This window comes from Haemaphysalis longicornis, unplaced genomic scaffold (assembly GCF_048455015.1).
Source record: "Haemaphysalis longicornis isolate Haplotype H1 unplaced genomic scaffold, Haemaphysalis longicornis Haplotype H1 scaffold_5, whole genome shotgun sequence".
NCBI classification, from domain to species: domain Eukaryota; kingdom Metazoa; phylum Arthropoda; class Arachnida; order Ixodida; family Ixodidae; genus Haemaphysalis; species Haemaphysalis longicornis.
Window position 1 is genome coordinate 124,707,902 of NW_027526385.1, and position 134,553 is coordinate 124,842,454.

Consider the following 134,553-nt stretch of genomic DNA (forward strand, 5'->3'; position numbering starts at 1 on the left):
AATTTACCCAGCGTTCCCCACGCGGAAGTGCCTGCTCGCCGTCGGCGGCGTCGGCGGTCCGGCTCTGTCTTCTGCTTTAGCGACAGTCGTTTTGGGCCTGTTCTCACTCAGCTTCGCCTCCATTGCGCGCTGCCTTCGCACGACTTAACCCGCACCCGACGGAATTGTCTGCACTTGTGTCGCGGTGTGGTGTAGCCCCAAGCTAGCACATCAGGATGGCTAGGTTCCGCTGTCTCACCCTTCGAAAGACGCCCCTCTCCGTTTTCTCTGTTCCGACTCACGGCCGGGCTACACCGGCGGCGTCCGCCGCTCTAGCCCGGCCGTGGCCGAGCTGCTGCTGCGTTAGGGACACCGCCCCTGCAACGGTAGAGCCACATGAGTGAATTCAAGTGTCATTGCATGAGCAATTGTTGCGGGTGTCGTTTAAACCTTTGCTCTCCAACCACCTTTACAGCATGGACGGCAGCCAATCTTTTCTTCTTCAGGTGTTTTATTTTTGTTCAACCTGCAGTGATAATCGCTGTCTGGTGGTTTTGCCGGGCCGACGTAGATCTCAATACATAGCTTATGAATATTTGTATGGGGAAGTGTAGAGAGAATCCTAAATTTACCAAAAATACAGATGTTTCAGGCTAATCTGGAAGCACATCAAGCTATCCTATCTGGAATTGGGGAATTCTAAGCTCGCGTATACACCACAACCAGAGCCAGGAATTCTTTTTGCGAGGGACTAGTACAAGTATAATGAAAGGTCAAAGAGATCCAAATTAAGAGTCGTGCTTTGGAGCAATTGATCACGGCTGTGACGAGTATACATTGTCAAATAGTTAATCTCAAATATCGAATATCCAAAATGTACGGGTAATCGTGTCGTTATTGGCGTTGCGGAAAGACCTAACAGATGGGCGTGTCTCTTGCGGAACAACATGATTACGGCAATCTTACATCAAAAATGGGAAGTCAAGTGCCTTACAGTCACTGTAATTTAGAGACTAGGAAAACCTCCCGTAATGCGACCTGGAATATTTTATTTTCAAGATCATACCAAAACGAAAGCTTTCTAGGGCCATGCAAACGAAATTGAAGGTAACGACGATACATATTCAAAATGAATATATAAATTCGCTCTAATAGAGCACAAAAAAACTGACGCTTTTTACTATGCAGCATTATTTCAAGCCCTTGATCTTATTTATACTCGTGATACCATCAAACCTCGTATTATGGTCTAATCGTCGTGCGGACCCTATTCAAATCACAACCTTTATAGGCTGCATTAAAGCGATACTCAATGCCGAATATAGGAACCGTATGGGGGCTCACTAATTCATGCATCAAAATAAATTTAAAACACCGAATTTAAGTACAATCTAAAGACCAAAAACCAACCCACGTGGTAGCGTGCACCGTTAATAACGAGAAGCTTTTGCTCTAGTTTTAACCGGAATACTTACGGTAGGCCAATGACGCCGCCTTGGAAGAACAACCCCGTACTAAACCCTAATTCAGCTGCGGGCGTTTCGTTTCCGGACCCACGATCTATAAGGATTACATTTGAAACTTTCGCGAAATCTGAATTATTGTGGAAATGGAGGGAGTTGGAGCTTCGCCCTTTTTTATATTTTCTGATATTTTTCTGATTATTTTTTCAAAATTTAGTTCGACCAATTATCTATACGTACGCTACTGTACCGAATAGATTTGAAACTGTTGCCAAATCTGCGGTATTGTAGAAACTGCCGGGCGTTACACGGTTCGCCATTTTTGTTTTCTTTATATTTTTCACATTTTTCTAGTTTTCTAAAATGGCGTTCGACCAATTGTCTACATTTACGCCATTATAAATATTACGGGTGGTACTTTTGAGACGTCTTCATTATTGTGGAAATTCAGGGTGTTACACGGTTCGCCCTTTTGGGTATTTCTTATAATTTTTTGTTGTTTTTTTTCAAAATGTCCTGCGACCACTTATCTCCATTTTAACGATTATAACGATTACAGGTGGAACTCCCGCGATATCTTCATTTTTGTGGAAAGGCACGGCGTTAGACGGTCCTGGCTGTGAGGCCACTCGGCAGAGAATGCGATGTATTGAAAATGAAACCCTAGATTTCCCGCAACGACCCGATACTATAAACCTTACCCGAAGGACTTTCGGTGGTTCTTCCACACTAGGCAGACGTGGTTCGCACTTCACAGGCATCCATAGGCGGATCTCGCCGCCCGGCCGTAGTGACCAGCCATACCTCCTTCTTCCGGGCGGGGAGGACAGCAAGATCCTCCTTCTGTCATGAAACGTCAGGGTATGGGAGCTGTGGCGACGGGCAGGTAAGAGTGGTGGGTGTTTTGGACTTAGCCTACACTCTGTTATCATGAGCTGGATGGTACCTGATTGTGTACACTCAAGGCAAGATTCTCCGCATTTCGTTGGTAACGCGTAGTCCAGTAGTCAGGGGTTTGGAAACGACTCTCTTTGGAGATGCGGGTATATTTTTTCTTGTTCCCCCTTGAGTTATGCGCATGGTTACGGGAACGTCCGCATGTGCTTCCTGTAAATGAACAACGGTTTTTTGTACTGTTCCATAGCCTCGGCTCGGTAGCTAAGTAGTACGGCCTGCTGGTGAGCCAATTGGTGACCGCAAAATAGACCCAAGTTCACACTTGTTCTATACGTAATTTCGCATGGTTTTACTTTGATCACAGGGAGTTCGAAGTAGGAAAGCCAACAAGAATGGAATCTTCTGTAAGCTTTCTGGTAATGTGGGATATTCTTAGGTGTGCCAGTTTTGGGGGCGGCCAGTGTAATCGCCACCTGCTTTGCCTCTTCAACTTTCTTCGCTTTAGCCAATGTTCAGGACAGTAGGTCCTGCGTGACTGTCACGGTTGCTGTTCACTGGTTTGGCTGCGTTCCTAGAGGCGTTTTTGAAGGCGACCCCTTGCTCTGTTTCCACTTGCCTCTTCATAATCTACGCTCTCTATTCCAGCCTGCCACCGCAGTGCATCAGGTTTATGTTCCTGGAGATTGGCTTGGTGTGAATGGCTTCTAGTCATTTATTTGCAAGCAGGTCTTTGTCTGCATATTCTGCCGCCTTCCGGCTGATTATCTGCGTAATGCTTTTGCTGGCATGTCCTTCCGATTGGCGTCGTGGCCCCGATAAGCGAGTATAAAGTGATATGTAAATCAATTTCGAAGAGGTTGCTTGTAGACGTGCTAACTGGAAACGCAATAGTTTGCTTAAGGGCTTTCTGGGATTATGACACCAAGTTTCCGTGTGTGCTCTTTGTTCAGAGGGAGGCAAGGTTTTACGTCCGTGATGGGAGCACGACAACGGTTTCGACAACCCTGAGTGTATCACATTTCTTCACTTCTGTGTTCCTAACGCCACCCGCTGGAGAATACGAAGGTTTTGTTCCGACGTACGAATTAGCTTCCTAACGAATTTTCATGCTCAGTTGTATTCCTGGACGAGTAAACCGAGAACTTTGGTGCTGAGGCTTAGCAGGATGTTTTCGCCCTCCCGGGTAACCTTCACATCCTGTTTCGTGTTTTGGCACGTGAGGCCGGACAACTACCAATGCCGACTTTTCTGGGGTCACCTGAGGTCATACCCGCTGGCATATTTTTCCACGACGTCTCTGGCTACCTGCAGTGTCTCCCCTAGGTGTAAAGTTAAAGTGGAACCCCAGAACTGGTCATCATTTTATTCTTGCAACTACGCCCTATCAGAGTTACGCATTCATTGGGATATATTCGCAGCTTTCATGAAGGTATTCGTACATAATGGCCTAGTTAGAATGTCAAAAATGTTTATTTTTCTTACACTATTTCTGAGGCGACCTAACTTAAGGAATGTTCATTAAGTCTACGGCTACACCCCAAGCTATGGTTTCTTATTCTTTTCGCCGACGTTCTTTGGCTGAATGAGCCACTTGCAATCGGCTGCTTGTTTGCTTGTTTTCGCCTGCAGCTATGATGGCGAGAGGAAGCATGCTGGGTTGATCACAAACCACCACATGGCGGGATGGTCTCCGCTGGTCTCCGTCATGGTACCAGGATTAACTTTCGCAAATTCGGTTCTGTGCATGAAGCCAGAGACCCAAGCGGGCCTGGAGGTAAATCAGAAAGCAGTAGGCAGATTGGCCCTAGGGGCCCACAGCAAAACTACAAATGATGCGGTGCAGAGGGATATGAGCTGGTCGTCTTTCGAGGTGAGTGAGGCGCAGAGCAAGATAAAGATTGATGAACGACTTCGTGACATGGAGTTCGAAAAATGGGCCGCGAGGGTGTTTAAGTGCCTATATATGAGAAGGGTGGACACGTGGTGGAGACGGAGGACCAGATAGCTGACCAAACGGTACGGAAATTCGGTAGGGGAAAGTGGGGTTTACACAACAGTTAAAAAGCAGGTGAAGGCAGCAGAGACGACGAAGTGGGCACAGAGAATGGAAGCGAAAGAAACCTTGGAGACTTATAGGGTAGAGAAACGGGAAATTAAGAACGAGGGATTCTATGGCGATACGAGAGGCAGTGCTTCGCTCTTCGAGGCACGGGCTGGGTGCCTGAGAACCCGGGCATACACGGGCAGCTACAGGCAGCAGGATGAAACATGTGCATGCCGCGGCAGTGATCGGGAAACTATAGACCATATTGTCAGGAGCTGCACCGAGATACGACCACCACGAAGTAAGGGGGAAAAGGCACTGGCGGAGACTTTGGGATTTGAGGCAAGGGGAAACCTACACTTCAAGGACATAGGTGACGAAGAGGCGACTGGAGTGGTGGTGCAAGAAAAGTAGGGAAGGGATGGGTACGCAGGCGGAGTAATCATACGGATAAGAATTTAGAACAGCGATGGGAGAAAAAAAACTGGGCTGGAGCGATGAGTTTAAAACAGGGAAGAGGGGGAGACAGGAGGGAGGAAGCAAGTCTATTAGGCTAGCTGGGAGTAGGGCAAGTATGCGTAATAAAACAGGCAACTCGGTTGCTGACAACCGACGCCCCGATTCAAAGGGAGAGCCACTAGTCATCAGCATCATCATAGCATTCTCCAACGCTTATGCGCCTGAAAAGCAAGGAAATACGCGTCCAAACTTGTTGAAACCTTCCCGCAGAGTTCAGGACATCCAGTCTGAAACGAAATGTTCGCCAGCAGCGAAACGTATGGTAGGTACGCTGGCTTCAAGATGTGAGTGAAGGCGGCAACGCGTGGCGGCCAGAAAAGGCGACAAGCGTTTCGAGATGTGCGCCCAGAAGATATGCGTGTAAAAGAAACACGACATACAGTGTCTTCTCAACCTAGTTTTTGCTATGACGCCGAGCAGGCATTTAAAACAGTGTATGTTTTATGTACAGCTGCAGTTCAGTCAAAGAGGCTAGTGCCTTCTTATTTAGTTCCTGTTTAGAATATTATTTTATGCTTACTAGCCATTACTGGGATTGCAGAAATGACCTGTAAATGCTTCTTATTTCAAAGATACAACTATCTTTAACGGCTTTACATATGTAAGGGTACGGGGCGTTTTTTTAAAGGAGTAGTGACGCTAAATATTTGTGTTCCGTTTTTTTTTTCCTGATATAGTTGCCTACGAGTCTACCAGTCCTGAAATGGACATTACATTGTCGAAAGCAGCATAAAAACTTACTTATTGCTCTGTTTATTAGTGCCAGTTTTGGTTTCGGTGAAGCGAACATCGAGAAAGCCGCCATGACGCGGAGGCGCATTTGGCGTTGTTGTTCTAGTCGCAGCACAGCCGATGCCGGTCTGGGTGTGCGCGCGCGCCACAGAACCGCCCGACCACCCGTAGTCGAAAATGACGTCTGTCCCAAAAACTGTGATGTGATGCAAAAGGCGGAAAAGCGCGCGCCAACAGCACCCCGGCTGCCTCGATACGTCACGGGAGCCCTGACGTCGGCCATTTGTGTCAAAATGCAGATGAAGTCATGAGCTTGCACGATGGCGCGGAAGAGCTTTCTCTTGCGAGCAAAGATTGAAATTGATTTAAAGTATGCTCTACTGAACGGTTACGGTTTAAACTTAGAGGGGGTATCTCCATGAACAAAGGAAGCTTTGTACATTGTTATCTGAGCTTTGAAATTCAGCGTCAGTACTCCTTCACATTCTGTAGATTTTACTTTTGCTATGGGGTCTATTTGTAAACTCTACCATTTTTCTAACGGAACTAACAAAGAGAATTTTGTCAACTAAAATACTTTTCTTGTAAGTTAATAGTAATATGAGCAGTCCAAAAACAGAGTGTCATGCATTTAAGTCGTCAAATACTTTGAACTCACAACATAAACCTGTAGTGAAAGATGCAGTAATTCAGAAACAACTCAGTATCCTTTTTGCTGCCCCGCAGGCGAAATGAAAAAGCAGGCAGTTGTATACCGTCGAAACTGTCAAATTTTGGCGTGATTTATTGATCTATCAAGAACGTTTTCCTTAATTGTAGTTAATAGTAACAAATAAGGCTACCACAAGAAAAATGGGTAACGCCTTGCTATGCTGTGGTATAACTCATCTGTAAGGACAAAAATGAATGTCTCTAAATGAACGTTAAGCGCACCGATCACACACACGGTGAACGCACTGCACGTACCCTACTTGAGCCTAGTATAGTTGTGACACAAAGTTTTTCGGAAAGACGACAAAAAGGCGACCGAGCAGGATGGGTGGTCACTCTCTGTGAATGTGTGAAAACAGTGCCTGCCGTTGCAGCGATGAGTCATAATTTAAGTTCAATAACTAACTCGCCGAAGTGCACATTTTATAAAAATCATTATGTATAGAGAGATTTTTACTACACTTATTGTAAATCTTACAATGCAACCGAAGCTCTCTTTGGATCGAAAAGTTCGTGAGCGATTGCATAAATGTAATAGCCTGCAGCTATGGCATCGTTCCTTTAAAAACAACTGCTTTATCAAAGAGAAAGTAATTACGACATTAGGCGACACGTTTGGAAACGAATGGGAAGTTTTCCGCAATCATTACATGCACTACGCACAAGTTGAATTCTAATTACAACGCATCAAAGCACCCATTAAATATATTCCAAATATCGAATTTTATTCCTTCAACAACAATGTCTTTCGAAGATTCATCACCAGATGAAGTTCCTTCGCATAGCCCTCCAATCCGCCCGAGCCTGGAGGACACTGGGCGCCGTTGTTGTGATTGGAGCACATGTGGTGGTAATGTTAGGTTTTTCTGGAAGGTCGTGAACAATGACCCGGCCTTCCTCAGGGGTCTTCAGTGGTGATATCTTGAGGACATACTCCACAAAAACATCGAAACCACTAATTCCTGAAAAATAGCATCGAAAACATTCTCAGCACCCAAGGAAGTATGAACGACACTTAGTGAAAACCCCCATGACACCTGTGTTCTCTGTATCCTAGCCGACGCCGAGATAATCTCCTTAATGGAGCATCGACGCACACTGATAAAAGTACGGTAAAAACACCAATATCGTTATGTAAATAGTACTAGGCTAAACAACGTGTGCATATAAACCTGCTACTCCCTGATCAGTTTATAGCTCCGTTAAGGTCCCTTAACTTCATACTGGTAGTGCCTGAGCAGGGCGAAAACTCATTAGGAACTGAAAAGAAAAAATTTTGCGCCGTAACCTCTAGCTTTAGTGCACACCCCTTATCCTCCAGAGACGATAGTCTTCGGCTGCCCTGCCACGTAGCACCTTCTCGTCTGTGCGATCCTACCCCTCGCGCTATTATACTCCCCTCTCGCTCCTCTCGTGATCAACTGAACGGGGGTGTGTTCAGTGAAGTTTAAGTTTTCCCACCTTCGCACTGCTGACCAGCAATCGATTCGGGCGCAGCGCATCCCTGCATTTACATTTTCATTCTTTTTTTGCCCCCATCAACCCGAGTAGGAGTTCTATTCTTTTTTGTATTTGCTCTTATCCGCAGAAGCTGCAGGCCGTCTACGCCATTTTTAACAGCATTGTCGTTTAGGCTTTAACTTGGTCCGCTCGCGTCCGCAAAATGAGTTCGCAAAATAAACCGAGCTCATGTGAGCGTGCGCCTCATGAAGAGCGCTCGACGTCGTTGCCTTTAGCACCCTCACTTACGGCGTTCAGGTCTATAGGTTAAGCTGCACTCATAATCAAGCCCTGCAAACCGTGCTCCGACCTACACTGCGCCCCTTCACTGGCTTGCCCCCATCACACCAATATCTCTCGGCTTCAAGCCACTGTGGCACTCCCTCGGATAGAAAATATTTAGGGGAACCAATCGGCCAAACTATTTTGAAAATATTCCTTACACACCTAGGTGTTTTACTCACCCCTTGGTATTAACGGCAATGCCATACACTACCAATGTTTCTACCCCTATCGAGAGAGGTGCTTTCAGAGCAGCGCTATCTTTAGGTAGCAGATCTAATGTTTGGGAGGGCAAATGGGAAATGATTTTTCGTCATACCGGGACCAAATCTGTACCTGTTCTTCTCCTAACAGGTTTAAACCAAGGTCTCGATTGTGTTGCAGCAATGTGCTCACACTGTGCTGCTACCTTCGGGCGATGTTGTAAGAGCCAGGGTGATGTAGCCCTGCCCCGTACATATTAGATGCCATTCTGGTCAAGCTAGACGCATTGGACTCCCAAAATATGAAGTTTCAGAACATAACCAGAGAAAAGTTGAGCGACACCGCGAGATAAATAGATGGTATCGCACAACGTGTGTCCCCACCCAACGTGCGTAGGGGTGTGTCAGCGTTTGTCAATGAGTGCCAGCGTGTGTCTTACAGGTCCTGTCAAATAATATGACGAAATAAATGCAAGCGTCCAACCATCTTCTGTTCTTCCTACATATACAACGCACTGTGGCCCTCCTTTCTGGCCATCTGGATAAGATCGAGAACAGGTAAAGAAGAGATATTTTATTCAGCGAAGTCACCCCGGAAGAAATAACTAAGCAAAATTCCCGAGTGCTTAGAAACTATCGATTCATTATATCTGGCGATAACGCTGCTGTGCTTTGCAATAGCCATACGCTGCGTGTACGGGGGCGGGAGGAAAGATTCGCTTTATTCTAAGCTCATCGTAGCGCCGTCACAATGTTTCACTTGTAGTAAAATTCCCCAAATGATGGCGGACTTTTGTTAACACGGTCAAGAATATTTTAATTGGGGAAGAAACACTCGCTTTCGCGGGACAGTTGCGCTTGTAGTCTGCTAAACACGTGGTTGACTGCTGTTAATATTTTGATAAAAGGAGTGGCAATTCATTTACGCCAAAATATTAAACACGATAGCCTTTCTTTGGCTACTTAAACACAGCAATTTAGATCTGTCGGTCTGTCTGTCTGTCTGTCTGTCTGTCTGTCTGTCTGTCTGTCTGTCTGTCTGTCTGTCTGTCTGTCTGTCTGTCTATGACGAGATTCAGCAAATCGGCCAAAGTGAAACTCAAGCTGCGCAATAGTCTTATATAGCCACAACCAAATCTAAACGTCTAAATCCGGTGTTAATGTTCATACTTGTCAACATTGTTGAACAAGAACAAGACATTAGCAAATATAAGGCAGCAAATCAATACGTAAGAGAGGTTTGCAATGTTTCTTGGTTAAAATATTTATGAATGCTTTGTTTTTGCGATAGCAAATAAAATGCTTCACCAACGGCAGAAAACCGTCGCCTGTTGTTGCCCACGCCACCTCCTGGCGGCATTTAAGAAATGAATGGGCAATAGCAACGAAAGGTTCCACTAGATAGGATACGCGTTCCACTTCGAACACTCGTGGATTAGGGCAATGCTGTTCAATAAACGTTGCAGTAGGGTGCCGCAATTCACGCGCGTCTCCATCGTACGACTGCACTGGAATTAAGACGGCCTGCTTAGAGCAGTGGAACACGGTAATTTCAAATTGACTTGAGCCAACCTCCAGCGTGTTACCGTGGGATGAACGAGACGGGAGAGGAACATCATGATAGGTGAACGGGAAAGACAAGAGAAGCATTTACTTGACAGGAGCAACAGTCGGCTGTCGTCTTTCGTCGACATTTGCAACCATATAAGCAGATGCGGTGCCATTTTTAAGGATAGAATGAATATGAGATGTATCGACGGGTAACATCATGGTGTTTGGACTTCTTTGGATTAGCGCCAGCCTGCGAAAACTCCCCCTGCCCCCTTACAAGAGAAGTATGTTGTAGTGACGTCATGGACAGGAACGGTCTGAGTGAATGAAATGAGTTCCTTTGAAGTGGCCTCAAAATCAGCCGAAGGTTTAACGTTGAAAGAGGTTTACTTTGGCGCTGAAAATGAAATGAAATGAAAAAAAACTTTCACCTTTTCGCTGTAGGCCCAATGTTCTGCGCGTTATTGGGGCGTAACGCAAGAACAAACGTCTAAACAGGCACAGGGCATGATGATTTCCTCCGGACGTTTTCTATTATTCACTTCAGTGCGTTCGGCTACCACGAACACAGTGTAGCGACAGACCAACTAAGAAAAAGAAATGGCCCTGCATGTGCTCACGTCGCTGGCTCATGTCGCCAGAAGACGATAGTATTCCGCCAGCCATGACGCAGAAACGCCTCCCATCTCTCCACATCCTCCCTCTCAGGCTCTACCCTGCCGTCTTGCTCCTCCCCCAATAAACACGCTAGAGGTTTTCTCAAGTCAATTCTATTTACCGCTCTCCAGTAGTAGTGCACCATCAATTGGAACCTTTCATTCCTGCAAGGATTCCTGGAATGTGGCCACGAGGTCTTGGTTTAGGCGCCAACGCCTTTGGTACATTTTTGGTCAAATCATTGATTTCGGCGACTATTTTTTATTTGCGAAAATGAAGCATTATATATTATTCATCAAAATAACTATGCGAACACCTATTAAGTATTAATGTTTTGCCTAGAATACCGGTCACGTTTCCTTTTTGGGGAACAAAACTGCCAAGTGTGAAGCATGTTTCAAGATTTAGTGGTTCGAATGTGTTTCGTCTATATAAACTTCTAGTTCAAGAATTCTTGTCCAGTTTTTTGGGTGTCTGAATGGACAGACAGACAGACAGACAGACAGACAGACAGACAGACAGACAGACAGACAGACAGACAGACAGACAGACAGACAGACAGACAGACAGACGGACGGGCAGACAGACAGACAGACAGACAGACGGGCAGACAGACATAAAGACTGACAGACAGGCAGACAGGCAGACGGATGGACGGACGGACGGACGGACGGACGGACGGACGGACGGACGGACGGACGGACGGATGGACGGATGGACGGATGGACGGACGGGCGGAGACAAACCAAACTGTTTGCCTTGCAGTCACCGAAGAAAGATTGTCGTACTTAAAAAGGGCGATGTGTCACCACCTTCCTGTCACCACCATGAATAGGAAAGTCGTACCAAAGACAGGCATGACGACGCTCAGCAGGGTGTATTGAAGAGATGTTGAGACTTCCCACACACCTTAGTCTCCTGTTAAAAACATTTGTGACGCATCGGGATACATCCCACGTATACCGACTGCGAGAACTTTAAATTTGACTCTGAAGCCGGTACTTGTGGGATAAAAGCGAGGCAATGCATATATAGTGACAAGATGGGCCAACTCCCGTGCACTCGCAAACATGTGTAAAAAAAAGGTTTTGTTTTACCACAAACTTGCGTTCACGTCGCTACCCTGCAAATTACATGCTGTTTTTTTCGTGCCAACAGTGTTGTTTAGCCAGCGCAGAATGGCTGGAAAAATTGTAACGACCCACTTCGTGGCTAATAGTATTTTCAATTGATGAATGAGTGAATTGGTCCAGATCTGGTTTTGCTATGCATTATGAGTGGAAATGTATTTCATGGTCGTTTCAGCGAAAGAGCGAAATTACAAAATTTGGCTCTTTAAGCTCCACCGAGCTACACTATTTAGGCCAAATTGTACCAAAATATCTACGCCCATGACTTTCAATAATATGTTCCCCTCGTAGGAAGCTGTTCTGCGGTGACCATGGGCTCTAAAACCTATACCATCAGATTTTATGCAGTCAGGGACTTATAGGCTACCGGTATAGCCCGATCGCCACGTAAATTGCGCGTATTTGTTATGCATGCAGACGAAAGATAAACAAGAAGAAAGGAAAATATTTGATCAGGCTCACCATCGTTGCGCTTGGTAACATTGGTGTCGAATTTAAATCCATCCCCTCCATTCGCGATGAAAGCGCTCGTGACTATACTGTAGTGCTTACATTCGTCGACGTCTTCGTACACTGGCACGGTGCAGTTAGCACAGAGGATTTTCAGCGAGGTGACTCGAGTGTTGTTCGGCAGGCTGTAGTTGTACACTACACGAATACCTGTAGATTCACGCAAGAGAGACAAAAGGGGAGATTGAGCAAACAGTTTATTTTTTCAATTGCTGAGCTTCTGTTTTCAGAAACCTGGTAGGGGCAAGAGAATTTCAACAAGAACAGTTACTTTAAGCTGAACGGTACTGTTGCCGCAATATTTCTTCGGAGCGAGCCATCAATTTTTTTAATGTAAACAGCAGTTAAAGGCAGAAGTTAGAAAAAAATTATTATTTGTTCAGAAGTCTTATATGATACACCAGGGCAATAAACATTCTGCAGACTTGCCCTCTGCACTTTACCGGAACCTGTTTTATCCTAAGAAAGCTCAACGCTTACTTTTGGGATGGAGGGAAGATATGAGCGCTCGGGCTTTTACTCCCGTGGTAATGTAATGATGTTTGCGATTACGCTTTGTATGTTATTTTATAGCGCCAAAGCTGTTTCAGCGCTTTATAGTTTATTGTACATAATTATTTCTTAAAGCTGGAGGACTTACAGAAAACGATAACGATAACTGTGCAGGTATGCGCCCTCATTAAATATTTCACGTTGACGGCCTTTACTGGTACCGTAAGGTAAATAGAAATTGTTTGCAGTTGACTTTTTCGCCTTAAAGAGAGACAAGGAATATCACGTACCCGATACTTGGAGAAACTTCCCGTTAAGGTCAGGATACCACGTAAAGTTGTCGATGCTGTATTCAAACATCTGTCTCAGTTGGTAACCGGTCAAAGTCATGATGACAAGATCGCTGTCATAAGGCATAGCACCCAACAAGTCCCCCCGTGTGACATTTTCTGGAATGCAATGAAAATTTCGTAACGGTCACGGCGGTACTTGTTCATTATTTAACACGATGATTGCTCTGTACATAGCCTTATCTAAGCTAACACAACAACTGTGTCACTCAAGGTCTTCTTTCTTCTTTTAAAATAGCTGTAATATATTTCAAATCTTCGAAAAGGCTCTGGTAGGTGGGGTTCCATTGATCAACGAAGAGTTCAGTTGTAGAGCGATTACCGCACGTAGTTTCGGTACGCCATCTTATAATTTTATTGTTGGATATAAGGGCTCTCTAACTTTTTATTGTACACCTTAAGCATAAAATAACATTTAAAAGCGGTTAAAATAACAAAAATGAAATGAAATAATCAACGTTAGGAATGATAGTGTTTTTGACTACCGACTGTGGTCAATAATTTAGTGCTGGCACAATTCTGTAGACCTTTCACAATATTCGTCGAAATAAGCTATAGCTACCAGTAAAGGCTAGGAGCACCGTAGTTACGAGTACACCGGCAACAGTGGCTGCCGGAAAGGCTGTACGAAAAAGGAGATTAACATGCGCTGTGCGGAAGGAGCTATGGTGTGCAACAGCTACTGAAGAGAGAATAGAAGAGCAATTTTAAGGCGGGTGAGCAAGGCATTCACGGATAATCGTTTTAATGTTCTGCAATAAACATGCCGAATTCAACTCGGCACATTGCCCCAGCAAAGTATTCCGGATTGCAGTAACGTTCTATTCCTGCGTTGGCTGAAGCAATGAAATATGCATTCAGCTTAATTTTGTGAGCCTCGATACAGGCAATCGAATGGTATAAAATACCTGCCACCCCATTGGCCTCGGAGCAAGTACTGGCCAGATCACTGCACTAACCCTGCAGCAGACTGCAAGGTGCAAGCGAAAATTGTGGTACTACGAAATATTGTGCATCACATGAAAAAAAATAGTCCGTATTCCCGTCTGTTGAGCTTGCCCCAGTCAAGTCTTTTTATTACCCAAAAAAGATTCTGCTGACATCTTTTTCTTGTACTTATTACGTCCCAACAGAACGCAGCGCCAAACCAAATTAGAACCAGTACAATGTTGTAAGTGATTTCAAACAATACCTTTCAATGCTTGAAATTTTTTTCAAGTACGCTGCCGCGTGATGGCCAATTTCGCAAATCAGAACAGAATTGAGGAACACAAAATTTCCTAGCCACAAACAAGCAGAATGTGGCGAAAACGAATCGTACCCACCCTCTTCGCGCAACAATACGCGGGGCAGCCGTGGTCCCGCTGTGAAACTTGACCCCACATCGCGAAATATAATAAAACTCCGACAGGCTGTCTGCGCACTGCAAAGCGATGTTCAACGTGAGCCAACAACACAGAAAGACGGTATTAGTAAAATCTTTATTATTCATAGCAGTGCCATACAGCGAACACCCCGGTAGTCCAGTGTTTCTTTCATTAGCCACCGCCGACACGGGCTCCGAAAAAATTCTTCGCGGAACGTTCAATCCTGAAGTAGGTCTGAACACCAAGAACTGCCATTCCTGCCTCGCTAAAATGTAGCTGCCACAGCTACCCTGAGAATATCTGGTATTGGTACAGTGAATAAACCAAATTTACTGTTTTTGTTTTGCGAAAACAAAAATGGCGCAGCTAGCAGCAGTGGTGCGAGGCTGGAGAAACAGCGAAACTGGGGTCGACCAAGTTTCTCCCTACACTCACACCCGCTCCAAGGGGAAAGGGAGCAACCGGACCCAAGCAGAGAAAAGCCGTTTTGGACTGCGCAATAACGGAAAGACCACCAAAATATGTGCGGTGTTTTATTCAGTAGTGACAGTAGTTAAACCTATCGCCGTCGTCTTCCGACGGCACAGCCACGTAGGACACATCCTTCTGAAGCCCGTCCTCGCCTCAGTAGACCTCCACTTCTTCGTCAGCTGGTCTGACGGCCGTCTCCACGGCCGGATTCTGAAGGGCCGGATTGTGGAGGGATTGTGAACGGCCCCATTGTGAAGGGATGGCTTGACAGATTCGTCATCATCGTCTTCAGCACGGCGGGCACGCGGCGCGCCAGTCGCTACACGACGACGACATCAAAGTTTTTCAGACAGACAGACAGACAGACAGACAGACGGGGGCGGAAGCTCCTTACGCGGGGCAAGCCCACGTGAAACAATGGATGACGCCGGGCGCTCAACACAAGGCGCATGCTCACGTGCACTCGATATTTTTTTACAAAGCCACTGTGCGAAGCTTGTGCCCTACGCCTCGCGCCGGAGACGCCGGGAGGTCGCCGTGAGACACGCGCTCACGTCAGCTCGGGGTGTTCCGTCTACACCGAACGGATAAGTTTCGGCATAAACAGCTCTGCCGTTAAAATATTGACGCCTAACTTTGGCATTTGCACAGCCCGCACAATTGCATTCATAGCCGCAAAGCACACCTCAATCGAAAAGGCCCATCTCAATAACCAGCCATGCGGAGTACTGTTCCGTACCTACTTTGGAAACTGATAGGTCACTCTGCCAAGTCATACTCATAACAGTACGAAACCATGGCCTTTCAATGGCTTCAGGCGATTACTCCCATTTAACTGAATCTTGCCCTAACGCCAGTTTTATTTGAATAATTTAAAGACAAATGAGTTTGAGCACTCCAATACTGCATTTAACATCCCCATAAAGCAAGGATTAACACATGGAGTTGTCCCAAGGTTAGCACAATAGGCGGTTCGCCGAAGAATTCGGCGTATGGTTTCCGCATACAACTTCTTAACTATCTCACCTCCTCAAAGAACAGTGAGGCGTCATTCTCTTCAACGGGACAACAGACATGACCTAACTTGCGCCACTGTAACCGTCACTCGCAATTGGACAATGTATACAGGACAACCTGCGGTAGAGATACCGCTTCTTTACGCAGCAGTACTGCGGCCACGAGAACTATCGCGCGCATGAAGTGGCGTGCCCGTCGGCAAGTTTTCCACGCACACGGAGTAGTGGGACTTCTCGTAATCATCGCTGCCCCAAGACAGACCTCCTGACCATTTCGCCCGTCATAGCGACATCGCTTCTGCAGCCATTCATTCAATTTCTAGAAACAAATAGACCACTTACACACCACTTTCATCAATGGACATTGTGATAGATACCTGTTGCACATATCTTATGAGTAAAAACTTCTAACACAAAGACCGGCTGATGACTCGAGGCCGGATTTTTAGGCCTTAAAAAGGAGCGTTTAGGCGCCGAAAATAGGCGGACAAAACAACGCTTGAAGACTCCAACGTTGTAAATACACTACAGATGCCTGAACGTTTTACACAAATGGAAATAATTCCAACGGAAGACGTGCGTGACCTGAATATACGACAGCGAAACGAAAAATGTTCTTGTTTACGACGGCGCACAGGCGCCAATAGCAGAATGTAGCCGTTCAATTGCGCCATAAAACCACTGCACTAATGGTAGTTCAATGGTCTAATGTAACAAGCAAACTGCTCACATTCTTGTTCAATTGCCACGATTAATTGCTCGAGCACCGCATATAGGGAAACAGGCTTAAAAAGACTACTTCAGGGCTGGCAATACTGATTAAAAATAGCGCGGCTTGATATCTACTGGACGCACATAATTACGACACGTCAAAAACAACGCGAATAATAAAATCTGGAGACGACGATTTATTAAGAAACTAACATGACCTTCTTGAGGACTGTTAAGTACAACTGTTGAGATACTTTACGAATTCCCCAGGAAAGGCGTCCCAACAGGGTGGAATGCACTTCCACACGTTTGAACAGAATTTTCGAAAATATTTAGTGGCAAACAATTTTGTTCATGTAGAAGCGTGTCTTAAAACCCGTCGACCGTGTGATATTTAAGGCGTAAGGGAAGGAAACTGCGCAATGATCTTTCACAGTTGGCTTTTCAGGGCACGAATGAGCCGCTAACGAAGGGAGGTTCGATTCTGAACCGTTAAGTTGAAAATCGAAGTGGATTTCCGTATGCTTCTTGAAACGAAAATGCGACTGCAGAGGTTTAAAGAAGTATACGTTTGGAGAGCACGCGGCACGTGGCCAACAAATCATTGTAAAAATAACGGAAACAATAGCAACTGCTACCATCTCCAGATTTCTGGATTTAAAATTGTGCCACTTGTCACTGACAATGAGCTTCCCATTCCAGTGATGCCAGCGTTTGATTTCCGTGAGTTCACTGAAATAGAGGACTTGCATTGAACCCAATGGAGTTCCGAACAGTCAATGTTGGCTGCCCGGTTAAAACAACATCTCAAACTGCACCCAAAAGCGATAGTGAGGCGTGAGACTGTTCATGTAGGCGCGGATTCTAAAAAAATTACACTATCTTCCAGTGGGGAACCCTTATGAGGATGCGAAGCATCGTGGCGGTTCCGTGTGGTTCCATTGTGTTGCCGTTATGTTGAGTGATCTGGTTTTTACTAGTGCCAGAGGGAATTCCGCGTCCGGGTCCACACCGGTGGCAAAGGCACGCAAGTGCTGTTGTGTTACGGTGAGTAGGCGGTGGTTCTCGAGGCGCCGAAACTCGTCCATCATGTTCTTGTCGATGTTGTCTCTGTGGTAGAATCGGTAGTCTCCGCCAGCTTTGGTGAGGTAAAGGTTGTTGACATTGGTGCACCGGCTGAGAGCAATGTACACGCCCTCCTCTTCGCAGCTTTGTCTTATCGTTCTTCTTCTTCTTCGGCGGTTCCCCTACGGGTAGATGACGACGGTAGTTGAACGCGAACCTATCTCGTGATGGATTCTTTGGTTGGCCAATCCCTAGGGGCATCCTGCCACAATCAGCATCAGAGGCGCTGCGGACGGGGCTGGTTGAGCTGCAAGGCGCGTGGCGCTTCCCGCCACAGCTTTCCCACGGGAAATTCAGCATCCCCCTCTAAAGTTTTCAGTTCGTCGTTTCCGTTGACGTTTAGCTTCGCGTGCCTTCGTTGTATCAGTAGCTTCTTGACGTAGTTTGAATGAGTCAAGGACATAAGGCGCGTTGGTAGCACTTGCTCCTGTCCCGGATTTGTAGCGTAGTGGGAAGAGCACCGCGTACCTCCCGTTGCGGTCAGAGAATCGTGGGATCGAAACTGGGCGCCGATAACTATTTCTTTGTTTTATAGTGCAGTATCGCGGAGCTGTGGGTGTAAGGAGGAGAGTTGCGCATTCGCAGTGAGCGTGTGGACGGCGCCGCCATCAACGACGGAGGACCAGACGAGCCTAAGAAATGCTCCGCATTTAAAAGTAGAAATCTAGAGGAATATAGAAAGGTTTAGGCACAAACTCTAAAAAATAGGCATTTATATGCACTCTCAAAACACCATATAAGCCCTTCTTAACATTAATATCTTAGCATAATTTGTCAAAGTGGCCCGATAACAGTGCAAGGAACAAAATATGCATTTTTTTAAAATACGGTATCCAGTAATGACTCATGGAGCAATTTACGACGGAAATCTGAAATATACGGCGGAATGTTGCTATATACAGCTTGTTAACTATCGCACCTACTCGAAAAACAGTGAGGCTCCATTCGATTGCAGAAGACAACATACATGACGTAACATTTTCCCTTGTAACCCTAACTCGTAGTTGGGCAACCTACAAGGCAACCTGTGGCAGCGACCACTATTCTGATGCCGTGACTGCCATCTCGAAACCGATCATTAATTGGTGTGCCTTTGGGCAAGTTCTTCATGCGCGCTGAGCACTGAGACCAGGGTAAGGGTGGTGACTATTGGAACAGCTTAACATACTTTGTTAGACAGAAATTTGTCCTCCTGAAGCTGCGGCGAAATAACAGAGGTCTGATATATATAGCTACCTGAATTAGACGCCATCTACTTATCCTATTCATACGGAGATATATACACTCCGTTCTAACTGTTTGGGCTTTTGATGGGTATTGTGCAGCCAAACCGACTGGAATTACAAGCAATTTAGTTATCCGATTCACCCGGAGATCTATACACTCTGTTCTAACTGGTAGGGCTTTTGATGGCTATTGTGCAACCAAACCGACTTTATGCACCTGCCAATGACATTACCTGGAAACAAATGGCAAAGGCACACGACCTCACTCAGCGACTACCTTGCATGAATAACCAATTGTAAGTGGCGAGATCGAATAACAGAATTCAGCGCCGTCAACTGAATTGGCATACCAGGAAGTGTCATCAGCTTAAGGTAACTTTTTGTTTGTTTTTTTGGCTGTGCGCCCGTATAATTAATGTAATGAAAACTCTCATCAATAACCGACTGCAGTAGTACCTTGAATAAGCTCAACTCAGCTTTTACAGATCCCAGTGTTGCTTTGTTTAGTACACATCATACTCCCCAGTACCAGATACGCACCATCATAAGGCTCCTCATTATACTTCTTTGAGGTCGCTAGTTACTGTTTTATATTGTGCCATTTAGCCAAAGATGCACTGCACCACGGTGCCTTCATAATAAATGTTACTAATAGTCTACCCATTTTGTCTCAGGCCACAGGATCTCTACCTTTGAGAATGATACCGCCCTAGCTAGTAGCTTGAGGACTGCCGCAGTGCCATTCTTGCACGAGTTTGTACAGCGGAGCCTCTGCTACAGCAAATACTGACTTAGTGAGACTTTGGTGCGAAATAGCTGGTTCACGTTCATGAAAATTCGTCGCCGTGCAAACAAAAGTTACACGGTGGAATATAAACACGTAGGATGCAAGAGGGCACGGTATGTCAGCACCCATTTGTGTCCTAGGTGTCCCTAATTCCCTGTCCCGTTTTTTTGGAGCCGTTAAGACTTTTCAGGAATACTGGTTCCTTCAAGCCGCATGACGTGAGGAATGTGTTGTAGTGGACGATAGCAGCGGACAATTATTCGCTTTGCATTTTAAGTATAAAACGCCGTACTGTTAGGTGCCCATGATTCTTTTCCACATAAACCACCAAAGCTCAAATATATCGCGCACATTGAGGGCGTTTTATACGTCACCTTTCGGCTTAATAGAGTCCCGCGCTATTCCTCCGTTCAGCACAGCACCGTTGACGATAGACCAACTTCCTTTGACAGGATTTTCCTTGTCGACATAGTAACTGAAAAACGAGTCGGCCATGAGGTTGACAGTGTTGCATTCCTTGTGACGGCAGAGTTTTTTATCAGCCTCCAACAAAACCTTTGTGGAGCCAACCACTTCTCCAACTGCAGCTATAACTATATCTTCGTAAGGCTTCAAGTTCTCCAGCATGTCTTTGTCTGTAAACAAATAAAATTTGTCAGAATTAAGAATTGCTCGGTAAATGCACAAACGAGACTTGAAAATGTTTTTTTCCAAGTAAGCAATATCGACTGATGAATAATTATTTGGTGTGCTTCGGGAAATGTCAGACCACAAATGTTAGATGGGCAGGCGCATATTTGCCAATTTTCACGCAATCACTGCCAACAAGATTATCTCGCTGCTGTTGGCAGTTGAAGGTGGGTAGCATATTTTCGGATTTAGGGTCATTGCAGCTGCATTTGGTTTGCTCAGAACTTCCTGGCTACCTCAGTAACATATAAGGTAGGGTATACTACACCCAAATCTGAATTTAGTGAAAGAAACTCCAGGATTTTCTACTGTCACAAATAAATACAAAACAATACTTACATAGCACAAGTTTTTTTTATATCAAAAATGTAACCAACCCCACCAATAATTATTACATGATCAAACGAATCACTGATCTTTTGGCGCACATTTTTTTTAAACAGACGTCACGCAATGGGATAAAATGGCCATTTTATAACAGTTCTTTCAGCGAAATAAAAGCAAGGTATTTTTTCGTATTATATATAATCCATTCCTCTTTCAAGGCTTCTAGTTTGGAGGGTACTTTGAAAAAAATATATGTAAATAGGTCCCTGTCCTCCTGCTATTGCCCCTCAGGGGCAACGTTCGCAAGTTTTTATGAATACCGAATCTGTTTTGCGAATCTAACTGCAGGCCTCACGGCTTTTAATACCGTTTTGCGCGGGTTTGGGGAACACACCGATGCTTGTAAATGCTGGACTACGAAAAGCCATAACTGTGGTTCGTGACTGTGTGTACATCTACACTCTTCCGGTGTCGGCGGACGATGCGCGCCTGCAGCAATGCATATGAAGCCGGTTCGCTGAAACTACAAGGCACCTGTCTGCCGAATTAGATGATAATTGCGCCACTTCGCTGAAGGGTTTTTTGCGTACACAAGTGTCACATTTCGAAACATAGCATGAAGGGCAAAGTTTTTCCGTAGTGCCTACGCTGGCTCCATGCCAATTTGTGTTATTTATGGTAAATCTTGCAGCGCAAATAGCGACTTAGGTGGGCGCCACTGGCCGAGGGAAGCTGCAAGAGAGGCCGCATGATATTTCCCGAATGAAGTTGTAGGAATTTTTTTTCGTGAAGTGTGTAGCTGTGCTTGCACCCCCTTGAAACCATGCCGCGCCATCTGCAGTGCCATCTACCACAGCACAGCGGAAATCGCCTGACTGGTAAAAGGGGGAATGGCGGTTCAACTGAACAATACAGAGGCGCAGTAATGATTCTACTTTGGCGGCAGTCATTACCCAGATAGAAGGGCCCAGCGGCTACCAGCATCCACGGAACACCCGCAGTAGTCCCACCAGCACGACATTCCGGCATGCTGTAAGATGACGGTTCTTGCGCAAGTGCTGTTTGCCATTGCTTTTCATGAAGTGCCCAGTGATGCGGCTGTCTTTCGCAACTTAAATAAAGCTACCTTCGCGAAGGTATTGCGGAGTAATGTTACCGGAGGGTTGTTACTCCAGCCCTAAATAGGCAACGCTGCCGACAATCTTCAAGGTGGTACAGTAAAAGCTTGTTAATTTGATCTCGACGTGGACCATAAAATTTTTAGAATTAAGCTGAGTTCGAATTACCTGGCAGGCGCTAGAATGAATGGAAATAGCGCCACACTGCGCGGGCACAACACAAAGAAGCAACCTATGGACTCGTTATCGCGAATTATGTGCTACTACACATTTATGTCAGGTTATTTCATAAATAAAGTTTCGTAAACAATAATGCCATGCGCCGAAGCACCGGCGCTGGTGGCGCGCCGCTTTCTGTAGAAGCGAAACAAGCTCTTGCAGGAGCGTAGCGCACGCACCACGCTGTTTTTTTTTTCTGTTTCGTTGTTTTGCATCTCCAGTAAATTTGGTTTCGTTTCGATTTACAACTCACTGTAATCACTCTGTGCCGACTTCTTCCGCGATGAACGGTTGAAACCCGGGGATCATTGTTCGAATTAACCGTTCTGGATACCGACGCGTTCGAATTATCGGGAGTTTTTCCCCATTTAATTACAGAGGGCCGTGTCGGGAGAAGTGCTTGACTTCCCATTAACAGGAACTTCAAATTAAGCGAGTTCGAATTAACCAGCTTTTACTGTAATGTTTGGGCGGGGAACTTTGTTACTTTCCACGCTCAACTGTTCACTTTGAGGTGAACCTTTCACTTTTCGCTTTAAACAGTCGGTGTGAGCCGAATTCTCATTTGACATTCCCGGTATAATTTTACACACTACAACTAGGCGAAAGCACGTAAATTCATACATTACGCGTTCAGGGGATCTCGAAAACGTACTATTGCACTTTATGGACAGTTCATAGCATAAATCAAAGGTAGAATTCTGTGCAGGTAAGTGTTAAAAATATTAGAGGAAGAAGAGGTAGATTGGCAGCTGCCTCCTACTATCACCGTCATTGTAATGATCCATCCGCCATTAAAGATTCGCTCACGTCCCGCGGTCCTCGCCTCGGTTCTTCAACAAAATGGTGCCGTGACCAGGATGAGAAGATCTACACAGTTGAAGAACGGAGTGGGCGGACCGCCATCAACGATGACGTGAGTGACACGGCTGCGAGGGAACTACGGCTCCTGACCATCGACCGCAAGCATCTGCGCAGAAAACCCAAGGAATTGAGGACGCACCAAACGTGTACCGGATACCACGCCCTCAACAACTTTTACCGATTCTTCGCGGACGCCTCGCGGACACTGAAAGTCAACGACAACGGCTTCGACCTTCCACCGACCGTGATCCTTCCTGACGACCACGTAGACATAAACGACGTCGAGAATGGACCTGGAAGCGCTTTGCCAAAGACGGAGCCTCGTCCGAAAGAAGGTAACCACACTGATTGACGACATCAAAACTGAGATGAGCGCCGAGTCACCATCAATCTGTAAGCTCATTTTCTTAAAGAAACGCCTACTCGAAACTCATGATATTCTAAAGAAGTTTGACAGCAGTATTGAAGAACTTGTTGATTTGGATCATTTAACAGAGGAATATGAAATCGCATTAGAATTCGAAGATTCCATCCTGTTAACCATATTTAGAATGAACAGATTGTTTCCCGAGTTGGAAAACCATTTCAACAATAACAATGCAACAATATCACTGAAAACACAGGATTGTATCTCCAACAACAATGACTCGGCAGTACAGAGCACTGACTCTCTCAACAGGAAGATTGATTTGTTGACAACCTTCAAAGAAGCTCATCAGGGGACACCAGTAACGCAACGGAGTGCTTCATTCAAACAAGGAATTAAGGCATCACCTGACGAGACATCTGCTTCTGATTCTGGTTCAGACAATTTCAGTCCTGAAAACGAACTTTTTCCAATTGGTCACCGGAGCAACGACAACGCAGTGGGTGCACCAGAAAAGGCTTCCGCTTCGTGTAGTCTGCATGAGGCGAAAAGAAGCACAATGCGCAACGGACAACCTCATGAAGACCTGCAAGCAGAAAGCGTTGACCGCAAACCCCCTATTATGAGCCGACACATCCACGCAGCCCCAGACTCATCCACCAAGCATTCAAATTTATGTCGACATCGCAGTAGCACTAGTACAGAATTTATTCTCTTTGCCGAGGCCAAAGTTGAGGATTTGATAGCCCCGACCCCAAAACGAAGACGGCGAAAACAGCGAAGCCGGAAGGACCTACGACAAGCATGTGCGCGTGTCCTAAATGAAGATCCACCGAAATGCATGATAACCTGCCGATTGATCCGAAAGTCAAGAAAGAAAGGACAAGCCTTACATAGAAAAATCGGTAAACACATCAAAATACCCAGCCTACACCTGAATTCTTTTAAGACACGACAGGCAACCCCACGCTCATGTCACACGAAGTTTGGACGGACACTACAATGTCGTTATCCAGGACGGAAGACGGTCCAGACGAGCAACCTATTCTGGTCGGATTCATCAATGCGCTGGTTCCACAGACGCTCCAAGCATCGTTGGAAGCATAAGTATAGAATACTCTGATGCGGCTAATACGGGCATGACATCGATCGGGGATTCACAATGGACCACTCACATGAACTTGGACTAAAAGGCTTTGCTGTTGTCTATTCCAAAGGCAGAAGCAATGGATGACTGCTGACAAGTGAACTTCAGGCGTTATGTCAAACTTCTTCCTACATTTATTCCGCGGCCGGGAGGATGTTAAAAATATTAGAGGAAGAAGAGGTAGATTGGCAGCTGCCTCCTACTATCACCGTCATTGTAATGATCCATCCGCCATTAAAGATTCGCTCACGTCCCGCGGTCCTCGCCTCGGTTCTTCAACAGTAAGTTCTAGTGTTGAAGTGCAGACTTTGATCAAAACACCGGCTTATAAGGCCACAAAAAGATGAATATGATAAAACTCACATGTTAGCACCGGCGAACTCGATTTGCGGGACCTCTGAACAATATAATATCTGTTTATGCCATGCACCTGTTTTACACTGTTTCCTACAAGCTACACACCTCCCCTCTATGACGTCGTAACATTAACTCGTCACCTTGGTACACGTTCACATTAGCGTGAAAAAGGAACGCCAACATGATCCAACTAACGAAAGTGCTTTTCCTACACCAGTGAAAGAGTACACGCACTGCCGCCTGAAATGCAATGTTTGCGAACTTCTTTACAAAGCACCAGACGACGGGCACTTTACGTGTTTTTTTGGTTTTCACTATTAGTACAGGAAGCTTTTTTCGGTGGTTAAAATCTTCTTGCGACCCTCACGAGGACCTATCATCTCCTTTTGTGTTCGTCTACTCAGCCAGCCTTTTTATATCGATAAATGACAGCTTATATGGATGAAACGGCTGTTCCTAGGAATTGCGGGATTTGTATATAGTGATGGTGATGGGAAGGGCTTGTGGCTCGTTTTAGCGGATAAAGTAATGTCAGTTCAACCAACCAACATCTCCCAACTCTGTACCTGAGCCCTCACGACCACTATGTGCGTCTTTTTTCATTCTTTGATGCTCGAAGTAGTCAAGGACGTCAACATTTCATAAACGACAGTACTACTGCTAGGGCACTAAATGCAATAGGCACTGCGGCCTACATGCTATTATCTTGTCGAAATGCGGCCCTCTGTCGGTACTGTATAAATTATTACAGATGAATTATTAAAAGATTCTTGTTAGGCAAAACTGTGGTCTCTATTTGTTCCGCTCGAAATTTCACTATTCAGTCGGCAATGTATGGGTCATATCAGCAAAATTTCTGTGTCAATTCACGTTGTTTTGCAAGATGCCATGTGATAGTACAGCGCAAAAAATGGCTGCAAATTAGCTCGGCTCGGTCCGGCTATGCAAGCTAAAGCAGCCGAAGCACAGTTTGTCGACCGAACAATATGGCTAGTCGAGCGTTCCGTTCTGAGACTAGTCAGTACCATCGTTTCGTCAGTTTCCAAAGTCTGAGTTGAAGTCGCAGGCAATGCGCCCATTCCCGCCTATAAAGCTAGGAGTCGTTTTTCTGCAGCCTTCTTCAGACGATTAGTTCGCCGAACTTCTCTTTTTTCACTTGTTAAACATGTCGCTTGGCGTTCTTGTACTCATGTTTCCGTTTTAACTGGTTAGCAAGCCGAGCGACATCTGCAGGATGGCCCAACACAGTAGGCGCCTGTCAGTGTAGCCACGGAAAACTTGATTTGTCATATATGGTAGCATATTGCAAGATACGACCTCAGCGAGCGTGCTTTTTTTTCTTTGTCATCGGCTTGGTACAGTAAACAAAAACAAAATAATGGCACATGCTCCAACAGAACATAATGATAAAAACTCCCCGCGCTACTAAGGGCGGTGCGTGTTAAAAGCGTTTCCGGTTACCTAATTCTTCCAATATGTTACCCTAGTCAGGTTGCTCGTCTTGCATTTTCATTGCATCTCTGATATAAGCAATGCTCTCACTAAAGTGTTCCCTTGCCGGTTGTGCATCCGGGTCTGCATGTCGCTCGGCGATACGAGGTTTCCAGAGTCTGTGCTCAAGGCCATAAGCATGTCAAGTGGCAAGCCTCCATCATTACGTATTGGAAGGAAACGGATTCCGTAAGGAGATGCCGGCAGTTCCTTCTTTAGTGTCCACTAGATATTGTCCCAGTATATAAGTAACACAGCGTCACAACACTTATTCCCGCTACAAATGTTCCTTTCCCTTGCAGCATTTCACAGGCTTTTGTTTAAATATTTCCAACAAGTATTTCTCCAAACTTGCGCAGTATAAGGAGCGAAGAACAAGTACAAATACCAGTAATGCCACATCAATCACATCCTTGTACAGTTTCTTAGGTACCAGAGCAAGGTATTCGTACAAAAACCTGGCCTTCACGAACTGAAAGGCCATAACGACATTCTTCAATTAGGCTCGCAAACCGGTTTGTGTAATTCATCTTAACCCAATTTAGAATAATCGAGCCGACAGTCACACGCTCGGGAACTGCAAACAGGAAAACTTGTGTTACATGGTCAAAGGCCTTAGCAGTATCTAACTGAAAAATAGCAACACGTCCTCGCAATGAATCAACAGTTTCTGAGAGACTCCGAAGTGAATGGAGATTTGTCGTGAATGAGCGACATCTTATGCCACATGTTTGGTGTTGACTAACAATAGACTGAATATAACACATTGTAAGCACTTCGCCAGAACTTTCCTAAATACCTTATAATCTACATTTGCCAGCGTAATTGGTCTATAAACATGGAGGGATAACAACTTTGTTTTATGGCCTGTTTCGGGGATAAGGATTACATGTGTTCTATATAAAGTTGGTGCAATGTATTTTTCTAATACGCGAGTCATGTAACGTTGTAAAGAGCCTCTGCATGTTCCCGTTTAAATGCTTTGTAAAAAGCAGTGCTGAGGCTATCAGGCCTAGGCGCGCTTCCTCAAATTGGCTCTTCTATGGCCTGCTCTATTTCGCTGAGAATGATAGGAGCCTCTCCGTTTGCATTAACTTACTCGTCCAGCCTCAGCAGGACTGGTAAAAACTGCTTTTTAAATCCGTCTTTATATGGCTGACGCTGGCCCAGATCCTGTCTATAGTGCTTTACAAATCCGAGTTCAATCTTTTGTTTCTCTCTAGGCAAAATCACTGCGACGTTCCTATTTCGCTTTCGGGTCGACTTTTTCGCCTACCTGACCTGCAGAATTCGTGTCGGGTTAGTTTTTGTCGGCTTTCCTTCGATGAAATGAACAGAAAATACTTCCAAATAACAGAAACGAGCGAGAGGGACTGAACATAAGGTTGAACAAACAGTTCTTCCAAAAGCAGCGTATGACCGTACATACTCTCCTCGCAAATTTGCTAGTCTTTTGAAGTCTTTCGTTCGAAGTCTTTCGTTTCCGCGTGGCGACACACTCGCGGCCGCACTCCAGCGAAGAAGGAAGTTTGTGCGGCGAACAGACTCCGCACACGAAGACGCTTCTTTTTCGTGGTGCACTTCGCAAGTTTCTTGCATGACCACTTTGCTCTTACACTGATTGTTACTGCAGCCAACAACAGCGCAATGACGCCCGAGCGATTAGCTTCTGTACATCACCAAGTCAAGGCACTGAAGGCAACCTGCCAAGAATTAAGAAAATAAACCATCTCTTTTGGATAGAAGGTCCGGCGTCCTGCTGGTACGGCGAAGCGTAGCCTCAGAGGCAGTCACCGCAAGGACAAAGCGCTTGTGGAGCGGCACAGTGCCTTAGCGGGTTGGGAACAGAATTTATCGGCAAAACTTACAGCTATTGGAAGCTTTGAACATTCTCCTTAAATCTCTGTTAAGCTTCGTTCTACTGACATACCGAAAAAAATGACACATATTTTCGGTGCCGCTTGGACATGTAATATTCACGCACAGTACCAAGCAGCCGAGTGTGACTCGGCGTCGTCTGCTCGCACTGCTGTCCCCTGAATTGCCCTCATACCACGCTTTTGCTATGTTGACGGTTGAAAAATGCGCCAGATAAGCTTACCAGCACTGCTTGTAATTGTAGTAATCACTAGCCGAGGCGTACGCAGTGAATGAACGCCCTCCGCGTTACCGCAGACGCAAAATTTCGGTGTGGTTTTCCCCCATTTCTGGAGCGTCATTGGCTCAGGTATATATCATAAAAGCAAATTCGCACCAAGAAAAGGGTCGGCTAAATTCGGGACTGCGCCCACTGCCCGCAGGCAGTGGAGGCTTACGGCAACAGCATGCCTAATATAACTCGGTAGCGCGTCAGTCTTAGTCTGCATGTGTTCTGCGCCCTCACTCGGAGAGCAATGATCGTTACAGCGCGGAAAGGGTGAATTTAGTATAGAAAACACTGGCGAAAAACAGAGGAATGAAATTCAGAAAAAAAAGCATTATTATCGGGGATTCGAACATACGGCTTGCTAAAACGACACACGTAGCGCTCCCAACCACTCGGCCACGAGACAGCACTCCTCGCGGTCGGGAAATATAAGGTATATAACGTATCGCCAGTTTACATTTGCATTTTGGTTTCGGCATTTCCAGCAGTTTAGATGACTATTTCTTGCATAGCGCTCGGGCAGTAGGTGTTCCCCAAATTCCCGCAATATCACCTGTCTACCGGCTGTGTTCCTTAGACGGAAAAGTGTTCGGAGATGTGTGTGATATTCATCATCACCATCAACATCAGTCTATCTACGCCCACTGCAGGGCAAAGGCCTCTCCCATAACTGTCGAATTATCCCGGTCCTGTGCTAACTGCCACCAATTTATCCCAGCAAACGTCATTATCTCATTAGCCCATATAACCTACTGCCGTCCCCTGCCACGCTTGCATCCTCTAGGAATCTACTCTGTTACCCTTAAGACCAATGGTTATATTTCCTTCGCATTACATGCCTTCCCACACCCATTTCTTCTTCTTCTTAATTTCTAGTACTAATATGTCATTAACACGCGCTTGTTCCCTGACTTACTCCGCTCTCTTCTTGTCCCTTAATGTTACACCTATCATCTTCCGTTCCAGTGCTCGCCTAGTCGTCCTCAAGTTAAGTCGAACCCTTTTAGTGAGCCCCCAAGTTTCTACCGTGGAGGTGATAACCGCTATAGATGCACTTGTCATACAATTTCTTCTTCAGGAACAATTGTAGGCTGCCATTCATTACCTTAGAATGCCTGCCAAACGCACTACACCCCATCCTTATCCCTCTAATTATCTATGCCTCGTGGTTGGGATCCGGGGTCACTACTTGGCCTAAATAGATATACTCTCTTACCACTTCCCCTGCCTCGCCACCTATCTCAAGCCGCTGTTCTCTTCCGAGGCTACTGGGCATTTTTTAGGTTTTCTGCACATTAATTTTCAGGACCACGGTTCTACTCTGCTTGTCCAGTTCTGTAAGCATGCTTTGTAATTCGTTCGCCGAGTTCCTTAGCAAGGCAACGCAATCAGCAGACCTGACGTTACTGAGGTATTCTCCATTAACCCTTACGCCCACCTGTGATAGTCAACATTAGAGTCAACCCAGCCGCAAAAAGTGCTTACCGAACCTTGGTTTTACGCTACGGAATAAACGTTTCGGTGCATTTTAATTTTTTATACTCATAATAACTTCGGGGATTCTTCTTCCCCTTGAAATTGGCCTAGAGGTTCCTACGAGCGTTGCAGTTAGCGAAGCGTCACATGTGTGCTCGTGCACCGCTTGTGTGGAGTGACCTCAACTTAGAGCTTGATACAGTGTAGAAACTAGCAAAGTAAAGAAAGGCACATTCTTCCATTCACAAACGTGTTGTGGCTTAGTTTCAACTGAGCGAGCGAATTGTGACGACTTGTCGGCGGCCGGTGGACTAAACGCTGGGCCGACTCACTCTGTCGGAGAGTCGGGGAGGCATGCAGTTGCGCAGTCAAGCGAAGCGACTTTTTTGTGACGTAATACGAAACGCAATATAAAATGGGAGATGATGCAGAGAGGAGTACCGCATTTCTGAATTAATTTTTCTAGTGCATAAAGTAGATTAAACGCAGCGAGAGTTGCCGAAACTCGGGCTGTAAACCCCAGACTACAATTTGCGCTCGTAATCTCGTAGTGTTAAGAAATCACTTGCGTGTCCCTTTAGCGAGTTAAAGCTGGAACGTGAGTGCGAGCGTGCAAAGCGCAAGGCCGAAACGAGTGACGTACGGGAACTTCGGCGAACTTAGCGTCGGGAGAATGATGCGAAAATATGACAGCCATGACATCTAGAGGCGGCAATGGACGCCTCATCTTCGGCTGCGACGACGACTTCTGAATCTCACAAAACGATGGCAGTAAGTGCTCGCAGTAAACATCTTTCGACGAGCCATATTGTTCGCGTGCAAACTGTAGTTGGGCTGCGTTCGCTTGAATAACCGGCCTTAGCTAGTTAAGCCGCCGCCATTTTTTTACCCATGTAGCACCTAGTATTCTTGCTCTAAACGCTGTGGTTTCAGGCTCTATACTCCGTCCACAACGACTTCCTGACTACACCACAGAACGCAAGGAGATAAATGTGACGCATATGCAGTAATGGGTGGCCAGTTATCACGCCATCCTTATTATCCATGTTCTGGCTGAGGCCAGAAACTCAAATGAAAAACATTATTCATTCACTGACTGGGCCAGGTACCGAGAGACTCGAGAGGGCCAACACCCATGAGATTCTGGTGCCTGGGCGAATAATGTAGAAACCACCATGTCAAATCACAATTTTACTGCGGCAAGACAGACACGAGCCCAGTTTACATTGGGCTGCAGAAAAATCGGAGCCGATTTCCTGAAACAGCGGAGCCGACTTCTGCACGCAGGCAACCACCTACCGCAGCGGTGGGGGTCACTCGCAATGTCCAGGGCCGTAGCATATACGCACTCTAAGCTCACCAGATAAGTTTGTTGTTTTAGAGATGCATATATCGGTGGGTTAACGTGCCCCGCGTGGCCCAGCGTATGAGCCTAAAATCGCGCGCTGGACAGCCGTCGGGGCGGTGGTGCCAGCTTTCCGCCCATCGAAGTACCTTCGCATGGAGGGAAGGTCGTCATCAACGGATATAGCCAGCCCGTAAACAGCTCCGGTATTAAAAGATAAAAAAATGCAAGACCAACAGAAAGCTCAGAACACGAATTCCTAAAATCGACAACCCCATCCAAGAATACTCCAATCAACTGCGTAATGAGGAATGGATGGAAAATTTCGGAAGCCTGCAGAGCGCGCTCAACATGAGTAATGCGGGCGAATTTTAAGAGCACTCTTCGCACCATACGCCAAGAAAACTATGAACAAGTGCAAACTACTCTCCATAATAATTATATATATAGAACCCGCTAAATTATAATACAAGACATCAAAACGCAAGCCGCACTACTTTGACTACATAAAACCAGGCAATGATGAAGTTAACAACAAATAAACTGTGGCGCAATTAAGGGGAGCTTTACGTCAATGCAAGGGCAACAGGGCCCCTGGCCTGGATACAATCACTACCGCTTACCTCGGAAACCTTGCATGGCAGGACCTGTACATGAGAAAGTAGACAAAAAGTCGGGAAGGTTCAGGCTGTCTGCGTTGTTTTACCAAACGATTGAAGAAAATATTGACCCAGCATTTTTCTGCCTCATGAGTTGAGGGCACCTCGTTCAAACTTTACTCAAGCAGAAGAAAGATAGAAGCGAAAGCCGAAAGCTAGCAGAACGATGATGAAGCAATATACTCCGCAAAGCCCTGGTAGCTCAGGCAGCATTATAGCGGGTCCTTAAGTCTCTTGTCCCTTACAACGTTCAGGAGGGCACGGAAAGCGCTTTTCCGAAGACAAGGGCGACAGCCCGGGAACAGCCTGAATGAAAGGATGCATGGCGGCAGTGGCAGTTTCTAGTACAATGGTGCAAGCGCGCAACGAAAAACCTGCCTATCCCAATAAAACGATAAAAACAAAGCTAGGGTGCCTATATAGAGTGGCCGGCAAACGAAGCCACCAGCAGTGACCCCACACGCGCTCTTAAGGTCTTTATAGCAAACCCGGCCAACACCGGGAGGAGGTAGCACCATATTTCACAGCATTATTACAATAACAACTACAATTACAATTAGGAATCCTGCGCCATTTCAATAAATGCGCAGTATTCCTTATTTGTGGCGTGTGGTCTAGGGATGTATGAATGGTGCACTATGGCTACACAGAACGTTACCTATAATACACGGCAAGAATTTGGTTGGAGTGTCAACCACGTCCCTAACGCCATGTAATTTGTTTTGAGTTAGATTCAAATAGACACAAGTCAAAAGTGTTTTCCGAAACTATTCTCCTGCCGTCGAATCTGGGGTATTCACAACGTTTGGGAATTCAGAATTGTTTGCAAATCGAGGTGGAATAAATACGACAGTCAACGAAAACACACGTTAATGCATAAAGTATTACGGTGGTAGAGCATCACTGTTTTAATCCTCACATCTCGCATTAGCACCAAGTAGAAGGACTTTCAGCTAGCAGCAAAGTGGTGTCATTTTCGGACACCGCACACGACTCAGGCATCGCCTGGCTGGTACGGTTGGATTGTTCCGAAATTAAAAATCGTTGACAAACAGCCCCGCCACAATGAATAGTACCATAGAAATGGAATATAGGTGCTCAGTGCAGTTTCGAGATTGTTTGATTTAATAGGTTGTGCCGAACTGGCTACAGCGTGCTCATTCGGACCCGGAGGTATCATCGGTATTATGTCTTCAGGCTTACGTTTGACAAGGACTTCACTTGGCGGACTATGCGAACATGATAGCCGAAGCCGGGGGCTTGAAGGGCCACAACAAAGACAATTAACTGAATCAGTTTCATTGAGAAGCAGTGAAGAAAAAAAGAGGCTTTTTTTAAGGCATACTATAAGTCCAGACACGTTCTGGCAGTCAGAAAACCCCAGCGTAAGAAGGGTATTCAACTATTATGGCCCAAGGAGGTTTTTCCGAGGCACATTTATGCGTCAGACGGAAAACAAGCGCTAAATAAAAAAACACAGGACGAGGAGTGGACGGGACAAGCGCTAACTTTCAACAAAATGTTTATTGCAGAAACAGCGCTTATAAATACGTCTGGCCAGCATGAAGAGAGGGGAAAAGAAAGGGAAGAAAATTTATGCGCCCTATTCCACCTGATGGCCTATTCGGTGCCAGAGCTGCTCCCTAAGCTGTTATAATAATACGCAGATGCCTGTGTCAACAGTGCCTGCGACGGTATTTTAAGCACTCCGTTATATCGACGCCTACTGGCGTTTTGTAAAAACATGCCGCGTCTACCACGACAATCAAAAATGCTTATCAAGGTAATCAGGGTCAAGAGGGAAAAGGGCCTAGCAAGGGAATCATAACTTTAGATAAAGTAAATCAAGGCAACCGAACCAAAATTCGAACAACATGAACTAACGAACACAAATCAATAGTTTCAAACACCAAAAAGTAACTTACACCATGAAAATGATTTAAAAGGTAAAAAAAAAACCGAGGCAACAGCCTGTCTCAATCCACCGCCATTGGCATCACGAAGCTAGGACGGGACCCCTACACAACAACAGACGGTTTAGGCGGTGCTAGCAGAGTCCTAAATACAGTAAAAGCTCGTTAATTCAGCCTTGAAAGGGACCAGAAAATTGTTTGAATTAAGCGGAGTTTGAAAAAGCGGGCAGGTGCTAGAATGAAGGGACATCGCGCCACACTGAGCGGGCAGAACATAAAGAAGCCACCTCTGGACTCGTTATCGCGAATCCGGTGCGACTACATGTTTGGTCCGCACGCCACGCGATCGAAGGCTCAGACCAGCGACCGCGGCACGAAGAGAATCTGCAGCGGAATGCGCTGGTGCACTATTATAGCGCTGGCGGCGCTGCGCCCGCTGCGGAAACGATATAAGCTTTCGCAGCAGCGTAGCGCACGCGCTACAGTGTTGCTTTTATGTTTGATTGTTTTTCATTTCTTGTAAATTTGGTTTGTTTTGAATTTGCAACACATTGTAACCAGCCTGGGAAGACTTCTGCAAGGAGCGACGGAAACCAGGCGATCCCGGTTCGAATTCGCCGTTCTAGATACCGACACGTTCGAATTATTGAGAGTTTTTCCTTATTGTAATATACAGGCTGTGCCGGGACGAGAGCGTCAGTTCGAATTAACTGTAAGTTCTAATGAACCGAGTTTGAATTAAAGAGCTTATACGTACTCAAATGTCGTCGGACGTCACTCTAGGCATGCTTGCACCGAGAGTTGCAGTGCCATAGAACGGCACTCTAGACACTGTGTATGTAAAAAGTGTTTATTGTAAAATAACACTCCTGAAGTATACCTGTTATTTCCACTATTCGTTTCCCCGGTTTTACATATGAGAGAAGTTTGATGAAGAACAAACTCTTCAATGTAAAATGAAACTTTCCTATACACTCCACAAGGTTAGCGAAACGTCTACTGGTTATCTTGAACATAGCCATAGCAGTACAGCACTTAGGCTCACCTTGAGAAATATTTTGATGAAGAAGAATCGGGTTCCCTGACCAATCGACTATTTCTCCTTTCTTGCGGTTGATTTTTAGCTCCAAATATCCGAGGTATTTTCCAAAGCGATAGTCTTGAACAACAAGGCATTTTGTGCCGTCTCCTCTATCTACAACTTTTGGGTATGTATCCTCAGCTACATCTCCAGCTGGGGGATTTCCTGAAAAGAAAAAAAAACAGGTGAAGAAAATATCCCGTAAATTGCAAGATAAAACAGGTGAATGTGTCACAAAAGGAGGTTAGAAACCATGGCTTTTTAAAAAAAAATATTCGTTTCTGCACACAAGAACACACGCAAGAAAATCATTAGAAGGTGGTCAGAACGAAGTGGCTGATGGAGTTAACGTTAAGAGGTTCGCAATGTCTTTGCTACAGTCGTTCTCGATAACTTCTCTACAAATGGGTAGTGTAAATTCAAGCGTTGACACCTGGCTTATTCACAATGTGCACAAGAAACTTTGTGACTTTCTTAGCATTATAAGCACATAAAGGAAAACAGTTTTTTTGCACCTAAACTGTGATTCATGTTGCACTTGCGTGATACAATGCGCGCCAGGATTGTCACAACACCTGCAAGTAGTTGTTGCTATAGTGTTATTTTTTATCATTTCACGGGGAAGAATTACAAAAAAAGGAAGCTCACGCACCACTTCACGGCAATGTGTCCAAGGCACGCACATAACAGCACTAAATGTTTTGTACGCTGCAAGTAGCCTGTCATCCTTTTTATTTTCGATAGCTATATTCAATCTCCTGATTCAGCCGCAAGAAACATTTCTCGTAAACGCTTATTACAAGGGATCTAAGTTCAACATTTTTGTGAACACAAGAGTATCTCGGCCGCAAAGAAACTACAGGCGGATGTGTTTTAAATGTTGGAGCCTTCCAACCAATAGACATTACTTTTAAGCTGTTTTTGATGTTCACAACCAAGCATCGGCGGCTTGAACGTGCTTTTTTGCGAAATGGAGTTGCTTCAAGGTTTTTCTATGGCCTGGATTTAGGCGTTCTGGACCGAAGGCCGTTCAGAATTTTGAGGGTGGGGGGGCAGAGAAGGGGAGGGGGGGCTGCGACGATCACAATCTCTTCATTGTGCAGTCGTTTCCGTTCTGGTAAACATTTTTGTTCACCTTGCAGGCGATAGTCTTCATTTTCGTTGGTAAAAACCGAGCCTATGTCATTTCTAATTTAAATAGGATTGCTAACGGTGGTTAAGAATGTCTGTTTTAGCATAAGCGTGTCCACATATTGGTTTTATCTAAGTAATGATAACCCGCGCGAATCATCCCAGCACCACTACCTGTTCAAAAACCTATAGATAAGTGTATTTTTTGCCTGCTTGCGTACTTTTTTGAAGAATTTTTTTCCCGCAGCTCAGGACCCATGTGCTGGATTTACCAAAAGAAGAGTCCGACATTTTACGACTAAAAATCTTGGGGGTTTGAAAAAAAATGCTTACCATATAAAACATCATCTCACGAAACTCCCCCGTAAAACTGCTGACACATAAATTACTTACGATTTAGGACTTAGGTAATTTATTTCTTTATTAAACGACTATTCCATATTCACACTTTCAATTGGCACCATTCAAGACAGCGATTCCAACAAGTTACTTTGCTGAGGTGTTGGCGCAGATATACCGAAGGGAAAACCATTTCATGATTATTTTAAGTAATTGAAAAAATCTCGCAGCCTATAATAATAAAGCGATGAAGATGCGCCCTGCAACACTTCTTTCAACTTTTAAAAAAATCCTAAATGCTTGCAGAACTTAATCGCCCAAACCACCTGGTACTCAGATTAGGGGGTCGCATAGTACCCCAGCCAAAAATCACTGCTTTATGCCCGTCAGATAACTTGTACACTCCCTCAAAATATTTTTCTCTCTTTCCCGGTCTTGGCGTTCTTCGGCGGCTTGAATTACGTCACTAAAACCATGTAGCGGCTGTTAGACGATTTTCCTTCTGTTGCAGCAATGAACGCTTTTCGATAGCACCTTTCAAAAAAGCCAAAATAAACAGAAATGGAAGGCGTATCTGGTGCGACGAGGAAATCACGCAGTGCCTTTCCGGTCGTGCGATAACTATAGCTTTTACAGTGATTTCAGACACGAAGGAAAGATTTAAAGCGCTGATTAAAAGTGTTGCAGGGCCTCTTTATATTTCCCATGTAATGTTTAAAAGGGAACGCCAAAGCGGCACCTCAATACTTCAGGTACCTTTCTACATATGGTTGTAAACTCAGCGAAACCTTGAAGAAGTCATTTACCTAAAAAGATTCGTATAGATAAGCCAACCGATGGTGCAAAATATGGGAAATGTGTCCCACTTCACTCACTTGTAGGGAGGAAACGTTTTCGAGACATAAAGCGAAAGATATCGTCATTTCACTGCAAAATATTCTCTTGTGACTCAAAGATATGCAGCGATCATCTTCAGCACCTAATCTGACCCGGGACACCGCATTACGTAGCACAAAAACTGTTAGTGCAGGCACGACTAAATACTGCTTGTGTATGTAGCAAGACGCTTTGACCGGGCATCGCGTCAAAATCTAGTAGGGAAGGCGCAAGTGATTCTTCGTTATAGTAACCTCCTAAAACTGTAAAAAAACTTGTTTATCTGGACCAACGTAATGCGAAAATTTAGAGGCCATTCTTCAAATTCCTCTAACGTTTTCCTGATTTGACTCATGTCACTGTTTGATTTATTTTCCTTATTTTCACGCATACATATTATACAACACGGGTACAACGCCTGTAACGCCTACTAAACTAAGAAAAAAATAATGCAGTTCTGACCAACACCCTTTCTCCTCAAATAATAAGAAAATACCTTAAAACATGCCGAATAACGCTCAAAGTATCCCGCAGCAGAATAAGCATGTGTCAAATTTGCACAACATAATTGTTAGCGCCCGTTCCCCCTGAAATGGTCTCTACAGTATCGTTTTAATGCTAATTTCAGATATCTCTATTTATCTTAATTACACAATATTACGAGATATCCCACGTCCCATGGCCGGAAAACTGTGAACCTAACTCAGAAGCGGCACTAAGAGATGCGGCAGGCTCATTTGTATACGAACCGCCCCCATGACTGCCTGGCAGAATTGTTTTGCTTTTCCTTGACTGTAGCAATTAGAATTCCGGAAAATATCTCCCATCAAAGGATTTGTTGTTTTTATAGGGAATTACTGTTCTATGCATAAAAAACACATGACTCCCATCCGACGGAAGCGAGAGAATGTGTTGTTGGAGCGAGGAGTGCGTGTATCGTGCGGTGGGAGAGGAAATGGAAGGAAGAGGATAATAAGCAAGGAGCGTATTCTTGTTCAGGGGCCTGAGTGTCTTCACATTGGTCGGTCTCAGCTAGATTAGTCGGGCTACACCACCCTTAACTACAAAACGGCAATTCTCGTAATTAGTCTTTCCCTAATTGAATGTGTGGTTTTTAGTATAGAATGTTAAGAATAATGCTTGTTAGGCCTTCTGGGTGATGTTTGGGAAAGCTTGGGCATGTCCGTAGTAGGCCATTGAGATCTTATTTGAGGTAAGAAAATGTAAAAGCAAACGCAATAACGTAGATATCGAGCGCAGTGCGGTGATTCCCCAAAGTACCTTTCAGACGTTCATCCCCACAAGCTTCGTAAGAATGGCTTTTTTGCCGCACGTCGCTGAACATCCGTCGACTCATTTTATTTAGCGCCCATAATCATACCACCGTTACAATGGCATGACCTCAGGCATTCTCTTCGGTCTGTGTTCTGGCCAAGAAGCCCACTCCCAGTCGCCGTCTCACTCGGGAAGTGCGCTCCTCATTCCCATGCGCAGACTCTCTTCCAATCCTGTACCATCACATTCTTTCCCGCATCTATCGCCGTCCCGGCCATCCTTTCGGTTTGCGGTATTCTTTCTACTCATCCATCCCTCATTATTATTGAGAATGCACCCCAGCATCTCTTGCGAAACTCCTCGATGCTCTGTCTGTCTCCCCGACCGCCACAAAACATACAGACTGCCAATCGAGCTCTCTGTGCACCTAGGCACCGAATTCAGAAGAATATTATCCAACACTACGTGCTCCCAGTTGAATGAAGACGATTACGACCTGTACTTGGAACCTTTGTTCTGTCTCTCTTCTGCGTATAGTAATCTCTCGTTAACTCCAAGTGATAAAGCCCGGGAAAAATTTTGAAATAAGCGGAGTTTATAGTTTCGCAAACTTCCGGAAATTAGTGGCCAGCTCAGTGAAATATAAGCCAGTGCTGGTGGCAAAACTTCTATTGCACAGCTGAGCTTTCGTAATCAAGGCCAAATGATTCGCAGAAAAAGCAACTTTTATTATTGCCAGAAAAATAACTTCGTGATTCTCGCCTGTTTTGCGTTCACATCTGTTCTTTGAAAGGCAATCTCGAGCTGCTCAATGAATCGCATCAATTGTTGGTCGATACCACTACGCCTTAACTTGTTAAGAAGCAGGTCCTAGATGTTTCTTGTTTCAGCTTTTGCTAGGCATTTCTCGCCGATCCTCAACGTCCGCGTGATCAGCTGCGTCGCCCACAGCTCTCTGAAAGATTATGACGTCGGAAAGCAGGGTAACGGTCACATCGGCCTCGTAGAGCGCGTACTCTGCGTAAATGTGCCGTTCACGACGGCGTTCCGCGCGTAGTGGCAGCTAAGCGTTCGAACGGACAACTTATTAGCTGCCGGTAGCGGACCTTGACTTGTGTCTTCTCTGCCAGCATTTTGAGATATCCGTGGTTCCCTGGAACCGTGGTTCCCTGAAACAATTTTACGAATGGGAGGAAAATACACGACGCCTGTGGGAGGTACATCACGGGGCGAAAAAAAAATTTCACAGAACATATATTTGGAAATATCCGACTTCAAGTTAAAGAAGGATTACGATATTTCTGTTCACACTGTGCTTTAACGTTTGGTCTATTACCACACCTTGGCCCATCACAACTGGTAATTGCTGTATCATGCGTAAAGGATCCTCTACTACTCCCATTGTTTCCGCTCACCTCTGCTGAAGGGAAAATTACGGTTGCCGAAGTCATCACGTGACAGTAGCTGCAGTTGAATAAATTGGAATAAATGCAATTTTCCTTCATTTTCCATCGGTTTTCTTCCCGAATTACATCTTGGGTCTTATTTAATCACACCTTGCGACCACGTTACATTTCTTGGCATTCACCTCGACCCGCACCTTACATTTAGTTCTCGCTTTCCCCATTTAAAGCAGAAAACATCTTTTGGGATTCGAGCTTTATTAAAGGCTCGGCGCTTTTTCCCTCATTTAGCCCTGTTGTCTTTATATTTTGCTTTTGTTCACAGTCATTTTCATTATGGTATTGTTTCATGGGGCAACACTTACTCCTCTCACGTTTCATCTGTTCAAGATATACGAAACCAATGTATTCGCATTATAACATTCAGTCCATGTCGTTCCTCCGCCTCGCGACTTCTACATCAGAATATTATACTATTAATTAATGAGCTGTTTCAATATAACTTAGGTATTCTTTTTTACAAATTATTGCTCTGTAACCTCTCTTATGATCTCTTTGATGTAAGTGTTTTACGTAGTAAAAGTGTAACCAGGTTTTCAAGTAATAACAATTTGTTACTACCACCTGTTCATACTAATTACGGTAAGAAAACTACCTGTTTTCCAGCTGTGAAATTTTGGAATAATTTGCCTACTGCTGTCAAATCATCCCCATCACTTGGTTTCTTTAAAAAAAACCTTAGAGGATTTCTTTTGCTGTAATTAGGATCTTGTGCTCTGTTTTATTCTTACGTTATACCAAAGGTTCTCATGTGCCTTTGCTTCCTTTGTGTCATTTACGAACTGATTTTTTTTACTTTTTATATACGATATCTACAATTATAGCTACCTTTCGAATGTATGTACATAAAATGCTAATTTCTTGTGTGTTTGATACTGCATATTGATTTCTTGGGCTCTTTTGCCCATTTGCTGCTTCTACACAATTCGTTTGATGTATTTGTAATCGAGGGTACCCTTTCAGTCAGTTGACTCTCGGACCCTCGTCTGCATACTAATATGTCTGTAATACTTTTTTGTAATACTTTTTTTGTAATACACTTTCTCTCTCTATCTCAAAAAAAAAGTGTATAGGAATTTGAGTCGACTAAACTCCCAGAGTACATTTTATGCCAACAAACAAATTTCTTCTATGAATAACTACTATAACTTTAATAAAGAATATTACTGAGCTGGCTTGACATGAAAACCACTTGGAGAGAATGCCAATAGGTATAGGGTCATTTACACCACGTGAAACTCTGCACTTATGCTTAACCCTTAGAGAATAATAACACAATACATTTGTTGCTGTAGTGACGTGTCACCGTGGGAATAGTGAGAAGTGTTCTTATTCTCACGTGGCTTTCTGGCTGGTGCTGATTTGCAATATTTTGTCATGCGCCCTCGCTCCGAGATACAATGTAGCAGTATTCAGTTTTTATTGTGGTGCTATGGCACCAAAGGATGGTTGATTTTCTTGCCGGGTGGTGTACTGGTGTTTCCTGGTTCCCAATTTGTAGCGTGAAGACCGATAAAGCCATAGATGATAAGGTACATTTATTAGCTGGCCATCATGATGGGTCTACGCATACGGCCAACGCCGCCTCTTCGAAATCGAAGGAATGTGAACAAGATACAATGTAACAAGCGATTGGAGGAAAAAGATGTGCAATGTTTTTCTTCTTGCTAGAGTCGTGGGACGTTTTTTAAAAGTTCTTTGCTAGGACGTGATGGGCAATTCTGTTTTCGTATTGCCGAAGCACTCTAAATTTTGTTTTCACAATAATTTGGAAGTTTTTGCTTACGCAGCCAACTTCACAGTATCTTTGCGACCCTGGTGAATTATAACTTCAGATTTCAGAAGTTCGACTATGCCGAGCTAGTTGAACTGTATGTCGTCCACACACTCGGACCAGGCTACTGTTAGTGGAAAATCTTTTAGCTTAATTTAGCAAATGGCCAAAATAGGTTTATTTACACTCACTCGTGCCGCGGTATTGCACAGTGTTTCACCATGTAAGACATAGCTATGACACGTAAAGAACAAATCACAGAACTGAAAACAAGAAAGCCACAAGGGAAAGCGTATTATATTTCTGTTACTTTTGCATGCTTCAAAAAATGCAAATGGCCCCTTTTTTATTCTAACCTGCGTAGAGTTTTTAGGTTTTTGAACCTATGAACAGGAGTGGAAGTTTTCCGACACACGACACAGGTATTTTGCCAAACACTGTGCCGTACTTTAACGCAACCCTTTTAAGGGAAGCACCAATATTTGTTAGTATTTATTAAAACCTCGTAAAACCTAAAATTACGTAAAGTCATTATTGTTCTCAGAAGAGCAAAGTCATCGTAGCTTACCTTTGTAAAGGAGGGTGTTGGTGTGACCCCCCACAATAAGGTCTAGATCTTTACATTCCTTCGCTAGCCGTAGGTCAACGTCGTAACCAACATGACTAACAAGAATAAATATCTTTACTCCCTCCGTCTGTAACCGTTTAGTTTCTTTGTTGATGCTTTGAGCTTCAGGTAATATCTTTACGCGACCTGTAATAAAAAAACCCGCATTTTCATTTTTGTGAGAAATTTATTTATTATTTTTACTGAGCCAATTTACAGAACTGCAATACTGTTGTCGCTAGAGGCAATAAAAGAACCTTAATTTACAGGCAGCAAGAATAGCTCACTATACAAAGCTGTGAGAAGGGTCTTGGCATGGTAACGATGGTCGGCGCATAAACTGGCCAGACCGAAGTGTGCGTGCGACGGCGAGGAAGAAGATCGAGTGAAAGAACGGAGCAAGGAAAACGAGGAAGCGAGACGGTGGTGGCACGGGAGAGATGCAAAAAAGAGGGAAAATAAATATTTTTATTTATCGAGCCGAGGCGGATGCGCAGGCCTCGCCCCATGGAAGGCATCCCTAGTGAGGGATGCCTTCACTTTAGCGGGCCGTCCGTGCTCGGGTAACCAGTTTAAGAAAAATATCCAAGCTTGGGCTGGCCAGGGAAGCCCTCCACTGCAAGAAGGTGGGGCTGGGAAGTGGGGGCAAGACTGGAGTTCTTTGGCACTCCCATATGATATAGTAGAGGGGGCCAGGCTGGGGACAGTAAGCGCAGAGGGAAGGTTGTTGGGTGGGGAAGATGAGGTAGAGGCGGATGGGATGTGGCTAGATATTCGTCTGGAGCCGCTTCCAAGTTGTAGCTTCCTCATTGGAGAGGCGCCAGTGTGGTGGTGGGAGGCTGCGGCGAGTTTGCTTGTAATGGAAGAGAATCTCTGTGTAGCCGCTCAGTGGGTGGGGTTGATGTCGAAGGGGTGGGCATCGGCAACCGCGGGCAATGACTTGGTGTAATAAATTGCGAGCCGCGGCATGAGCCGCTTCAATGCCGGGGAAGGCGGCGTGTCCAGGAGCCCAGAGGATGCGGATATCAGGGGTTGTCGAGCAGTTTTTGAGGAGTAGGGCTAATAATGACATGCGGCTGATCTGGTAGTTTCGGCGAGCTGTCTGCGACTCGGTTAGGAGAGCACCTGGTTCAGGGCGGGAAGTGGTGGACAGGGCAATGACAATTTCTTCATCGACGTCGATTGAGGTTGTGGTAGCAGTGGCGGCATTGATGCATTGGCCAGTATGTGTAACTACTCTGTCAACGTGGCTGCCGCTCCCAGGGTAGGGGTAGCATCTGTGTAGAGGCGTTGGGGTCATTCCCGTATCGCGCAGTAAGGGCTCGAGCACGAGGAGCCCGGATGCCAATGTAATGTTTTGCGTGCATGTTTCGAGAGATTGGGTGCGCCCCGATATAATCTCACAGGGCTAGAGGAATGCGTTGTTTTTGTTCCCTCGGGGGTATCGGACGGAGTCCTAATGCTGTAAGGACCTGTCGACCAGTGCTAGTCAATTGCAGGCGCCGTACTTGAGCTGAATGACGGGCGTCTTGCAGCTCTTCCCATGTGTTGTAAAATCCCAAAGCAAGCAGTTTTTGGGTCGCAGTGGCAGTGGGGAGGCCAAGCGCAGTTTTGTACGTTTGGTCAATCATGGTGTTGAGTCGAGCCTTTTCTGTTGTTTTGAGAGCGTGGTATGGGGTTCCATAGGTAATGCGGCTAATAAGCAGAAGTTGCGCTATCTGCAGGATATTTGCTCTTTATGGCCTCGACGGCGGTGTGAGATGCGTTGCACAAGGTGCATCAGTTGCGACAGGGTTCTATGGAGCAGGGAAATTGTGTGCAGTACAGAGCCCTCTTTGGGTATTGTGAGACCCAACACTCGTTGGTGCGAGACATTGGGGACTGCCTTGCACTGGTCATCTGAGGTTCAGGTATACCTCGAGCAGATTTGTGAGAAAACTGGGAGTGGAGCGTCCGCACAGCCGATTTTTCGGGTGCGCTTTGGAGGCCTCGTGTCGGGGGTTGTGAAAGGTAATGGTAATCGCTTGCTGCAAGGCGTCTTCCTGCTCTCCAATGGTGCCAGTAGGCATCCAGGCAGCAAGGTCATCCGCATATACCTCGAGCTTAATACGGGAACTGCAATTTCTATGGGAGGTCCTTCATGGCAATGTTGCATAACAGCGGCGAGACGACCGAGCCTTGCGGGGTACCTTTCGTTTAAATCAACAAAGTGGACTATCGAACATATGCAAGACCAATTGTCGCAGTACGGTCCGTTGAGACGGCCCTGGCTATTCATACATCCGCTCTCTACATCCAATGGATGTGAGTCTTTCAAGTATTGCTCAGTGTAAAACGTTATCGAAAGCACCCTTGATGTCCAGAGTGAGTATGCAGCGCTTGTGGGATGACGTGAGGCGATCAATGATGTCCGAAATAAGTTCGATAAAATATCATTAGCGGACAGATGGGGTCGCAAGCGAAACATGGTCATTGGGAACAAATTATTATCCTTGATGAGTGCTACCAAGCGCTTATGCACTAAATGTTCCTAGAGTTTCCCTGCACACGACGTTAGTGAGATGGGGCGAAGGTTTCTTCGGCCTTGCGATCCGCCTGCCGCCACAGTTGATGTATAGTACCTGCGTTCCATTGTTGGTCGAAGTACTCTAATAAAGCTCCCTGGGTGGCTGTATCGACATTGCCCACGTATTTCTTCTGGATGCGGTCTTTCCCCTGTGTGGTATTGCGGGTGAGCTCCCGCATGACGGCCTCAATTTCTGGAAGGGTGAAGGGTGCATCGAGGTCTGCGTTTGGGGGGGGGGGGGCTGTGTAAGGAGCATGGGGCAGGGATGAGTCCCCGTCTGATGGTGCCCATGGTTTCTTTAGCTCCTCTAGAAGTTCTTGTTCCGTGCCGAGATAGTTTTGTATGAGGCGGCGCAGTTGATGGGTTACTGCTGTTTTGGATTCGCCGTTGCCCATTAGGGATCTCAGGAGATGCCAAGTTTCTCGCGTGTGTAGTGTTCCTTGGAGCTGCGTACAAAATTGAGCCCAATTATGCTGGCTAAGGTGCTGGGCATAATCCGCAGCCTCCTTGGTCAACTTATCAATCCGCATCCAGAGACGCCGATCGCTCTGTCGACTTTTCCATCGCTTGATTAGGCCACTGCGAGCAGCTAAAGGATAATCGAGGTGAGCGTCTACCACCGGGATGTCAAGAGATAGCGGGCTATCTTTTGTGCACTTCCGTTCTGTGTCAAGGATGGTAGCTGACCTTTCTTCGATGTCATGAATACATTGGGCAGGGGTTTCAGGACGAAATTTTGTCCACTTTGTTAACCATGCAGTGCCAAGACCAGCTTTTGTAGCTTTTGCGCTACGAGATATTGTGTGAGGCAGCTGCAGGCTGATGATGTGGTGCTCCCTCCCTAGTGTGTCTTCGAGACATGTCCAAATTGGGTCTGTAACAGTATAAGTCATAGAAATGTCCGGCGAAGAGTCGCGAGTTACGCTGTTGCCAATACAGGTGATTGTGCCGGGAGAATTGCATAGGTGAAGGTTGTTTTCCCGTATGGCGTTGTAAACTTTCATGCCCTTCTTGCTGTATTTGGGGTAACCCAAGGTGGTGTGGTGGGCATTAAAATCTCCTACAATAACCAGTGCATGGTGTTTGGTGCGTTGCCGCACGATACGAATGAGTGGGAGTAACGTGGAAAACAGTTGAGAGGGCGGACTGTAGATTTTCACAACAAAAGTGCTTTTAAGCTGGGGAGTGCCCGGGAGGAGTTCCACGAACACAGTCTAATTCAGTGAGAAGGGTGTTAATTTTGGCAGGCTGGTGCGATTGCACTGATATGGCCGTTCGACAGGCAGAGCCGGAGACAAATGTGGAGTATCCTTGGAGGCGAGAGTTTTCTGTGTCCTTTTCTTGATGCGGAATGAGAGGCGGAGAGTTGGATGGAAATCTTGACTGAGTACTTGCTGCTTGTTGCGATATAATCTACACTTTAATTGGCAGAGAGAAACGTGCGACGGAGCGTGGAATTTACTGTGGGGGGTGTTCTGGGGACAAGTGCGCATTGTCAGATTCGTCCGTTGCAGTGTAGCTTGTGGATGGTGCTTGGTGCTTCCGCGGTATGCGGCGCCTCGGTTCTGGTGAGGCGGTGAGATCAGAGTGGCTTTAAAGGGTAGCCATGCGTTCCGAGAGGGCTTCGCTAAAATCACGGATGAGGCTTTCCAGGAGAGCGATGTCCCGTGATGTGAAGGGGTTTGGGGGTGGCGTAGGGTTACAAAAAGAAGGTGCTGCAGGTGGACGGGTAGTTTGGGGGGTGGATGTGGTTTTTCTGAGTAGTTCTTCCAAACGCTTTACAAGGTTGTGGGCGCGTTCTGCCTGGGCTGTCAACAGTTGACTTAGGTGGGTGTTTTCTTTTCGAAATGCGGTGATAATAGGTTGCCTGTCGAGGTCGGGCTGTGTAGAGGGGGGGGGGGGGGAGGGCGGGAGGGCAAAGGGAGAATATGAGTCAGTGGGGTTATGTGGTGGCTAGAAATATGGCTCCATGGCTTATTTTGAAGGAGGCGAAGCGGCGGCGACTCTGTTTGAGGCGGTGGGTGGGGGTTGGGCAGAGGTAGGCGGACTCACTCATGCGTCCACTCACCCTGGTATTCTGAGTCTCTCCTCCACTCGCGCCTCGAGTGGAGGAAATCCTTGAAACCGGCTTCCCCATGCATACGAATTGGGGAATCCTCCCCTTCAGCCGAGTGGAGGGAGCCAATGGAGTGGAGGAGGAGCTCAGGATACGGCCTTGAGACTCATTTGGACTCAAACTCACGCGTGAGTTTGAGTTTCAGTGAGCGCGACGGTATTGTGGCACCGTGAGTTTGAGCTTGACTGAGTTTGAGCACGACTGAGCCTGAGTGAGTTGTGAGTCTATTTTGAGTTTCCATCCATCTTGAGTTTGAGTAATTTTTCAATGTTGATTACATTTTGAGTTTTAAGTACATTTTGAGTTTCGGTACATTTTTATTTTGAGTAGATTTGGAGTTCTGAGTATATTTTAGGTTGAGTCCATTTTGAGTTTTGAGAACATTTTGAGTCCATTTTGAGTTCTGAGTACATAGCAGTTTTAAGCCCATTTCGAGTTCTGAGTACATATGATTATCCTAGGAGGCAGCTATCGTTTCCTGTTAAGTTTCATATGTCGCTTTGGGCTCGCAATTCAGGTTACCTGCGAGTACGGCAGCAGTTGGTAGGTAGGGGGATGGGTTCTGGTTTAGCGGCTGGGCGTGTGAACGATAATCGACTGGTGAAGTCATAAAAAAGGGTTATCTCACCTTTTTCTCTTGATGGATCATCTAAGAAGGTAGGAGATGGTGGTGGGAAAGCACACAGCGGCGCTTGCATGCTGGTAGTTCACCTGCTTCTGTTATCGGTTTGATTTGCTAGGTTCAAAAGGGAAGACGTGAGCACCGGGGGGAGAAGTTGGCGGCGGCTGTCCCCTCGGCTGTTTCAAATGAGTTGTCAAGTGAATTGACTGAGCGGTGGCCATTTACACTAAATAACGACCACATTATGAGATAGATTGTGTGAAAATTCAAACTAATGTCGCTAAGGCATGTAAGGTATCTAGTTAGAGGTCCTGATTAACGGAATCAGGCGAGGTATATTTAAAAATGCTTCCTGTGTATAGTTATCAGGCAGTCGTAATAAGTCATAAATTTGGTTAAAATTCAATATGATGCCACGAGGGCGAGTGGGGAATCATATTTAAAGTCTCGATGAGGGGAACCACGTGGGACAAAAATGTGTATTAGTTATATCACGACCTAGTCATGGGTAGTCATAGATTGGTTTAAAATTCAAATTCATAGCACCAGGGCGTGTGACGTATGAAGTTACAGGTCTCGAATAGGGGAATGACGTGGGACAAATGTAAAAAAGCTTCCTGATTATTATCACGACAGAGTCATAAAGGGTAATAAATTGGGTGAAAATTTAAAATCATGCCACTTAGGTGCGCGGGGAATCAAATTGAAGGTTGCGATGAGGGAAATCACATGGGGCAAAAATATGGTATGGTTATATCATGATAGCCATGGTTAGTCATTGTTTGGGTTAGCATTTAAATTGATGCCACTAAGATATGTTCAGTATCAAATTAATTGTCTCGATGCGGGGAATCACGTGAGACAAATAGAAAAATGCTTCCTCGTTATAGTCATGAGATGGTCATGGTGAGTCTTATATTGAGTTAAAATTCGAAGTGATCCCGCTGGGTCATGTAGGGTATCAAATTTACGATCTGGATGAGGGAAATCACGTGGGACAAGTAAAAAAAGGCGTCATGGTTCTAATAATGAGATAGTCATGGTGAGTCATAGACAGGGTTATAATTCAAGGTGAGGCCTCTAAAGCACGTGAGGTATCAAACTGAAGGTTTCCATTCGGGGAATCACGTGGGGCATATAAATAATGCGTCCTGCTAGCAGTTATGAGAGTCATGGTTAGCAAAATTTCATTAAAATTTCAAATGATCCTGGTAGGGTGTGCGGGGTATAAAATTAAGGTCTTGTTGAGGGGAATCACCTGGGACAAATAGAAAATGCTTTCTGGCTAAAGTTATGAGATAGTCATGGGGAGTCAGAGATTGAGTGAAAATTCAGTTACACCTCTAGGGCTTGTGGGGTACCATGTTAAAGGTCTCGCTGAGAGAAATCGCGTGGAATAAGTCGTCCTTATCACCGTGATATAGTCATGGCTGGTGACACATTGGGTTAAAATTCAAAGTGATGCCGATAGGGCATGTAGGGTATCAATATATTTGTCTCGGTAAAGGAAGGTGGATAAGATGCAACCATCGGAAATCATGGCACTGAATAATGATTATTAAGTAAAAAAGCCTTATTCAGTGCCCCATAGATATAATTGTGCTAGTTAATTGTTGGCGCGCCATCTTTAAAGCATTGTTGGTTCGACATGTTACAGCACTCAAAATCCGTCAACAAGCCTGCGTTCCTATGAAACAGCTTGGGAACTATTGGGCTGATATGCCTTCTACGCACGTTCTCAAGTAGAGTGGGTTGGCGCAATCAGCGAATGCCTCCGATCACGCACGCGATAGTGCAAATTTCCAAGGATGGCTTGCTGCTTTCGGTGCGCAAGAGTGTAGACATTTATTACGCACTCCCATTCATCATTCGGAGTTGTTTGTTAAACAAGGCCCTGAAATGCTCCTTGAACTGTGCAGGTCATAGACGTATATGCTCATAAAAGTAAAATATTTGCCGCCACATAACAGTATTTCCTGCTGACAAAGAGGGGTAACTTATTTGATACACGAAGATTTCACGGCCGTTTCCTTGTTTGGAAGAATTTTAGTGTGTCAGCGGCGTGTCGTAACCGCGAACAGCTATTTCCTGACATGACCGGGCGTTCTCCGCAAACGCGACACTTTTCTTTCGCTTTGGGTTTAACTTTTTCGCATACCCCAGCTGCATCTTAGGTGTCCGGATGGTTTTTGTCGGCTTCCCGTCGGTGAAATAAACAGAAAATACCTCCAGAAAATTGAAACATGCGATATGGATGAGTATGAGGGTGAGTAAACGGTGCCTCCGGAAGCAGCGTACCACAGTACGTATTCTGGCTAATTTGCTTCGTTCGAAGTATTCCCGATTCAGTACGACGACCAATGTGCGGCGGCACTCAAGGGGCGCAAAAAATTTCTGCAACAAATAGATTCCGCACATGCAGACACTCCTTTTGTCGTGGTGCACTTCGCACGTTTCTTGCTTGAGCACTTCCCCCTAACGCTGATTGTTGGGGCTGCGAACAATGGCGTAATCACGCCCGGACGCGTAGCTTCTGTACATTGCCAAGTAAAGGCAATGACGGCAACTTGTCTGCAATTAAGAAGATAAACATCAATTGGGGATGAAAAGGAGGGCAACCTGCTGACACGGCGAAACATGCAACTCCCGTCAGGAGAAAGCGCGTGTGGGGTGGCCCGCCGCCTTAGCGGGTTGGGGACGTTATTTATGGGCAAACCTGACAGCCCTAGGACGCTTTGAACGTTCGCCTTAAATCACTATTCAACTTTGCGCAGCACACACTGAATAAATAATATTTACCGACGTTTGAAGCCGCTGGGTGGTCTGATATCTACGCGCGGCCTGGAGCAACAGCGTGGGACTGCAACATCGTCAGCTTGCTCCGCAGTCACCAAGAAAGGCCCACCAGGTGGTGCCTCGACAGTTCGAAAATGGCTGACACGGCATAATTCTGGTATATGATAAATATAGAACCGCGGTACAGTGGGAAGAGGGTGACTGCGGATATTGACCCTTCCCGACACTTAAAAAAACTTTGCCCGATCTCCACCTCCATCTTGCGCCGGTGGGTGTTCAACAGATTTGCTTTCGTGGCTACACGGTTTTTTTTCCGACATTGCGATCCGCCGGCTGTCGACAAAGCCATGTTTTAAACGTGATCATGTAAAATGCCGCAAGAATGAATAATCCCTCTGAAGCACCAGATGAGAGTTTTCGAATATTGCAAGGGCCTTGGGTACTTGCTGAAGTAGGACGGTTATTATACAACACAGCTGTCTCCGAACAGCGGTCCAGGAACCAACGATGATGATGATCAGTCCAGAAGAAGACGAAGTGTTCCTCCAAGTGTTTGATGATGGGGATAATTTGGAAGTGAAGTAAATGAATTTTCACGCTTCGGAGTTTCGCCCTTACAATACTGCCGTCTTTCAAAGTGGAACTCGCCATTACTAAGTAGCATGTGTTTGCTTTAGCTGCACGCGAATCCCGACAGGGAAAACAATAACTGTACAGCCCCGATGAGCTTACGACACAACTTCGAATTTTTAATTATGAAGTGAGTGCACCTAATGATTGTACAATGCGGTCACTGCCCTGTTTAATTTTACCCATCAAACCTTTCCTTTTGACACCCCAATTCCTTTTGTGCTATGGCTCTAGCATCTGCGATGAATATGCGCAGTGTATCTACTCCCAACCAGTACTGATCAGCGGGATGCCCTTTTTATCTGCCCAGCGTTATTTTATTCATATAAACCTTTATTTGATACGCCACACACCATGGCGGCATTTGTTTGAATTTTAAAATAATTTATGGCTTACCATGACTATCCTATGAGGGTAACGAGGAAGGATCTTTTATTTTTCCCAAGTGATTTCCCTCGTCAAGTCCTCCAATTTAAAACCCAATATCCCACCGTGGCATCACTAATTTTTAACCCAATCAATTACTTTCCAGGACTTTGTCATGATTATGACCAGAAGGAATTTTTTTTTGTCTCACGTGATTTCCGTCATTGAGACCATCAATTTGACACCCCCCACGCCCTAGTGCACACCACTTTGAATGTTAACCATATTTATGACTCAGCTTGACTGCGTCACTATTATAACCAGGAAGCAATTTTTTGTCCCAGGTGAATCCCCTTACGGAGATGTTCAGTTCGATACTCCACATACATTAGGCATCCCAGTGAATTTTAAAAGATTGTATAACTCACCGTGACTGTGTAATGATTACGGCCAGGATGTATTTGTAGTTTGCCCAACGTTATTTCTCTAATCGAAACCTTTAATTTGAAACCCCAGTCGCCTACGGGTCATCATTATGAATTCCAACCCTTATTATGACTCACCATAACTAACACACGCTTATGACTACGAAGGATTTTTTGTTTGTCCCACGTGATTTCCCTCCTCGAGACCTTCAATTTGATACCCCACATCCACTAGCGGCACATCACTTTATTTTAACCCTATCTGTGGCTATCCTTGACTCCATCGGTACACGGTTCGCCATTTTCGGTATTTTTCTTTATTTCTTACTTTTTAGTTCTTTAATATGTCGTTAGATCAGTAATCTAAATTTACACTTTTATAATGATTACGGGTTGAACTTCCGTGAATTCTGCATATTTGTGTAAATGCAGGGCGTTACACGGTCCTGGCTTGGGGGGGGGGGGGATACTCGGCAAAGATTGCTACGCATTAAAAAAGCAAATGCATATATCCATCAACGCCTTGCGCTTCAGAGATTCGCGTAGAGAGTTCGCTTTGACACAAGGTGTTTTTTTTTCAGGATGCAGAGCAAGAATGCGGGGGACCGTAAACTAAACAGATTCGATATAAATTAACTGAGCTGCGAACACACGTCCTTCCGCCCAATGTTCCTTGTTTCTCCCACGGCCACAGCACACCGTCTAGTCTGGACCCCCTCTGTAAAGAGTTTGCTATCTAATATATACGTACAATTGCTCGCAAGCAGCGCTTATCATCATGGCCAGCAGGTATAGCTCTATTAACTCTGCAACGACAATTGTTTCCGACGTCACAGGAGTTACAGTATCATGTATCAAATGCAGGAGTTTGAGCTCACGAATTTGCACCTGTAATACTTTTACCACGCATAAATTTTGAAAATCTGAATGCTAATGAATTATGAGTCCATCTGAGCCCGAGTAAATTCTTATCACAAGGAAATTGTGAGTGCGGTCGAGTTCTGAATTCATTTTGAGTTTTCAGTCCATTTTGAGATCTGAGTCCATTTTAAGTTCTCAGTCCATTTTTAGTGCTGAGTACATTTTAAGTTTGAGTACATTCTGAGTTCTGAGTCTATTTTCAGTTTGAGTACATTGGGAGTTCTGAGAAAATTGTTAGTTTTAGTACATTTGAGTTTTGAATACATTTTGAGTTTGAGTACCTTTTGAGTTTTGAGTCCGAGCGAGTTCTGAGTTTCGCGCACTGTGAGTTTGAGTTCGAGTGAGCGCAGATATGCTGCTCAGCAATGAGTCTGAGTTTGAGCGAGTGGGGATGTGAAAATATATTTGTGAGTGAGTTTCAGTGAGCCGCCCCAATTTTTCCGAGGTACGGGATTGGATGATACGTGCGCTGGATGAGAGTTCGAGTTTCTTTCGACACTCCTTGCTTGCCGTTGGGTACTCCAGGCCACACAGATTGCATTTCGTAACGCATTGAAGATTGTCGCTCCTATCACGTTCGACACTGGGGACAGATGCACACGTCAGGGTTTGGGCATACGTCACAGCGGTGACCCACATCACCGCCGCAGATGGCACGGCACAGTATATATTAAAGACGATAGTCTTTCTTGGGCTACTCGAACCCAGAAATTTTGGTCTGTCTGTATGTCTGCATGTCTGTCTGTCTGTCCGTCTGTCTGTCTGTGACTCGATTCAGCCACCCGGCCAAAGTAAAACAATGCTTGCGCAATAGTCTTATATAGTCACAGCTAAATGTGCCCGTCTAATTCCGGTGTAATGTTCATACTTGTCAATATTGTTGAAGAACAACAAGACATTACGCATATATAAGACAACAAATTAATAGAGAAGTGATATTTCCAGCGTTCCTTTATAAAAAATCGCACATGTTTGATTTTGGCGAGATTAAATACTTCATCAATTGAAGAAAAAAATATCACTCCGCCGTCACCTGCTTTCGCCCGCGCCATATAGCTTCAGGCGGCATTTGAAAAAATGAAGTGGCAACAGTTACGAAAGGTTCCACTAGATGGATTCCACGTTCTGCTTGGAACGCACGTGGACTAGGGAAACGCGGTTCTATAAACGTGGAAGTAGGGCGCCTCGATTCACACGCGTCTTCGCCGTATGGCAGCGTTGGCATCGAGACACCCGGTTTGGAGCAGTGGAACGCGGGAAATTTAAAACGATTTAAGCAAACCTTTGCCGTTTTTACCTTAGGAGGAGCACGACGCAAGACGAACAACATGATAGGTGAGCGGGAAAGCAAAGGGAGGCATTTACTTGGCAAAACCCGATAAAGACTATCGTCGTTTGACGTCATTTGCAACAAAATGAGCAGATACGTGGCCAATTTTTTGGCGGTGTGGCCTATACCTGGTTTTTAAACCGTAAAGTTTGACAAGGGATGTGTGACCCTTCGAAGTTGAGTACTGCTGTCGTAGACGAGCCAAGCCCTCGGGCATGAGTGATTCTGTAATGTGGGGAGGCGATGACGTCAGGGAGCTGCAGGATAGTTGTGCCTGGGCCAAGGCCAGTGATTACACCACAAACAGTGCCAGGTAAAGGCTTCAAGTACGGAGCGAGCGCATAGAAAGACGGGCAGTGACCTGCCGGACGCGAAAGTTCTGGGAACCTCCGCTACGAGCCAGAGTTTCCTCCTTAATCACTACCCGTTGACGACGAGGCAACTTTCAGCCGTGAACGGCCCCAGAACACCCGAGCCGAATCCGACGCGTCGTGTATCGGCCGCAGCACCGGCATCAACAAGGGCACATCCCACCGTACAGAGTCAGCTCACCGACAGGTACACACACGTGAGTGCGAACTAGTTTGAGGGAAGACCTTTGTTTATGTTGGACATCTACTTTTCTGAGTAGATTGGTTTATTGTTCATTTGTGCAATTTTTTTATAAATCTGTGTTGTGAATAGCCTCTGTCCTTGTCCCATGTCACCCGCCTCGCTTCGTTTTCGCCAGTTAAACTAAACCTACGTCATCTGAACAAACAATCTGCTTCACACAATCATACTCGTAAAAAGAATGATCTCAATTGAACTTAATAAAACAACGCGAAAACAGGATTCACCAACTGGGTATTTTTTGTTTGCCTGTAATTTCTGGTGTCCCATGTTGTGGGCGCCTACTGAGGACGCTTATTCAAAGCCATGCCATAAATAGCAGTAGCAAGGGAAATTAAAAACGTTAAATTAACACAGCTGATCACGGTGGGTGCACACTTCCAGAACTTCAGCAGATGCACACGCCAGTTCTTCACGGCTCGCAATGTCTTCGTTTCGGTTCGAAAAATTTTATGACACTTGGAACCCTTTGGAAACTATTTACAAGAAAAATTCAAAAATAAATTCCTTGTGTGTCGCCAAGGGTCCAATGACAAAAAAATATATTGTTCAAAGCAAAGATGCTTAAGGCATAAAAATGAATCGGCGTCGCAGTATGCCAACAATACTTTTACCCTGTTCTAGTTTCGTGGCTGGTTTTAAAAAAGCAAGACGTTGTAACCTGCACTAATTAAAAAACTTAAGTGCGTCACAGTTGCACGACGGCCAAGAAGGCAGTCCATCACCTCACGGTTATTTGTATGAATCGTTTTCAAAAACGAGGAGTAGTTGCTACCCGTAGGTTATCCTGCTCGTAAAGATAAAACGCCGGAGCCGACTGCTTATATGAAAAAAAACCGATAAACCTAACTTCAAATGACGTGCTATTGATTTACTTGTTTTGTACAGCTCAACATTGAAAAACCTAAGCGGCATTAGGCACGCGGAACGCCTCGAGTACATGCTAATAGTTCTCCTCTGTTTGTGTGCTGCAATCAATTACGAATTCTTGAATGAAACATTCTACACACCAGGATGAGAACTCACAAGTCCCAAGTACACTTTTTTAGCAGCGCGAACCAAGTATTTATTCGTATATCCTCCGTAAATGTTCTCCAATGAAACAAAGGAGTTTACGGTTGCCGTTGAACTACCCATCCAGCACATGTTCTCTTAACGAAGAGTTTGGTGTGTCCTTTTTTTACAGTGTTTGTCTTGCCTTCCTGCCATCCGTGTTTGCGTGTTAGAAAGGTGCACGTGGTGGCCACAAAAAAGAACATGAGTTTGTCATCGCATCAAAATGCATTCAAGAATAAATACGCAGACCTTCTTATATGTTGTAACAACGCTGCGAATCTTTCTGGAAGGAACTGGTTTACAATTTTCTGGTTTACAATTCAGGTGAGAAAATTGCTTACCTGGTCTAGCGATAGTGGTCGTTTCTACGGTGACCACACCAAGCACTGCCACTTTTGTTCCTGCAATTTCGTAGACTTTGGACTTTGGTAGCATGATGCCCTCAAAGAGTGGTTCGTCTTCAGTGTCTAAATTTGTTCCAATCACGGTTACGTTACTTTCATTCATTTTGAGCAGGAAGGGTGCTAATCCGGCGGGCCCGTCGTCGAATTCATGATTTCCGAGGCACTGCAATAGACAACAACCCAGCGCATGCGGTCCACTTTAACGCAGAGTGCTCGTGCGGGGGCACGACACAATATCCGCATGATCACACCAATAAATTACATCACCAAAAAACGCTCCCGTTCATTTACTTATTAGGGGTATTCATTGCACAAATTTGCACATTTGCACAACTTTCTTGCAAAGAGTGGTGCAAATATTATGCCGTTTTCTTATAACCGCCTTTAATCAACGTAGAGGCGTAAGTGTCATTTTAAATACACACACCGCCACAGCCCTATGGAAATAGACACGATGTGTAAGCGCACCGAAATCCTGTTAAGAACAAGTATCTTCAACTTGTAACACCGCACTTGACGATTACGGTTTGGCAGCTTCTCACGATCATATCACGGCAGGATTGTATGGCCGTGTTACTAAATCATCCAACAGGCAAAGAACCGGGCTTTTTGTGTTATGGCAATTGGTGCGCAGGGTAAAACTGTTCGTAAGATTATCCTTATTGCCTAAAGGTCGTCTATAAGGTTTGCAAGGTAACGCAGCCGTACAACGCACTTTTACCGGGCAGGTAGGACTTTAAGGGGTAGGTATATTTCTTGTCACAGTTCGTAGAAGCACCAGTGGAAATCTTTTCCAGCAAAAAATAAATTTCGCTATTAGCTTGGCTGCTTCTAAAGATGCATATTTAATAATTTGAACTTTCCGAGCATGAAATTCGAACAATGCACACATGTACCACGACGACAGACGTGTAAGACACTGTAATTGACTCCCAGTTTGTGAACTCAGAAATGCTACGTAGATTTTAGTGAAATATTTTCAGCGAAGAGTGTCTGCGTAACCACAGTCTAGCGTTAACTGTTCACAAGCTGCTGTAAGTTCTTGCTTCCATCAATTATGGGGACAATTACTACGAATGTTTGCTTCTTCTACACTCGCTGTTAATACATCTGAAATGGTTGGTCATTTACCCCGGTTCGGTTTTGGCTGCTTTTGATATTAGCGAGCTGAAAAAGGTCCTGTCTTGGTGAGATTCCCACTTCACCTTTTCTGTGCGCACCCTGCACCCTGCACCGGTTCGCTTCGAACTGGGAAAAAAGCTCTACTGTTCGGTCGCAGTAGTCCGAAGGTGTGGATCGCGGTATTTGGTGCGAGCGACCTGGGTTTGAGCGTCAGCATGGCAAAGGTTTTTGAAAGACTCGTGAAGATCCGTGGCTTGTACATATCTGAGAACACAATATCGTCTCTAGTGGCGCGAACGCGTCTTCTGATTACCATCGTAATCTTGCTTTTCAGCTTGCCTAGTTCTCACTTTGTCTTTTGTTCCCTCGCATTCCTGTTGCTGCTTCTAGGTATCCTCCTCCTCCTTCAACAAATTTTTTGCTGTTTCTGCCTGCTCCGTCTCCTTCTCTAAGGCGTAATCACTTAACAAAGGGTGATTGCTTTCTTTTCTTTTGTGTACTTCTGCAACCATTTAAGCCCTGAATATTCCCTACTATCGTTATAGTGGTAAGTTTACACAACTTGGTAAGTTGTGTAAAATGGTGGAAAGAAGGTTGTCCGGCCATACGTCTGACAGATATTGCAACGTTAAGCATGCTTGTCCTTTTGTACCGTGCAACACAGGAATTGTGTACTCATTGACATTATCATGTGACAACGTATATATCGGCCAGTCAGGCAGGTGCATCAATGTTCGACTGGTGGAACACCGGAGGGCGCTCAAGAAAAAACCCTCACGCACATATCACTCGACATTGCGCGACCTACAAAGATAAGGCCCAGGCGCAATGCTGTCCACTTTTTGAAAACACCAGCGTGTTTTCGCGACCCGATCACCAATTGACACGGGAGGTAATTGAAGCTTTTTATATAAGAAAGCACGATGATAAATGTGTCAGCCATGCGTCGGTGGCACTTCATGAAAAGGAATTTCTGTTATTGTTAAATGCATTAACTTAGGTATTCTTCGGGTTGGTTGTTGACTGTGGACAGTGTAGTCTTGTGTTTTTGGAATCGTAATTCTGTGACCTATCAGACTGCACTTTCGGGGTTGACCTGGGAACGTGTTCTTTTTTTCTGAGTACATATTTGTGTTTACGCCTAATAAAGTCAGTTGCGAGTTAGCGCCATCGTGTGTGTCTTCTCTTCTGTGTCCCGTTTTATGCGCTACATACGATGAATCAAAACCAACTAGCCCAGCTGTCAATTTTACTGAAACAGCAATGAATCCGTGTAGGTGTACAAAGCATTCCAGCTTCCTGACAGAATTAATCACGGTGCTAAATGTCACAGAGGCATCGCGGAGCCAGCGCTAAGCAGCACACACCTGCAGTGGAAGTTAGCTAGATGCGACCTTGTGGCTGCACCTCCGGGAAGCTCCGCCTTTGAATAGCTGTTCCGTTGCTTTGGTCACAGGTCCGCACGAAAAGAGTGCAGGAAACAGTGACGGCTATTTTGGAGGTCCCAGGGAGTCGTCCGAGTTGCCAACGATCCCATAACGTGTGCGTCCGCGCGTGTTAGCAAAGACGCGCTTGCTCATTTATTGATCAAGTTCTTACGTAAGCGCATACGGCCAACAAAAAAGGTTCAGTTCTTTATGCGGGCGCAAGAATGTATCCAGCGCCCCCACAACACCTTATTATCAATAAACCATGGGTCTCTTTCAAATGCAAACAAAACACTCGCGATGTGCTTTAGCGATGTATGTTTCACCCGCAAACGGAGACTATTAATCGGCCCGTGGTTCACGACTCATGTTGGTACGGTACGGCTCGCTGCCCAACATTTTGCTCTATTGGCAGCAACCTTATTGTGTAGTTTGGCACTTTGCTCCGCCTCTCACCATTGCTCCCGTGGAGCATGCGGGCGATATTTGCATCCACGGATCACACCCGCCGGATTGCTCGTATGCGCACTACTGATTCTTAAGGTAAGTATAGAATTCTTTGCGACCACCACTAATAAAATGTGCAGTTGTATTGCCTCTTTCCGGTCTTCATTTTAAACCCTTTCTCCGCTTTCTTTATAGGCAAAATTTGGGTCTAAATTCACCGGTTCTTGTGGAGTAGAGCACGCACTTTCTGGTAAAATCAGTGAAACTTCGCTCGACCGCGCATTCACAGCTCGGACCAGGCTGATATATTGCACGTGCTTCATCTAAAGCCTTTCGACCGTACAACTGTATAATTGACCTGTAAAACGTGAAACCGATCATGTCGTAAAATTGAAAAGATAGCCAAGAAAAAAGTCGGCAAGATTGCGGCCCACCCTTCCTCTCTACATCAGCTTCACGACTCTCGGTAACACTTACTAACATATGCCGCTTATTGCCGAAACGCGAATACCTTCGTTCATTGTTAAAGTTAATGACATCAATGTTGGGGTCTTAACTGAAACTTAACCCCGCTATGACCTGCGCGGCAATCAAATTTTTCCAGATTGCAGCAACTACCACGTCTATCGCTGAAATCGTGTGGGATGACAGGGAGGCGGTGTGCTGATCGGCATTAAGAAATCACTTTCTTCATTTTCCATCCCTACAAACTCGTCCATTGAGACAGTCTGGACAGCATCCATGATTTCTACTAAATAATACTGATTGGTGCTTTTTAACGCCCAGCGGCGGCCGATCGGAAATTTTCGGACAAGCTTAGTCACAGTCTTGGAATGGCATTGCACAGTTTTCCTTCGAAATATGTATACCTTCTCGGTGATTTAACTTTCTTTAGATAGGCTGGCTCTCGGTGTATAGATCATGTCACTACTGTATAGATCATGTCATGTCATGTCTCGGTGTATAGATCTCGGTATAGATCATGTCACTACTCAAATGATTTTCTTAACCATACTTTGGACATCAATTTCTTCCAGGTTGTTTACGAGCCCACTGGAGAACCAAATACACTTGGTTTGATCTTTACCTCCACACGAGAAACAGTTGAAACATAATCTTGCCTAAATGTCTTCAGTGATAACAAATTACCCCTACTATCACTTCACACCCCTCTAGCTCACCCAGGTTCTGTTACAAAAAAAATTCATGATTTCAGCCAGGCCAATTGCGTGGAAATGAAATCACGTCTAGAACATTTTTTTCGTGAGAAACTTCAGCAAAATTTTTCTGACTGCCCAATCGAAAAAAAATTGGGTACTGTACAAGAACTATATGGCTAGTTTGATCGATCTCTACGTTCCTTTGGTAATGATCACAAACGACGAGATCAATCCCTTCTTTTCTCCATCCCTCCATAGTCTTCTAAACAGAAAAGAGCGCTTATATATGGAAATAAATTGCGGAAAAAATCACACGGCGTTTATACAATACAAAGAATTCCTTAAAAAATAAGGCCAGTGCAGTAAGCCATGCTAAAAATTCCCCCGCATTTCCCCGAGGGGGAGAATGTGAAAGTGCGAATGCACGGTTGTCGGCCCGCTTGCGGCGCTTGCGCTCGGCCCCCGCAGCCCACCGCCTCGCCGCCTTCTCTTCCATCTCTTCCATCGGGTTTGTAGTATCCCGTGTACACCACGCAGTTATCAAGCCGCTATAACGCCGCTGAGTCGCCAACGCACGCCGCTGACGACGTAGTTTGAATGCGTTAAAGATATAAGGCGCGTCACTAACGCTGATATCACGTCGCGTCCGTGGCTTGGTCGGTAGAGCGTCGCGCTGCGGCCGCAAAGTCCGCGGATCGAAACCTGGCGCCGGATGCTGTTTCTTTATAGAGGAGCACTGCGGACGCCGACGCCTCCGACGCCGGCGGTGGATGGTTTGGGGTCGCTTATAAAGTGCATTCGCACTTAAAAAAGTGTTACTCCAGTGACCTCCTCTGTCTCCTACAGCACCATCATAGAGAGGTTTGGCGGTCTGTTACGTCTGACCATGACTCACCCCGCATTACAACACAGAATGCTAACCAAGCGCCAGTGTCGTACGGTGAGTGTGCACCTACGTTTAATAATTTCGTTTTTTTTTTGTTTACCCTCGAAGACCATTCCCACGTACCCTTTGTACCTTAACTTGGCTGTCGCTTTTTTGAACCAATTATTACTACAGTTGATGGCATTTCACCATCTGTAAAGTTAGGATCTGGACATCTGCTGGTATAGATAAAACCAAGTCAAAAATACTGCTACACACTTCATTATTTTCCTGTGAGATATTATGCTACCTATTTAACCAATCGTTAGAGTCAGGGAAGCAACCGGCAGATTGGAAGATTTTTAAAGTGGTCCCTGTGTTGAAAAACGGAAACACTCACCCAATAACTATCGTCTAATAGCCCTCACATGTATTTGTTGCAAGATGCTTGGACATATCATTGCTTCTAATGTTCTCAGTCATCTAAAATACAGTAAATTTTTCTTCCGTAACCAGAAAGAATTCAGGAAACACTACTTTTGACGCAATTACTGGCCTTTACAACCGAATTACACTTTAGCATAGCCACCTGTCTCCAAAGTGGCTGCATTTAACTCGATTTTTCGAAAACCTTTAATGGCGTAGCCCAATATCGACTAATATCAAAATTATCAGTCCTTAAATAAGATTCACTATCATTAACTCGGATCCGTAACTTCCTTTCTCTCTGTCAACAATTCACATTGGTTAATGATTTTTCTTCCTCTCGTTGCCATGTAACTTCCCGTGTTTCTCAGAGTAGTGTTCCTGGGACTTCTTTTTTTTGTTTTTAATAATGAACTGCCACATATTATATCATCCAGAATGCGCTTATTTGCAGATGATTGTATCGCATCCCGCAGCATCACTGACTCTGCAGATCGCGTAGCTACCCAAAATGACCTGCACACTCTTTTCCATTGGTGTTCATGTCGGACCTATGTCCCTAAACCTTTCCAAATGAAACCTCGTATAATTCAGTTTCAAGCTAAGCAACCTACATATCTCCCAAGCTCCATCGCATAAATATCTGGGCGTGCATTTTACACAAACCTTTCCTGGTCCTAACACATTACCACAATTTATGCCAAAGCCTCCAGAACCCTGGGGTACTTACGTCGTAGTTTCAAACGCTGCCCGAAAAAAAAAATCCGTAAGCTTGCCTATCCAACATTCGTCCGTCCTGAACATGAGTTCACCTGTATGGTCACCTTACGATAAGGACCTAACTTCCATCATCGAAGCAATACAAAACCGTGCAGAAAGTTTTATGTATCAGAAATACAGCCCTCATCTTAGCGTAACTCAAATAACTCGAACCCTTATAAATACGTCGTTGACTTGCATTCGTTAGTTTACTTCCCAGTTATGTAATCGGCTCCTATCTATCACCACTTCGTCTCTAAGCTCCCGTACCCATGTCCAATAGGTTAAACAATCCGCGGTGTTTCAAACACATTTACGGCCACACCCAAGTATTTAATTTATCGGTACTGCGCACAGAGTTAACGTTATGGAATGATCTTCCCGACACAATTTTTTAAATGACTGATCATAGATAATTCTGCAACCAAGTGTACCAGAATTATTTATCATAAAAATAAAGATTTGTGTGTGTGCACATGTTTTGCCGCCTTTTTGACGTTAATAATGCCGTGCGCACTACGTAGCCCGCAGTGCACATGCTTTTGACACCATTTGCTTGTGTACCTGTCACTGCCGTGCGCACTACTTAGAGCGTAGTGCATATGCTTTTGACACCATTTGCTTGTGTACCTGTCACATTTCCACACCTTTGTACTAGACACCACTATTGCAACTACAGTACGCTTATTCCATTTTACCTCATCGGTTAGTTATACTGTATTACCACATAGTATTGTTTTATAGTATGTTGCTTTAGTTCCATCTATGTTTTTGCTTTCCGCACCCCCCTTACTCAGTGTTGCTACCGGAACCTGTAGGCAACGTGAATAAATAAATATGGTTATTTTCACGTTTTACGCCATACCTTACCAGTTCCTAATAAGGCCGACTCGCGATATTTCTGTTAGTGAAGTTTCTTTTCCTCTCTCTACCTTGCTCTCACAATCCCTCCCCCAACCGCAATCATGTCCTTCAGTTCATACAATTTCTAGTCCTCTTGTATTCCTCACCGCCACACTGTTTGCTAACCTTTCTATATACAAGCCCCAACCAATTCCGGCACGCTTTTCTTTCCTCTTTTTTTTCCCTTTCGCGCCCTCCATCCCACTGTCTCGGTTTACTTCCACACGTCCACCAAACTCTTCCTTCATTCTTTCCATCCTGTGGAGTCATTACAATCCCCAATTCTCCAATCCCTTGTTTCCTCTGCTTTCTCCCTCATTTCGTCCCCTACCAATGCCATTCTTTCTCACCCACTTCACGATTCCCTCCCGAGTTGTTTTTTTTTTTCATGTACGGCCGCCTACACGCTTTTCCTATTATATTTCCCCTCCTTCCTCAATAACCTCCCTTCTATCCCCTATTACCTTCTTTGTACTTCTATTACCTCCATTCCATATGATCTTTGGCGGCTCTTTAGATCCCTTTCTGTTCTTCTCATCCTCGTATTGACGCTTATTTGAACCAGTTACATGCCCACCCATTTTTAGTATGGCAGTAAACCGGTAGTGATCAGGCCAATCAGAAACATGACTGTCAATTTCGATGGCTGATATTGATGCAGACAAAACAAAGTTTTACAGTTGAGGGCTTGCAATAAAGGCTATCGTGTTGAAATGAAATGGAGACATTCTACAATCATCGTTGCGGCACATATGCTTCAAATTGTCGTAAATGGGTGTGTGACCACACGTGAATTGCAGAAATACATGCCCACGCCCACATATGTACAAACATCAATATACACATGAGATCTGAAGTAGATTTTCGCGACACTCTTATTTGTGAGAACGTAGTTAGAACCCATTATATTACTCAAATAGTGGTTGCTGTTTGGTTGTGAGCTTTATTATGAAGGGAAAAAAAGTTTTATTCCAGCGAAAAAGTTTTGGCGCAAGGTTAACTTCTCTGGTCTAGTTTGTTATAATTTAACGCAGTAACAAGCGGCTGTCTTTCTTTAAGTGTAGTATAAGTGGTACTGTTTAGGTTATCCGCAACGGTATTTCGTGGGTGGCAGGTTGAGGAAAATGCTTTATAGTTTGGTAAAATCTAATAAAATTATTGTCGAGCATTCCTATTTTCTGTAGACCTAAACTTTGTTGGCGCAAAACAGGTAGCTTGCGAAGCAATGGGGTTCTCAGGTGAATGGTAGCTAGAGTTTGTTTTTTTATTGTGTACAATTTTCTACTTTCCTAACGTTCAGCTCAGGCTGTGTGAGTTCTTCACCCCGAGAGACACCATATGATAAGTGGGAGTGGAGCAACGTAAGAAAAACTGTATTCGCAATTCTTCAAAATAAATATGACTCTTAATTTCATCCAATGCATTGTCACCTTAAGTTTAATTATCAAATATACCACCTGTAAACAGCGACTACATTCGACATTCCAGCACTAATAAAGGCTAGAAATAATGTTCCTACCCTCCCAACACCGCAATTATGACAGCGCAATTTGCAACCCATATGCAGGTAGTCAGGGTAGCTGTGCTATATAAAAAAGAGATAAGAACACTTTAGGCAATTATGGGCCAATATGTGTGCTTCCGTACTTTTTGAATTGCGCAGAGCAATTAAATCACGATGAAAAAACAGCGCAAAGACGACGAACTAGAAAAAGTAGGGAGGCAAGGCACGCGTTTCCTGTCTGCCTTCTTTTTTTAATTCGTCTTTGCGCTGTTTTTTCCATCATGAGCATACACCAACTAGGCCAATTGACAGTCCTTCTGCATTCGGTTTCATATCTTTCGTAATAAAAATTCCATTATATCTGAGTTTCATTACTGCTTCGCACAAAAAATCTCGATGAAGTAAGCGTTGCTTATCCGAAAAGAATACATATTAAAAATTTTAAAACTCAGATTCGAATCCGTGTATCTTCGTTGACTTTAGCAAAAACTTTAATAGCCTCAGTCACAGGGTTCTTTTCGCAAAATAATTACGCGGACAGTGCCTCGGCCTAATTAAATCATACCTCGGGGCGCGATCCCATTATGTGGTGATTAATCAATGTCATTCCCAACCTCTCAACCTTACAAATGGCATCCTTTAGGGTAGCAATATAGGGCCACCCCTTTTTAATATACGCATAAATGACGCTCCCAAAATCAGTCACCGTGCAAAATAGATATTATACGCGAATGACGCAAGCCTATTTTTCTCTTCCTATGACATACAACACTTGACTGACACAGCAAACCCTGTGCTTTCATTATTTACCAGATGGTCATTATCAAACCCGTTACAAATCTCTCGGTAAAAAAACTAAAGCAGTGCTTGTCCTGCCTAAAAGAAAGTGTTTATATAACCCTTCCTCTCTATACCTCGGCGGCAGTGTTATCAAATACGTAGACTCTTTCAAATGACTGGGTGTCAAGTTCAGTAGTACTATCCTTGGATGCCCCTGTTAGCCACATTTCTTCAACGCTTCCTAAGATTGTCGGAAATACTTCACCTAACCGGCGCATTCAACCGGTTTCTTTATTTTGTTTCTATTTAGCTATTGTTTTTTCGTCTAGGGCAACACCGCACTGACCAATGTTAAAATTTTACTAACTTCACAGAACAAGCTGCTGCTCTCAATTGTCAATGAATCGTATCATCATCATATTTCGCATGTGTATTTGCAATACAGTATTGAACCGGTCAACCGACTGTTTGACTACAGCTGTGCTTGTTTGCATAAAGAGTTAACCGCAAGGAATGACCTATTTTTTTCTTCAGTTGTCCCGCTCAGCTGTCGCCAGTCGTCATATTTTAGAAAACCTTACAATTTTGTGTTACCGAAGTGCCAAGCTGATTATGGCTTTCTTGTGTTAAATTATATTGTACCGAAGTTTCTGAATATTAAACTACATGATCAACTAAATACTCTGTCTATATATGCCATCCGCAAGATTTTCGTTCAGTATAATCTACACAACCATGATGCACGGTACGGTCCTATTCACCTATGCACCGCAAGTGCGCACGTGTTAGTACGTATCTTTTCAGAGCTTTTACCTTGTAAGCACTGCTGACTTGTAAGGGTGGAGAGGAGCTGTCAAGCAGTGCACAGTCGCTATTTTTTGTCTCTTCACCCTCAGTTTGTAAGTTCAAACAGACATAAATGGTTACGATGATGTTCTATTGTCGCTTTAATTTTCATTCATTTATAGCAACCCAAAATATGCCACCATTGCCTGGAGCACACTTAAATTTCCACTCTGTTCAATACATCAGAAACCAAGCATTATGCATAATTTTAAACAGTTCTGCTTACGATAGTTCAACGTTACTGCAAAGCAAGTTTCACCTAGTGTCAATGAACCATTTGTTTCATTAGAACGTTGCTGTGATGTTCTTTAAGTATTTGGCAGCCAACTTGTTTTGAATTTTTTGATAGTCAAGTCTGGTCAAACACCCTAACCACGGCGCCACCATGGCGGGGCACTCTCAGGACTCGACTGCACTCTGTAATACAAACTCCACAAGATTTCCCTTTCGATTAAATTTCGTTTTGCAATTATTCATACAAACGGCGGATAAAGGAGTGCTTTATTTTTTTTTAATTCCTATGTCTTTGCCTTTGCAGCTAAAATCCTGCTTCTCATTAATCAGCATGTAAAAAAGACTTTAAACATTTTTTACAGAAGTAGTATTTTCTTTTTTATTGTAACTTAGCACTGTTTAAAAGTGTCTTTCCAGGTGTCTCATCAATGGCTGTATTATCATTGACCCAGTTCTGGAGCTACTGTGTGAATTGTTATGTATTTTAAACTTACTAAGTTGATTATATGTGTGTTTGCGTGTTTGTAGTTGCTGTTTATATGTTCAAGCTTTGTACATATTGTATAATCTTGATATGATAATCATTAACTTCTAAAATTGCGGCAAATTTTTTGTGCTGTCTGCGTTATATGTGCATAAATTGTAATGGTCATCGAGGGTCCCGTGACGGTCACGGGACTTTCGGATCGTCGTCTGTAATTTTAATGAATTACCACTTTTCTTATACGGCCAAAAACACTTCTTTGGCTTCAAAAATGAAGCAAAAAATAACCATGAAATCATGGCCTCCTTTAATCTTGCCAGTGCTCAGGACTGTCTGTTGATTTATTGTACGTGAAGGCGCAAGTGCTTTCGGGAACAACCAGTTCTTGACAAATGTCTTTAGGCGAACACAGAATTAGAAAATCACAGTTGTTTTCTTGTTGAGAGGGGAGTAATTATCCATGGGTGCGATAAAACTATTAAACATCGTCTATCCCATGCATGGGTCGGAATGAATACGAACCGAAGCTTCTATCGTAGCATACCTTGGGAGATATTGACCTGCGGGAGGAATTTTTTGAACGTTATATTGCTTGGCGTAATTGCTGATTTCTCGAAACGGTCGGTAGTGGTGAGTGTATCGAGAGATTCTAGATGTAGCGACAGACTCAATATCCAAATCTTCCTGGCAATAATGATGCCAGCTCTTACCACAGAGTACCTCATAGACACATAAGCTGGGGCTCCCCCGGGAGGTTTGACGCCAGTGTGTTTCTGGCCTGCCCCACAGGATATGTACGGGCAGTACGGGCAGGATAGCCTCATCTGGCGCAATTTTCCCAAATGCACCCTCCCTGCATCCCCCCTAACTCAAGGCCGCAGCAATGCGTAGTGGCAAGCGTTATCTGGTATAACATGAAACACAGCGGCGCGTTTGGAAACTACGCAGCGTACAATATTTGAAATGCTGCCCTGCGGTGGCAGCTGAGGTACGAAATGGCGTGCGCTAGGGGCACCCTGCGACCCTTTTTTAACATTTTTTAAATATATAAATGCCTTGAGAACAGAGTGAAGAGGCACATGCAGTACTTGGTATAGTTGGAAAGAAATATTACTCCTCTATGCACATCAGAAAAAATAGAAACGTCCTCCAAACATTTTTCTCTCTTTTCCGGTCTTGGCATCATTCAAACACTCAAATTACGTCGTTACAGAAATGAAAAAATAAAAAAAACGGCCACAAAAGCAACGAAGAACCGGAAGGCGGGTGTGCTGCGATTAGCAAATCATGAAATATTGCTATATCCTGGCTATAACTATAGCTTCCATAATGCTTTCATACCCGAAGGAAAGAGAGAAAGCATTTAGCGGAAGTGTAGGAGAGTCCATTTAAGTCAGGATGCGTGCGTTGCGGCACACGCCGCCGCCAAGAACTGGCAGGAGCACCCGTAAAGCCGGGAGATGAGCCACAGGAATATTTGGCTTAATAAGGCTGCATTAATGTACTACACTCCGGCGTTTATCAGTGAATAACGCGTTGCCGTGCTGCGCACAAGGACATGATATCAATGCTGGCACCAGCGGCCGCTTTTTGGTGGATGTGCCATACCAAAGCGCCCTCGTGTGAAGATTTCGGCGCAAGATAGAAAGGGTCAGATGGTGTAAAATAGTTCCTTGTCCTCCACTGCGCCACACTCCGTACCAATGTTCTGGTTCAGCGCGTAAATCAATAAAAGTAGAAGGTAAATATGCCCATTCATAATTTTGGTGCTTTTCGATAAGTCGGAAAACACTCCCCTCAGGGGCAACTTTGCAGAAACCTATTAAAAAAAACAATACTTACGACAGAGTCATAGGACATATTGGCCATCACCGCGGAAACAATATTGTACTTGAGTATGGAATACCATAGGGTTCCCTGGTAGAAGTCACCGGCATTCAAGAACAAGGGGTTCACGGTGCGGTTTTTCAGCTCTTTGACCTGCGTCGGACAGGAATATAATTTGAGTTTATAAAGGCTTTTTCGGTTTCAATGTTACCCGTTTATAAACAAGAACTGCAGTCAAGCAGTACATTTGTTGTAAGAGCTTGCGCGGCAAAACACATTTTACACGTTTGAATGGTTCAACGTGCACACGCACACACACAAACATGTATATAAATATATATATATATATAAATAAATATATATATATATTTATATATATATATATATATATATATATATATATATATATATATATATATTTAGATATTTATATTTAAATATATATATGTATATATATATATATATATATAAAGCATCAGAAATAAGAACTGAGGGGCTCGGTGAATTGGCCGTCAAGAAAACCTCGGAAAGCAGAGGGGGAATGCGGTGGGTCATAGAGACATATGAAAAATTTTTTGAGTCAGAAAGAAAGTGGTTAAAAATTCCCGCCGGGTGGGATCCGGTATTCTGGAGGTCGTGGGTTCAGAACCCACCCGTCGGAAATTTTTTCACCACTTTCTTTCTGACTCAAAAAATTCTTCATCTGTTTCTATGACCCACCACAACTTCCCCTTTGCTTTCTGAGGTTTTCTTGACTGCCAATCCTTATTTTTTGTCTTATTTCACCGAGCCCCTCAGTTTCCATTTTCAGATTCGCTACATGCTTAGCGAGGGCCTCTGTTCTGGCAGGCTTGGTGCCAAAGTTAGCTTAAGAGGGTTCAACACTGGTCGTCGACCACTCTCAACACGTCGTAGACGCTCGAGTCACGTCCCGCGGGTTAAAATAAGATCCCCTTTAATCAGACCAGTTTTATGGAAGTCGGGGTTCGGATCCCACCCGGCGGGAATTTTTTCACCACTTTCTTTCTGACTCAAAAAATTCTTCATATGTTTCTATGACCCACCGCATTCCCCCTCTGCTTTCCGAGGTTTTATTGACTGCCAATCCTTACTCTGTATTAATTCACCGAGCCCCTCATTTCCCATTTCTTATTCGCTACATGCATAGCGAGGGCATCTGTTCTGGCAGTCTTGGTGCCAAAGGTAGCTTAGGAGGGTTTAACGCTGGTCGACCACTCTCTACATGTCGTATACACTCGATTCACGGCCCGGGGGTTAAAAAGAAGGTCCCCTTCACCCCGAGTAGTCCGAGTGGCGCTGGCTACCACTTCCAAGTGCAGGAAACAAAAATACCTTAACATAAATACCCTAGAAAGTGGTGGGGAAACAGCCCCGCCGGTAGCGTAGTGGTTATCGCACCAGACCGGTATTCTGGAGGTCGTGGGTTCGGATCCCACCCGGCAAGCATTTTTTCACCACTTTCTTTCTGACTCAAAAAATCCTTCATCTGTTTCTATGACCCACCGCATTCCCCCCTCTGCTTTCCGAGGTTTTCTTGACTGCCACTCCTTGCTCTGGGTGTATATATATATATATATATATATATATATATATATATATATATATATATATATATATATATATATATATATATATATATAAATATATATATATATATATATATATATATTTATATATATATATATATATATATATATATATATATATATATATATATATATATATATATATATATATATATATATACAGGGTGTCCCAGCTATCATGCACCAAGATTTAAAAAAAGAGTAAAGGCGTAACTCGAAAGAAACCAGGTGCATAATGTTTGCAGTATTGTGAAGAAGCGGAGAGTAATTTTTTCGTTAATGAGACTTAATTACTAATTGTAATTAATTATCTAACTCTAGAAATACTGTCCTAATCACTAAAGTGTCAATGGGGCACTTGTAGGTAACCACGAGGGGCATCTAACTGCGCTATTTTCAGCGACGAACTAATTGCGTACTCATTTATTCTGGCTGATAAAGGAAACCCGCGAAATATGAAAAATACCACGTGACGGCGCCTCCGCGCGCACCGTAAAGCAACGCCCTCAAACAGGCTGCCTCTGAGTTAGCCAGAATGAAATAGACAAAAGAAACAAAGAAGAAATCGCAACCGAATTTGTTCCTTATCTGCACACGCGTCCCGCGAATCTTGCTGCTGCTGCTCCTTCCATGCATGCTATTATCAAGGTGATGCGCTGTCTCTTCGGGCGGGTAACACGCGAAGCAGTTGCTTTCAATCAGTTTTGTTTGGGGACGCTGCTTTACAACGCGCGCGTAAGCGTCGTCACGTGGTATTTTTCATATTTCGCGGGTTTCCTTTATCAGTCAGAATAAATGAGTACGCAATTAGTTCGTCGCTGAAAATAGCGCAGTTAGATGCCCCTCGTGGTTACTTACAAGTGCCCCATTGACACTTTAGTGATTAGGATAGTATTTCTCGAGTTAGATAATTAATTACAATTAGTTAATTAAGTCTCATTAACGAAAAAATTACTCTCCGCTTGTTCACAGTACTGCAAACATTATGCACCTGGTTTCTTTCGAGTTACGCCTTTACTCTTTTTATAAATCTTGGTGCATGATAGCTGGGACACCCTGTATATACACACACACACACATACATATATATATATATATGTATGTGTGTGTGTGCATGCGTGTGTTTATTGTTGATTGATTGTAAGGGTTTAACGCGCCGACGCAATGCAGGCGATGAGGCGCGCCGTACTGGAGGGCTCCAAAATAGTTTTGATCCCCTGGGGATCTTTATCGTGCGCCGAAATCTCGTGTACACGGTCGTTTTTGCTTTTCGCCTCCATCAGAAAAGCGTTCGCCACGGAATCGAACCCGCGGCCTCGTGCTCAGCAGCAGAACGGCTTAGCCACTGAACCACCGCGGCGGGTATGTGTGCGTGCGTTCGTGCGTGCGTGTGTGTGCTAGTATGTCATAATCTTGAATGCGGCAGCATATTGGGCGAGTTGAAGTGGGCTCATCTTGGTCAGCGCTAACGAAAACGGGACAAGAAGAGTATGTATGACAGAAGCGCTGTCTAGCAACTGAACTTTTATTAGTTATAACACGAGTTATATAAGTAAAAAAGTGCGATTCGAAAACAAAGATATACACAAACACCACAAGCGGATAAAAAAAACTTGAGTCACGCAACCACGTGTCCTGTCTAGGACTTGTCTCAGTGTGGGTGTCATAATCACTTCGCCTCCGAAGGGTCCAGAGAAATGCGCACGCCAAGTTTCTAATGAGAGAGAGAGATAGAGAGATGGATGGATGGATGGATAGACCTTTCTATTGCTACTTTGGCTCTATTGCTTCTCTATGTAATAAAACCCTAATTTTCCCTGTGTGTAATAACGCTAACTTCCGAGAACTTGTTCCGACGCTGCATAGTGACACCGCACCCATCAAAACACAATGAATAACCGACAGAAAAATTATAAAATTTGCAATTGCGACACCTTTAAAAGCAGAATACGAATTTGTACCTAATGCCTACGTGCCACAAGTCAGTTGACGACGCTAATGGCTGATAAGGACAGAAACAGCTGGCAAGTAAAAGCGCAACCTTGTTTTGCGAGGTGCAATTATGCGCAGCGTCGACAACAGTCGATGGCGTAGTCAACCATATGTGCAATTAGAAAAAATATGCAGTAAAACACGGTGCTCCCACCATAATCTGGCTATGGTTGCCCGAGGGCGTTTCCATCAATTAGCATATGCCCCTGCAGAATTCGTCTTCTATTTTGGGATGCCAGTGGTGGTATTTGTCCTGATTCTTATGGAGGTGAAAAGTAAAAACACTTGTGTGTATGAGATTTCGGCGCGCGTCAAAGATCCCCAGGTGGTCAAAATTATTCCGGATCCCTCGAAATTGGCCCGCGCCTCATCGCCTGTGTTGCGTCGGCGCGTTAACCCCTACAATAAATCAGTATTTGTCCCTAGAGTTATCAGCTTGAACCTGTAGTATTTTACAAGCACAGCGAATGTATGGTTGACAAGTGCCTATTCGTAGCACTGAAAAATCTCGATTGAAAAGTGGTTCACAACCACAAGCCAACCCTTCTTCTAAGGTGGCGGAAGAAGCGGCTATTGCACTCGTAGCTAGCCCGGAAGCAAAAATTATTGTGTCTGACTCCAAGACGGCAATAAGAAACTTCCTGGCGGGACGAATATCCCTGCCAGCAGCCAAAATCCTTTCGACGTTTATTGGCGACAGATGGAGGCATGTCCGCCTTGTATGGACACCAGCACACTCATCCCTGCCGGGGCATGAACTGGCTCACGAGTCAGCCCGAGATTTCGGCAGCAAGGCTGACCTTGACGGAGACATCGGGCCTACGTTCCCGGGGACCAGAGACAGGCTGGTCACGTACTGGGAGATTGCGCACCACGACAGATTAAGCCGCCTCAAGTACCCTGCACAACACTCGTTCCTCAACAGATGGCAGTCGGTTAAGTGGAGACGACTAGAGTCCAACACCTTCCCTATCCTCGTTCTCTACAACCGATATTTCCCAGACAGATATTCCGACATACGCAAGTGATGGGCAGACAAAGCCACCCTACAACACATCATATGAGCATGCCCACAGAAACCTCACTCTCCTAATCGAGCATTAAACATCAGGACTCAACATCAATGCTAGGCCGCCTTGTTCAGCTTTCACCCGACTATCGTCCATCTGGCGGAAGGTGCCGCTAGGACCCAAGGGCTCATTGCCGCCATCTAACGGCGAAGGCCAGGTTACTTCCTCCCTGTCACCCCCTTCCTTATACCAGTTTGGCCTTAAATAAACTTCCTTTTCTGTCGCTCACTCTCACAAGCCCACGACACCAGCTTGAATTGATTGATTCAATCGTGAGGTGAATCGTGAGCAACGGTAGATGCTGACGGGTACAAACATTTGTAACAAAATATTTTCAACTAAAATGTTACTATAGTATACATATTATAACTAACACAAAAACACAGTACCGTTCCTTTTTATATTTACCAATTTATTAGTTCTTCAAAGCGCAGATTCTTGAAACATTTCAGGTTGCCGTGAATATTTGTGACAACGTAACACGAAGCTGTCGTGAAAAAGCGGCTGAAGGCGGGGACAAGTGATAGTGCAGAAACAACGCCCGACAGTAGAATATTAGCGGCGCCACAGATTTGTAGAAAGAATGCGCGTGATGTCGCCCCCATCCGCGTACTTTCGTGCGGGCGTGTGTGTGTGTGTCAGAGAGTGAGAGATAAAGAGCATTCGGGCGCCAATTTGGGCAGTCGTCATACCACGGAGGAAATAATAGCTTAGGAGATGCCCTGACGTCACGTTTTGCTAAGCCGCTCCACAATTTTAGGAGGCCTCCCTTTTTTGCTTGTATCTTCCTTGCGCGTCACCTCTCCCGCCTTCGATTGTTGCACTGTCGGCTGGTTTTTATCCGGCTGTGAGCCATTGGATATCGATTGGGACGCACTAGTACATGGGTCTCGATGTGCTGGCCTTCGCTGCCGTCGCTAAAATGTGGTTAGCAGTGAACGTAAAAAAAACACTCGACTTCTGCAACACTTTTCCCAATGCACCAGGGGCACATGAGTCTTTCCACAGGTTTCTTTCCTCCATATGTCGTACCAATTGTTGTTCTACGTGTCACCCTCCGACACGAAATATTGAATAACTGTCACCACAAAGCGGCTGCGCAGCGTGGCCGTTACGTCAAGGGCCGATTGAACGGCCTTGCACCACGGTGAGCGGGTGTTCATGAGTGTGTATGTCCACAGCCTCCGCGACCAGCAACCGTGCGAAGACAAGCGCCCACAGAGACCGTGGTGCGTGCGCCTGCATTAATCCGAGTAGCTCTTGTGGCCTTGGGAGAATCATTTCTTGTATTCCCGCTGTTGGAAAACAGGTGTATCCGCACTTGCGAGTGTGGGAAATATCGTCCTCCATTTTTCCGTAACTGTCAGATGCGATTTTTACACGGAGTTCACAATTGCCATTTTAGCCGGCAAAATGAGATTTCTACCCTTGTCGTGCGTACACTCCTGTTGAAATGGGCGAAAACATGGCTTATTTGGTGTCATGTTGCCGGTCCTGTTTTGTAAGGATATCACGCATACTTGTTGCTCTGCTGGATGTTTCCTCTGGAGTCTACAAATGAAGTCAAGAAAATTTCCTCAGCTGCCATGCTGTAGACAGGTGATTATAATAAGTTCCCCGGTGACATGTACTTTGTATCAACCTTGGTTACACAGCCATCAGGAAGCATCGATGAAAAAATTGCCCAATAAAGCAACTAAATTAGGAGATAATTATTAAATGAGAATCAGGTGTAAAGCCTTTGAGGCTCTTTTGAAGCGATGATATACTTTATCTGTCCGGTATTTTCCCGGTGAGGTAACGTCGGGCGTAGGCACTGCTGTATGTCTTAATAAAATGCATTGTTGGTCTGGCTGGTTTATGCAAAAAAAAGAGCAGTAAACATATGGAAAAATAAACTGTCCAGTTTACTTGTGTATATTTGTACACGCGCTTTGCGCTCTTTTTATTTTTAGGCACGCTGTATGTTCTGCAATGCGTACACATGTTCGATGGAGTCCCAGCGTATTGTTCTCAAAGCCGCGCAAATAAAAAGTCGTTTTTCTAGACACACGAACGTGTCTTGTGCTGACATGAGTTACTTCTGGTAAATAACAGAATAAACACATTTTTATTATTCACGTAAGTTCGGTTTTATCATAAAATATCTTAAAGTCAATCAAACTGCCTAGTTTATACCCGCGGGCGCCTGACCGCTTGTGTGCATTGGCGTTTCTCGGGAAATGCGGACTGCTTCTTACGAGCAGGGAGTACTGAGCATTGCAGACCCCTTTTCCCATTTTCCAGATGTTGTTTTGCCCCTGTGTTGCTGTCCATTTTTGCTTTGACGTACGAGAGCTGCCCTTTACGTAGGAATACCGCAAAATATTCATAAGTTCAAGAGAAGCAGGAAAGATCATCGTTGTCGTAGTCCACATATTTTTCCTTGTGAGAAAGCAGACTTTGCCGTTAAGCCCAACAGAAGGAATAGCCTTATGCGAGGTAAACCTGGACAGTACTTAGCTTTCCAAAGAAAAAGTATTTCCTTCGGGCACAGTGTACAAGTAGTTGTCCTCGCACACACACACGTCCGTCCACATGACTTCAAAGCGATTGCCCTAAAAAAATCAGAAGCTGCCTTCCCCAAGATGGGAATGTCGGTGGCCGTTCCTTCAGATTGTTGCCCACACAAAAAACTGGTACTTGTTGCGCAGTGTCTAGTTACATCACAACAATGCAAAACGACGAGTTTAAAATGTGCATTAAATGTCTCCGTCGTTGGGGAGGTCATTGTGGAGTTTCTCCATTAAGGCACCTGGGAGGAAACGGGCTGTTTTGTGCACGAAGCGAACCCCTGGAGGCAGCTTTGAACCTGTTTATTTTTTGAGTGGCTGGTTCTCTTGTGCCGCGTTATTTGGCAGCTGCTCTTTCGCGTTTTGGATCCCCAGGATAATGACGACCCGCTGGCTTTAACTCCTGCCCTGTTAAAGCTATGCTCTCCGTATTTTATAACATTGGAACACCATGCTGTTCTCATACGGTTGAGGAGACGACGGCCTTAGATGGCTAGTTTTGCGATGATTCGGCGTCGTTGTTTTCGGCATGGGGCCAAACCAACTTGCAATACGATTAGCGGAGATGTTCACCCAGCAACTCGGAAGTGCCATCTCATTTGCTACGAACGTGGGAATGCGTCCGCGCATGGCCCCAATAAATTCAGTGCGTCCTGCTATCATGACTGTAGTTTTTGCATCCGGGTGGAACACTCGTTTTCTCCATCATGCCGTACTTATTCACTGCGAGTGGTACTATTCACCGGCCTGTCGTTTCTACTGGCGGCGACGACGGATCAGCGGCTTTGTCGAATACGTTTTCCACACGTACCAGCTAAGCAGAGTATAATGTGGCCACGAGTGCATGTACAAGGAACCCTTAGCTCCCTGTTAGGTGTGTTACAACTTGATGTTAGGCTCAACGTCGCAATATCCGTTCTAATGTTGTCAACGGGTATCTGCGGCTTCACCTTCACGGAGTTTAATATTCCTTGGTTTGTCGTTTGAGTAGGCGTTTAGGTAACAAAACGTTGTCCTAACGTTGTCCTAAATACAGGTCTCACGATATATTCATTCAGGACAGGCAGGGATGATGGCAACTGGCTGGGATGATGGGAACTGCTGTAAGGACACATCACCAGAGTCGCAAATTTGAATTTGGCTATGACATCAAAAGAGGTACCATGTCATACCCATCTATCTTGTCGAGGAAGTTGGCCGATTAGAATGACAGTTACAGAGAGAAGCTCCTACTTGCTTCACTAAATCTTATCTGGCAGCGACGTCTACATGCCCACTCACAACCCTGTCATATCTGCTTCGGGAAACTGAACAGACGTGATTATCGATCCTATGGCCGGATCACCAATTTTATTTGGCTTCGGAGTCCACCTAGCCGCCCTAAATTGTAACACGCCCACTTGAATGAATTCGCAAATGACGGTATCAGCTATAACTTACGTAAAACATCCGCGTCCCGAGATTTACTTTTGATTTTAGATGCGACTGCATCTCATTCACTCGCCTTGTCCCTGCATCCGGTGTCGTCGGCGTTGTCGTCGTCGGCGTCCGCCCCTCCCCCATTCTCCTCGCCGCGTCCGCTGCGCTCTCCGCCGCTGACCCCCAATCCTCTCCGATAGCGAAGACTCTCTCGCGAGGGGCATTGAATTAGATTTGGTTAGATTGGCTTGGACTGGCTTGTCTTGTATTGGCTTGGATTGAATTGGATTGGATTTGGATTAGAATGGATTAAAGTGGATTGTGTTGGATTGTGTTGCATCATAGCCGCGGCAGACTCACTGGCGCCGGCGCGTCCCCTCACCGTTATGCGCGCTATGAAACGCGGTGCCCGCGCCGCTCCGCTCCATAGTTCTAGCGCCGTTCCTCCGCTTTCCAACGCTGCAACGTGAACCCCCTATGCGTCGCATCTACACAGGGGTTCCCACGAGGGGAGGTGGTACTTTTTTTTTGGTTTGCAATTTACTAGCTTGGATACACTGGCATGTTAAAAAGGCTATATGAAGTGATGTAAAAGGTGGTGTCTTGGGTATAACAGAAGTAAGATTGTAAGGACTATATATTGGTTGCTCATTGAGCAGTGTCACATGACGGCAGCATTAAAGAATACAATGACGGCCCACTTCAGGAGCAATTCTCCTTCGGTTGGCAAAGGGCCACATCGGTGTTTCCGTACCACAGAGTAAGCGGCAACAAATCGTCGCTTAATATTTTTGTTCATAAGTCAGTTGACTTTTATTTACAAAACAGGGCTGTCCCGCTAAATCGGCTGACTGGCCTTCATACCACCCCTACTTCTACTAACACATGTCGACAAGGAAGCAGGTTTAGACACACAAAAATGTCTCCTGTCAATTGGCCTGCCATCCTCAGGGTCACAGTCAGAAAATATTTGATTAGACAAGAGATAAGATACAAAATTTTTTCCTAAATTAAAAAACAAAATTGGCACACTCAGATATGATGCGAGTTTCAAAAAAAAATCCACGCACCTCCCCGAGGGGGATTGTGAGGATGCAGAAATGCATTGGGTGCACCGATGAGTGTGATGCGATTAATGGCGAAGAGAGAGGCGAGAGTGTGAGCGTAATCATTTATTTTTTTCTTTTCCCACACCCGTCATTTCCGCTTCGTTATAGAGAAGCGTTTTCGAGACCGCGTTGAACACCACCGCCAACTGCAGAGGATCGTTCACGTCAAAGTCGTTTGGAATCGTTTCGAACTCACCGTCAGCATCATCGACGTCGTCTTCCTGTGGTTCCTCTCGTTCGCCGCCGTCATCGAAGTGATCGAGCCGACTCCAATCGACCCGAACGTTGATGGCGCGATACAGCGGGGTGTGTTCCAGGTGCTTGAGCCAAGCCAGGATGTTGCCGCGCTTCACCAACCCGCGCTTGTACGTTGCCGGACTGATCAGCCTCCGCTTGATGTGAACGTCGAACGCAACGTCCTTGGGTACCATGCGAGGAAGGCACCGCACAACCTTCGATACGTCGATGGGCACGTTCACCGCCTGTCCCTTGATTCCAAACTGGCCGTTGCCTCGAGTCAGCCGCCTGATGCTCATGAAGGGTAGTCGAGGCGCGATGAGCCGCTCTTCGACCGGGTTCAGATCGAGAAGATGCGCCGGCCGATGAGGATAACGGTAGCCAAAACTCACGCAACCCTCCTCTTTGCAGCTTCGTCTTCTTCTCCTTCTTCTTCAGCGGTTCCCCTACGGGAAGATGACGATGGTGGTCGAACGCGTAGCTATCTCTTGATGGATTGTTTGGTTGGCCAATCCCTAGGAGCATCATGCCACAATCATCATCAGACGCGCTGCGCACGCCGGCCAAGGGACGCACGACAACCCCCGACTATAATGCATTTCTGCATAAAACTATCTTGCTAGCTATATACCCTATAGGTGTACGCATGTGGGAAATACCATCGTCGTGGTTCTCCGGAGCATGCATGACGACGAGGAAGACACCTCGATGCGACCGAGATGTTAAGCGCATAGCTCGCGCTCCGGCCTCGCCCCTCGTGCAGTACAACATCGAACGACCGGCCTCAGTGCCACGCAAATTCTCTTCCTCTGTTCCACGACGGGCTTCATTTCTCGATTACCGCCACGCCTTCGCTCAACACCCATATTGCATTGATGGCGCCCCAAAAGCTTCCTCAGCTATGATGTGCCAAAGGATGATAGCTACTACAGCATGAGCTTCATTTACGCAGCACGTATCTGATACTTCTGAAGCAAACGGCTTATAAATTTGCACTGTGAAGGCTATCTAAACTAGAGCATAACAGTTTGTCTCTCTCTTTATTCGAAGCGTTGCTGAACACGCACACCCTAACATTCTCGAGTTGCTCCAACCTCTATAGGAGAGGGAGCTGTATGCGACCGCGCTCGAATACTTTGAACGAAATTCCAACGTAAACTTTCCAAAAGCACGCAGAAAAAAGGCGAATTTCCACACACAACAACATATTTACGCTCTGAGGTCAGTACGTTGGACATACTTCCAAAATAAATACCAACTCTGACGCCAAGTGAAAATTCAGTTACAATAAAAATGTTGCAATGTTTTGTTGCAGCTAAAAGTCCCTTAGAAAATTTGCTCCTGCTTTTTAAAAAATTCTTCAAAGATTTTGCATTTTTGTTGTTGTTTTGATATGCATATAATAATCTTAATTACACTGTGCCTCGATCTCTGTCATCGCCTCAGTTGGAGATAGAGAAGGGAGTTGGACGATGCGGAGGGGTGGGGGGGGGGGGGGGGTGGAGCGAGCATCCCAATTAAACGTGGTCTTGTGCGGCGGCTTTTGGAACGTATACGAAAAAAGAGTCGAGAACCATCTTCCTGTGTACTGTAGATATTTCTGGATTGGTCTACTCCGGCAGCGTTTGTTACCTGACTTGATGAAGGATCAGAGCATGGGCCTGCGTTCTCTGGTATTGCACAGCAGGGCAGCTCCATACCAGATGGTTAAGGTCAGCGACTTGTTGGCTGTCAGGTTATCCACACTATTTGCAGATACCATCGCCGTGGTGTAGATGAAAGCGTGTCACGATGTGCGGCGTTACGGCAGTGTTCGTCCGAACTGGTCGGAGTGTGGCCGTTGCCCGCCGGTTTTAACCGGTTGGGATAGGGTCATCCTCTACGGGTAGACGAAGTCGAACCGCTGCGCGTCGCTCAGCACGTGCTTTGGCAATATCTTCCTAATAGTCACCTTCTCGGTATTTTTGGGCGCGACTGACCAATTGCGTGCGTTGATATTTTCCCGGCAGCTGCTAGACGCTCCTGACGAGAAGAGGGTACTAATTACAAATCTCTTGCCTAATTTTTCCCACTTTGCAACAGGCCTGTAACCATGTTCTGGAATCAATTTCGGTTTTCATGTACACTTTTGGAGTCCTACGCAGAAGGTTTACGAACTTATAAATAACAAATAGTCTTCATTAAAGTTTGCCTACTTTCCTTTGTCGGAATAGTGGCCTTTGCTACACAAAATATGGCAGGAAGAGGTTTCTGTCAGGCGAATCTGGACGAAAGTTTGCTTTAAAAAACAGCCGGAAACACTTCGTGGTATTAGGCTCATTCGCAATTGAACACGCATCTGTCCACATTCCTTCGCGGAGCGTTGGCCTCAAAAAGACAAAAACTGTGTACCATAAGCTATGGATGCGGCGGCTGTTGTTCAATCACTGCACTCACCAAAAATGGCTATTTCGAGTGCTGTGTAGTGTAACTATAATGTAAATGATGCGGTCTCTCCTAGAATAAAACATCCACGTTTAGGGACCCAGCGCGTGAAGTTTTTAAATAAAGATGGCTGTGCAGACAACGGCTTTCATTCATTGTCTCTCGCGTATTCAAAAACGTACCCCCTTTACTTCCTTTTGTGAAAATGTTACACTCACGCTTTGGTCCCATAAATTAGAGTAGGTAGCTTTTGAAGTGCTGCAATTAGCAAGAAACGCCAGAGTTTGAGACTCTGGCAGTGGTTTCAAAATAAAGCTAAGTGAACGACCAAAGCGACACCTTCTCGATTGTACTTCACGAATAACATCGATACGGAGTCGCCTGCGCATAGTTACGTCTACTTGACAGTCTACTTTTCTAACCAAGGTGGTCCAACTTCTCTGACGGCTGCCCTAAACAAGCCATCTTGTGATATCTATACCTTAGTTTAAATGAAGACTCACCCGGAAAGACCACCTGATCACCTGTTTTCTTGTTTGATTGATTTTTTGGCGCTGGGTTGGTTAATTGGCGCATTGCACGTGCACGGCGTTTTATAACCAGCCTGCATTTTTATCACGCTTAAGAACTTGCGCCTGTTAAAATGGCAAGTAATGCAGGGCCGTAAGGACATGGTGTAGGCTAGTAGGGTCGATCTAGTTGTAAGGCGCTGGTTAATTTCACAAGACGACTGTTATAAAGGTCATAATGATCATAAGGTCATAAGCTAATAATCACATCTTTAACCTACTTTTCCGCCTGGAGTGAGGTTCTCTCTTTTTTAACTGTCCCCGTTGCAATGTGGCTCCAGACCCCTAAATATGATTTGGTTCCCCTCAAGGTTTCCCCTCACTTCTTCTCCTTGGGAGTCTTCACCCGTGTAACCTGATTATTCGTAAAAGAACATAATGTTTTACTAGAGGGGCCACGAGTACCAACATGAACGGGCGTAATTACTTGTAAGCATTAATTACAGGCAACGTAAGCAGCTTTAAGAGTTCTCCTGGCAGTCCTACGCGCTTTTTAATCAGGATGCTTCGTTTTTAAGTTTCGGTGTTGTCGCAGCGTTCTTCAAGGCAATTGTTTTTGTAGGTGTTGCGTGTAAGCTGTACGACACAGTCATTATTTCGTAGGCTATAAATTAGCCCGATGTCTCGCCTATATACCCTGCAGAATGTGCGCTTGAGGGAACATAATCAACTTATTATAGCCATCTAATAAGAAACATTCAAGTTCCGAAGGCGGAGATTGCATGAACATGTATTGTGATCTAGTGTTACTTTACAGCAGAATTGCTGCGCGAGCCATGAGTGATCCAGGCGTTGTTACTTTCGGCCGAAAGTTCTTATTTAAAACTCGGTTTCATAAATTTTCGTTGCCATAGAAGGTCAGAATTAATGAATCGTCCTCATGAGAACTATTGCTTTTTGGTGCTGCCTGTGAGATAGTATTGGACAACTAGCGGTGATATTAGGTGATCACTGCTGCAATCCACTACGTGTTACGTCCACATGTCAACGGTAATATATTTTCTGATTATTCATCCGGGAAGCAGCATGTCTCACATTTGATATCTTGAATCACTTCGTAGGCGGCCTGTAAGGTCCACTTATGAGATCAGCGGCCAGGCGCCCGGGCCGCGCGTGAGAACCCGCCACTCTGTCTGGCGGCTCAGCACTGTTGACTCTACGCCGCAGCCGTCGCCAATTCGTCACGGTGCGCACGGGAGACGGAATGTCTGGCCCACCGAATACCACGGGGATAATCCCCCATTGAGAAAGCAGACGGCACCGCCGGATTCCGAGAACCGTCAACGTGACGCGCGGAGGTGGTGTAATTACCGGCGTCGAAGTGCGCGCCGCGCGAGGCACCATTGTTAACGCGCCCCTGGCGGCACAGTGCACTGTCGCCGCCTTTCGCTCTCACCCCGTGGGGTCGCGTGCACCTGCTCATCCGCAAGCGTGCCGTTGACCCAAAGATGGCGGCGCCTCATTGAATATTCCGTAGTGCGCTGAGTGACAGCTGCCTACATGAATTTGGGCACTCCCTTACGCGTTTTCGAACGCTACAGGGGCGTTCCCAAGAGAGTGCGATCTCGAGGTGTTATAAGGCCGAACTTGGTCGTAAGAAATCGTTCTTGTCTGAGCTGGGCAGTTCCCGGCGAGACAAGGAGTCTCGACCGTTAAAGCTAGGTTGGGATTTTTGAGCCCCCTAGGCTAGAGGTTAAGGTCGCGTCGGAAGTTTAGATTACAGCGCCGTACCGGGCAACTAGACGGATCTTGCCGCGAGACAGAGTCTGGGCCGTCGTTTCTCGAGCGGTTTGTGTACGTTCCGAGGGTAGGAGAGTTAGACGAAGTTGAGAAGCTCAAGTGATTTGTGCGTACTTGAAGCTAGGGTCTAGCTGAAGTTTGAAGTTTTTCTTTTCATTACTCATGTACCCAGTTTTCCTACTGTAAATAGCTGTATATAAACTCTTCGTTTCACTTAATGAACCCCAACGCCTCGAGTTCCTCAATTCGATCTCCGTCTCCACGCCTTCAACACCATCCCCCTGCCAGCCTCCTGCCAAATTAACCAGAGCCCGGCCGATTGGGTTCCTGATCGAGACCGGACTTTGGGGAAACGAACTACAACAATCTTTACTCGGCCCCTTTTCTCAACACGGAAATCAATTGGAGCGTAAACGAAGAAACGCCGGCTGCGAATATTTTTAGGCAAACAACGCCATATCTTGCATGTGAAAAGCTAAAACATTTTTGAAGCTCGAGATCTTTCCTCTAAAAGGAAAATAATTCATTCTTGAGTGTCCCTTTATGTCAAGGATTTACAAGTGACATGTGGGTGTAATGTTCACTTTCTTAACGACTTACGTTTATAAAAGCATCCGTAACGCACCTCACTTAACTCACAACCTGCCCTTACACACCCTATTTATGCATTACATTTTGTTTGAAACAAAAAGAAGCGCACTTATCATACGGTTATTAAGCAGCGTCCTACAAAGGCGCAGACAACTGCGGTAATCTCAGTGTTAAAAATTCGGGTAAACAGAAAGCAATTTCTCCTAACCATAGTAACATATTGAAGCTCAAGTGCTGACACTGTTTTCGGTAGCAATGGATGCCAAGTTCACTTTACATGACGGAGGCGAAACGCGAAAACGCCCGTATGTTCGAGATTTTGGGGAACGTTAAAGATCCCCAGGTGGTGAAGATTAATCCGGAGCCCTCAACTACGGCGTGCTTCATCGCCTGTGTTGCGTCGACCGTTAACTATTTCGTTAACGCGGGATATTGACCAATTTTGAGGGGTCTGACAAATTTTTTTTTCTGTGCTATACATATCGTTTAGGCACACATCGCAGTGATATAAAATGCAGATGATTCCACGCGCTTTCCAACTACACCAGTTTTAATGATGTTTTCATAAATAATCATTCAGGAAAAAATTAGGAATTCGAATTTTTGTCCAGGTCTCAACAAAAATAAAACAAATTGAAGTTGTTTATAATAAACAACCAGTAGTACAAAAAATTTGGAATTTACATTTTCTAGGTAAACATTTCAAAAATCCGTCCAAGAAAAAAAAATTCCGTTTCTCGCTATAATTTGTCAGATATGAAAGAAAATGTTAGCACGTGTTGTGACCGTGCCTTGTGGTGGAGCACAACCTCTACGTTTAGGTGTGCTATTTTGGATGGTTCTCTAGAACAAATCTGGTGGTTTGACATGACTAAAGACTCCAGTTAGTCTCACGTGATGTGAAAACACCTTGTCAATGATTATGAACAGAAAAATATTAAAGGCAAGCAAGGGATTAGAAAAAATTTGCATGGAGTTGAAAATCAAACTCGGTGCTGGGTGCTTGGGGACGTTCTTATGATCACTTATCAGTGAAAGCTTTCACGTGTGGTTTATTATCATGTTCTGACTCGCTATGGTAGCCCTGCTTGCAGGAATAAGGTGCGATGCGCTGGAGTCGTGCCCAGAAAGCTTTTACCAAGCCGCCGTTGTGCTACGAAGTATGTTAAACACTACGAGCCCACTATATTGCAGCGCCACCTAACAATTTCGAAAGGAAACAATTCCAAGCATGTTAAGAAGCGAAACGAGCCCTCCTGAAATAGCCTGGTAAGGAAACGAAACTGATTTGATTGATTGTAGGGTTTCACGCGTCGACGCAACGCAGGCGATGAGGCGCGCCGTAGTGGAGGGCTCCGGATTAATTTTGACCACCTGGGGATCTTTAACGTGCGCCGAAATCTCGTACACACGGGCGTTTTTGCTTTTCGCCTCCATCAGAAAAGCGGCCGCCACGGCCGGGAATCGAACCCGCGACCTCGTGCTCAGCAGCGCAACTCCTTAGCCACTGAGCCACCGCGGTGGGTAAGGAAACGAAACTTCCCCTGAAACATAGAGTTTCTTAGTAAGTATACTAGAGAGGAAACAGCGCCTTTTAAGCCATGTCGTCGGGCGGGTTCATGGAAAGACCCCCCTTTTGGGCTTGGACTTGGCATGGCAATTGGATTCTTAAGCTATTTTTGGGATTTGCTTTCTTCACTATGCATTAACACGTTTACCAGCTACAAGGAAGCCGAAATCCTCCGTGTTCAGTGGTAGCCGTGTTCAGTGAAACAACAAGCAGTGCGTCATCGCACCGGAAGTTGCTCATGCCGCAGTCGAAGGAGGCATGACTGAGCTGGTAATATGCCGCCGCGAAATTTTTAGCTGACGAAAAGAAGAAACAAAACGTACTTGGACGAAGACAAGATACGACCACGGGGATACGGTAGATACGGGCGCTTGTATGCGTCCTATCTTGTCATCGTGCACAACTGTTTAACGCCACGTTTTCTTTTTTCTGGTTAAACTAGTTGGCGGTCCGTGCACCGGTTTAACACTAAGTCAACTTTTTAATAGGAACGCTCAAAAAACTTGCCAAACTCTTCAAGCGACTTATTGTTTGCAATAATGGTAAAATAAAATCACAGTTTTTGATGAGTTTCCTCCCCAAATATTAACCTTGTTCGCAACTATAATCTTGGCCTGCGGAATAGCAGGCACAACCGTTCCGGCACAAATACGCTTTACTTCCTTTTTCTTTAGTTTTAAAACAGCCTGTTTTTATTTTTAACTGATATAATTGCACAGTATTCTTGTCGTTTTTGTGGCACTTTGTTTAAATTATCGGTCACTAAAATGTTTCAATCCAAGCCAATGATGAAACTAAGGCGAGCGAGATGTATAATATCGGTCCATGACGACACAGACGGCCTTGATGTGAGCCGCTTAGATGCTAGCGCCAGATTCCTCTCTGGTGTATATTGTTAAAAATTCTATGCGCCAAATAGCTGGTGGTGTTCAAGGCCCATTGGAAGTGTTTTCCTTGTCTGAACTGAAATCCGACCACTTGGTGTTATCTCTCGACTATCAGCTGACGCTGTTGGCGTGGGTAAAGTTGAAGCACGAGCGGCATGCTTGTTTCGAGGAACAGTAGCAGGTAAACGAGGCGCTGTGGCAAATCAGCTTGTAGTTTGGTAACTGCGTAGTAGCGCCAAATATGAATTTTGCAACGCAAAGACGAAACCGACACTGCCTGACACTGATGAAAATGCCAGGCACAGTTCCTAGACATGCGAGGGACAATCAGAAATAAGCTTTGGCAGAATAAAGCCACTCTTTTTCTGAACCAAATATCACTATAGAATAGCTGGCGTCATTTTCAAGTAATTTCCCCCTCTGAACGCTCTCGGTTTGCAAAGATGACAACTCTATTTGATACTTGACTAGCTAGGAGCTTTTTGCGAAACAAATTGTGGTAAGGGAGCCTAACAACCACCGGCATGCTTATTTTTCAAGTGCAGCAGCCTTACCACCTTCCTGAAAAACACGCGCTCTTCAGCACGCAGAAAGCGCCCTAAAAGTATGAATGTCACCGGAGCGGAAAACGTTTAAATGATTCTAAAAGTGCAGTGCCTAGGCTAACCTGTGGCTGCAGTAATTGTACGCGAAACGACTACAACATGTAGGAACAGGCAATATAAGTCATCGAACACCGGTAAAAGATTTGAACAGGCGTGGAAACGACAGAGTTAAACCCTAGACTATATCTAATTCTCCTTAAAAAGATGCAAAATATAATTTCCGTAAGCTTTTGGAGACGTTGCATGAACACAATTTCCTATTATCCGTTACTAACTGCCACTTGATGTTACAGTGTTTTCAAGGTCACCCTTGTTTGAAGCTTATGAAATTCAAAGCCCAGCCAGCACGTCTCGTTATGTTTAGTGTATAAATTAGATAAACAAATCGTGGAGGACTATAGTCATGGTGACCCTCAGCAAAAAGCAGTCGGCTCTCTGTGTGTATACAGTTCCTCATCTGAGTTATTACACACTGAGATCAACGACAGAAAATATGCCCGTACCGGTCTGGCCGGTTCTCTGGCCTCGGCATACTGGTCTTTATCCTCACTCTCAGAGTACCACCAAAATGATAACTGCAGTTGAAGTTCAGCAAACAAGATGCATCACAGCGAGCCGGCCTAGTTGGAAAATATTCGTAGTTGATACGTAGCTCACACAAATGAGTACACGAAAGCAAAACACGGAGAGCGCTTCTTATAACTGAGGATAATTCGACCTTTTGAGAGATAATTTAAAAGGACGCCCGTGCACGTATTTGGCCAAACACAGCGACGCGTGCGGATGTACACACTGTCATTTCCCTAAAACACTAATAAAACACCAAGAGAAACTGTAGAAGCTTTTCACATAGTAATCATTGTTACATAAGGAGATGTCACTACTGCGCTCGTTTGTATGAAGTACTGGGAGTGAACACGCGTTGATTTGGGCGGGGTTAATTGTTTTTGCACGTTTGTTGGCAGCGCTTTAGACTATAAAAGTGTTCTTTTGTTTATCTATCAATTATTAAAAACGCTTTTCTGTGTTTTCCCTTCATGTTCCCGTGTGTGTACGCTAAGAACCAAGGACAAACCAGAAGAAATTAGAAGTAAACCCACAAATATACGACATGCGCTTCCAAGGCATAGAGATAATGTGCACTACAAATTGTTTACAATTGACCACACGTTTTTACAGTGGACCTAGATGATAAAACATTCTTCAAATTGGACCTGGAACAGCAGAGGACTGGAAAGACACCAGCGCATAAAGCGCTCCCTGTCTCGTGTTCCCTCCATCCATAATCGCTCCAGCGTAAATGTGATTGATTGTGGGGTTTAACGCGCCGACGCAACGCAGGCGATGAGGGGCTCCGGATTAATTTTGACCACCTGGGGATCTTTATCGCGCGCCGAAATCTCGTACACACGGGCGTTTTTGCTTTTCGCCTCCATGAGAAAAGCGGCCGCCGCGGCCGGGAATCGAACCCGCGACCTCGTGCTCAGCAGGGCAACGCCTTAGCCACTGAGCCACCGCGGCGGGTCCAGCGTAAATGTGTAGAGCAAATTCAAATTATTTATCTTGGTGTTATACGAACCGCAGTATATTGCTATAAATCACCTTCAGCAGAAGGCAACCCTCTAAATAGGTGCAATATTTCTTAAGCAGTACTCTGAAGCACAAACTCAAAAAACAAAACAAAGGGGGTGTCAGTGATATATCTGGCCTGTTCGTAATCAAAGCGTGAATAAAAACCACACGCCAAAATGCCTGAGCTAATCAGAATGAACTGTAAGGATGTTGTCAATCTGCCTCTTGCCCCTTTGAAAAAAAAGTTGTCAAAAGGTCAATTTATTATAGACAGCGCGAACAGTTACATTTAACGCTAAACAAGCAAGGTGCGGCAATAATGAAGACCACTGTAATGTACACATTTTAAGTTTCCTGCAGAGTAAACAAGTCTAGCCAAGACGCAGCACATATCTATAATGCCGATTACACATAAGTTCGAAAGAGAAGTACCAAGGCCATCCGGTGGACGGATGGTTTTGAAGGTCATGGGGAAGGCAACAATTATCACTGTAGCGCATCAGGGACTTAAAAACTCGGTTCTTCTGGAAGTTTGGAGCTAACACCTTCAAGTACGCTATTTCGAAGAACCTCATCCTTTGTTGCATTTTTGTTCCGCTTTTACTGGTACTTACTTAACGCTGTGAAACCAGATAGCGGTAAACAAAAGGTAAGTTGCAAGTTTACTAAAGCTTTCCAAGTGGTCTTTGGTACCGCTTAACTGGCAGGATCGACGTGTCATAAACGTTCCCCTTTTTGCTTTCATTGATGCATACAATTTTTGATCATCGCCTCAGGGACTTAGCTGACTATGCTAAAATACATGACGGCGAAGTGCTCAGTTCCAATGCGACGATGCGCTTTATTACAATAGAGCAGCCAAAGAAAGAGCAGCGACGGGAAGCCAAGACCACAGCCAAGCGACAGAGAAGACAGACAGCGAAATCAGCTATAGTTGCCTACTCTGGAAATACATGCGGGCAGGAACGACCAGCCGTGAACCATGCTGGAGATAAATCGAAGCCCTGCGAAAGCGTTAAGCGGAAGCAGATCGCTAAGCAAATCATGTGAAGTAACAAAACAAACTTTTGAGAACACGGGGTAAAAGCAAAGAGCCGCGGGCATTGAAATACACATTGTTCCTTGAAAAATTAGCTACCTTATTAGGAAGTGTCTAGGTGTCCTTAGACGGTCCTTAGACCGGGGGTTAGTTGCACTAATTTCGAAGTAAACGAGCGGGGACGCAAAAGAGAGCGGTTTTCGCGACGCAAACGTGAGCCGCACCAAGCGACTACCAAGTTGCCAACATGTATGAAATTCATATTATGCAAGATTTTGTCTGCAGTTGCGAGTGCCGATACGTGTATCTCATAGCGATAATAAAGCCATTTTGACCATGATCACAAAGTGGCAATGGGTGACGCAACAAAGTCTTCACAAGTTTTTTTGACACGTCGACTACAGCTGTTCTCTTCATCCACCTCCTTCAGGAAAAAAGACAATACCTTTTTTGTCTTTATTGGCACTGGCGAACAGGGGCCAGGAGATTCTGGCCGCATACGGGTCCCGAAACAAGGGAACCGCCCCGTCCGGCATCTGAAGATACCGTGGTTTCGAGCTTAAAATAAAGTTTCTACTGCTACTACTACTTTCCTTCGAAATTCGACGAAATCAGCGTTTGTTCTGGTAGCGTTGCGTAATCCGCTGGCCCGAAGATCATTACAGCGTGGCGCGACGCGTTGAAGAAGCGTGATCTGTGACATTCTGATGACAATAAACGTTCACTCCTCGCATTATTTATGTGAATATTGCATCAAAATAAGTAATACCTCTTCGGAACTCGAAATTGCACCAAAACCCAAATTGCAATTTGGTGCTATATTACAAATGTAGAAATTCTGCTTGCATCTTTTCGAGCACCCGCTACAAAAAAGTTGTTTCATTTCCAAGAATTACAAAAAGTGTCTCTGTCGCTACACTTTGTTCAAACAGCCAAGCAGTGAAATCCCATGCCTTCAACACTATAGGCCATTGCACACTTATTTCGTTTAAAACAACCAGCGCAAAACTGTGCTTTAAAGACTATCCGCATCTAACACACAGCTATAAGGTGTGGTATGTACAAAAAGCATTAAATCTAAATAGGTACTCTCTTTATCTAAGGGCGCAAATAAAAACACATTGTTAGGCAAATTAAAAAAAACGCATTTTGTGCACGGTCACCTTTCATGAGAGGCTGGCCTATATGGCAACTTTTAAACTTAACCAGCACGCCATAAGCGTTACCCTCTGTCAGATAGATTGGTAAAATTTGGAATGCCAGGTTTGGTTTTTATATCAAGCGTAATGATCCATGGGCCTAAGAACGTCCCTGCGAGGTGAACAACAAGGCCAGGGATCAACATCCATGCGCCGTAGTGGCGCAGGTGATGAGGGCTGGAATCGCAGTGAAATCGTTACAAATGTTCTGAAATAATTATGTGGCAATAACTATGTTTTTAATTCAGTATAAAAGCGTGGATTAGTCTGCTTTGATTACAGAAACGCCTTTTTGGAAGGTTCAGGGCCACTTTTTCAACAATATAGTACGCAGGCAGCAGGGTATTATACATGAGCTGGAAATCATGACAAATCGGAGCAGTTCAAAGGCACGCTGCAATTACGTTTTGTACACTTCAAGCCCAAAGCGCCACGCTGAGACCATAAATGCAGGTGGATATTCCAGTTTGTGCCCTGCTATCACGCCATGAGGAAAATAAATGTTTCGTTCCGGTAGCTATTAATGAAGTTATCCTAAGAAATACATTCAAGAGAAGAATGGTTTGCATAGCATAGTTCTACAAATAATAGAAGCAATCCATTCGGAAGGGTTTTCGATGGCGCTGAGTCCGACAGCTGATCACGTACCTGTGCAGTTATCCTGGCCACGCCACCAAAACATTTATATTCCGCCAACGTCTTATTGCCACATTGACGGCCATGCTTGTCACTCTGAAGGATCCGGGAATGAATGTCATTTGTGTGAAGTATGGTTAAGTTGAAGGTCTCCTCATCACCTTGCTGTTCTGCTTTCAAAACAGTGAGAAGTCCAGGCAGGCAGAAGGCAGAAAATATGGTCAAGTTCAAAAATCTCATTTTGGATGTCTACGATGTGGTTCCAGCCAGCAGTGCTAAGCACACAACGAGGCTACATATACTCCAGTCCTTCGTTTTTCTTCAGTATATGTTCAGAATTCGAGTACAAAAGGGTAAATGTGCTAGCATTTGGACGTAGAACCTTACACTATCTATAAATAAAAATAGGGGCTAAACAACTGCTCATGAAGGCTTCATGACTATCACAAGATGAAAGGCCTCCTTCGAAACATGACCTCCCTGCAATTTCAAACGTCGTACATCAACTGCCGAGAGATGCAATGCTGATTTTCCCCCTAGTTTTTTTAAGTATTCCTGGTTTTTCCACACGACCGTGATATGTATGACGTATTTTGTATCAGTACGGTAGAAACACCGATACACTTAAATAACAAAGACTTACGGTAACAAAAGGTCATCTTTAACGTCACTCGGCCAAAGGCTTGCCTAGCGAATCAATAGAGGCGACCATTCTCACGAATTCTCCGGCTACTAAGCGAAAGAATGCTCCGTGGTCTGCCCACACATAAAATATCATCGTCCACTGAGTGCAGTGACCTAGCACGCAGACAGCTTGAGCAATTCCCTCTGTTTATCGCCAGGCATGCCTTCTTGCAATAAACTCAAATTCTTTCCATCTTTTGCAGTGGGTTGCTCTTTTGTGCTAAAGCGTCTGCAGCAACGTCGTTGTGTTTGGAGCCGGCAGTACTCTGAATCGGCGCCCTTGCTATTTCCGAGGCCTGTAGCTTTTACCAGACGACGGCCAAAGAAGCGCCACGTTTCAGCTCGCCGTTGATCATACCACATAGCCTTGCCGCGGGCACAGGCGGTGGCGGCTCCCTATAGGCCTCCGCCACTTGCCTTCCTAATCACATAGACGTAAAAAAAAGTTTGTTCTCTGTCTCTCTCCTCCCGGTCATTGCTACCAGACGACACGAACGATTCACAGCTGTCCTGACTGTTAACCATAGGAACATATCCCTGGATGTAAGCTGCGCATGTTCAGCGCTTTCGGAGAAGAAAAGTGTAAAAGCGTTAAATGTCAGTGAACGGTGCAAAGGATGGGGACGGCCAAAACCTTAGGGTGCGGTCCGCAGAGAAAACTGTGATTATTTAGCAATTTCCGTCTATATTCATCGTTTTGGTAAATTGCTATGAAGAAATGTTACATATTCAATAGATTCTGTAGATTTTCGGCGTTCGATGTACGCCTCGGGCCCTTAAAGATACACTGATGTGATCTTTAAACATTGTGCGATGTTTGGATTTACGTGGTCCAGGGTTGGACGGAAGTTCGTCTGGTCAGGTTGTGACTTCGTAGCAAAGTTTCGGTAACTGACGAAGTGATATGTGATATCATTGACGTTGAGGGTGTAAGGATCGGGTGCATTATGATCACGAATACTGTGGGTGGTACTGTGGGTGGTGTGGGGTGTGGGCAAAAATTAGGCATTTAACTTTGTTATTGACCTAAATATACTATGAAATCCGGTTTTTCTTGTGTAGAATAAAGTCTGGATTTCTTTGGTTATGCTTCGGCGACATTTTGTGCATTTAGGCAAATTCGCTTCCCAGGAAACACAATACAGATGGTCCTTCTCCCTGACGTCATCCTCATGACCCAATCGTGTGTCGTTTCCTTTGGCGTGATAGTGTCATAGCCAGGATTGACTTGGCTGCGCTCTTCGCCGATCAAAACCGCCGCCAAAACTACTTGCGAGAAAGGAACTGACGTGCTGTCGGCTTCTTTTGATTTCATCGGTGATGAAATCAAAACTGAGCGAGCACAAGAGGTGTGCTGTCAAGAATGTGGCTGAATTTTATTAGTTCGCGGAAGGGCTTCTCCTTAAGACGGTAACTGAAGCCCATATTTGTAAATGGCGGACGGTAGAGCGATGGTTTTTGGAATCACCATTTTTAACACCATTCTCCTCGGAAGCAGGTTTAGGAGAGCGCGCCCGTGAGCTTGCCTGTACAGGAAGAGGCACCAGCTACACGCGTGGTATTTTGTGCATATTCCCACCTTTTCGCGTGACGAAGAAGTGCAGTTCGCCTTAACGGATTGCAATTATGACACTATATATGATTGGTTAAAACATGCAACTGGATTTTATCGGAGCCGGGAGGCCGCTTATGGAAAGAATATAGTGCAATCCTTACAAATAGGTTTGATCAGCAGATATATAGTCTCTATTTACTACAGGGTCTGAAGTATTTGTGTTATTTTCTAGCTCTGCAAATAAAGTTTCTTGTGGAATCGAGGTAACAGTTTGGTTAAGTCCTACTTTGTCTGTAACCATGAGCTTATATCACAACGACATGAGGTTCTCTTCCTACAAATATTTTTACCCGTATGTCTCTGTAGCCTGCACAGAGCTTTTGAAGATCAACGACGTAACCAACGCAGGCCAAGGAGCCACGCGTCCCTAAACAGGTCTTTCAGGGCAGGTGTCTCCGATAGTATGTCTTCGCACCTGATAGCGTTTACGGTATCAATCTGCAATAAAAGTCAACTTCCAATGGTTGGTTTCCTAATATGTTTCATTGCCACAAGCAAGTAAAGCCTCTTAAAGTACAAATAGGTAAATGAACAAATGAAACTTTTAATTCTGGTATCCTCGGTACGATCCTTATTGAGAAAGGGTAGGTTGCTGACCAGACACTTGCATGTCGATGGGAGTTGACCATAATTCTTAATTTCTTTTTTGTATTTCTTTTTGATGGAGGTCTCGACGTTGCGCGCTAATTGCCTTTTGGCATTTTTTTAATTTTGAACGCCATATACGAACGCGTGCTGATAGTTTACTTGTGCTTCTGCGCGCCGCTACGGAACGCGTGAAACGCTGGGCAGGTAAGGGTTAGCGGTTGTGGATGCTCTTCGCGGACGTGATCCGTCGGCACAAGTGGGGGATGCCCTGCAGTTGCGCGATTCGTTAACCTACCCAAGTAACGTTTTCGCCTTCAAAAACAAGTGCAACTTTACAGCTCCCCCAAGTCTTTAGAAAGCGATTACTCTTGACAGGTCCAATGTACTAGGAAGTATTTTGCGCAGCTAGTATTGAGGGAAAAAGATTGATTTTTACGAGCTTCAAATTTAGTAGACTTCTCTACCATATCCCAAAGCCATGGGAATTAATCACGTGAAATGCACGGGCAATAAATTTTGACGAATAATTATAAAACAATATACAATTCTGAAGACGTTTTAAAGCCTCAATGTGAATGGCGATTGCTTTCTTTATGCGATATATACTCTCTTGCCTGTGCGAAACATATCCTTACTAAGTAGAACATTTTTTAAATTTGTATCTCGCACAAACAAGATCGTACTGCCTTATGGGAAACTTGTGAATAGCAACTTCAGCTTAGCCGACCAAGTAAAAAGTTCGAGATAACCACTATAAATGGTGGATTTGTAGAAGCTAGTGGGATGAGTCAAGTGGTCATGATGCAAAAATTTAAAGTTCATGTTTTACGTTCATTCATGTTAACATTCTTCATCGCTATTGTACCAGGTATGAAATTGGAAGGATGCAATGTGGGAGAAAATTTGTTCCAGAACCCCACTCATACACATAAGTGACAGCATAGGCTTTCACCAACTAGCATCAACGGCCTCCTTAAGGAAATGCTTCTATGGTATGAATATATATATATATATATATATATATATATATATATATATATATATATAGAGAGAGAGAGAGAGAGAGAGAGAAGAGAGAAAACAAGGGTTCGCAGTGCGGATGCTAAGAAAAGCAAAGAGGATAATACATTAGGCCATTTATTATCGGAGAAACAGAGGCAGATTTTTTGAAATAACGAAAGAAAGTGCAGAAAAAATGCCCGCCAGGTCGGATCCGAACCCACAACCGTCGTCCGCAGAACGCGAGCAGTTCATTACTAATCGGTATGTTCCGAGGCGGCTTCTATCTGGACTTTATCGCGAGGCTTTATATTTAGAACTTGCTTAGGGGTCGTTCAACTAGCGCCACCCTTGGACTACAGCGGGAGGCATAGAGCGTGTTTTCCCAGCGGCCGCCCCGAAAGACGTCGTCGGAAGTCGGGGATAGCTAGTGGCATTTCCGGACTGCTGCAGCCAGAACCCTTGTAATGCATTTTTGCAGAACAGAAAGATACAGTGAGGGATTCTGTAAGGACACATATCAAGTTTCTGGCATTATTTCCAGTGTATTTTGGCTCCTTTGAATGTGTTTTTATAGAGCCGAATTAAATGAATGTGTCATTTGCGTGGCAAAGGTGTAACGAAATGAATATAGAAGTCGAGAAAACATCTACCGTGTTCTGGACACGCGAATCGAACCGACATCTCCCTCATAACTTGTGCGGTGCACAACCACTTGTGCTATTCCGCGTCGGCCCCGCTGTGGACATTAGCACGGGCGTATACATTTAACACTTGAGCAGAGGCCGGTCAACTAGCGCCGCCCCTGGACCGCCGCGAGAGACGTAGAACGTGTTTATTTGCAGCTGCCACCAAGGAAGACGTTGTCGGAAGTCGCGGATGGCTATTTACATTTCCGGACTTCTGGACGAGCTCTCAAAATAACGAAAGTGCCCTTATTCTTCAGACGTACCAAGCAGGAGGGGTCGAGGACTCTATCTAACGAGCTCGTAACCTAAATCGCGAGGAAATTCCCAATGTAAGGAAACCAGGAATGAAGTGCACTATAGCAACCTTGTCCTCGTCCACTCATCTAAGCTGCTTAGACTTAATTATATCCTTTCGAGACATTTGAACATACTACAGCAAAGTTGCCGCCTGTCTTCTATCTTGTCCAAGCCCCCTCGCTCGCCCACCACCTTCCCCCTCGCTCACCCCCCCCCCCCCCCGAGTGGTTAATCGCCGTGAAAAAAACGTTAAAGGGACACTGAAGTGATTTGTAAACCATGCGGGATTACGAGCGCAAATTGTAGTCCGGAGTCCCTAGGCCCTGTTTCGACCACTCTGAGCGCGTGTACGCGAATTTATTTAGTAGAAAAATCAATTCGAAAATGCTGTCCTCCTCTCTTTACGCTCGCCTATTTTCTGTGGCGTTTTCGTGTGCCGTCAGCAGAAGAGGAGCTGGCAATTGGCTGCGCTACTGCACGGCTCGCCGACCTTCCGCGACCGAGTCAGTCGGCCCAGCGTTTAGTCCGCCGGCCGCCGACGGGTCGTCGCAATTCGCTCGATCAGTTGAAACTAAGCCACAACACGTTTGGGAATGGAAGAATGTGCCTTTCTTTACTTCGTTACTTTGTACAATGTATCTAGCTCCAAGTCAAGGTCGCTTCACACAAGCGCTGCACAAGCGCACATGCGACGCTTCGCTGACTGGTACGCCAGTAGGAAAATATAAGGCCTCTTGAAGGGGGAGAAGAGTCAGCGAAGTCAATATAGGTACTAAGGAAATAAAATCAACTGGTATTTTTATCGTACAGCGTAAAACTAGGGTGCGGGAAGCACTTTTTTGCGCTGGGCGAACAAGCACAGCGGTCAGCAGCACGACTACGGATCTGCGAACGCTTTTCCGTCTACGAAATGCAATTGCTAGACGTAAGCTATTGTGGACACTCGGGGGACGCTTACTGGACGAGCGCAATAGAACAAATAGTCACCGAAGCTGCTTGAAATACTAAAACTAAATAAAAGTGTAAACTGGTTATACATTATAGAGCTTATTTTTTCATCATCGGCATCAACCACCCGTAGCCTAGTTGTCTGGAGCGCTAGGTATGTCACCCGAATTGCTTTGCCAGTCACAAGTTCGCATCCCCGCGGGTACGTGCTTTTTTTTATAAGTTAACTTTTTCATTTTTCGCCGATGTTTTCTATACTGGGTTCACAATTTTTTGGGCCGCAACGTTCATTGCTCCATGAACTAGTCCACAGAACTCGCGCAGGCTGCACTGGCGCGCTAGCGAGTTCTCGTTGGCGTGCTGTTGCCATATGCACCGACTGCATGCAGGCAGTGGGCCCAGGCCAGAATCAACAGACCCTTGGACTGGTGCGAACACGCTTTTTACGATACAGGCATGAACGAGGCAAGCTCCAAATATGGGGGAAAAGCGCATGCATTTGAGCGTCTGCGGGGACACGGAGGGCGTTCATGCACTGCGTAGGGCTCAGCTAATGAATGCTACGATCCCAAGCCGTCCTGGGAGGCTTATCTTATGCATTTTACAGTCGACAACATGGCAGAAGCGCGGTAGTACGATATTACTGTGATATTGAGAATGCCCATCCAACGATGCCATCGGATGTCAAACATGTTGTTTTACAGAACCGAAACCGAAACCGAAACTTGTTTGATTGATAACCTTGGGCATCGTCCAATCACGGTGCCCCCTCCTCCCAACGTCACAGCTTAGTTGGTGCGGCCGCCGCAAACCGCGCATGGTAGTTTTTCTTCTTTCGCGCTTTGTAAAATAATTACCGATTACTCAACCGGATAAACGATGAAAAGTCTGCTAATTTGAGCCAGTCTACGCAGTGCAAGCAAAAACGGGAGCTTGCCAAATTCACTTCAGTGTCCCTTGAAAGACATGCTACTAAAGGCCAAGAAGAGTACGATTGAAAGCACTCAGCAGGTATGTGAGCCATCCCTCAGAGCGTGTTGCAAGGTCTGTGGACATATACAGCAACAAGCACGGAAAAATCGAGCTTCTGGGTCTCTGTATTCGAAATAAATAAACATCCAAATTGTGCCAGCCATAATGTCGTCTGCGTGCTTCACTGTGACATCTTTGGCATACAGTACATCGGAGAAGCAGAAACCGCCTTCCGGAAGCGCTTTAATAATCACCGTTCTCCCGCTAAAACACAGCCGAACTTGCCCCTATCAAGACACGCCAGCCTCGCGGGATATTCATCCGACAAAATAAAATTCGCTCTGCTAGAGACCGGTTTTCACACAAAACGGGACCGTTAAAAGAGAATCGTACTTATTCCTCAATTAAAAACGCTTATCGTGGTATCAACAAGAGCGCGGGCAGCATGTCGTGCCTCCTGGAGAGAATGGACGTCAATCGGCGACCGCACATGAATACACATTGGCTTCACTGCCCCACAGTATATAATGATTTGTTTCCTGGATCAACAACCCTTAGCTTGTACAACGGGCGCATACAGACGGACATTCTGTCCAAAAAGCACCAAAGGCATCGCACTATCTCGTGTAGCCGGTGGTTCGACGTAAGGTGCAATAAACACTGACCGTTTTGGGGCAATTGAGAAGAGAAAGAGGGGTCAACGAAGAACGGTAGTGCCAGTGTGGCCGTACCTCACAATACAATATCCTCAGGATACAATACAAAGTGAACATCACTGCCACGTTCAGTAGTAAATATCTCAAATGCAACGCAGACAACATTTTCCTCTGACGGGTGCCTGACAGACGACAATGTTTAATCGAGTTAAACACTTCCCTACCAGCCTTTTTTAGTTCCAAAACATCTCCAGTACCGCTCTTGATGTAAATTGAAAAATATATTAGTTCTTTTTGTTCCGTGTTCACCATGTTTTGTTACACGAACTACCACTTTTGGATAATCTTTTGGCATACCAATATGCAACACGAATGCCAGAAATAACCGGTTTTGCAATATCTTATTGAAACCTTGATTAGGCTCTAAGATTTCTTTCCGGGTTGTTTTCCTTAAAATTTGCTTGTGTCTTCGAATGCCTTATAAATATTTCATTTTCGCTTTGTTTATTGTGTAGTTCGAATATTTTCCCCCTCTCCTTGTGTTCTCGGCGTCTGTTCCCACTGACATGTTACATGGGCGAATTACGCATTGGGATGTTTACCGGACTTATGTAGCGCAAGCTACACTCGCCGAGGTTGAGCAGTTTCGCGTGGACCTTGAAGGGCCGTTGTGCGCAAACGCCAGGAGCAGTGGATTGGATTGGACCGTTGTCTTAACTCGACTAAAAATGAATTTGGACTGGATTAAATTGGATTGTATTGGAAATCTAATGCAACTGGAGCGCGGGTGTGTAGAGTATTGGTTCTGCACATTCGCCGGTCTGCGCATTCCGCGGCAGGCTCACTGGCACCGGTAGGTGCCCAGCTGTGCTCCTCCACTGCGGAGTAGCAAATTCTGACGCTGTGCCGGAGCCGCTTGATAGCCGTTTCACGTGGCTCCTGAGGAGCCGTGCTGCGCAATCGCGAAGAGCAGTGACTGGACTGGACTAGACCGGGCTGGGCTTTATTGGACTCGACTGCATTGGATTGGATTGGAAACAGTTTTACCAGCAGTAAGCATGATAATCAGCTAATACTGGACAACCGGTAAACCTAAGAATCACCAGCTGAACCTCAGCTCACGCTATGTATATCCTGGCATGGCCGAGCTAAGCCACTGCTAATTTTTTTTTCTTTGTGCCTCACTTCGGGAGGTTCTGGTATCTAGCCCATGTGGACACAAAATGATTTGTTTTCTTTTCTTAGGCAATATACCCAGTTTACTCATATTCTATACTGAATATACAACGCACCCCGTTAGCTCCCAATATCCTGAAGCCGTTACACCCATTCGATGAAGCTCACCTTTATGTTCAACATTTTGTGCAAGGGGGCTTTGGTTCTACAGTCAGTTTTTTGTATACGGTGAATAAATACCTCCATGGGCATTCAACCATTTGAAAATTTATTCCACCTTTCTTATGAAATTTTTTTCTCGAATATGTTAAAGGTAAATGCAAAAACACGTGCAGCTACTCGAACTGCGAGGAACTCCACGCTATAGTTCAACGACTTTGAAGGTATGTCGACTTCCTGGCTTTGAAAATCGGCTGTTACACTCAGCAAATCCAACCATATAGCGAGCACTACCAGACCGCTGGCTTCGCCGGACTTCACTCTTGCCATGGTGATATGGTTCTGATTTCTACGGCGCAGCTTATTTGGCTTGGCTTTCATGTATTTCAATGTCTGCAAACAAGAAGTCATGTATCCTTAAAGCGCGCGGATATCTATAGAAGGATGCCTTGTGAAAGATGCGTCCCGGAAAGTCTGCTATTAGCACCTATAAGCACACGTTTGTCACCAAAGTTACACGACGGTTGAATCATGATCTGGACCTCCGGCTTATCCTTTTGTCACATCAATATGCGTCCTGACCCTATCAGGCAACAATTATGCGTTATTTTCAAAGTCAGTGGAGTCTAAATTAGAGTCTCTGAGTGTCTGTTCAAAGGTTGGCCTTCGAACAACCATAAAAAAAATAAAATTTGCTTATGCCTACTTTATTCTTTGTCAGATCTATGTCCTGTGTAAAAGATTTGATCGTAATCAAGTTCAATATATTCATTTGCTCAATATTTTTTTTTATTTAGAGGTGGTGCAAGCGCGTTAAATAGCTTCACAGACAATATGTATCTAGTAGGTTATTAATAGCAAAGAATATACAAAGTCAACTCGTAGAAGTATCGCTTCCAGGATCGAACCTTCGTTCTTGGGATCAGCAGCTCCACGCAATAGCGACTGAGCCACACTGCACAGAGCAGTATTTCGTTTCATGTGTAGGTGACCGCCTCTGGGGGCTTTAAACAAGCCGAACTTGTCTGCTTTCTTTTCCTTGCGTTTCGTGCCACACGAGAGATGGAGGCGGGAAATATTTTTTGTTTATGTGCTTGGTGTACAACCCCTTTTCGCGACGCCATTTTTAGCCCTGGTGCAATCTCGAACTTTTTTGATGTTTTTGTGTTTGTTTCTTTTCGGCAGCCCAAATCTCTTTGTTTTCAATTTTAAAGCAAATGCTAGTTGGGTTTCTCCACTGTTTTCACGGAACTGCCACTGCTGCTGCTGGTAGTGTCTGGCCAGTTGCGCTACTGGCTACACTGCCCCGAGATGTTGTACGCCTTCTCGTATCTTGGCCGCCCTGACCCCTGGGCACCCTTTTAAATTTTGTACCTCGCAACATGGCGAACACGCTGCTTAGTTTTATCTTGCACCAGACCACACTCGTCCCCTCGCATTGCAGGCGCGCGGTTCCAGAAAAGACTCCAAGAGGGCGGCGGCGGGGGGGGGGGGGGGGGGGGGAGGGGAGGGATGATGCACGAGACGAGGCTAGGTGTACCCTTAGCGCTGGCAAGGAACTGGTTTCAAAGGACGTCCGGCAGTCTGCTGGGCGGAGGGCAGTTCATGGGCCTATTACGTTCTCTGTGCTTGAAGCTGGCGCCGTCTTCAACAAAGAGATGGATACGTTTAAAGGGTCCGATTACGCCTGATATTTCTCGATGCACCCGCCACTGCTCCCTTTTTGAAAATATAGCAACTACGCCAGGGAATATACCTGTCTAAAAAAATCCCAAAACAAGCAAATTTGTACCTTAAAGAATGCTCAAAGGTTAATTTAGGCCACTGCTTTTGCGTTATATCTGGGAGACGGTAGGAGTACACTAAGCAGTGCCGACGTCTACAAAGCTAACCCTTTTTCTCAGTGTTTTGAAAGGTTGTACCGATGTACGCTTTGATCTTTCTATTTGATATTAGAAAATGTATTTTGATCCAGAAAATTGAGAAGCTCGAAACGCGCAGGCGAAAATTTTGTTAAACACAATACTAGTGTAGGATCCTAGCCAACCAAAGCTACGAACTAGAAGTATAAAAATAGTTATATTGAAACAGTATCATGGGCGCAGATTCAATGAGATTGACAAAATTCTGAGGGCATATCAACGTAAACCTCTTATTGCATACTGTACAAAACAGTGCTATTAAAACATCTATATAGGGGTGTTTAAACGATCCCTAATAAAACGAAGGCAGTACGAGCTATTACGGAACATAGAAAATTTGGAAGGGGTGTGACATTCAGACATTAGAGAGTTTTAGCAGTCCGTCTGTTACGTTAGTTACGTTGCTACCGGGTTGGCCGGGACCCGTCTGCACCTGCGCGCGCGGAAGGGCAAGGAGAAAGGGCGGGGAGGCACAGACATGGCGAAGGCCGGTCCGCAGAACTAATCCCCTACCGCGATGAATGCACAAGTGCCCAGACGGCCCGGTCAACCGGGTATCTACGTACACGACTGAATGGACGGACGACGCGTCTGGACACTTGTGCATTCGTCGTGGCAGGGGGATTAGTTCCGCGGGCCGGCCTTCGCCATGTCCGTAAGGAACGGAACAGACGAATTGCTCAAACCCTCTAATGATAGCGGCAGACGACGACGGCGTGCACGGTAACGCGAAAGATCCGACGCGCATCCCACCCCACATCCCAGAAATGACCGCGCTTGGGAGACATACTCATGCTGACCCCCAGCCGCCGGCTGGACGCGTCGCGTAATCGCGCGAAACACGCAATGACCGTCCCGCCACCAGTTCCCCGAACCGGCACCCAGCTCTGCCTTCCCTCCACGCGCTGGCGGGGGGCATAAGAACGCCCGCACTCCCTTCGATCGCTCTCCCTCCACCCTCCGTTGTCGCAGACGCCGTAGGACGCAGCACCACTTTGATGCTGCGTCCTACCATGGCACCACCATGGCCCTGCAGCGTATTTGAACATCACCTTGCCCGGGAACGTGAGTCCCGACCTTCCTTGGCAACAGAGCAAGCACACCTCGTGCACCCCGGCAACAAAGCGAGCGAGAGAGAGAAAACGTTTATTGCCGCAAATGATAATTCGGGGGAGGGGTGGTCCGAGGGAGGAAGGTTTCCGGTGACTTTGGCAGCCCGGGCGACGATGGCACCTTGCACCACCGAATCCAAGCTGCCCAACGCCCTCGCCCAGTGCTCACGGTCTTGGTATGGGTTGAATGGGTTGTGGCGGCATTGCGCATAACACTACTTCCTGCTAGAAAGAAGCAACGTATTGGGTACACCACGGTTTCACTGCCGTTTGCTCGCTTAAAAGAACTTTTGCGTTGCAGCGGCAGGGGTTCCCAGACAGTTTATCGAACGCCGTTTTATCGAACGCCGTTTTATCGAAAAAATGCCCGTTTTATCGAACGCCGTTTTATCGAATGCCGTTTTATCGACCCACCTACGTCCGTTTTATCGAAAGTGCGGTTTTGCGGCTTGCATTGTAATTTTCGGGGTTTATTTTGTTTAACTACCCGCCGCGGTGGCTCAGTGGCTAAGGCGTTGCGCTGCTGAGCACGAGGTCACGGGTTCGTTTCCCGGCCGCGGCGGCTGCTTTTCTGATGGAGGCGAAAAGCAAAAACGCCCGTGTGTTCGAGATTTCGGCGCACGTTAAAGATCCCCAGGTGGTCAAAATTAATCCGGAGCCCTCCACTACGGCGCGCCTCATCGCCTGCGTTGCGTCGGCGCGTTAAACCCTACAATCAATCAATATTTTGTTTAACTGGCCATCGCATTAACCTAACCTGCAGTAACCTTCCTCCTACATTGTCTCTGCCGTGCATTACATAAAAAACCTATCTATATATGTTGACGCGCCTTTAAAGTGTTTTCGATAACCTTTGTTTTATTAAATTATTTTTATTTTCGAGTCTTTATTGATTTCACTCAAGCATGTACGACCCCCTTGTTTATATTACACAATTTGCCCCTATAGTACCAACCCGAACCCCGTGCGCAATATTCCTTAGATGTGTATCGGCGTGTTTAGGTTAGTGTTGAAAAATATATCCCTTGCGCCATGGTTCATCATTACGTGATCCAGAGTCTTGTACCCCACAATTGTTCTAGTCACGTGGTTTACCCGCGACTCCTACTCGGACCTTGGGGTCACACTGTTTGCATCTGGAGAAATGTTGGGCCAAGAACTTCTGAAAGATTAGTGCTATGTGACTTGAACAGGGGGGTTCCGACAGTGATAGTGAGACCCCAACAGAGGTGGTGGAGTCTAGGAGAATCGTCACAAGGGAACCTGTCACAGCCAACTCGTCATAGGTGAACTCGTCAAGTAGGACAAGTCGTCAGAGGTCATCTCGCACTAGGGAAACTCGTAAGCTAGTACAGCTGGACAATTGCCCATCCCATCACAATTTACGCTTTTTGTTAATCATGCTCAAATAAAAAAAATACAGGATTTCGTATAATTTTCTACTTTTGCGTCAACACTCTTAGCCCCTCTTTTGATTCACTAACCTTACGTTTTCGTGGTGGCCTTGGAGGAACACGCCCGACCAGGCAGCGCATTTTGTTGGTTTTTTGTGTGCCTTGTTCAGGTAATCGCACGGGCCATAGTATTGCTCGTTCTCATTTTTTAATTTTTCCATTTTTATTTAGAGGTAATCGGGTCACGACGCTGTATTTTGAGTAGACCTTCATGATTTCTCCATTTTCGGTGTTTACTATTTTGATCTTACTGTTTTTATGCCTTCTGATAAAAAGGCAAGAGCATGCACCCCAGCATGTCTGCTGGGGTGCAACCAGAGGGAGATGAAAACGAACCAACCTGCAGTACGGTGACAATTTTGTACCTAACGTTTTTCTCGTTAGTTCATGCAAGGCAAAGAGAACAGTAGTACAAGGCTTGGTAACCTCTTAGCAACTGAACTCAGATCCCATTAAGAATTAGGAATGCAGAAATCGGGAGAGACTTTTGCTAGCGTTCCAGTTAGGTTTTTGACATTGGAACCTCAAGCGCCAAGAGGTGCCTGACTTATGTACAACATACGCGGCGAAATAATTAGATTATGTGTCGACACCAAAGTGGTTTTACAAAAAGGTACGAAGCATATCGAGGCATTTTAATCAATACGCCACAATGCCGTGATATGCTTCGGATCAGAGGGGATAGAGACACAAGGAGATTCGTTAGGGCAGTACCACTTGCGCAATGAACACAGCAAAAAATTCTGGTGACATATTTTGCGCATCACAAAAACAAACAACAAAACACGCAGGAAATAAAAGTCAACTAGAAGACAGACTATAAATGTTTTTAAATAGGCCTGCTGTGGAGACAAGATTTGCAAATTACATAGCGAGGAGGAAATTAAAAAAACGTACTGCAAATTATGTTACTCGAAAAGGCCGAGAAAAACACTTTCGATAAAACGGCTTCGATAAAACGTCCGTCGATAAAACGGCGTTCGATAAAACGGCGTTCGATAAAACGACTTCGATAAAACGGCGTTCGATAAAACGGCGTTCGATAAACTGTCCGGATCCCGCGGCAGGTGGGAACCGCCAAGAGCAATTTAATTACCGACACGACCGGAAGTGCTCAGCCCCCGTGACGCTACTATTTCGCTTTCGGCTCGCCTTTTTCGCGTACCCGTGCTGCAGCATATGTGTGTCGGGTTGATTATTTTTGAGTTCACAAACTATGTCTCCAGAGCACAGAAATGTGAAATAAGTTTTGAGCATGAGGGTGAATAAACAGCGCTTCCAAAATCAGCCTACTTGCCCTCGCAAATTGTCTAGGTTCGAAATCTTTCCGATTCAGCGTGACGATTCATTCGCAGCGGCACTCAAGGGATGCAGGAAACCTGTGTAGCGAATAGACTCCGCACATGCAGACACTTCTTTTGTCGTGGTGCACTTCGCACGTTTCCCTTATGAGCACTTTGCGCTTACGCTGATTGTTGTTGCAGCCAACAATGGCGTAGTGACGCCCGATCGAGTAGATTGTCTACATCGAAAGTAAAGGCAATGACCGCAACCTGCCCAGAATTAAGGAAACAAACATAAATATGTGAAAAAAGTCAGGCGTCCAGCTGACGCGGCGAAACGTAGCCTCAAAGGCAACCCCCGTGAGGACATAGCGTGCATAGGGTGGCACGCCGCATTAGCGGGTTGAGAACGAAATTTATGGGCAAACCTGACAGCTCTCAGGAGCTTTGAACGTTCTCCTTTAAACACTGTTAAACTTCGCGCTGCTGACATACCGAATACACGACACTTACCGAATTTTGATGCCGCTAGATCGTCTGATATCCACGCACGGCACGGAACAACACCGTGTGACTGAGGCGTCGTCTGCTCGCAACGCACTCCCCAAGGAATTCCCGCAAGATGGCGCACCGGTTGCCGGCTGCCGCAACTTAAGGGTAAGGGAAAGCGAAACGCAGCTATAATGAAGCATAGAGCTCTGTGGGGGTATAACAAATATGAATTAGTGAAAGGAATGTGGAAAGGAGTAACGGTTCCGGGTCTCACATTTGCGAATGCTGTACTCTGCTTAAATCAGACGTTCTATCAGGCCTTGAAGTGAACCCGAGAACGGTAGGCCGTTTGGCCTTGGGCGCGCATGGGAAAACAACCAACGAAGCAGTGCAGGGAGATATGGGCTGGGCGTCGTTTGAAGTTTGAGAAACCACAGAGTAAAATATGTTTTGAGATGAGGTTGAGAGCAATAGATCAACAAAGGTAGGCAGCTAATGTTTTTAGGTCCCTATACTTGAAAAGCGTGGGCACCCAGTGGTTAAGGAAGACTACAAAGCTAACTATGACATACGGACAGAACTGTGGAGAATCCAAAACAGCTAAGGTAACCAAAAAAGAGGCAAGGCAGATTAAAACGAATAAATGGAGAGAAAAAATGGAAGCTAAAACATCGTTAGAGATGTACAGGGCTGAGAAATTGGAGATAAGCAAGGAAAATTTCTACAATAATTCCCAGGGCAGTGCTTTGCTTTTTGAGGCTAGCGCAGGTTGCTTGCGAACTAAGAGCTTTTTGGGGAAGTATTCCCAAAATGATGGGGTATGCGTCGCCTGCGGAAAAGAAACAGAAACTATGCAGCACAAAGTGTTAGAATGTGACGGTATCCATCCAAATCTACATGAGGGAAATATTCGGCTTCCAGAAGCCGTAGGATTTAAGAGTAGCACAGGGGAAGTTAACTTCAAGGCTGTCGAAGCGACAAAAAGAAGATTAGAATGTTGGTGGTCGAAAATCAGAGAGGTGAGTATTGCCTAGGACAGTTACCACCTGTAAGAGAAAAAAAGTACTTTGTGCATAATAAGCTTTTTTTGCCAGCCATAAGCAGCGCTAGTATTAAAGCAAGAGTATAAAACATAGGTATATTAGTCCTTTTTGGTATGATGACATGTCATCACCCCGCTACAAAGAGGAATCCAATAGCAATAATCATCATCATCAATGGCCTACTCGGCAAAATTTTGGTCGATAGCCAAACCTGTGTTGCCTCTTTCTCCTCAACTCCGTGTGTACCCACTCAGTTGTTGGCGTGACGCTATCCCCCTATCGGGGGCGTCGCCGGGGGATTAAAAAATTTGCAACAGCTTGCTTTAGTGGTACAAGGCTGGAGAAACAGCGAAGCTCGGGTAGACGTATCGTCTTCCAGTTTTGCTACGTTTCGCTAGGATTTGCTAAGTTTTGTTAGGTTTTGCGATGTTCAGGCTACGCCAGGCTAAGTGTTGCGGGGAGAGGCCCAGTTTAGTCGGATTTCACAAGGCCGTTCCGGCAGTCCTCCACACAAAAAGCGGATCCCAGGGTCAAACAAGTCGTTCTGAGTGTACGACCGCCAGCCAGCTGAGCCCCGCTCTATCTCTTGCTCCCATCCACCTTTTATGTATGGCGCTCGGCGGGGAGGCAAGGCCTGGGGGCTATCGTGTGCCATTCGTGCGCTGCTGTCGTGCACTTCTTCCCAGCCAGTAAGCAGCACGTGCGTCTTTTTTCTTAGTTGTGTGCATTTTTTTATGGACGCCACCTGATAAAGCTCAAGCATAACAGCTTCGTTGTAAAAATTAAATGTAAGGAAAGAAATTTTTAAACATTTATAGGCTCTTTGAACCACATTTTGGAAGCTACTGATGTATGTCTAACCCCAAATGCAACCCGGTATACGAGTACAAAAAGCAGGGGCAAGTCGTGCGTCATTAGGTTCACACCCAAACCAACCAACAATGAAGCACACGGAGGCATGCCCTTAGCACAGTTTTGCACCGTAGGAACACAAGCTGCGCTAATGTGGCAGCAATAAATGGCCTCCTTAGTATGCAACAACACAAGAGTGGTGAGTCACAGACGAGATGCACAGGATGGGAACAGTGTGTTTCGAAACCAGAATCTTGTTTGAAGGAACAAGTTATATATCATCCATGCGCGCGAGGCTACTATGGAAACAGTGAATGAAAGAGACTTTATTGATCGCCAGCAACAGACTTATTGTCTCCACTACGACTGGACGTAGCCACTCCTCGATCCTGGTGGCATTCTACAAAGCAACACTCTCGCTACTCACTGTGCGGGTGGACTCCCTTGTGCCCGAAGGGAGAGCGTCGGCCCGCAGATTTCTCTCTGGTGCTGCCGTTTGAGAGCCGTTAGGACCTGCTGGACGGCTGATTGTTGAATTCCCTCGTCGTAACTGCATACGGCGTCTTGTAACCACGGCGGAAGGTCTGTCCTGGTTGAAACTTCGTCTGGTCGCACTTCACAATCTCATAATGAATGGGCGGCTGTTGCCCTGGCGTTATTGCACAACACACACGTGTCGTCTGTGTAGAGTTCTGGTTGGATATGCTTCATAATGACCGGGGTTATTAAAGAATTTGTCTGTACCTGTCTGAACGTGGACGCTTGTTCTCTAATCAACTCAAAAGTTTCAACATCAGCGGAGAGTAAATAAGAGTGATAAGTAAAGTGCAAATGGCAGCGACCAGTCATCAAAAGCTTTCTCCTATTGATTCAACGTCATAATTATTTGGGCGACAGGTGTGCTCCCATTCTTGCATACATGGTGCAACCTAAACCAGACCTCGCGTCACCTGATTCTTTGAAGTCGCTGGGTCTTGTCTGTAAATAACAAAGTAGCTTTTTACAGATAAACTATAGGTGTCACAGCATTTCCCAGAACGTGATCAGAAAATTCCATTTTTTTCGCGCGTTGATGGTGGTAATTCTAAACACATAGTTTTGCGCCTAGTTCCCGATGTATACGTATTCATTCTTTTGAAGTGGTACTATTGCGTCACCTTAAACTTGTCGAGTGACAACTCGGGGTTCATAGTGCGACCCCGCTGTGAACACGCAAACAATTAAATCACAAGAAAAAACAGAGACGGCGCTGGGCGCAGTCTCCAGCCTAGGCGTGAGAGTGAAGTAAACCTGGCGCAGCCAGCCCTTCGATGTATCATTTTCTGTGTTTAAGCGCTCTAACTCGTTTCTTTTATCCCCTCTCTCCCACCTCCTCTTGGAACAAACATACCATTAAACAATTTCACTGCCCATACACACCAGTCACTGGCCCCCTTCTTGTATCATTCTTTGATGGCCCGCCTGCCTGCTTACTCTTTTCCCTATCCCGTTCTCTCAATTGCTTTACTTGAAACGAACTAGCGATTACACGCTTTCACTGCAAAACCGCTGGAGGCACTGGCTTTACCTTGGCCGAGCTTGACATCACATTCACGCTATGTGGAACGAGTTACTTCTGTGTTTGACCTAGTGTAATCAGGTTCGGTAATATCGCTGTGAACGAAACGTGGTTTTCATTTTTTTACTCGGTGCTTGATGGGTGGCTTCTCTTCTCTGTAGCCAGAAAAGAAACCCTATCTTGAGAGCAGAACAAGGAATATGTTGGACCTGATGACGATCCTCAAGAGCAACCTGCTTGAGTTGATCCATCAAAAAATTGCAGCGAGTCCGTCGTTGTACATTGCAAGTCAGAAATCTACGGGCCAGCAGCGGCAAACAACTAAACAATAAAAATGGAGAAGGCAAGCGCTAACGTTTGATGCGACTGCTCATGGCAATTCAAGAAGCGCGCAGTTCACGTCATCCACTAACCATCTAACAGCCCACGTGACCTAAGAATACCGGAATCGACCGCTGGCGCAGAACACTAATTATACTCAGCCTTTCCCTGCTTGCAAAAAATAGGCATGGTAGCGAATATTGAGGAGTACGCACCCCCACAGCGACGTATCGACACGAGAAGAGGCGGTGAGGCCTTTTGCCAGCCGCTAGCTATGCCGGACTATTTTGTTGCCGGCTTACGTTCGACCTCCAGTCAGCCAAACGCCGTACAGAAACCCAATGAGGCAAGGAACGAAATTTGCGGTAAAGTTCGCAGTTGAGCCTCCTTTTGATTGCCCCTAAGCGTTATACATCCTTAATGCGGCTGGCCGGGCACAAACATAAAAGGTATAGGAGTGCAGTGACGGAAACGTTCACGCCGGATCCCCTAGCTACTACACGTTTAGGTACACGTGGGGGATCACTGTAAGCTTTGTCTTGGTATGTTGCTTTTAGATGTAGAACGTTTACATTTGAAGTACCTCATCAGCCTTTCACTATAATGTGCACTGGTGGAGGCACGGAAACTGATGCTTTCATCCATGTGAACTCGGCTTGAACACGGCTCCTCCATAGAACAAATGACAGGTTAGGGCCGACCGGAGCGTTATCACTGGCAAATCCCTCGTACGTTTTAAAACTCGCCTATCCTCGATACAGAAGCGACTCTAAGGACGGCATTGTAAAGCCCCAACTGACACCAACTTCGTTAGACATCGACTTAAGGGCTAGGTATTGCAAGTTTTGTCCTCAGGTAAACAACCCCACTGTGTTCTATTAAACAGTGAAAATGCCCGTCACTTTTCTGGAGCAATTAATGTTGCTTGTCGAAAAAAACATTTATTTAGCGATCATAAATATTCTAAGTTCCAAAAAAGCGTTCTCAATTTTTGAGTGAAGATTATTTAGTAAATCAAAAAAGTACTCAGCAGAGGTGTCACATGGTTCTTCTGCCAACCCGTGACCTCTGAATATTCAGCATATTTTCTCATTCCCCGTAGGTGCAGCACAGACGCTGTCGATACCCTTCAATAGAAATGCAGCAAATACCTCCGAATGCCTGTTTATTATTATCATCAGTAGAGCTCGTGTAGAATTCCGGCACAGGTTTATCATATGATTAAACAGCATGCCTTCAACAATAATTCTGAAAGTGTGGCATTGTTGGAAATATTTTCCAAGAAGTTGAAAAACCTGCTTAACGTCAGAAAAACGAAATATTCATTGAAATGCAATGAAGATAGGGGTCCTGCAGAAATCTCGATACTGCTTTTTGCTAAGGTTAATAATCAATACTGCTTTTTGCCAAGTGTAACTAGTAAAAACAATGGCCCTGAGGGAACTTCAGCCTCTTGGGTCACCGCCGCAGAAAGTTCAGTGACATTTTCTGCCGGTTTTAACTTCCGTCCGCTGCCTTTAGAGAAGGAATTCGTGTCTGTCTTACTTTGTGCACTTGCTTTTGTACCTCTGACGCCAGCATTAACCTTTGGGCAACATAAAGTGATTTTAAGAAAAATTCCCTCGGGGACGGCCGTCTTAGAAGCCTTTCTTGCGGGAGAGCACACCCTGGTATTCGTCCGTGGGTACCTAAGTCACCACTGAATTACATATATCTTGGAATTCGGCCTTCGGTTCGCTATAAAACATCCGTGTATTTCGGATCGCAACGACATGTAACATCCTCTACAATCCTTGCAAAAGCTGCACACTGGAGCCGCTCCGTGTCGGTATAATGAAACAGAGAAGTAAGAACTGCTCCCACCTTCCCACTCACAATTCTCGTGACGGTGCTCGTGGAAATGTAAAATGTAGCACTGAAATCAAAGCTGAAATAAATGTTGTAAGCAATCATAGTAAAATACCCTGCTTTGAATTACGTTTAGCAGCTAATGTAAGTGGCTTCTTTTAACACCCGTGCTGAGCAGGCAGAGTTGTGAAGCAGAGTTTAAACCCAGGAAGCCAGCGACAATCTTACCCGCATTATCATGGAGTGTGCAGTAGACGTCGGGGAACGATGGCTAGACAGGATACTGGCAAACGTTCCCAGGAGACGAAAGAGTGGATTAGGAAGCGGCAAAGCATGACAATCTCCACCCCAGCTGAGAGAATAGAACTAGCGGAGCTTCCGAAGTTGATAAGCGTAATACAGCTGCCATACGGAAGTATAATATGAAGAGGATCGAGCATGCTTTAAAGAACGCCGGTAGCCTGAAAGCAGTGAAGAGGCGTCTTGGCATGAGGAAAAATTAGATGTATGCACTCAAAGACACACAAAGCAATTCCATAACAAATAGGGATAAAATAGTTGTAGTAGCCGAGGAGTTCTATAGAGACCTGTACAATAGCGGGGACATCCAGTATAATACCGAACGAGAAAGTAGTGCAGAGAGGATAAACATCCCACTAGTAACGACCAAGGAAGGAAGGCTTTGAAAGAAATGCAAGGGCGCGAATCACCGGGTGAAGATCCGATAACAGCTGACCCTTTGAAGGATGGCGGGCAAATTGTACTAGTAAAGCTGGCAAACTTTTATACGCAATACCATCATTCTCCATAAGGGGAGCAGTGAAATACCTATAAGGTATCTTATACCTATAAGGTAAAAGACAAGGAGACACAATCTCTCCAATGTGATTCACAGCAAGTTTATAACAAGTATTCAGAAGATTGGATTGGGGACAGGTGGGCGTTAGGGTTAATGGAGAATACCTCAGTAACCTCAGATTTGCTGATGCCGTTGCCTTGCTAAGTAATTCGGGGGCCGAATTGCAAAGCATGCTTACCGCACTGGACGAACAGAGTAGAACCGCGGGCCTGAAAATAATATGCAGAAAACTAAAGTAATGCTGAATAACCGCGGGAGAGCACAGCGGTTTGAGATAGTTGGTGAGGCAGTGAAAGTGGTAAGCAAACATATCTACTTAGGCTGAGTAGGGACCCAGGAACCCTACCAAGAGGCAGAGAGAATTAAAAGGATGAGAATGGGGTGAAGTGCATACGGCAGGCATTCTGAAATTATGAATGGCAGCCTACCGTTGTTCCTAAAAAAGAATGTGTATGACAGCCGCATCTTACCTGCGCTCACCTTCAAGGAAGTAACTTGGAAGCTCACTAAAAAGTTCAACTCAAATTGAGGACGCCTCAGCGAGCAATAGAACTTAAGGTGATAGGTGTAACATTAAGCGGCAAGAAGAGAGTGGAGTGGGTCCGGGAACAAATGCGTGTTAGGGACATTTTAGAAATTAAGAAGAAGAAATGGGTGTGGGCAGGGCATGTAATGCAAAGACAGGAAAACCGTTGGTCATTAAGGGCAACAGAGAGGATCCCTAGAGAAGGAAACGTGGCAGGGGGTGGCGGAAAGTTAAATGGGCCGATGAGGTCAAAAAGCTTGCGGGGATAAAGTGGTTGCAGTTAGCACACGACATGGATAATATGATAATAATGGGACAGGCCTTTGCCCTGCAGTGGGCGTAGATGTGCTGATGGTGCTCAGCAGTAGTTCGGCGCCCATGAGTATGCAGAGTAATACTAATTTATAGTTTGAGCCACAGGCGACCATCTGCGTCACTGCAGCTATCAACATTGATTCCGCGGTGCATCCCTGGTTGTGCGCAATATATTTGAAATCGCTCAGTGGTGGGTGCGGCTCTGCTTCCACTCAGCACCATCATCCGTACAGGGTGCCGATATCTATGAATGCGTTGGAGAGGGATGCGTGGAGAGGCACTTTTACATTAGCGCCATCTTTCCTAATGGATGTCTTACCCGTTAACGTGACCGATGACGTAGGCGGAGCGCTGAGCTCAGAAGGAGCGCATACCATGAACAGAAACTCGCTTCCCCTGGGTGGGATGAAAACTGGGTGTCTGGTTGCGAGACCACCGTCTTTTTTATCGTCACAGGCGCATGTTCATTTGCAAAGAGTTGGACGTGATGGTTGAGATGCGCCGTGCCCAACGACATCGAAGTTGGTAGGCAGCGCTGCATGCTGGGAACTAAGTGGCTGACTTAAAATCTCCGAGGTGGGTTCTGACACCGCTGCAGACCCTTCTTACTGTTTACCGCAGCGTCGTCCCCATGGTCGTCGCCGTTTCTAAGGTGGGCTGCGTGCCGGGAAATGAACGGCTAATTTTAAATGAGCCGCAAATTGCTAAAGACATGTCATGTTTACCGGGACGGCGTTGCCAGGGTCGCTATCTTTGCTCATTTGAGCAGCAAGTTTAAAAATAAGCGGCTACTTCCAACGCTGCCGAGAACTATAGCGTCACACTGCAGCAGGCACTTGTCATTTGTTACCCATCGTTGCTAGGCCGATGTGCATGCTGAGACACAACTATTACCGCGCCTGACCGCCCTTGTATCCGGAATGAATATATTCAGCAACAGAACAATCAATCGATGGCCTGGAGATTTTCTTAAGCGGTAAAAAAAACCAGCCGTAAAACCTATAGAGTAAAACAGCCGAGCTGAAGTTAAACAATGTATGTAACATCAACGTGCCAGGGCAATATACATCTTGCTTCAAAATTTCTTGTATTTTCTTTGAAATGCTATACGTTTGGCCACCCCGTCCGAAGACAAGGTGAAGCCATCCCTCCAAGATAATTAGTTCTTGTGTTGCCCCTTCCAGGATTTCAAATACTGAGAACGTGAACAAAACGGACCGTGTCACATTTTACAAATATATTTTAAAGTCAGACATTTTCGCACTCGCCCATCAACTTAAATCCACGTCATTCAAGGTGTTTTTAGCATGTTATCGAAAGCACTGCTTTTGCATGCAGCGCGTCAGGAATATAAAACTTTAGACTGTTGTCGAAAGATAACCTGACACCCTAGCAAATGTTATTTTTAAATATATGAGGAAAAGTCATGTTTTTATTCGGTGGAGCATGCAATCCACTCTGAAAGAAATTCCGAATTTTTAGGGACAAAGTCTTCGAAGACAAACATAAGCTGCTTTCGTCTTCGGAAAACGTATGGAGAGTCCATTTAAAAAACGTAAACTTCCTGTATTTCAGAAAAGGAAGGTAGTTTTCCTAATTGGACAAAAAGAGTAAGAAAACTAAATTGAATCTGTCTTAATTGAGGTAAGATGTTAGCGGAACGTAATTGCGTAACATGCAGTCGTGATAGAGAGCTTCTAAATGTATTGTCACGTAGCCAAAAACGACGCATTTGTCTTGAGGGAAAAACAAGTTTATTGGAGCAAACTTGTGCTCAGCAAACAAAGTGACCTGCGCAGGCGAGTGTCGACGAATCGAATGGCGCGGCGGCTGTTCTGCGGGCATTTATCTTTTCGCGCGGGTGTTTCTCGAACCGTCGAATTACATCGAGACCAAAGAAGACTATTCCAGGCTAGCGACGTTAGAGTGAAACATCCTCCTAATCAAACGCAATAACCAGCGCTGCTTGAGAAAAAAAAGTGGAATACGCACGTACTTCACTTGGGATGCAGGTAACACAACCCACTGCAGTCGGGCCGTAAAAACAAAATATAAATAAACTAATCCAATGCATTTTGCGGCAGTATTGTTTGCCTACAACACGTCGCAGAAACAAAATTTAAATGTGGGCTGCAATCTTGGTGGCGCTGGTTACCGCACCTCATCGCTGGCTGCTCTGTAGGACTCTCTGTGCACACGCCACCACATTCGTCCACCGCGCATTTTTTCTGTTGTTTTCGCACTGGCATGCGGTGTGGGCGGGAGAAGTCATTTTTCGCGCCGCATTTCAAGCGTATCCTTGATATCTTTCCCATGGTCGCAGTTATCACTCGATTGGCAGGTAGCGTGACCGCAGGTAAGCGCCATTTTATTGTTTGCTTTGAAGCACTGCGTCGCGGGCTGCATTGAACCAACGCCTTAGTTTAACCTGAGTTTGCTCTCCACCAATTCAGAGTCACGTTTTTGGAGATTGCGTATTGGCATGACTGACACGTCGCCGCGAGACATTCATCGTGATTGTCGAGAAGGTAAGCTGACTTTTATTTTTTTCCTTGAAGTGTTGAGGCCTTCCCCTCGAGGCTGATCGTGGAGAGCCCCATTAGTGCAAGCGCGAAATTTACGAGCTTTGCACGCTCACATGAGGTATTGACGACGTGTCTTGGTACTGCGAATGAAATCTGAAACGACTTGCCAAACTGTACTGTAACACAGGCTTATGGCGCTTAGTGCATCTAGCACGGGAGAGCATCTGACGTTGGTCGGCGGTTCTAAATATCCGTAGGGTGTAATTGGCGTCCGTTTCAAACCTACTCTGGCCATAACTGTCGCGTTATTTTCTGGGATATTTCCGCAGTCCAGTAAAACTGTCCGAGCGCCATATACATGTTCAGTTCTGATTGCAGTGTAAAGTTCATTGAGAAGCACGCTTACGAGGCTGCGGCAAGTATTTGCTCTTGCTTCTTAATCTTGTTATGTTCGCACATCTTTTGCGGGAGTCAAGTTGCCAGTAGGGATTTTACAAATCTCATTCAATCGTCCCAGGCGTAGGTCACTATTGGAATCAGCGCAACACATTTCTGTGCTAACAAAGGTACAGGTCATACGGGTAAGGTGCGCGAAAAATGTATATACGCAGCTAAACGTCTCTACGGTGTACAAATATGCTGATGTACTAAACATATACAGAAAAATTATGGATGCAATGATTTGTACATTTTAATGATAATTTCATTTGCAGATAGCAATGCAGGACGAAAACCAGCAGGTACTGTAGATTAATCTTTCCTGCGTGGCTCGCCTGCTTTGAGCACTTTGCGTTTCACAGCAGCGTGTTTAGAATTATGCTTTGTCTCGTTAGTTCACGCAGTGTGCTTTTCAGGAAGTAAAAACCTTCAAGAGCCATGTTTTCTGACACCAAAAAAAAAAAACAGGATGGAAAAACAATGTTGCTTTGTTGTTTTTCTGCCGTCGTTTGGGAGCGTCGAGACAAGACGTATGAAGCCCATACCACACATTGTGGACCACTTCAAAAATAGGACAGTCTCTTGGGCATTCTTTCCCAGGTCGTGTCAGCGCGCTGAGGTCACGCGGCTCGTTTATGACTCACGAGTCTAGGTGCCACAAAGAAGCAAAGGATACATCAGTGCACTGCACCGAACTAAACAACAATATTGAAATGGAACCACTAACTGTCCCAGAGCTATCAGAGGGCCCTTGCGCATTTGCGTTGATTCACGAGGAGAGCCCACTGCCAGCCAGTGCAAAGATGTCGACCTTTTCACACATAATTTTGAACTGTTTTCCTCCAGCTACAGAGCCAGCACAACAAGGGTAATAATGGCTGTCCAGCGGCAATTTATTTATTATTTGCACGAGAAAAATACTCAGAACGCGAACAAAATAAATGGAAACCTGTAAGCATATTTTGGCGGCACGAGATGAAGTTTCCTTTGTTTTGTCGTCTAATTTTTTTCCTTCTGCCCTCTTGGCATCTTTCGTCTCCCGTAGGTCGTTTCAGCTTAGACTCTCTGTGGCGGTGTATTATCAAATCTAATTTTCAAAGGAACTCTGTAATGTTAAAAAAAGAACCACGTGAAAGTTGTCTGGGTGGTCAAAACTATTCCAAACCTCTGCACAAAAGCACACCGCATAGCCCAGGTGTGGCTTTGCGTGTTCAGCCACGGAATTTTTTTTTAATTTCTAAAATTTTTTGAAGACTTGCTAAAATAGGGAATTGCGTGCGTGTTTTCCTCCAGGCTACGCAGAACCGTTTGTTGGCCTGAATGCAGCGCAGAGAAAAAGGCATGCCACTGCTGTGCACAAGGTCACAGGTTTGATATTTCGCCGTAACACCTGTTTTGATGGTGAAGTATTAAAAGGGTTGTATACTTGCTATGTGCACGTTAAAGATGTTTAGGTGGGCCAATCGAAGGACAAATGCACTCAGAGTTTGCTTCGGAAACATTTATTTTGGACGTGGAGTGCGTATCACCAAACCAATTGGGACATTAGTGGTAGCCCTGCGAAGTGACTTGATAATCAGTTGGAAATGTTTAAAAAAGCTCCGTCGCAGACAACGTGAGACCTGCCAGTGAATCGTGCAAACAGCGATGACGCGGAAGTGACTGCAGCCGACCAGGTGATTGGTCCTCCAGCCAGCCAGGCGAACCGGTGAAACTTTGTTGGGTGCCCTTCCACTGGACCGGCTGCCAATTTGAAGTGGTTGTGCGCAGGTTTGCTCCCACGTGCTGGCTGCGACATCACTTCAGCCTGGCTGTAATGTCTGCACTCTACTCAATTTCGGTTTCAGAGTCGCCGATTTATTGTGGTCATTTGTTCCAAGCATACACGTATGTGAGCAGTCACATATTTTATATCTTGCTGTCTTGTTATGCAGACTAAAGAAATAACGTTTTTCAGGGGTGAAATGTTTTAGTGCAGTTGGTCTTTAATCCACAGTGTTTCACTATAGCACGCCTCATAGCGAATTGTCGAGCGTTGAGCCCGGCATTTATTTCAATTCAAATGGCGCTACCCAAACACTGGAAGGCAAGGCTTAGCACAAGTATTTTTATTTGCTTGCGGGCAGAATCAATGAGTGGCCCTGCTGTTTTTTGTGAGAGAGAGGCACTATACACGGAGCTGACCAACCTCTGGAAGGGAACTTGCATGCTCCAACTCGTGGGTTGTAGACTTAACCTGGAGTAGGCTGAGCCAGCAGCTACTACACTTGATTTTCTCCAGGGTTAGTTACTTATTCAGCAAGCCTAGCATTGCTTTCTTGTTTGTCGCATACTTAGGTGTTGAGTTAATTTGTTATCACGCCTACAATTTTCTTGGTAGAGGTAGTCCATGTTAGGCACATATGATTTTTTTATTTTTAACAATTCCTCTTTTGGAGGTGTTGTGTCTGCCACGCCATTCAGTCCAGAAGGAGAGCAGGAACTTCTGCAGTTACGATAGGCTTTATAAGAAAGCTATCAATTGAATAAAAAAGCACCTAATATAGCCTTGGTTGTTTAATAAGAAACGTGTTGTCCTCCAAGCAAACTATTGTGGGGTTCTCAGATGAAGTGGGTCTATTTGAATAAGTTGTTCATGTGTTTATATTATCCCACCTAAAATGGGACCTAGAATAATTTGGAGACCACTGTGTGGAAAATATCAGATGTTTGGATCAAGGCGCAAGAACTCAGATTTTAAAATAAAATAGCACCCAGTAGCATATAGGGTGTATGCACTGGCGCCTAAACCGCACAGTGGTGCTACTTCACAAGGGCGCTGACTCCATTTGTACGTTTAAACGCTGCCACGCGGACTGCGCATTCTCTGACGTAAAGCATTGAATGCATCGGGGTGTTGGCAAAAACAATTGTGTTGGTTACGCTTTTTTTTCTGTATGATTAGTGTGTTTACAAATACCGTGTCGGAACGAGTAGCCGGCTTTTTTCTCTTCGCTTCGGGTAGCAGGACTGTGCTGTTCATACTCACTAAAACCGCGGACCTGAAACAATCAATTAATTGAAACCTTGATTAGAGCTTGAAGCTATCACTATTTATTTCACCCAGTGTGCTTTAAGGAATATAAAATATACGCACGCATTGGGGCACTCAGCATCAATCTGGGTTATTTTGAGTGGTTTGAAGTGAATGTGCTGTACGAGGTCACTGGAAATTGTGAGATTCAAACTATCTATTCGACTCCAACAGTTCCCTAATGACGAAGCCTATTCTGTGAGCTTCTTCTTTTTCTAATTTCCACTTCGCGTACATCAGAAGAAAAAAACACATCTGAACCATCGGTGTAATCTTCGTCGTCCCAAATGAGCGAATCGCCGCAGTCATACTTAAAGGGGCCCTGAAAGGCATTTTGAGCACACTAAATGAACTAGCGCAACCGTTAGATTGGGTCGTCAACGTCCTCTGTGCCAAGTATTACTCTTTTACGCGCAGCGGAAAGCTCACACTTTCGTTGCAAAGTTTGTCGTTTTTTCTCACCCTTCCCTTCGTGTTTTTGGACGCCGCCATCTTCACATGTCTACATCATCGATTCGCAGATGTTCGTCATGAGCTAGACATCCTACTATTGGGCGGCTTTTTCACGCACTTCCGGCAGAGAGATGAGTCGTCTGCTCAGTGTCGGCTCGCCGGCTGATCTGCCAGCGGAGTGCCGGAGGGCTTGGGGATTTTACGACAAACGAAACAAGTGTAAAACACACGCTTAACCGTTTGTATTGAATGCAACACGGCCATAACACGACATGGATTTTCTGTTACCTGAGTACGTTCCATAAAGAAAGCGTTGAAGCCCCGTGGCACTTCTTTCGTGCAATCGCCGAGAACGTCCTCAGCCGAATGCCCGGGTTTGACGCATACATTTTATTCAACTTCAAAACAATCTAGAGATGCGTTTCTAACGAACACAACGTCACAACATGCGTTGAAAGTCTGAACCACGATTGACAGAGGATGGGTTGCCTCCTGCCCGTCGTAAATTCGGTACTCACCTCGCGCGCGCTTTGCGGGGACGAACAGCAAGTCACTTAACTCTGGCGCACAAGCCGATGGCTTTTAGCCACGCACACTGCACATACCCCATGCGAGGGTGAGTCGTACGTCGCTCGAGAAAGATAATCCAGACCATGGGAAGCACTATCCACCCGCGGAAGCGCAAAGTCGTATTTCAATTCGAAACAAAGGCGTCCACAACACAGACACCATCGCCTCCTGTAATGCCAAACGCATCTCGCACTTCCAAATGGGAGTGAGTGGTACGCCTGCAGTGCCCACATGTCGCGAAGTGGGGCCCCAAGCTGAACCGGGATCACGCAATCGTAACTGACTTCTGGAGCGGTTTGTGCCTTGTTGCCAAGGGAACCGATGTTTGAGATTGTCAAAGAAATGGCGCTCGCTCCAGCGCTAGAAAGCTCAGAGCCGGAGGAGCATGTTTTGCCGACGTTGCCGCTCTCCACCACGCGTCGCACCAAGCTGAACTGGTCACATGATTGAAGCGTTTTGTGCACCGGTTCTGTATCGGTTTAATATGCCTTTTTTCACATGCCGCCGACAGGAATTACCACCGCCGCAAAATAAGACCCGGCACCAGCGGGGCCACATCTGATACGGCGCTTTTTGGATAAACAGTGCGTGGTGCATCAAGGGAACGAGCGCACGACCCTCCGCGTGCGGCTGCGAGTTCGCCGCCGATAAAAAGTCATGTGCCGCCAGCAACGTACACCGCGAAAGGGCAAGGCCAGGCCACCGCATACATGCGGCCAGATTTTTCGTTCGCTTTTCCAGCCTTGACCGGAGTGCGGGATTCATGGTGTCAACAAAGCTTGCCTGTAGCAGACAACAGTCTGAGCAGCGCAATAGAGGAAGTACGTCACCGCTGCGGAGTGCAGCATCATGGGAGGCAAGGCTCGTGCGCCGTCAACAGCGGAGAGTAAGTCGAGAGGAGGAGGAAACGCGGAGCGACGATAATGCGCGGTTTTTTATTTACGATTTCTCAGCTAATACTCATCGCTTTAACAAAATTATTTCGGGAGGATATTGCAAATACATTGCTTTATTTGGGTACATGTACATCCATGCATCGGCGGAAGGTATTTCAGGACCCCTTTAAATATAATGCATACACACCTCGCAAGCACTTCAATCCAGACCATTTGGATAATCGCTTTACTTCGTTGAAAGACAGGTTGTGGATTTCCACACGTTCAATGCATCAGAATACTTCCGCCAGAGCTCCTCTGCGTCCCTCACACAACATAAGAAGCGAGTAGCAGGCCTTGGTGACATCGTAACATGAGTGGTTCGTCGCACATGCCACCATCATATACAATATTCTTTCAAGCTTTGGTAGAAATAATTTTGTAACTCCAGCCATGGTCATTTATAGCATTGCAAGAAATAAGGAAACGGACGCTAAGGCACAGAGCTAGTGGGAAACGAATAACTTTATCCACTGCACTGCTTGCGCACCTCTCCAACCACACAAACAGAATCAGCTCCACCGTGTATTGTAATGGCCGGTGCACACACCCTATAGAATGCAGTACAGCATGAATATAAGCAGCATGAAGAAAATCAATAGTGCCTGCCCTCGTTTGCAGCTAGCTGTTCAACGTCAACCCGCCGCGGGCAGCATATAAACAGGCAGCGAAAGGACGCGCACTAGCGTGCACTCGAAGACCATGAAGTTGGCACAAAGGCTGCGGACCACTGAGTCAAGCTGACGGCATGTATTTTCTTTCGTTTATATGGGGGTTGTTTTGGCACACAATCATTACCATGTATTTAGTCAAAGCTTATAAGCTTGAACCAAAGCTTATAAGAGTTGAACCAACAGACCTCAATAGAGCATACAGCTCTTTTATGGAGCTTCAAGAAACGATTCCTCCTCAGGTTTTCCTTTCGACGAAAATGCATCAACGGTTGCCCCGTGCGCGTCATGGCGTACGATACTGCTCGACATAACGTAATTCAAACAAACTGAGCGTTTTAAAGCGAACGCTTTGTGGGGATCTTGAACGTGTGCCGAAATCTCCTACCCACGGGCGTTTTTACTTTTCGCCTCCACCAGAAAAGCGGCCGCCGCGGCCGGGAATCGAACCCGCGACCTCATGTTCAGCAGCGCAACGCCTTAGCCACTGAGCCACCGCGGCTGCTACGGATTGACTTGCGTGCCACTGTTTTGTCGCCTTTTCAACGACATAACTTCGCTTTGCGAAGAATATTGAAGAAAGTGAGCCGTTGAGTACATGTTAAGACTGCTGCTGCTGCTGCCCAAGGTGTTTTCCCTTCCGCAGCAGTTCAGTAGACGTCCCAACACACCCTCCGTAATAAACCTCAACTCGCAAAGTGCTCGGCATATCTTCTCGAATGCGGTATTTCCATCTCCGCAGTCGCAGTTTTCTCACCGAAATGGGTCTATAACTTGAAAGGGAGATGGCATAACGTCACTTAACAGATCTAACGTCACTGGCTGTCATTTCACTGTTTTAGTGTTAAATCAAATCCTAATAAATCAAAGATTATTAACTTGAACAAGAGCAATTCCTTCATTAGGGAACCACACAGAGAGGCAGCAAAGTAGGCCCTGCCGTCGAGATATCTTGTAATTCAATGTATAAACAAGTAATAAAAAATAGCGGCTTATCTTTACTAAAACATACACATGTGGTGAATATATGAACCACTGTCCGCTGATAATTGTACTGTGGAACTTCACTGAGTCAGTCACAAGGTTTATAATTACCGCACAAAGTAAACGGGACATCGCCACAACAAGGGTAAAAGCAGGAAGCGGCCTTTTAGGCTTCAACCGAGCGACCGGGCCTATTCCGGCACTAGCTCCACATCCTCCCCTGGTGAGCCTGGGAAACATAAGTGCATTTTAGTTGCCATATCAACGCCGCCACCATACCATGTTGGCTTTGTAGGAGCTTTATTGTCCTGGTAACCCCGGGAGGAGGTCCGGCTTGAGGTGGGGGGGGGGACCTTTGATTCTGCCTTTGATTCTCTCCGGACCTTTGATTCTGCCACCCCACTCTCGCCTGTTTTGGCCGCCCGCCAGAGCTGTCAACGCTAGCAAAAATCCCTATATCGAGGGAATTGGGGTCGTCTTCAAGAGGAAGGGGAACTTTTTCATCATCTGAAAAATTTTTTTGTCCCTGAGTGGAGCAAGCAACTCGACTGAGGCACCCCTCCATCCTCCGTTCCCACACCCACCATCTCCTCTTGGTTTCTGCTTTCCCTTGTTTACACCACGTCTACACTCCCGCAATGGCGGTGCGCCGTACACAGAAGTGGATGCAAGGGGTGAAAGGGGGCGACAGCCTTGTCTTTCCCTTCTCACTGCAGTTCATTCTGTGCCCTCCGCATTCTGCGTCAATTGCCGGTAGAACATGATAACAGAGAATTGCGTCTTTTAAAGGAAAGCTTTTTACCTCTACCCCCAAGGGTTCTTTCACGAGTGTTGGTGTCAAGAAGAAAACTCCCGCGAACAAATAAAAGATTTTACCGGCGCCGCCAGGAATCGAACCAGGAACTAATTGAGTAACAAAGCGAGAGCCCGTTGTGTTACCAATTTAGCAACGAGCACACGCGAAGACGGAGAAGAGAGATGGTTCACTCACCAAGCACATCTACCGGTTTACCCCCTGCATTCTCGCTGAACGCCACGTGATGTCGTCACGCGACCTATCGCGCCGCTGTGCGCTCCGCCCATGGCACGTCTAGCGGCACTGTGCGCACTTTGCGCGTCCGTTAGGAGTAGCAAAAATTAAACGAAGCTCAAACCAACGCATGACATATCACCTCTAGTATGCCAATGTACTAAAACCTGTGGCCTTCAGGGTTCACGCAGAAAATCACGGCTCCTTGTCTTCTGCCCTCACGTCAAACGACGCATCAAGAAACTCATTCAAATATTGGTTGATAACCAGGCCGTCCCTCCAAGCGCCAGCATCAAGACCCAGGGCCTACATCTCCAGGCCAACGCTAAGAGTGACGTATCCTTGCAGCGCCTCAAACACAGCATCAATCACATCATACACATGATCACGCGAGTTGCCACCAAGAAGCGAGGCCTCAAGGAATCCGAGACGTTTTGAATAATTCAAGTTTTTGTCCTCTCGAGAATAACTTACGTCACCCCCCTATCTTCTCCGCAAGATGGACATAAAGATGTTTTATATAATGATTGGCAAGGTGGTTGAGCAGGCTGAGTGCGTCCACAGATAGGCGTCTTGGCACGGGGCTCCAAAACAAGGTGCAAGAGCTGATAGAGGGCCATCTTTCTAACCAGAAACTCCGAATGAGCAGAACTGCGGCGGGTCACCGCATCCTACACTAGAGAGGCTGGGCAGCATAGAATGTCACTCCGCTTGATTTACTCCCGGTGTCTTTGCGATAAGAACTAAAGATTCTCCCTTTGCCTAGAAATATGAACTCCTCATACGACGAGGGTCGCCGAAAAGCACGGGCTCAAGCGCTCAACACCACCCTCGGTGATGGTCAAGGCACTTATCCACTCGGACGCCTCCCAACATCGAGGGCCACAGTACGCCATCATCATGGCGTACTTCAGGCCCAACCTCCTTGCGTGACACTGACGCAAGACCCCAGACATGACGGCAGCAGAAGAGGCAGCCATCGCCGTGGCTCTCACTCAACCAGGGGTCCGGAAGGTGGTCGCCGATTCCCAACAGGTTTGCCGTAATTACCAGTCGGGTTGGGTGTCCGACCTGCACTGCGTAGGCTAGAAACCAAGTCCCCAAACGTTTCAATTCAGCTCATCTGGACCCCCGCTCATGCTTCCATGGAGGGCACAGAATACGCCCACCAACAAGCCTGCGCTTTTACCCCCCAGGCTTTGGAGCTGCATGAAGACAGCCAACCACTTGTCACTTTCAGACACATAACCCTGCATTATCGCCTTCAGAGACAGACCTTGCCCTCTGCTCACCCTTACCTTTGCAAAGGACAACAAACTACCCTGCGGCCCATACAATCCGGCTGCTTGCCACAGCCGGCGCGCCATCACTTAATGCACCCAAATCGCTATGACACTGCATTTAAATTTTGCTCACAAGTAGGAACACTCCGCCACACAATCGGGGTGTGCGACGTTAGCCCTGAACATTTATTTTCTCTTTCCGTCAACTACCTAACAAGTGAAGTGAGAGATGCTGCTGTCCAGCCCCTCTCTGCCTACCCAGCTTCAGCTGGTGGACAAAGCACAGGCGGCAAGGACTGCATATGGGCTCCAGTGAAGAAGGAACCACTCCCCTGGGCCGCACTCTGGGCCGTTCCGAAGTCTGAATAGAAAAAGTTCCTACTCCTTCTCCTTTTTCCTCCTCCTCCACCTTATTCTCCTTCTTCTTCTTTTTCTTCTTCTCCTTCTCTTTCTTCTTCTCCTTCTCTTTCTTCTTCTTCTTCTTCTTCTTCTTCTCCTCCTTGTCAACCTCCTCCTCTCCTCCCTCCTCCTTCTCCTCACCCACCGTCTCTGCCGCCGATCTCGTCGACTCGGTCACCGGCCGCAGAGACGGAGAACCGAGGTCGTCTAACACCGGGATTGAGCTTCCTTTATTTTATAAAAAAAGAGTTCCCACTGATGTGCTGACACCAATACAACTCAACCAATCCCCGTTCATGCAGCATGCATTGATTTATCCTTACCAAGAATTTTGAGCGCCCTGTTCCTCCCATGCCGGATGGGTTACCGCGGGCCTCACAGACAATGGTTCGCCGCCTTGCCACCAACACCGCATTTTCTCCCGTGCTTCGCCACAAATTCTACGGAAATGACCCCACCGAAGGACTATGTCTGCAGTGTCTCGTGCCTGCAACGGCCGCATATTTGGTGTGGCACTGTCGCTGTTACACCCTACTCCGTGATCGCACGCTCCATACGCTCCCCGAGGCCATTCGCCCGTCGTCTTACTTCGACTGGGTGCTGCCTTTAACGCGGAACATCACCACGCTCACTTTGTTATGGACCTCTCTCGCCGCGTTTTTCTATGCCGACGAGGGTCCAAGGGGCGTGTTGGGTAACTACCGCAGACACTCCCACCATCTCACCCGCCCGCGGTGACGACCCAACCACCTTCACAGGCCAGCACTGATGCAGACAGCAAGAGTGCTCTCGTACAGGCCAGAAATAAAGCACGTATTTCTCTCTCTCTTACCAAAGATATCTGTTTGAAGTTAGAAAGGGTGTGGTTGAGTGCATTTCACTTCTTTCTGGTTTCACTATTTGTAGAGCGACGTGAATGAATTTAAGTGACGTCGCATGGGTAATCGTTGTGGGTGCCGTTTACAGCTTTGCTTTGCAACAACATTAACAGGGTGGATTGGCGCGATTTTTTCACGCATCTGTGTTCTTAGCTGCTTAATTATAAACCACTGACGCGACAGTGCTGTACAAGTGACTCTATGTTTTAACTTTAGCCCTCGAAAATTGATTTTGCATTCGCATGCTAAATATAACTTTATTGTAATCTTACTTCCGCTCAGTGTACAAACAATGGCGAAGTTCTCACATTTTTTAAGAGAAATTCCACGCGTTCTGCATAAACATTACAATGTGCGGCGGCGTCATATCAGTCAAAGAACAGCAAAATTTGTTCTTTATGCGAGTACTTCAAGTCATGTATGTTCTTGCTTTTATAAAATTGTTACGGAAAGGAATCAGTAAAATGTGTGCGCATTGCACGAACGCCACGATATAGTAAGATGGTTGTGGTTTTTTATCGTTTTTATTTTTGATATCACTTTGCATCAGAATTTCACAATGAAGCAAAGATACCTATTTTACATAAATGTGCATCGAGCAAAGCTATCGCTCGTACGTTTGACATTCATGGTGTAAATTGCAATAGAACATAATTGATAAATTTTCTTGATTTGCTTGCTCGAATATCCCTTGCACTGCGCATTATCTGTACTACTTTATTATTTTTTTTCCACTTGCATGACGTTGTGCACTGTTTTGTAGTGCAAGATTTCGGTGTTTTGTATTGAACTGCGGTGTTCGTGATTATTTTTTTTTAAATTTACACCCCTCCGGCTTACATGCAATGAGTTGTAATATATACTGTTTCTTCAAATGCTGTATTCCGCGGCGGCTGCAATTCTGATGGAGGCGGTAAGCAAAAACGCCCGTGTGTACGAGATTTCAGCGCACGTTAAAGATCCCCTGGTGGTCAAAATAATCCGTGGCCCTCCACTGCGGCGTAACTCATCGCCTACGTCGTGTCGGCGCATTAAGCCCAACAATAAATCAATTATTTGAAATGCTGTATTGCTGTGTGTGCGCAGTATCATTTCTTTTATTTCTTGGTGATTTTCATATGCATTTCTAAATGCTGTACCCCCTTCCGAGTGACGACGTCTATGGCCTTTGTGGTTTGATAAAACAAAATGTTGTTACAGGCGTTACAATTTTTACTGCTGAATTTTTCAGCTTCATCACATTTACTTCAATAAACGCTTTCAAGCGAATACATCATTAGGTCATAAAAGTGAACTCTGCAGCCGCTTTGTATACGCAAAGACATTATCTTACAGAAAGCATTCAATAACCGCATTCAGCAAATATCTAAGGATATCTAGAGAATTTCTTCACCCGAGATAGCGAAAAAGTGGCCTCGCAGGTTGGCAGACCTGCCACCCGCCCACCGCCGTCCTCGCTGCGACCGGGATCAGCCAGTGCAGTCAGGGCGGGTCGGCGTACCACGCTTAGGCAGTGACGGTAGCGCAAATAGCTCTCGAGCACTTTATTCGCTGTTCATGCTTAACCGACGTGCAGCGACGAACACTGAGGTACAACACAAAATATACTGATTTGTCGTTAACCACAACACAAGGACGACACAAGTGCTATTCTTCAGCTCAGCTTCTCAGCATACGAGTGAAATTCTCACCTTTCGCTAACAGGACTTAAAAAATCTTTTTTACTGCAATTCGTCCTGGTATTCTTGGAGCCACTTTTTCTGCACCTGAATGTCCGATAATGCGCACACGACACGCGCATTCTCCCGCTACGTGAGACTGGGCGTTGGCGTTGCCTTGTAGCAGCGGTTGCAGCGGTGACCGTTACCCCGAATGCACGCCGCCAGTCGCGCCGAGAAGAGGCGGAGAGAGAGAAATCAGGAAGGATCAGTATTTGCCCACGGCAGCTACATTTAGGAGTGCAATAATCGAACCAAGAATGACAAAAGTAACACGGGCGTGGTAAAACCACGCCTTCATTTATGTGTTCTTGTTATTATGCATATTTACCATGCAGGCACGCCCATTGTTCAATGTCCTTTAGGGGAATTGCTTACAAGGTAAGCGAACTGAGAGGACCGTGGCACGTCCCGACCGTGCTCCAGACGCGTTGGCTCAGTCATTGCGGTGTTGTGCTGGTGAGCCCAAGGACGCGGGTTCCCTTTCGGCTACGGTAGCTGATTTCCATGTTGATGCAAAAAGGGGAAAAAGGCCCGTGTGTCACGTGAAAGATGCCCAGGCGGTCAAAATAAATCCGCAGCCCTCCACTGCCACGCGCCTGATGGCCAGATGTAGCTTTGGCGTATTCAACCCCGAAAATTTGAAAAACGCTACGTTCGTTGAACCACTCAATAAAGTTTTACTTGTGTAAATGGAAGAAGGCGAGATCAGAAAATAGGCGTCTCACTAAATGACGAACACGAGCAATTCTTCACACGTAAAACGTCAGTTAAAAAAAGGCGACTTCATTTCAAAGTCTGATGCATATTAAGAGAATACTCCATAATACCTAAACCCCAAATACACATAGCATGCACAGATAAAATGCTAAGAAAGGGAAACGGCGGTCACAAGTCATACGAGTCATCGAAACCTAAAAACAGTTCCAACGAAGGGAAAAAGGAAAAGTGTATACGTGTTTGCCACTTGCGCTGGTACCGACGAACCTTCAGTCATCGGAACACGGCCGTGGTGGGGCGGTGTCATGGGGCCACCTTACATATTTTGGCCCATGGTGTTAAAGCAAGCCCCGAGCGCCCATCGCCGTAGCAGCAAACGCAGCTCTCTGGGAGGCAGGAGTGCTCTCTCCGGAGACTCAATTAGACGACTGACCCCCAGAGGAGGGGGCCTAAGAATTCCTACTGTGGATGTCTACTGGACCACAGTACGCGTCCGAATCCCCGAGCGCGCTGCATCCCGCTTAAGATTCCACACGCCTCTGTTTCGCTTTGACCACGGGATCGCTTCCGCCGTCGTCTATGACGGTTCCTAATTCGCCGGCGCATTGCACAAGCTCCTGTCTTTTTTCAAGCACTCAGGGTGAAAACTCAGGTGAATCACCTTCGCGTAGCTTGCTTTGCGCCATATCCACTTGCACTTTTTTTCGCATCCAGGTTTAACTGTAGGTTATACTGAACGGCTACTGTTGAAACTTGCTGGGAGATATCTCCTGATAAAAATGAAACAGTTTACATGGTTATCTCAGCTTTGAAATGGCGTGTCACTACTCCTTTAAGACTCCTAATTCACAGACGACTTTGGGTAAGGGACACACTGCGTTTTCTTGGCCCTTCCGCTACAACGCCCAACTTATCTTGTTTATGCAAAGTTAAACTTTGAAAAGTGGCACTTTTTCGCATTCAAGCAATTATGTCAGCACTCGAAGCCACCACGGCGAATATCAACACACGTCTTACAGCGCTCGAGCAGACGTGTCAAGCTATGCAGAACAGCATGCAAGCGATACAAGAGACACTCATTCAGATTCAAGTAGCCATCTCCCGACCCGGCCCCGGTCCGCACTACCCGCTACCCGACCAACGCCCAACATGGCCAGAGCAACACTAGTCTCCAATCAAGACCTAGTAGTCTGGCAATGGAACTCAAACGGATTCCAACGCAGGCGAGCAGCCCTACAGCAATACATCAGACAACTCCCACGATCACCAGATGTTATTCTACTCAAGAAACGCATAGTGAGACCCCTCCGAATCTACCAGGATACCGCTCCCACGCCAGCCCACCCAGCGCTCGTGCCGTCGGTAAAGGGGCTGGCCAGGGGGTTTGTACTCTGGTGAGGAAAGGAATCACTTACCTCGAACACACACTTCTGAAGAACAGCGCTATCGAATGCTGCGCAGTGGAACTCATCACCGGCCGGAAAAAGAAGAAGAGTACCTTCGTAGTTAACGTATAAAGCAACCCCAAGCACTTCCAGCAGAAGTTTCGGACCCTAATACACAAGACAAGCGAACTAGCCCAAGACAACACAACGTTGCTCTGTGGTGACTTCAATGCATCTTAAAAATCAAACTGCGCGCAAATTAACGAGGACGTGAACACACTGAAGACACCACAAGCGCTGGTGTGATGGATAACACCATCACACAAGTGTGATGGTGTTATCGTCGCGGAATTATCTGTCCTTCGTGTGCTTCTGAGTTTTTATTTATTTGTGTGTGCAGCCGATAGCGCTGAGAATATGACGTATGTGGGGCGCCTGGGTATTTAATGTTCTGATTTTTGTAACAATAAACCAGTTGTGAGTCTGCGCTTGTGGTGTCTTCAGTGTGTTCACCTCCTCGTTAATTTGCGCGCAGTTTGATTTTTAAGATGCGTCAATACCAACTCGCCCAACTTTCGACTCTTTTACAGTCACTTCAATGCGTTCCACATGGACTGGGGCTACCCCAAGACGAACGTCAAAGGACGCAGCCTGCTTGAGGACGCCACAGACGCTGATTACCATCTGCTCAACGACCCCACGGCACATACCCGCATCGGCTCGTCGACACAACGAGACACCAACCCCGATCTGACTTTCTGCAAATCGACTCACAGCGGTGCCGGGATACGCTGGCGCAATACCGGGGAGACGCTTGGCAGCGACCATTGCATCATAGAAGTTACCGTGCCGCTACAGTCCACAGCGCAAACACTTGACCCCAAAACACAACGCATAACAGACTGGATCGCCTATCGCAGGGCACTGGAAAGCATCCCAGAACATGTGGACGACATCGAGAAATGGACGCAAGCCCTTAACGAAGCGGCCCAAGCAGCCACCACCGACGTTGAGCTCGACGACTCCACCCCACAAGCTGACAGTCGACTTACACACTTACTCGTGGCAAAGAAGTCCCTGCAGAACAGATGGAAAACACAACGACACAACCGGAAGCTCCGCAAGAGAATTGCAATACTAAACCGAGAAATCGAGAAGCACTGTGCAGTCCTCTGTCGTCAGCAGTGGCACGCGGTATGTCAAGAAGCCGATGGACAGATGCTTAAGAGTCGCACCTGGCACCTCCTACGACACTTGCTAGATGAGAACAAAGCTAAAGGAACGCAGCGCCACGGACTTGCCCGTACCCTACATCGGGCTCAGCAAGAGCTCGGCGAACCTGAAGTCTGCCGACGTCTGAACGCTAGATACCTGCCATCTACCCCCCTGAGCCTCTCCCAGATTACACGGGAGCAGACAACGCTCTCCTCGACAGAGACATTGAAGAGTGGGAAGTCAGGGCAGTATTACAAACAATCAACTGTAGATCGGCAGCAGGACCCGACAGGACGTCGAACAAAGCTCTCCGAAACCTAAATGATGCGGCCGTCTCCGCTCTCACACGTTTCTACAACGAGTGCTGGCGTGGCGGTAGACTACCAGAACGCTGGAAGGAGGCGAAAACAGTCCTAATACCTAAACCTGGGAAGCCTCCTCACATAGACAATCTGCGCCCCATCTCACTCACATCCTGCATGGGCAAAGTCCTTGAGCATGTACTGCTCAACCGGTGGCAGCTATACTTGGAAAGCGAAGAGCTATACCCGAACACGATTCTCGGCTTCCGGGCGAAATTAGGAACTCAGGATGCCATGCTGTTACTCAAACACGAAGTCGTCGACCAGCCGACTCGCACCCTCGACAACCGAGCGATTCTGGGCCTGGACCTTCAAAGCGCCTTTGATCGAGTCCGTCATTCAGCCATCCTAGAGCAGATATCCCGCCTCAACATGGGACGGCGTACCTTCTCGTACGTCAAAGACTTCTTGTCCGACCGAACCACAACTATCCATGCCGGGGATATACAGCTCCCCTCAAAATCACTGGGCAGCATTGGGACACCGCAGGGGTCGGTGATCCCCCCATGCTATACAACGTAATAATGATTGATGTGGCTAACCATCTTGCTAGCCTCCCCGACGTCAGGCACACCATCTACGCCGGCGATATCACCCTATGGGTGACGGGAGGCAGCGACGGCCACATTGAAGCTACATTACAACAAGCGATTAACGTTATCGAGGACCGGCTTCAGAGCACTGGCCTAATATGCTCCCCGACCAAGTCTGAGCTTCTAATCCTACCTCCTCACGAGCGCCGGACCCGTACCTCCACGGCGGCAAACATCACCCTTAGAACAAGAGACGGAACCACAATCCCACACGTAAAGACCCTGCGTGTACTACGCCTCCACCTAGATGCGCTCAGACAGAACGGCCTCGCCATCAGCAAGTTGGAAACCAAAGTCGCCGCAGCCACCAGACTTATAAGGAGGGTGTCCACGCGCCATGCAGGCATGAGGGAGGCTAGCCTTCTCAGATTAATACAATCGTTTGCAATCAGTCACATTGCCTATGTGGCAGCCTTTCACAATTGGAAGGCCGTCGAGCGCCAAAAGCTCAACATCATCATCCGCAAGGCATACAAGGCGGCACTCGGCCTCTACCTACACACCAACACAGACAAGCTCCTCGAACTGGGCGTTCATAACACCCTGGACGAAATGGCCGAAGCCCAGCGCATGGCACAGTTCACGAGACTGTCACAGACCCGCACTGGACGCTACATCTTGCAGCGCATTGGCTACCACAGGCAAGAATCACAGGACAACAACGTCCCGTTATCCCTGCCACAGAGCCTACTGCGCAGCCTCCACGTGCCTCCGGTTCCCCGACATATGCACCCGGAGCATAATCAAGAACGCCGACTCGCCAGGGCGAAGGCGCTTACCGCTACACACGCTGCAGACACCGGCGCTTACTACGTTGACGCCGCGAAGTATCCCAACCGACCTAATACCTACGCCGCGGTAGTGATAGCAGCCGCGTCAGGAGAGACGTACACTGCAGGAAGTTTCACAGCCCGAGACGCCCACCACGCAGAAGAGCTAGCCATCGCGCTAGTCATCACGAACCCAAAGTACACTACAGTGCTTAGTGACTCAAGACCCGCAATACTGAGCTATGCCACGAACCATGTGTCCCCCGGTGCAGTGAGGGTGTGCGGTGCCCTACCCCCCCGGACGATGCCAATAACTCTACGGTGGTTCCCAGCGCATGTGGGCCCCCTG

General features: G+C 45.7%; 1 protein-coding gene across 1 annotated transcript; it reads right to left on the reverse strand.

The window, feature by feature from the left end:
* Positions 1–7,104: 7,104 nt before the first annotated feature.
* LOC144139880 (protein 5NUC-like) lies at positions 7,105–92,085 on the reverse strand. Its single transcript, XM_077672118.1, has 9 exons — positions 91,847–92,085; positions 69,032–69,169; positions 56,170–56,395; positions 42,350–42,535; positions 34,888–35,088; positions 20,098–20,358; positions 12,961–13,119; positions 12,131–12,328; positions 7,105–7,307 (listed from the first exon to the last, which is right to left on the reverse strand). The coding sequence occupies exons 1-9, from the start codon at positions 92,072–92,074 to the stop codon at positions 7,105–7,107; spliced, it is 1,800 nt and encodes a 599-aa protein (XP_077528244.1). The 5' UTR covers positions 92,075–92,085.
* Positions 92,086–134,553: the final 42,468 nt, after the last annotated feature.

Coding starts and splice junctions, on each gene's coding strand:
- LOC144139880 (XM_077672118.1), bottom strand. CDS start 92,074: ATGAGATTTTTGAACTTGACCATATTTTCTGCCTTCTGCCTGCCTGGA. Junction 13,120..20,097: donor GGACTCTATTAAGCCGAAAG/GTGACGTATAAA, acceptor ATTGCATTCCAG/AAAATGTCACACGGGGGGAC. Junction 7,308..12,130: donor TGTTACCAAGCGCAACGATG/GTGAGCCTGATC, acceptor GCTATTTTTCAG/GAATTAGTGGTTTCGATGTT.